Genomic DNA, 121,896 nt, shown 5'->3' with positions numbered 1-121,896 from the left:
ATTTGTCATCTTCTTGGAAACCTTCAAGTTGCACTATATAGACTTCTTCACTCAATTCTCTATTCATGGATGTAGTTTTAATATCCATTTGGTATAGCTCTAAATCATAATGAGTGACTAATGGTACGATAACTCAAAATGTATTCTTTGAGGAAATAGGAGAAAAAGTTTTGTTGTAATCAATCCCTTATTTTTGGATATTTGTTTTGGCTACCAATCTAGTTTTAAACCTCTCAATATCTCTTTTGGAGTATTTTTTGGTCTTGTAGACCCATTTACATCTTATGGACCTATAACTTTAGGTAACTCATTTATAAAAAAAAAAAAACCTTAGGCAACTCAATAAGTTCTTATACTCTATTGTATTTCATCTCTAATTACATCCATCCACAAATCAGATTGGGGACTAAAAATAATTTCTACAAAAGATACTAGATCCACTACATGATCAATGTTATAATCACTCTCCCAGATAAACAACATAATCTAAATGAATAGTAGATCTCTTTTCCATGTTGGATTTTTCGAGTGGAACCTGTGCAACTATATCCTATGATTGAGGAGTCTCAATTGGTATTGGTTATGTAAAATCTCAATTGGAATTGGTATTTACTTATATAATAGTATAAATAATAAGTTGAACATTTTAAAATCACTTTTTATTATTTTTTCCTTTGTCTCACAAAGAATAAATTACTAATTTATTAAATGAAAATATATTAAAAATTAAATAAACCGATATAATAGGTTAGTTTATAACTCTTTACATGTTCATCTTATTTACATATTCAATCTTTTTTGTAAATTGGACTGGTTTTATTGTTGGTTCATTGTTCAACCCAACCAAGAAATCGATTTAATCCAATTTTAATAAAAAGAATACTATTTTAATATTTAGTTATGATATTTTTAATAACACATTTGTATATTGATATGTTGTATTTTGTGTTTGTTGTTGCCTGATTACAATAATGAATTTGTGGTATGGGAAACCTTTTCAAGCTAGCACATGAGTGACCTCTTGGGTAACGAATGACCCTCTCGGATGACGAGTGACCCTCACATGATGAGTGACCTATAAAGAAAGAAGTTGGTTACGGTGCATAAGAGTGTCCTCCACGCAGACCCTCCGATGCTTAAGTCAGTCTTTAGAAAATACTAAGTGCTTAAGTGCAATGAAAGAGTTTGAATATGAGAGTGAGCGTACCTCGAGTGAGGAGGTGACCTTCATATTTATAAAGAAGGCGAGCATCTCAAAGGAAGTTTTGGCTTGGTCTCATTGTAACATCCCACATCGAGCGATAAGAATGACCGAAATAATTTATCCTAATGGGTCTACGCGAACTTCCTAAGAGATCACCCATTCTTGAGCTACCCTAGCTCAAGCATGCTTAACCCGGGAGTTCCTTGCCTACATTCAGCTCAAAAGGTATCCAGCTGGTGTTGTTTCCTTCCTTACTTATCCTTGATATATATTACCCTTCTTTGGGCTCTCGGGGTATTACATTCTCCCCCCCCTTGAGCACATAACGTCCTTGTCATGTGACCTTACAACCGGTTCCAGATCTCCCCCCGTGCATGGCCAATGTGGGATTCACCTAAGGTGCCTACACGCACCCCCTTTAGGGACTCAGCATCCTCAATGAGGTTTGCCCCACGACCACGTTTAGAGGCTCGGGGGTCAGCTCTGATACCACTTGTAACATCCCGCATCGAGCAATAGGAAGGACCGAAACAACTTATCTTGATGAGCCTATGCGAAATTTCCAGGGGTTCACCCATCCTTGAGCTGGCCTAGCTCAAGCACGCCTAACCCGGGAGTTCCTTGCCTACATTCGGCCCAAAAGGTATCCAACTATTGTTGTTTCATTCCTTACTTATCCTTGATATATATTACCTTTTTTTGGGCTCTTGGGGTATTACACTCGTGAGGCTTGCAACCTCTCAAAAGGGCTTTCGCATGGCTTGGATGTTAGGTAGAGCGTCTCCTAGGTGTTCTCAGATGAGGCGAGTGACTAGTGGATCTACTGGGAGGTTTTCTAGGCGATGCCTCGAGAGAGGCTTCCTGGGGGTCACTCGGGTGTCTTTCACGTGGCCTATCGCTTTGGTGTGGTGCACGGCTTACATGGGTATGGTGGTCTTAGTGCTTGTTGGCTCAAACAAGAGGCCTATGGATGGCATGGGCTTAACCATATGGCTTGTTCGTACTTAGGCACAAAGCTTGCGTGATGGGGCTTATGACTGAGTGACCTTTACTCAACTATAGACTCGAGAGAGGGTCTTTCCGAATGCTTGGCCTTGCGAGTGCAGCTTGGGGCATGCAAGGATGGTTGTCTATGGCCACAAACGTGTTGTTGCCACGATATGGCTTACAACATGCGATGATGGTTGCGCTTGTTGGCACGGGGGGAATGACCGAGTGACCCTCATGTGGCCTTCCTGTGGCTCAGGCTATTTGGCCTTTTTTTCATCCCCTTGACCTATTTGGCCCACTTCAGCTAATTTTTTGGTCCGGCTATGCTATGGGTTTATTTTATTAGGTGTAATAGTGTTATATTAATATAAACATATAATATATTTGTTGGTTTCTTACACAACCTGAGTCTCGGCCAAACCACAAGAACAAGCATAAAATCGCTAAAGATAAACCAGAAACATAAAGAGAACAAGAACATGAGATTTACGTGTTCGGATCCATAAAGAGGATCCTACTCACGACAAAGGCTTCTCTAGTCAATCCACTAAAAACTTTATTGATTATAACAAATTACATCGGCTTATAACAATAACTCAAGAAATACAGTATTGTAAAGGAAATCGAAGAACTGAAAGCAAGTATAAATTATTCAAACACCAAGAACTACCTATACAAACATTCTCTTCACCACAATCCATCACGCCTCAAGCATATTTACAATAGAGATTACGCAATACAAGTAGAACTTACCAACAACAAGCCGATCGATTGAAGGAAGTGATTCACGAGTGTGTCTCTCTTCATGTGCCGAAAGTAAGGTTTTTAGAAAGAGAAATGGGCTAATCTATCAATTAGGGCATCAAAGAACTCTTATATAGCAGCAAGAAACCAAGCTGGGCCAAAAAGTAACACATATGGGCCACACTTGGGCTTGGCTCAGTAACAAATCTTGACCCACATTAAGAATGGATCTTGGCCCACAATATTAATCAACACAATTATCAATAGCAAATTATATATACACAACAAATTGCATTCAAATGTAAGTAAAATGAAAACCCAATTGCATATAAGAAAAATGCAAATAGAATACACATAAAAAACATAAATGATAAAAGTTATTTTAATGCATTTTGAATCACCTTATTTAACAAATTCCACCTTAATACAAGAATGGATTAAATAATGGATTTTTTACTAGAGACCCTTGCAATTCTCCCGGTTATGTTGGCAGCACATTTGAGGAAAAAAAAACAATTGCATTACTCAAACTTTGACCTGAATAGACTCAGCTAATACAGGCCTCTAAAGGCAACAAGATCAAGAAGATAATACAAACCGAGAATACAATGCTAAGTCAAACCAGCAATTACAACACTCTCACAACCAATTTTCTAAACATCTCTCACATTCAAACCCCATGAGTTAACAGTGAAAGATACAAACCAAAATTTCAGATTGTTTCTACTTGTATGAGTTCTCTTTTTACCCAACCAGGGCTTCTGTTCATGCCTTCTATGATCAAGGCATATCAAGGCTGACACTAGGGCTATCACCAAAACATGGTATTTCCTAAGGTTCCACATTAGGTCGTACATATTTCCACCTTAAACTAAATATCTACAGTTTGTTTAGATTTAACTAATCCTACAAGATTGGATACATTCATTTTTAGGCCAACTATCAGTTCTTCAAACTTAATCATCTTTCTTGTTTGATATTCAACTAAGATTTTTCACTCCTTAAACTTCTCAAAAGATTCACTTTTTTGCCTAAGGAAGAATACCCCAAATCTTTTCTAGAATATCCACCAACAAAGAAAAGAAACACATTAGGCCCTAGAAAGAAAATAAGAAACATGGGGAAAACCCACCCCATAAACCAGAGGTAGCAAACTACAACATATGGGATTCACCCATAACACAGGCATCCATGAGATTTACTCATAACACAAGATTGATAAAACTCTAGATTACCAATCTGTTTTAAATCCATAAGCCTAACTCGCTTAACTCTTACAGCCCTCTCAAGCTTATGCGCCCTAACCTATCATGCCAAGACTCCTAAAATGCTCAGCCTTTCTCCATTCTCATAACCATTTGAGAGATTTGCATTTTCTTGACTATACTCTTTCTACCTCGAAGGACAATTTTTCCTAAGATGACCTTCTTTTTTGCAAAACCAACAGGTCACTGGTTTTGAATTTTCTTTACCCTTAGACTGAGATTTAAACTCACTCTTACCTCTAGACTGAGATTTCTTATTAGACTTATCCTTAATATATAGACCTTCAACAAAACTAGATTTTTGTTCTTTTTTAATTTCAAAATCTCTTGATCTTAGGGCTGACAAAACATCCTCTAATGACAGGGAGATTCTACCATATTACATTGTTGTCCTTAGATCTCTATAGGATTCAGGCAAAGAATTTAAAAGAATAACAGCCTGGTTTTCTTCTGAAATACTTTCATCAATATTAGCTAGGTCAATTGTGATGACATTAAAGTCATCTAAGTTCTCTTCTAAAGATTTAGAGGTATTCATTTTAAACCCAAATAGTTTTCCTTTTAAATAAATTTTATTCATTAAAGATTTAGTCATGTAAAGGGATTCTAATTTAGTCAAAACCTTTGAAATGGTATCCTCCTTATTTACTTGTCTCAAGACGTTGTCAGCCAAGTTAAGGATGAAAGGGCTTAAGCCATCTCCTCCATTTCTTACCTTTCTTGATAAGTCATTGCCCCCAGTGTCTCCTTTTCTTTCTTACCTTCCTTTTGTTTTGTTATGGCCTTCATACACTGGTGTTGAACCGACACGGCCTTCATCTTCTTCTACCACATATGGAAGTCCCCGTGGCCATTAAATTTTTCGAGTTCCATTTTCATAGGTGCCATCTTTTGGATCTATTCTTGCAAGGAAAACAAAAAGCAACAGCAACACAAAATCCAAATCAAAAGCTAGCAATACATAATATAAAATGAAAAATTGAACAAGAATAATACAAGATGAACAGTGTACAAAGTGCACGGATAGAACAAGATAACAAGGTAATTGAATAGAAATATGAAGAGCCAATCAACGAAGACAAAATCACCAGTGGAAATAACACAGGAACACAACCACAAGAACAGTACAAAGATCAAATTGCAACGCTCCAAGTGCACTAAGCAATAACATGCAATCAACCTTACCAATCTCTCAGACACAAACAAGTGATTTACACTTACAACATGAAGTAAACAGAAAAACAACAGCAACAGTAAACAAATGAGAGAGTTTATCCAAAACCAGACACTAAGGAACAATGGCTATCTCTCCAAACCTATCTTGATTTTGATTTTAAACAACTCAAGAACACGATGAGGATTAGGGAAAAACAAACATACTCGTTGTAACCCTAACTCGAGTTTAAGAATAACAAGAAATCAGCAACAAGCACAAATACCACATATAATCCAATATATCGTTGAATAGAAACAATTAAGGCAAAAGGGAAGACAAGAGGATACGATCGCTCTTACCGAGTCAGAAGCCGATTGTGGCTTCCAATCTTCCATCTTTCTATTCAAATGACGATTGACCTTCATCCTTCTGTTATTCTGATCACCTCCGTCCTCTAGTTCTCAGATCTTGAACGCCGACAGATCTGGTTTTCCCTCGAGTGGCACTGATACCACTTGTTGGTTTCTTACATAACTTGAGTCTCGGCCAAACCACAAGAACAAGCATAAAATCGCGAAAGATAAACCAGAAATATAAATAGCACAAGCACATGAGATTTACGTGTTTGGATCTGTAAAGAGAATCCTACTCATGGTAGAGGCTCCACTTCTAGTCAATCCACTAAAGATTTTATCAATTATAATAAATTACATCGGTTTATAACAAGAATTCAAGAAATACAGTATTGCAAAGAAAATCAAAGAACTGAAAGCAAGTACAGATTATTCAAATATCAAGAACTACGTGTACAAATAGTCTCTTCACTACAATCCCTCACGCCTCAGACATATTTACAATAGAGATTACGTAATGCAAGTAGATCTTACTAACAACAAGCCGATCGATCGAAAGAAGGGATTCACGAGAGCGTGTCTCTCTTCATGGGTAGAAAACAGGGTTTTCAAAAAGATGAATGAGCCAATCTATTGATTAGTTCATCAAAGAGCCATTCTATTGCAGCGAGAAACCAAGCTGGGCTAAAGAGAAACATGCATGGGCCACACTTGGGCTTGGCTCAATAACAGATCTCAACCCACATTAAGAATGGATCTTGACCCACAATATTAATTAGCACAATTATCAACAACAAATTATATATACACAATAAATTGCATTTAAATGTAAGTAAAATGAAAACCCAATTGCATATAAGAAAAATGCAAACAGAATACACATGAAAAATATGAATGATAAAAATCATTTTAATGCATTTTGAATCACCTAATTTAACAATATTAATACATGAATGTTACTGAAATATCATTAATGAGTGTTTAAATAGCATTTCTATTTTAATAAGCATGTTTATTTTTTTTTTCTTTCTAGGTTTTCTCACAAGTCTACATGAGAACTTCAATTCGCAACCCCATGGAATTGAAACAAATGTAGTGGTGAAATATAGGGTATTCAAATTTTAGTTTAGATAGAAAAATTAAATTGAATTAGACAAAAAATCTTAGCTTGATCCAAGACTAAATAAGATTGGTTCGATCTTTAATTTTAAAAATTAAAAATTTGTCTTTTGATCTCGATTTTGGATTTGTTATTGTTTGAATACAACAATAGAATTTTATGTGTTAGGGAATTGTCTTTAAGCTGTTAAGGAGCTATAAAAAAGAACGCAATTAGAAAGCATAGGGCATTTTTCGCACATAAGTTAAATACGTTGGTAGTAAAAGACCAAAGAAAATTGTAGAGTATTTGCTATAATATTTGTGTCGTACCTAGAGATGAGGGGTCATACTCCTTTTATAAAGGTGATGGCTAACAAATAGTAGTCTTCACCTTTCTCAAGATTTGGTTGTTCCAACTTTCAAGGAGAAGACTTTGGATATGACGATTTGCATTAATATCAGGAAAATGCAAATGAGGTCTCTAGGAACTCTTGCTAGGTTACTTGGACCTTCCTTTCATCAAGAGTTTGCTAGTGAAGTCTTCTAAAGATCCTCATCCCAAGAAGGTCTCTTGGGCCCTTTGTGGGTGGGTTTTTCCTCCATTTTGTCTTTTATACTTTATTTTTAACTTTTCTAGACTTTGTGAATGGGTCAATGCCCATTCATTGGGTGAATTCTTTTGTCTCAAGTTTTTTTTTTTTTTTTCCTTTAGGTCTTGGTCTCTTATTTGACTCAGTCTTAGTTGTACACATCAAAATTGAAAATCAAATAAATTACTATATATATATATAAATTTACTTAGCAATACAAGATGTATTATTGTATTTATAAGACAATACAACAATATATAACAATATTGTTGTATAAATTCATCAACAATATAGTAATAATACAGGTTGTTGCTACCATATAAGTACTTACTACAATATACAACAATCTATATTTTTGTATTTACAACAATTGTATAATGTTTTAAATACTTACAACAGTGTATAACTATAATACAATAATATATACAACGAGGGACAAATCAGGAGATGGGGCAGGCATGGGCTATAGCCTCTGCAAGCCTCAGCCTTCTCCTAGATCCTCCCCTGGATCTGGCTTATTTGGGGGGAGAGGGGCTAGCACGACTTGCGGATCTGGCAGCTAGCTTTCCCCAGATCTAGCCTTGGGTCCGCCCGACAACATTTTTTTGTATTTACAATAGTAATATAGCATGCTATATACATAGAGACTTAATGAGATCAAACTGAACTACTTGAGTCTAGTTTGATTAGGGGTGAACAAAATTTTAGTTTAACTGAACCAAATCGAAGAAAATTGTCGGTTCAATTCGGTTCAAATTAAAGGCCACTTCGGTTTGATTTTCAAGTTTGACAATTTCAGTTAAATCAGTTACGTTCAGTTTTTGTATTGAAAAAAATTGAAATAATCGAATCTATCGATTACTCAAGTAAAATTTTGATTACTCGACTAATGTTGCATGTTATCAAGTACAACGTAGTAATTATTCATGTACTTTCATGTATTGATCGACTAATATTGCTCACTACTTGAGTAATAATAATCTAAAAATCAACTTACTCTTTGTTTTGAAAATTAATCAATTAACAATGCTCATTAGTCGAGTAATAATGGAATTACTCGCATACAATCTCAATAATAGTCAAGTAATAAATGAAGGGTTTTTTAACTCTTTTCTGTCTTGAAAAATAATCAATTAATCATTTTTGTTAGTCAAATAATATTTAGGATTATTCGGGTAACTTTACTATTTATTCAAATAATTATAAAACATTTTTGTATGAAGTAATTGAGAAATCTTACTTGAGTAATTAAAAATTTTATTCTCGTAACTTTTTAGTTTTTTTTGTTTTTTGTTGTTGTTTAGGTCGGTTCGATTTTTTTATATTTATTCAATTTTTTTGAATTTCTGTTTGTTCGATTTTTATATTTGTTAATGCAATTCTATTTTTTTATATAATTTTAATCTATTTAATTTTACCGTTTTATCAAACGAAGTGAATGCCAAGTCTAATTTCTATACGGTCCAATCAGATGATAGTATGAACCAATTAAATACCCCTCAGTGAAATCCTGTTATTTTGAAGGGTAATTCTGTCAATGCGCCCACAACGAAACCGAGGGCGGTTAATGTCACGGTCAGCGTCCGAATCGGATTGTTAACTCCCAAAGAAGAATAGAAAAATACATGTATATATATACATATATATAGAGAGAGAGAGGGGGGGGGGGGGGGGGAAGAGAGAGAGTGGACGGGCAGAAGGTCCCGTTCGAGCTTCTTGCGGGGGTTTTGGGTTCGATTTGGTTTCTTTGAAGCTTCGAGAATGTTGGATTGCAGGCCATTGGGGTTCTTGATTGGCCTGCCTTTTGCTCTCCTCTCGTTGGTTCTTTCTCTAGTCGCTGCTGTCGTCTGGCTTTTCGGGTAAGCCTCCGATCAACCTTCAATCTCTCGATTTCCATACGCGTTGTTGATATCTTCATCTGATACCGCCGATCTCCCCTTCCTTTTCCGAATGCCGTCTTGAATTTGTTCCTTCTGCCTTTTCCCTGTCTTTGTTTGCATGATTGAGTGCATAGACACGCGAGACCATCAATTTGAGGCATGATTCAACTGCTTCTAGTAATTTCATCTGCAATGTGATCCTTTCTTGTTTCATGTGGATGTTCAGAAGAAACCTAGATCGCGAAATTGCTTAGAGAGGGGGAATTATTTAACTATTTAATTTTATTTTGGTTCATATTAATCTCGATCTTCTCTCTGCCTCATCCAATCCAATCTGGTTCCATGGTGATGTTAATCTGTTTTCCTAAAACCTTCAGGTTTTAATTTCTCTTCCGAGATGATTTATTCTCTCGAATGCATATTGCATTGTAATCCAATTTGTTGCTCATTCGAAGATCGTAGAACTGCTGGGAAAACAGAATTTATTTGTTCTTGTCTTGATCCATAATCCAGACAGTCTCTCCTTCAATCAAACGATTCCATTTTGTTCGAATCATTTTTCTTATTTATTTTGTTATCTTGGGCCTTTCTCTTCTTTCCCTCATCCAGTCTTCTTCTTGTTGGATGATTTTGCTGCTTTTGAGAAAAACTTTTAGTCCCATTTCCTATGCATGGAAACGCCGGAAATATGTCGTCCCGATATTTTTGAAACGTTGCTATCCCGAAATGAAATATTAAAAAAATATTTTTAATCAATTTTTGTAATTTTAAAAATATTTTAGGATGTTTGTAAAATAAAAAATATTAAAAACATGTTTTCAATTTTAAAACGTATTTATGTTCCATGACCACATTAGAAACGAAAGTAATTTCGTTTTTGTTGTCCCAATGATTATGATAAAAACAACTTGCATTTATATTTACTTAAATGGACGATAGAATTTGTATTTATATTTAATTAAATAATTATTTTTTATAATTTTCTACACTAAAAATTATATTTATAAAAAAATTCATAAATTTTTTCCTTTACATATTTTTCTCATTTTCTTACTTTTAAAAAAAATACTATTTTCTTACTTTCGTTTCGTATCCTATCAGTTTTTTGTTTCTATTTTTGTGCAATCTAAGATTCCGTCATTCCATTAGTATTTTATTTGGATTCGCTCGTCTCCCTTCCATGGTCGCCGCTGCCGCTCTCGCCTCGCCGTCTCGCCCCCGTTGCCTCGCTGCCCTCGCGTCGTCTCCGTCGCCTCGCCACCATCGTCGCCTCGCTTCGTTGCGCCGATCGTCGCTGCATCTTCAAGATGCAATGACGGTCGGCAAGGCGAGGCGGCGATGGCGACGAGGCAACAGAATTGAAGCGAGGGCAGCGAGGCGATGGGCGTGAGGCGCAATGGCGCAGCGAGGCGACGACCATGGCAGGAAGATGAGAGAGCAGGGAGAGAGTAGCAGTGGGTGGGGGCAAAATTGTCTTTTTGCCCCCTTTTTGTAAGCGGCTCGGTAAGTCCGTCGGGTTCTATAGAACGACCCATCTTAAGTTGATGTTTCCTTTGAAGATAGAATTAGAATTGAAGGAGAAAACTGACAGAAATGTGGGAAAACAGACATGAAGGAAATCTTATAGAAAGTAGGGAGAAAATCAATAGAAATGGAGGAGGGAACAGACAGAATTAAGGGAGATGAGGAGAGTTCAATAATCTTCTTAATAATTCATATCTAATCTCTCTACTGTGTACTTACAGCTTTATATATAATGCTAATCAATATTTATTTGTGGCAGTTATCACTTTCACTTCTACTATTCCATTGCACCGAACTATCCTAACATGACAATCGAAAAAAGAAACTTCCTAATTCAAGGTCGTGGCATGTTTTCATCTCGAGTCGTGCTTGATTAGACCTTATGCTAATTACAGGTCGTTGTTGAGTTGCTTGTGCCCCTGCTGCTGCTGCTGCGCAGGCATTGCGAACTTGGCCATGGAAGTGATACGGCTGCCCTTCAAGGTCATCATTTGGTTCACAGATCAGATCCCTTGTTGACAAAATCAATGCTGCTTCTCCAGTACCAGTATGTATGTTATTTACAATTTTTGTACTAATTGGTTTTGACGTTACTGTAAATTGTATGCATAATGCATTGTTGTTGTTGTTCTTCTTCATCTTCACCTTGATGTGTTATATCCCATTAATCTTGTTTAGCATCGTGTTGTTTGTTATGGTAGATTTCTCTATATTCCAAGGGATGGATTCCTCCTTCTAGGCAGTGGTTTGATTTTGTGTTATTGGAGATTGATTTATTCTTTCCATATATCTCTTGAATTTATTGAGATTGTGACGAATCTAGCAATATTTAGTTAGGGTCTGGTTACCTCTTCACTCTTTAAATTTAATTGATAATTACTAATTAGAGTGTGACTCGTGGATATATTGCTTGTTTGTGTGTTTGTTTTTGATTAGGTAACCATTAATTAATTTCAATAAGAAGTTTTTAGACAAAAAAACTCATACTAGATGCAATTAGGAAAAGAAAATTTTGATTTATTTTATTTCTAATATTAAAATCTTAGAGTTAGTTTAAATTTTGTTGTTAGAATCTAATAGATTTTATTTTATTTATTTATTTATTTATTTTTTCATGTATTAATTTTTAATTTTTCTTATTTATACTACTTTTAATATCAAAATGTTAGAATTTATTTGTAATGTGTCATAGGTAAAAAATCCATTAAAAATCAAAGAGCCCAACAAAAAGTAAAGTCCAAAACAAAAAGGAAAATGGTCAAAAAACCAGTCTCTGGGAGACTGAAGTGTCTCAAGGAGACCAAAACTGATTTTCTGGGAGATTGAAGTCTCCCGGAGACCGGCATGCAACCCATTCACGGGGAACCTCCTTGTGGGAAAAGTTCTGAACAAAACATGAACTTGATAATTTGGACAAATGAAATATTATTTGGAAATTTAGTAAAAAATAGATATTATTTATAAAAATTATAATTCTAACTGATCTCAAAATATTAGTTGTGTTTATCACGAATCTCACATTCTTTTATAAATAGGTAAATTCTCATTTTAAAAAAAAGGTATTTATCTGATATTAATTTTAATATTACATGCAAATTTATAGTAAATTCGAGTTTAGGATATTATCAAAAAAGGAGAAAAATAAAAACCAGCCCGATGTTAACTTTCTGGTCCATGACAGAGTAGAAGGCAATATCAAAAAATAAAGATAAAACTTAACCATTTGATCTCATGTGTTACAAATATAAAATGATTAAATATATATTTTAATTTATATATTTTTTTATTTAAATACTCGAACATTTTGTCACTTCGATTACATTATTAAATTATGTAATTTGAAGTTAATTACACACTTCGCCACAATTGATTTAGCAAATGCGATGCAGATGCACTAAAATACCCAAATTACCCTTCACATGCATAATTTTTTACTATCGACAAGATAAGGTAGAGGCTAGCATGCGAAGGCATCAACAATAGACAAAGACAAAGATGAATGGTGGATGACAATTGTTGTCGGTTTGAAAAAGTGGAAGATGGAAGGTGAAGAGGCAACTTCGTTGACATTCGCTCGCTTGCATTCGTCTTTTGTCGCCATTGCCCTTTTGCCTTTGGTCTTCATCTTCGCCTTTGCTTGCAGGACTAGCTCAAGGACTTAGGGGGCCATAAGCCATCACTAATTTAGGGGTCCCAATCTCTTAATGAAAAATTAAAAATTTATTAATTTTATTTTAATAATAAAATTAAAATGATTATTTATTAAGCTAAAGGGGTTAGGGTCTTAGACAATTGTCTCACCAACTTACCCCTTCAGCCGGCCCTGTTTGCTTGTCGTCAACATCTATCATTGATGCCTTCACCTATCGTCTTTGGCAACTTGTACCTGCCTTGTTGTTGGCCATAAGTTATGCGTATGAGAAGAAATTTTGATATTTTAACGCACATGCATTGCAGGCATTAAATTAATTGTGAGGAGATGTGTAATTAACTTGAAATTATTTAGTTGAGTGATGTAATTGGACCAATAAAAAGTTTGAGTGTCTAAATGAAAAAAAAATGTGTATTTAAACTAAAATATATATTTTATTAATATAAAATATTAAAATTTATCACTTTTTAAATTTTTTAAAAAATATAAAAATCAAACAATAATTATTTATTATCACTTAATAAATTTTATTTATTTTTATTTAAATGTGCATTAGAAGGCCGCATTTCTAGTCAATGTCGACTAATTTCTGCTGGAGAGAGTCGAACCAAATAGAAGGCTGTTTCTGGAACTTTCCACATGGTGCCTGATACTTCCACACCCGTCCAGTTCATCCTCTTCCCTTCCCGTCTCTGCATCATTCTCTCTCCAAATAAATGCAGAACCAGCAGCGGCCTGACCATGTCACGGTCGCGACGAAGAAGCTCAGGCTCGCAACGGCATCAAAGCCACAGAAGAAGTACATCAAAGAGAAAGAAACAACAGAAGTGACGATCTGAAGAAGGAACCGCATCAGGAGAGATGGGAGTGGACTACTACAAGATCTTGCAGGTTGATAGAAACGCCAAAGACGACGATCTGAAGAAATCTTACAGGAAGCTCGCCATGAAGTGGCATCCAGATAAGAATCCCAATAACAAGACGGAAGCCGAAGCCAAGTTTAAGCAGATCTCTGAAGCCTATGATGTATGTGCTTCTCTCTCTCTCTCTCTCTCTCTCTCTCCCCAGTTAGTCCTTGTTCTCATTTGGCTCTTTTGGATTTTCTTCGAAGAATTTGCGCGTATAATTCAGAGTTTGTATTGATATATACATATGTTTCTAGATGATCATCATCAGGACTCTAAATCTAGAGTGTTTCGATCGGATCTCTATCTGAATCTCCGTGATCTGACAGTGCTGTGGTACAATATCCGTTGAAGTTTGATTGGTTTTGTTGCCTATTTTCATTTATGCAGTGAATTTTGATCTCTGCCATCAGAATTCCGTTTTAGTTTGTACATAGGGAGTTTGGCCGTGATGAAATTCGTGTTGAATTGATTAAGAAGTTGTTACTATGTGGTTGAATTCCTGTTGTTCAAGTACTGATTGCGTTATTTTCAGGTTCTAAGTGATCCTCAGAAAAGAGCAGTGTATGATCAGTATGGCGAAGAGGGACTGAAGGGCCAGGTGCCGCCGCCGGACGCCGGGGGACCCGGCGGCCCCACCTTTTTCTCCACCGGCAACGGGCCAACGACATTCAGATTCTCGCCCAGAAACGCCGACGACATATTCGCCGAGTTTTTCGGGTCTTCGAGCCCGTTTGGAGGATTTGGGGGAATGGGTGGAGGCATGAGAGGGGGGTCTAGGTTTGGAAGCTTCTTTGGCGGCGACGATATATTTGGGTCTTTTGGGGAAGGAGCCGGCGGCGGCATGAACTACCCTGCTGTTAGGAAGGCGCCTCCAATTGAGCAGACCTTGCCTTGCTCCCTCGAAGAGCTCTACAAAGGCACTACCAAGAAGATGAAGATTTCCAGAGAAATTGCTGATGCCAGTGGGTGAGTACTGCTAATCCCTCTATTTCTCTCAAACTTGAAGTTCATAAGATCTAGCAATCATTTGGTTCATGAAATGTCTCAAGATATCTTTTTTACCTAATTTTTTTGTTAGAAATAGCAACAGGATTGATTGGAAGTGGATTCAAATTTTGTTTGTTTCAGATCATTTCTAAAATATATGTATGGTTGAGTGTGTTGATGCTCAAAATAAATGGATGAAAAACTATGGGGTGGTGATTCAATCTTAGGGTGTGAGGGGATCTCTGATGTTTGGGCCTCACTGATGGAAAATGTGTTTGAAGAATTAGAAAATGAAGGAAAATAGAAATAAATGTAGGGTTAATGCTTAAGATTAGCAGCAAATTGGAAGCCATACAAGTACATCAAAACAGACACAAAATTATTTTTCCCTTATTTATTTGAAGTAGTCAATTTTATTTGTGATGATATGGTACAGGATTCTTGTTAATCCTTTGGTAAATTTCAGTCCTTATTGGGGATTTAGGCAATCATCTCTACTTAATGAATGCAGTTGTCTATGATGATGCATAGCAGTTAGTGATTCATGGCAACACTGGTTCTTTCTTCTTTTGCATATTTAGCAGTCTTAGACTCTTTAGGCTTCACCTTTCTGAGGATTCATACTGGGATATTCAGAGTGGTTGGCACCATTTAGACATCACTTAGATGCAAAGAAGCTGTGTTTTTGGAGATTTCATATGGAATCGTGCTGTTTGGTGTTTGATTAGTCGCGTGAATTGGATTTTGAAATTGGGGAATTGGGAACATATTATCTGGTTCTTACATGGTAGCAATCTATATGCACGGAAACAATTCTTGGGTGTTGTTTTGGCATTTCTTGTATCGAAACAAGCAAGCTTACTTATCAATAGAATCCAATTTCAATTAATCACTACCAAGCTTACTTAACAATACAAAATTAGTAATTCACACGATTATTATCAGAGAAATCTCCAGCATCGATGGGTGCCAAGTAGAATTCTATTGATGTCGCTAGTTTCATGTATTGTTGGAATCTTTCCCATCTCTCATCTGTTCTCTTTGCTTAATTTGCAGCAAGACAATGCCTGTGGAGGAGATCTTAACCATAAACATCAAGCCTGGTTGGAAGAAAGGCACCAAAATCACCTTCCCAGAGAAAGGGAATGAGCAGCCAAATGTCATACCATCCGACCTCGTCTTCATAATCGACGAGAAACCTCACAGTGTCTTCACTCGCGATGGAAACGACTTGGTTGTCACGCAGAAGATCTCTCTGGCCGAAGCCCTGACAGGATACACAGTCCATCTGACGACCCTGGACGGGAGGAGTCTAACCATCCCAATCAACGCTGTGATACATCCAAACTACGAGGAGGTGGTGCCGAGGGAAGGGATGCCAGTTCCCAAAGACCCGGCGAAGAAGGGAAACCTCAGGATCAAATTCAACATCAAGTTCCCGACGAGGCTGACCGCGGAGCAGAAGGCTGGAACCAAGAAACTCTTGGCTTCTTCTTAAAGATCAAACTCAATTCACAAAACTGTTGGTGCCTTCCAATTCATCCTGGGTACAGTTGTTGCTGCTGCTGCTGCATGGAGACGAAGCAGGTTCTGAGAATCCACAAAAAATGGCTGTTCCTGAGTCGCTGTTTTATAGAAACCAGTTGTTAATGATGTAGTAGCCATTGTGAAGCAAGTGTGTAGAGAATGAATAAGGGTGCTTGCATTTGCTTAAAAGAAGAGTGTAGCATCCAGTTTCTTATACATATATATGTATATGTATATACACAGATGCTGCAGCGTAGTGTTTGTAACTAGAAAATTAGGTTTTTTTTTTTTTTTTTTCCCTGTTTTCAGTTTTTTTTTTAATTTTTAAAATAATGAAAATGTATTTATTTTTATATTTTTATAAATGAAAAAATTTATAAAGAGAATTTAAAATAATAAAAAGTCTTTAATTATTTTAATTATAAATATGTTTAAAATTTTTAAAACACAAAAGATTTTATAAATAAAAAAATGTATTTTTAATAATTTTAAAATATAAATTTTAAACTAAAAATTGAGAACAGTCTCTTAGGATAGGTGTTCTGCCCTTTGTTCCCAAGTTGATTTCATTTTGACAGATACCAACAGGGAATCAAAGGGATTTAAACATGTGGTGGCAAAAGTGATAAGTTTTTGTGTGGGTATGCATTGCTTGATTAGGTTTAGTTTAGGTAAAAGATAATCTTAAAATTATTTTATTTTATGTAATTTATATTACTTTTATATTAGCGTCGAGTTTTTTACAATAAAAAAAATATTTTTCAATAAAAATTTTGCACAAAAAATTTACGAGAATAATTTATTTTTATTTAACTTCTTATAGAAGTTTGAATTTTGTTGTATATTTTTTTATTAATTAATATAATATACATCTTATTTGATTTAAATTGTGATTTATAATTTACTCTAAAATATATTAAATACAAAATTTATGATTTAATTTCTATATTTTAGAAAATTGTATAAACTCTCGTATAGTCAATGGTTTGATATTTATGATTTAATTTCTATGTTTTTATAATGTTAAATTTTATTATTTTTTAATAATTAAATACTTACATTGAGAGAGAGATAGACGGTGAGTGTGTGTGTTAAGTATGATTATAAGAGTAGAGAAAGCATAATTCACCTAACCACCATCCCTAAAAAGTTGCTAAATTTTAATATCTAGTGATTAAATTTACACTAGTATTAATAATTTGTCTTAATAAACAATTTATTTCAAAACAATAGAATCTAAAATGATGTAACCATCGCAATAATACATTATGGGACATTTGGTTTGATCCTTAGATTTGATGGTTTGATCTCTAGATGGATGGTTCGGTATATGTGTTTCGAAATTTAAGATATCACGAGTTTGTGAATTTAATTTTATTTTTATGTAAAACTGTATAATCGTCTATATTTACTTTAAGAATTTGTCTTTAGGGTTTAACTTGTGCAAATTTATTAATATACCTAAATCTAAATTAAGTCAAGACGAAACATAAATTTAAAAGATAGTGAAATGATTGAAAGTAAAAATTGTGTGGTGGAGACTCCTTAAATATTTCAAGAAAAAAAAATTAATAGCCTAATAGGACTATATTGAAAGACTACCAATCACTCAATTGTAAGAAATACATTTTGATGAATCATATTAGATATACAATCATTTTGTATATTTTGGGCTACATGAAAAGGTATTATGACCAAAATACCTTACGCCTCATATGCACTTCACGCGTCTTTATGCGCCTCATAATAAATTTTTTTGTCATTGGTATACCTTTATGTAATTCAAGAAGTACATAAAAGTGTACCAATAGCATTTTCCCATTTTGATTGTCAATAAGACCAATTGTCAATCTTTAATTCATTGATTGTAATAATTGTGTGATGTAATTGATGAAGACTTAAGATCCATTTGATATCCAAATTAATTAGGGGTTGGGGAAAATTAAGGATCAAATAAAATAATAATATGATTAATGAATATGAATAAAATTATTTTTAATTTGGATTTTTTTATTTTTTATAATTTAAATTATAAAATATTTTAAATTTCACTTAATAGTGTATAAGAATAAAGAATTGTTGAAAGTATTTAAAATATATTATAACTCAAATTGCAAAAAGTAAGTATAGCTTAAAGTAAAAATAATCAACGCCAATTATATTTATACCGGGGACATTGTCTTCAAATCAATTAAATTATATAAGAAAGATAACGATTAGAGAAAGTAAGACAGTTTCTGTGTAAATATTTTAATATTTAAATTACACATTTAAATTTACTAAAAACTTGAATATATTATTAAAGTTGTACTCTTTTTTAAAATGAGAACTCATCTATTTATAAAGGAATATAGGAGTTTGTGATAAATATTTGCAAGGTCGCCCCCAAGTGTAGGCGATTAAGGCGGTTGCCTAGGGCCCCCAACTATAGAAGGTTCTCAAAAAATTAAGTTTGAGTTTTAAATATATATTTTAAATATATAATAAATATGTGTTAAACATACATAATTTATACTATTTTTTTTAATTTAATTGGTAGAGTGGTGAGTTATAAATTAAAAGTTTCTTGTGTCGCTCCTTCAACTCATTCCATTAATACATTTGAATTTTTTTACATTTTAATATTTTTTAAATAATAAATACTATTCTCACAAATTTTGTAAGAAAAATTAATATTTTAGTAATTTTTTTTACATTTTAATATTTACTATATAATAAATGCTAATTTTAAAAATTTTGTAATAAAAATTAATGTCTTAGTAAATTTTTATACATTTTAATATTTTTTAAATAATAAATATCAATTTTTTATCAAAATTCTGTAAAAAGATTAATATTTAAATTATTAGACTTTTGAAAATTTTTAATTAAATTTTTTAAATTTAAAAGCCAATCATATAAACTGTTAATATTAAATTCCATATAAAATCTTAAATCCCAATCAAATTTTAGTTTACGAGCTCCATTAGGACTTCCAATATGTTTATCCTTTACAAAATTCTAATTTTCAAATATCAGGCTTATCACGTGCTCGAGTTCAGTCTGGACCTCCCCAAGAAGGATTTATTGGGCAGCTTCCGAGAGAATCCAGTCTCACAGAGCCGATTATGCTTGGAGAGACTGTAATATCTTCATGAGAAGAAAGAGAAAAGCTTCAGTTAGTGTGATCAGAGCTGGCAGAACCCCTCGCGGTGTTCTGACGAATCGATAAAGGGAGAAGAGGAAATCGAAAGAAACAAATCACAAAATCGATGAAGAGGGACTCCAGAAATGGCGATCCAGACGGTAGCGATGGCAGAGATGAGTTAGAGTTATGGACGATGTCGTTGGCGATGGCGAGATCTATAGCGAGGATGGAAGCAGAAGAAGTTGAGGAGAAGATGGATGAGGAGGAGTTGGTATCGGTGTTAGTAGAGGAGATGATGGCGGTGGCGAGATCTACGGAGAGGATGGAAGAACAAGATGATGATGATGATGAGGAGTCAACAGTGCGGGCAGAGATGATGGCTGTGAATGGTTACGATGGAGGCGGCAAGATCTGTAACAAGTGATGTAGTCGGTGACTAACGATGTTGACGGTAGCGGTGATGCTTGGCGGTTTCCGATACACGAGAAAGAGATAGATGAAGAAGTTCAGCGACAGAACAAAGGGAAGAATATACAAGCTGCCTTAGAGCTTTGACACAAAGGTTAATTTCTCTTTTGAACTCTTTTTCTTTTTGGGTTTTCTTGTTGAATTAATTATTTTTAATTAATTTTAATTGAATATCATACCCCACGTTTAGCATTTGTGCTTTTCCGAATAGTTTTGGGGGTGTTTCGGTTCAGTTAGGTCTCGATTTTATGTCATTTTTGAATTATGTTGACGAGTTAGTGGGGCTAAATTGCATAAATGGTTATTAAATTTTGTATTAAGGTGTAAAAATGTCACTAAAATTTAATTTAATATATAATTTTATAACTATCGTTAATTTTGACTAAAAGAAACTAATGAAATATAGACATTTTTGTACTTTATTACCGTAGTTATTAACATTTTTATACTTTTATGTAAAGTTTAATAATCATTTGTGTTATTTATCCGTTTACATTGTTAGTCATGTCAACATATTGTTAGTCTTTTTTAACGATAATTGACAATAGTTATAGAGCTATATATTAAATTAAAATTTAATAACTTTTTCAAACTTTAATGTAAAATTTAGTAATCATTTATACTATTTAACCGATAAATAGAGGTGTTCATTTGATCTAGATTATTCTTGGACGGCTAAAATAAATAAGATAAGATTACATCAAGATAAGTTTGAATGTTTTTCGAATCAAAATATATAATTATCAAGATAAGATTGTAAAATATTTCAAAATTTTTATCAAATTATTTGTTAAATTTTTTGAATATATTGGTTTGGTGGACACATGCGTCAATTTTTTTTATTTGTAAAGTCTAAGATATACTTATCCACTCTCTCTCCACATAAGAATATCTTAAACTTTAGACAAACATATATAGAAAATATTAGATAAGAAGTGATGCAACTTCTTGAAAAAGAATCATTAGATAAATTTAATAAATTTATTATAAATAATAAAAGTCTTAAATATTTTGTATATCTTAATTTATTCGATTTATATATTAATTAAAAAACACTACATAAATTGATATTATCTGTATATTATTGTAATTATAGAAATATTTTTTATTTATTTATTTTTATATTTATTTTTTTATTGTGAGGTTTGAGATATACTTTTTTTTTTTTTTTAAAAACGGTAGACATTTTATGTTTTTGTTTTTATTTATGGAAAAATTAAACTTTATCCTTTATATATCTAAAAGACTTCCTTTTGTCTGTCTACATTCCGGACGCATGTTGGGGATAGAAGGGGAATTAAGCACGTTGTGTAATGGCAAAATAAGAAATTTACAAATGTGGATAGAAGTTTACAACTATTATTGGCCTCCTGTTCGCTGTACGGTAGACGAAGCATCATCTTCCAGTGAGAGAGCCCAACCAGAAGCTGAGGTACGGTGCGGAGCTTCTTCTCTTCTTCTTTCTTAGATGCAAAAGGTGAAAAAAAAAGTGGATTCCTCACCTTGAAGGGTCTACCATACATTGTCTCATATATATATATATATATATATAGAAATATATATATAAAAAGAGTTAATCACGGTATATAACAGCATATCAAGTAAGAGACATAGTGTATAGTGCTTATAAGAAGCCACTCCCATAGGAAGGTGAAACTCCTACAATGTGGCTATCATGACTCAAATTTACATCTTTAAATACAATCTGTTACCTAAGAACCAACCAACCACGTTACGTCTATAAACTTCTTTAATTGTTAATTTCAATTGACTCATTAGATCGAGTTTTCTTCTTATTTTTTGTTATATTTTTGTATTATTATCTGAATTTAAATTCAAACCCGAGTTTAAACTAAGATGGAAGAAACATAGTTTGAGACTATTATTTATAGGGTAAGTTTTACATTGAACTCTTGCGATGTAGGGATATTGTATAATAAAAAGGATAATGCTATACGGACGAACGGTTGGACGCACGGCTTGACAAACCTGAGTAATCGCGATATTTTGAGACAAAAAATATCGCGATAAATTGGGTTTCAATTTTGAGTTAATCTTCATCCTCTATCCTCACTCAATGAAAAAAATTAGGGTTTTGGTCGCTCTGTCTTACTCTCTCTCTCTCTCGTTCGCTCCTTCTCCATCCTCACCCCGATTGCCGACGACTCTCTCTCTGTCTCTGTCTCTCTCGTTCTCTCCCTCTCCGTCCTCACCCCCATTTTAGACGACTCTGTCTGTCTGTCTGTCTCTCTCTCGTTCGCTCCCCCTCCGTCCTCACCCCCCATTGCCGACGACTCTGTCTCTCTCTTTCGCTCGCTCGCTCTCCGTCCTCACCATCACGGGTTGTTCCCCCATTGCCGACGGATCTCTCTATCTCTCTGATTTAGGGTTTAGGTCGCGATCTTTTACTCTCTGTTTTGATCTCTCGCTCGCTCGCTCTCTCTTACGTATCCAAAATACTATCTAATAATATAGATCGGACGCCCCCATTCCACTGGCTTCATCTCCCCTTACCGCCGCCGCCGAGCTTTCAAATTTCTGGTGGAAGCAAGAACCCGAGTGGGAAGTGAATCGGACGCCCCTCGATGAGCTTTGAAAACAAGATTGGTATGTTTGTTTTTTTATGTTTTATGTATTTTTGTATGTTTAGAAGAGCAATTTTATGCAGAAGTTGTTTGCCTATCTAGGATATTGACTACATATCCAGTCGTCCCTAAATGTCTGTTCAATGGTAATATTTATACCAAGGGAGGGCTCCCAAGGGAAGAAAGACGAATTGGGTGATGCATGAATTTAGGCTTGAAGGACCTCTTGCTTCCCCTAGGGTTTATTGAAGCAAGGTTGGTCCGGTTTCGTTATCATTTGTTTATTTATTGAATATTTGCTTCCCCTAGGGTTTTTCGATATCAAATGATGGTTTATTGGGTAGCTGAATTAATGGAAAACAGGATATCAAACAGGAAAACAGAACTACCTCCACTGGTTTATTGGGTAGCTGAATTAATGGAGCAACAGAACTACTCTATTTGTTTGTTTATTTACGGCGATTAGGATGCATATATAAAACCATAAGAGGTTATCATAATGTGAACAAAACATAGGATATCAAATGATGTTTCCAAAATCTAACCACCAAATAATTCCCATATGACTTCCCATTAAAAACCAAACCTACTTCCTTGTCCTTTTAAACGTCTCCAAATCTTTTCAGCCGTTCCTAGATAGTTTGGTAGAATCAAATAGGTGGTAAAATTGCGTTTAAAGAAACAGAGTAAATATGGTAGGTTTATCTTAATTGAACTAGGATTGATACTTCAATTATAGACTCCATAATCTAAGGCAAATCACAAATGACAATTAATAGTAGAGTTTCACTCATAATATTAGCCACTCACAGTAATTTTTTGACATCCTTCATAGTGTAACAATTTGTACTGTTTATTCATGTTTTTTACATACTTTTTAGTGTATAAATGGAAGAATATTAACAGTGATGAAACTAATCATGCACCTAATAATTTGTTAAGACACTTGTAGTAAACATTCAGTACATAATGCAGTTTGAAACTTTTTCCACAAATTCACATCAAAGTCAAACAAAAGTCCTTGCCAACAAGCAAGGGAATTCATATCACACAGGTACAAAAAGTTTTAAGAATACAATGATATAACATTGCATTGAGATGACCAAAATAAAAGTATACAGCTATTAGAAAAGTAACAAGATCATTTTCTGCAGTAAGAGTATTTTAGATTCACACTCCTAGCATATTCTTAGAAATGTCTATGCTTCTTAAAACCCTTTATTTCGGACTGATGATCCAAAAAATTTCCTGGTCTCAAAGTTGTAAGTGCTACAGAGAGAAGACTGATACCCTGGTGGCTCTGAGTCGTCTTTCATTTTCTTTCTTATGAGCCACTCAGTAATTTTTTGACATCCTTAATAGTGTAACAATTTGTATTGTTTATTCATGTTATTTACATACTTTTTAGTGTATAAATGGAAGAATATTAACAGTGATGAAACTTTCAATTTCAAGTACAACCATTTCAGAAAATAATCTATTTAATTATTTTAGTTAAGATGGCGTCCGATTTAGAAATGGGTGAAATTTCAATCAACTCTTCAACCTCGCATCAAGGAATCATGTGTGAGCATGGTGTGCCAATTCGGAGCTATACTTCATGGACTAAATCTAATCCTGGAAGGAGATTCTTGCGATGTCGATTCTGGAAGGTAATGTTTATCTTATAAATTAAATAACTATTAATGATTTTCTTAAGATTGATTGTTGGATAGTCTGGTGAACAGGATGATGATTGCAAATGGTTTCAATGGATCGACGATGAACGAACCAGTCGTGAGAAAGCATTATGCGGAGTTTTGCTGGATATTTTAGATCGGAACAAGATAGAAAAAGAAGCAAATGAGAGATTACTTCAAGAACAAGTGAGGGCTTTTGAAGAAAAAGCTTTAAGGAGAAAACAAAAGATATTGAAGCTTAAGAAAGACTATAGATATATAATGGAAGAGAACCTTCAATTGAAATTAAAGTTTCAATTGAAAATGAAATTTGTTAGGGTTTTAATAGTGTTAGGATTGAGTTATTTTTTGTGGATTGTATTGGTAACGGAAAATAACAGTAGTAGATTTAGGTATTTGGCTTTATTGTAAAATATTGTCTATGTTAGCAAAACTTTGTTTGTTATGGGATTGTTTAGCTTCTAAGTGTTTGCTTTAGTTATTTTTTTCTCTAGTGTTTGCTTTAGTTATTTTATAATTAACCCATAGCACACTTTGTTGGTTTTGCTTGGCTTGATGTTGGTGGCTGCTGTTTCAAATGCTGTCTGGGCGGGATACGAGCAGTTTTCTAGTTTTATTTAGCTGTAGCCTGGTTGGCATAGTTTTGGAAAGCGTTACTTGCTTGCTGATGGCGATATTAGCTATAATAAGCTTGTTGGCATGGTTCAAATGCTGTCTTGTTTGAAATTGCATCTTATAAGAAGCTTTGGTTTTCTTGTGGGGTAAGGATGTGACCAGCTTTGGTTGAGTTGTGGCTTGGTTGGCATATCTTTGGCCTGCATTCAGGCATTGCTAGTATGGTCTTCATCTATCTAGCTTTCTTTGTCATTCCCTGGATTCTCAACTACTGGGAAATGAGTTTATAAATTAAACATTTTTATAATTATAAATTAACCAAAACCAAAAAACCCGCGTGCATTCTGTTTCATAGCCGCATGTCCTACACACCCGCATGCATTCTGTTAGATAATATCATTCTGTTACATACTATCATCATCTCCATCTGTTATAGAAATGGAGTTATAGACATTGTATTTTATTCGTACAATTGATCACTAATCTGTGCCATCTATACATACAATTTATGAAGATACATGTGTGAATTTAAATGGAACTCTAAAAGCCTATGAGCTCTTCATCAATTTTGTCATGCCATCTCTGTCCTTCAACAAAACATACATACATACATACATAGTGAAATGAACTGGAACAAACAAAGCAATTCAAAAAAGACGGAGTTTCCTATAAATATGATCAATTGTAGATGATCATACCACTGTACCCTCAAATCATCAAACCCTATGATCAATTGTAGATGGAGTGGGTAAAAAAAAGTTCATTACATCCACGAATTCAAAAGCAGCCACAAATTAAATTCATTACACAAAACCACGAATTCACTTAAACTAGTTTACGTCCGGAGTACAATAATTCATTTCCTCGTACAGCGTCTTGAATCAGAACTCTTGAATCATACAAAAGTCTCCTGCTTCAACAAAAATACAAGAAAATGTGTTAGAGAATTATAATGAACCATGCAGAGAAGCAAAAAGGAATCAACTCCAAATTGGCATCATAATAGCTGGAGCAAGAGAAACATTATGAGGCATTATTTCTGTCATGCGACAATATATTATTTCAATTACAAGGCATTATTATCTCCAACAAAATTGTCACTAATATCTTAGTATGAGGCATTTGGGACACTAGTCATAATATCTGCTCAAAGAAACAAGAAAGGGATACCTGTCAGCAGCTTCAATGTAAGCCTAACAATAAAAGAAATTAAAAGTGAACCTAATGTTAGTTCAAGCTAACTAATGGGTGAGAATATACAAGCATTAATTCTACATCAAGCTAATGTTTGGAGATGGTTATTGCTGTAAAAACAAAAATGAGAGAAAAACAAAAAACAATCATCTCAACATAGTTTTAGGGACATACAATGATCTCAAATTTTTGGTGGATTGTCATTGGGCTGTAGATGGGGCGGGTACATTGGATAGGCTGTGCGAGAGGTAGGCACCATAGGCACTCCGTGAGCAGCATTCCAAGAAACTAGCTGTAAAAAGATGTATGTATATCAACCCAAAAGACAATGTGATAATTTTTTTACCCAAATTTTATACACTACTTACCATCAATTGTTGTGAGTGGTTAAAAGGTGGAAGCGCCTGATATTGTGCATCTTGTGAAAAAGCTTGATTGAATACTTGAGCATCTTCGACAATGTTTTGAATTGGGGTATTGCCTTTGTTTGATTTTGAGGATCCCACCTAGACATCAAACAAAAATAATTTTCATTACAATTGGGAATTCAAGCACAACATCTTGCTCTAAAGCAATTAAAAATACATAAAACACATACCTTAGCTTTCTTTGTACGTGTTTCCAATGGGCCCTTCTTGCGAAGCTTTCTAGGGGCTCCCTTTCTCTGGGAGCATATCGGATCCATTATTTGCATGCTTGAACCTATTGCTATCTCTCCACAACTCTGAACTTGTTCTTGCACACTGTGTTCAGCATATATATTACTACCATAGCTTGGATTTGTATTGGATGGGCTTGATGCATTCAATTGAGATTGGATCCACTCCATAGTTGCTCGGGTTCGCTCTTCGTCGTCTGCTACCTTGTCTGCTACCTTAGCAAACGCACTGCACAGTTGATCGTATCTTAATTGGCTAGGCGTACTAATCCAACCATTGTAATTGATCTTTACCCTCATGTAGGATCTACTGACATCTCTCCTCCATCGCCGTAAGATATATCTCTCAGGTATTGATCTGACACCATTTTGGATCAATATTGTGCCAGCATGTCTACAAATTATTCCCTTAAACTCGAACATGTGACAGCTGCAAACAATATCACAGCTATCTTTCTCAAAAAAAATTGAAAATTTTTTTTCCTTTACTCTGTCATCAATTATTATATCTTATCGCATCTCATACCTCGTACGAAGTGGTCCTTCTTCGGTAGACACAATCGAGCAATAAATCTTCCCAGTTAACTCTTCTTGAAACTCCTTGAATTTTGCAATTGTGTACACTTCTTGAAATTGTTTCTCAATGCCCAACCTCGATACACATGGGACCATCTGAGAAAAAGACCTTACGTCGGCCTGAAACTCCTTTTCAACTTTACACCTCATTGCCCGCTCATATTGTTCAACAAATTGCTTCAATGAGGTTTTCGAGTGTACATATCCATCAAAGAATGCGTTCATACCCTCACTACGCTGCGTTGTTGACATCCCTGCCCAAAAACTGGTTTTCACGAAACATGGGACCCATCGACCTCTTTCTTTGTAAAGTCCAGACAACCAATCATTGTCATGTAGTGCATATTTCTCAATCATTGAATTCCAGGCCTCCTCGAATTCTTCAGGACTCTGTGATTCATACACCACCTCATGTACGCCTGAAAGAATATATGCCTTACAACTATGGTTACCAAATTTTTCAGGTAACTTCTTTAATATATGCCACAAACACCATCTATGCTTTGTGTTAGGGAAGACTATCTCAATGGCATTTTGCATGGCCCTATCTTGATCAGTAATTATTCCTGCAGGCGCTTGATCCTCCATACACTCAAGCCATGTCCTAAACAACCACACAAAAGTCCTAGTGTCCTCGTTGGAAATAATACCACATCCAAGAAGTATCGACTGTCCATGGTGATTTACACCAACGAATGGAGCAAACGGCATGTCGTACCTATTGGTCAAGTATGTGGTGTCAAATGTAACAACATCGCCGAATTCCTTAAATGATTGTCTACACCTATTATCGGCCCAAAAGACGTTCTTCAATCTGCCATCTTCATCCAAATCTACACTAAAGTAAAAACTCGGAGAAAAGGCTTGCATCTTGGAAAAATAAGCTTGAATAGCAGCAGCATCTCCTTCCCCAAGTCTTAACCTCCTAACCTGATCAATGTAATTTCTACAATCCTTTTCCACAAACGTCAGGTTCTCATATCCACCAGCTTCAACAACAGCTGAGTTATAACTTTTATGTAATGGAATTCCAGCTATATCATTAACTTCAAGCTGTCGCTTCACATGTTCACTTAATTGTCTGTTGCATCGATATAACCTAGATTTGGTTGGACTTGTTTTATGGTTATGCTCAAGATGGACAATGGTAATTCACCATGTTCCTAAAACGTCTGAACATGCTGCTATCCTAGCTTTACACCCTAACTGAATAGTTGGTTGAGGATTCAGAGAGGTGCTAGTTTTAATATTTCTTTTGCCTTCTCGACTACATGCATATCCCACATACCTTAGAACACCGTCCTCACCCTTCCTCGAACTCCTTCTCTTAACGGGAAAACCCACATGATAAGCATATCTTTTGTAAAATTCAAAAATGTCTTTCTCCTCATTGAATTTCATTCCAACCTTAGGGACAACATTACTCTCTTCTTCTGATGCAGGACACTCATTATCTTTGGTAATTTCCTCATTATTAACGAAAGTTTCCTCATTATCTTCAAATGATTCTGCAAGCACAATATGATTTCCTTCTTAAAAAAAAAAAAAATTATATCAGAATATAATGTTACATATATTATTGTTGGTTTCCTTCATATTAAAATCTAATGAAAAAAATCAAACATACCTATGTCACTCATTGTTGGTTTCCTTCGTCTTCTAAAATAAAATTGATTGTCTTCTAAAATATGCAAATGCACTGCATAGTTTTAAAGACTGCATAAATATACAAATTCTAAATAAGCAGACCAAGCCCAAGCAATCCTCAACACTCCTAAGTTCAAACCTACCATTACAACTTGTATTAACAACAAACCAAGACAACCAAGCCCAAGCAATCTATCTCAACCATACCTCAACAACAATTTAGCATGTTATGTCTAATAATAATACTAACTGAGCAAAAAAATTAATAGAAATGATAGCCTTTTCAAAACAAAAAATGACTTTTATAGGTAGCTATGAACAGAGGTTTTGGCAGCTTCCAATTATGTCTGCAGTAACCCAAACGAAATCATTTTCCAAATGCTTGGAATCAAATCATTAAATCATGCCCGATTGTTTATGCATATCCTAATTTTTATAAACATCACTTGCATCATAAACAGATTGCCATATACATATTTCCATACACAGATTGCTCATATACAGATTGCCACATATGCATTGTTCTTGTTCGAGCTTTAGGTGCCATGCATCAGACAAAAAACATAAAAAACGAAGAAACATAACATCACTTGCATCATAAAAATACATAAAAACATTAACATAAAAATATACCTCTGTATTCGGGTTCTTGCTTCGAGTTGCTTAAAAAATATTTATTTCTTACCGGTGGCAGGAGGAGATGCGATTGGTTAAAATATACAGAGAGAGAGAGAGAGAGCTCGTCGCGGGCAGCAATGAGAGAGCTCCTCGTCGGCAGCAATGGGGTTTCAGACGGTAAAAGATCGAGCGAGTGAGCGATCCAGCGATAGCAATGGGGCAATGGAGAGATCGAGCAATAAGAGAGAGGGAGCGAGAGATCTCTCGAGCAATAAGAGAGAGGGAGCGAGAGATCTCTCGAGCAATAGCATTGCCTTTTCAGTCGGTAAGAGAGAGCGAGCAAGAGCGAACCGTGCGATAGCAATGGGGTTCCAACCGTTCGTCCGTAAACCCTAAATCAGAAAGTGTGAGAGAGATCGAGCGAGCCAGAGTAAGGGCGTCCAATTTGAGGGTAAAATTGTAAATTTGAATGGAGGGTTAACTTGTAATTTTACTCAGGTTTGTCAAGCCGTGCGTCCAACCGTTCGTCCGTATAGCATTATCCTTGCAGAAATACCTCTGAAATTATCAACCCCTTGAAATTGTAAACTCGGCAGGATGTTGCCGTCAGTCAGCAGGTTGCAGTGAGAGCCGGACCTTTCATGAGGCGCGGTTGCCTCAAGGGCCCATGAATATTTGATTATTTGGTAATCTTCCCACTTTGTAATAAATAAGGGCCTACTGTCCAGCCGCCCACCCCATCCCCCTCTGCAAATTCTTGGCTCGCCCGTCCTTCTCCCTCTCTCGCTTTCACTGGCTGCCCAGCTTCTCTCTCTCTCCGTCACTCCTGCCCTCGCCGTCGGCGGCTCGGACTCTCTCTCGCCTCTCGTTGCTCGCCTGCTCCGTCGCTCGCTGCTCGCCTGCTCCGTCGCTCGCTGCTCGCCTGCTCCGTCGCTCCATCGCTTGGTCCGTCGATCGCTCGCCTCGCTCTAGTGGCCGGTGGACGGTGGCTCGCTCTTCGTTGTTTGCTACCTCTGTCTCGCTCTGTCGCAGTTTCGTACCCTCGTCGGCTCGCCCTCGTGGCTGGTGGCTCGCTTTTCTTGCTTCTTGCCTCTTGCTCCGTCGCTCGCTGTCGCTGGTCGCTCGCTGCCTCTCGATTGTGGATCGATTTATCACTCATTAGATTCAGTCTTTAAAATCTGCTTCAGATCTGCTTTTCGGTGGCTCTGACTCCAGTCTCCTGATCTGCTTTAACTTTCTCTCTATCTGATTTCTTAATTAGCGGTTAGTTGCTCCTTCATTTTGTTTCGTTTGTGATGCATTCGGAGATTTGGCTTGCTTGCCTACGTTTATAAGTCTATTTTAGCGATGTTTGTTGAATCTGGCAAAAGCAAATTTAATTTTATTGATGTTGCTCTTGCTCCATTTTGTTTATGATACATGACAAGATGATAACTGTTTTATTGTTAGAAGTTAGAACTAGAGTATGCTTTGTTCATTTTATTTTTCTTATTATTATTAGTTAAGTGTGCCTGTGTTGTCTTAATATTTTTTTCCTTTTGGCTTTTGTTAGGTTTAAGCAATAGTCATAAATCATGTCTCCTAAACTTGATTGATATTTTTGCCTCTAAAATTGTTAGGAAAGTAGTTTTTAATTGATAATTTAAAAAAAATTAATTTTATTTTTTGATATAGTATAAATATTTATTTATTTATTTATACTTTATTATAAAAAAATAAAATTTGAATTCACTCTATGATTTAGGGGCCCATTTTAGATTTCGACTCAGGACCTCAAAATCTTAGGTACGGCTCTAGTTGCAGTTGCATAGATACGCTGACTACTAATCTTTAGTCATTGGGTCTTTATTTGTGTATTTTGTATCCTTTTCAGATCGTTGTATATCGAAATTGTTATGTTATTTGTGTTGGATAACATAATGTTTGTCCAATATGAGCAAAATGGGAGGCGTGACCCTCCTTACCCAACACGGGAAGGACAACATTTCTCTGTTATACTTTGCCAAATTGTTCCGATTTTTTTGATAGCATTTTGATGACTGAATCGACCAAGTGCTCAGCTTTAAATCTTCACATTTTGTATCTTTCTCTCAGGTGGTTGCATATATACTTTGCCATCAAAATGGAGCTTTCCTCAGGGTCACAACGAGAACCCCATGCAAGGACACTTCACATAGCAATGTACCCTTGGCTTGCCATTGGCCACATCATCCCTTTCCTCGAAACATCAAACAAACTAGCAACCAAAGGCCACAAAGTCTCGTTCTTGATTCCCCCAAGGACACAATCCAAACTAGCACATTTCAATCGCCACCCCCATCTCATCACCTTTGTCCCCATCACACTCCCTCCTGTGGAAGGGCTCCCTCTTGGTGCGGAGACCACCGCGGACGTGCCCTCCTCCTTGGGCACTCTCCTCATGGACTCCATGGATCGCACCCAGCCTCAGATTGAAGCTATCCTGCGTCGTCTGAAACTGGACGTTGTCTTCTTCGATTTCACCCACTGGTTGCCAGCTCTGGCGCGCCGGTTGGGGATCAAGTCTGTATTCTATTGTGTAGTTAACCCCTCGACGATCGCCTATACATTGTCCCCAGCAAGGCGCCTTCCTGGCAAAGAGTTAGCCGAGGTCGACATGGCTCAACCCCCAGAAGGGTACCCGCTTTCGGCGATGAAGCTCCATGCCCACGAGGCCAGAGCCTTTCAAGCTCGAAGGAAGAAGAAGTTTGGCGGAGACATGCTGTTCTACGACCGCCTTTATGCTAGCTTGTACCAATGTGATGCACTAGGCTTCTCGACGTGTGGGGAGATTGAAGGGCCATTCTCTGACTATCTCGGGAGCCAATACGAGAAGCCTGTGTTGCTTTCGGGGCTATTCGTAAACGAGCCACCGAGCTCGTCGTCTTTGGATGAAAGATGGGCCATCTGGCTCGGCAAGTTCAAGGCTGGGTCGGTTGTTTATTGCGCCCTTGGAACTGAGTGCAGCTTAACAGAAGATAATTTTCAAGAACTAGTTATGGGTTTAGAGCTAACAGGTCTGCCATTTCTGGCCGTGCTTAGGCCGCCAGTTGGGTCTGAGTCCGTCGAAGAGGCATTGCCCGAGAGTTTTAATGAAAGAATTCAAGACAGAGGGGTCGTCTATGGAGGATGGGTCCATCAGCAGCTGATCTTGGGGCACCCTTCAATTGGGTGCTTCCTCACGCACTGCGGCCCAACCTCACTGCGAGAAGGATTTGTGAGCCACTGCCAGCTAGTGCTGCTACCACATATGGGGGATCAGATGATCAACGCAAGGCTGGCAAGTCTAACCTTGAGGGTGGGCGTTGAAGTGGAAAGAGGAGAAGAAGATGGGTCCTTCACAAGGGACAGTGTGTGTGGGGCTGTGAGGTCTGTGATGGATGAAGACAGTGAAGTGGGGCAAGAGGTTAGAGGAAAGCATGCTAAATTGAGAGAGCTTCTGGTAAGCAAAGATTTCGATGCCTTTTACACTCAGACTTTCAGTGAGAAACTAGCAGACATATGCTTGCATGAATAATAGTAGGCTTAAGTGGCTTGCTTGAAGTGTCTCATGAATGATTTTGAGAAGGTTTGTGTCACTATTTTATGTGGGGTATTTGTCATGATGGGGTGTCCCGTGCTTTTGTTTAATGCCATTGTTTCAGTGTGTGCGTTCACTAAACATGTGTAGTAAAGTGATAGTTGAAGTATGTCTTGATTTTTATATTTAAATTTGTTATTAATTACAATTTGACTTAGCCCAAATAATTTTGGAGAAAAACTAAATTGGAGTTTTTCTAGGAAATTTTTTAGGCAAATTTATATTTTTATCCCATATTTCACGTTTTCTTTTTCATTTGATCACTTGAATTTTTAATTTGATACAATGTGAAGTGAAAATAGTCAAAGTCAATTGTATTTATATTGAGGACATTGTCTTCAAGTTGTTTAAATTTTAAAAGACAGAACAATTAGAGAATATAAGGTACTTCATGTGTAAACACTCTAATATTTATATTAGATATTCAAATTTGCTAAAAACTTGGATACCATATTAAAGGCGTATTATTTTTGAAATAAGAACTCATCTATTTATAAAGGAGTATAAGATTTCGTGTTAAATATTCGTAGGGCCGCCCCTAAAGGTAGGCGACCAAGACGGTTGCCTAGGGCTCTCCAATCATAGAAAGCCTATTAAAAATTAAGTTCGAGTTTTGAATATATACTTTAAATATATAATAAATATGTTTTAACATACATAATTAACACTAATTTTATTTGAGTTTAGGTGATAGACTGGTGGATTGTAAATCAAAAGTTTCTTAGATCACTGGTTCAAGTCACTTCACTAGCACGTTTGATTTTTTTATATTTTAATATTTTTTAAACAATAAATACCAATCTCACAAATTTTGTAAGAAAAATTAATACTTTAGTATTTTTTTTTACATTTTAATGTTTTCTATAAAATAAATACTAATTCCACAAATTTTGTAACAAAAATGAATGCTTTAGTAAATTTTTTTACATTCTAATATTTTTTAAATAATAAATACTAATCTTTTATTGATATTTTTTAAAAATTAATATTTTAATTATTAAACCTTTAAAAGTTTTTAATGAAATTTTTTAAACTTAAAAATTAATCGTATAAGTTATTAATATCAGATTCAATATAGAGTCTTGAAAGTCTAAGATCTCAATCAAATTTTAGGTTACGTTCTCTTTGTTCTTTTCAAATCATTTTTAATTTTTGATTTTTTAAAATAATGAAAACGCCTTTTCTTTATTATTTTTAAAAATACATATTTGAAAACTAAAAAATATTTGTAAAGAAAACTCAAAACAATAAAAAGTTGTTTTGATTGTTTTCATTCAAAACAAACTCTAAACTCAAAAAATATTTATTTATTTATTTATTCATATTTTATTATTGTAATGGGCAAAAATATTACAAAATTTATTAAATTTAAAATTTATATATATTTTTAATAATATATTAACATTAAATATTTTAAATTTACTGAATAATAAAATCTATGGAATAAAATATCATTAAAAAATTATTTTCAAAATTTTAAAGAGAACGTGTTTTTTAATTTTATGTTTTGAGAAATAGTTTTTCAAAATGACAAAGAGAACTTGTTTTCAATTTTCTAAAACTAGACTACCAAAACAAAAAATTGAAAATAAATTCAAAACTCAAAATTAAAAATTAAAAAGTAAAGAGAACGCAGCCTTAATTTTTAGAGCTTCCAAAATCACATTCCATTCCTATAAATCATGTTTACCCTTTGTAGTGCCCTGTCTCTCTGAGATATCTCTCTAAGAGTGTCTCCGAGAAGCTAGTTGCATGGTTGCCCACGTGTCTCCATCGATCATCGAGAGTTTGGCTTTTATAAAAGGCGAGACACAACACATTTGGCGGGATCTGAACATTTGGTAACCTATTTCTATTCTCTCAAATTTCTCTTTCCGAAATCCTTACATTTCATTCTGTGGCTTCTTCTCTCCTTGCCTACTAACTTGATCGTTGGAGGGTTATCACAGGAGATTCTTTCCGCAAGGCTTCTGACCCTCATCTTGTGCAATAGTTCTTCTAGAAGTCGAGGCCAAATCAGCCGTGTTCCTTCCGAGAGAGCCTTTGTTCTCTCCAAGGCCCTTGACGCACATTCCTGAAAAAGGTCCATACTTTTTTCGGAAGCTGATCTACTTATCTCCGAGAGGTGTATCAGACCTTCTCCGAGAGCCTTGAGCTAGACCGGACGCTTAGCCAGGCTAAACCTTCCGAGGGACCTAGTTGGCCATCTCTTTCCGCGAGCCATTTCAATCTGTGAGACCCCTCTCCGAGGGACCTCTCTCCACGATGTTCCATCTCTCTGGGAGAGCTCGCTCGGCGGCAATACCTTTGGTCATTGATACCTCATACGGCTTTAGACGACAATTTTTTTTTACTCATTTAGCCGTATAAAATTCTTAAACATATACCACTTCTAATAATTTTTACCCATGTAGGCACATCGCAAATAGAACCCCCAACAAGTCTCATATTTAATTTAAATTAAATCACGCTAATCCTTATTTTGTATAATTAATACGCGAAATTGAAATGAATTGAGGGAAGACGAGGGGTTTACAAAATGGAAAGAGATCACAAGGGTAGAGGGGAGCTTGCCTCGTTTAAACTGATTACAACGTTTTTACGCTTAAATGCCACCAAATTAATACACGTTGTAAAATTGAATAAACTCCCAAAATTAATAAAATCGAACCCAAAACTAAATTCCAATCGCACAAAATGTTTGATACATATTTCTCTACTCACCTGGCTAATTAAATTGCTATTAAGCCACGTTTAATCCTAAATTTTTCCCCCAAATTCCCTCCATTCTCAGCCTTGGCGCCTATTCCTTCTTCTTCAATTTTTCCTTCCTCAATTGCTCTCTGTTTCTGCTTAAAAAATGGCCAAAATTGGCCTTAAATCGCATGCGTGAAGGCTGCCCGGCAGCCACAAAAAGAATGGCCCAGTGTGCGCCAAGTGGCAGCCGTTGGGCCGCGCAGAAGAAGCCACCGCCTTGGGCCGAAATGATGTTGTTTTGGCCCTTCTCTGGCCAAATAAAATGGGCAAAAGCCCCTAACCTTGTGCGCATGCCCGCAGAATCGATCCCGCGTCCCTCACCTAGCATTCCTCACACACGATCGCCCGCGCCACACACACCTTCAACATATATATGCACCCATTTAATTTTATAGTGATTCTTAGCCACTTTCGAATTTTGCACCAGCACACCAAAGCTTCCAAAAATGCCACTCACACCCCTATACTTTTATTCCTTATTTCACTTTCACCCCATAATTTTCAAAAATCCCCTAATTCAATTTATTTTATTATTTTTCTAAATACTCTCCAATAAATAATTATTTTCTCAAAATAACATAAATAAACATTTTCTTAAATCTCCAAATACCCAAATAAATTAATATTTCCTTTTAAACCACAAATATTTAATAATCACCACATATACGATAATTAATAATAATTAACTATTCCCAAATAATGTAATCAATTAACTTTAATTCTCTATTTTCCTCAAAACCACATAAATAAATACTTTCGCTTAAATTTCTAAATATTCAATAATACCCTTAAACACCGGTTTGAATAATTATTATTTATTTTCAAATTTCGAGATATTACAGGCAGTGGCGAGATCTATGAAGAGGATGGAAGAACAAGATGATGATAATAAGGAAGAGGATGAGGAGTTAGTGGTGGGGGTAGAGATGATGGTTGTGAATGGTTGCGATAGAGGCGGCAAGATCTGTAGCAAGTGATGGAATCGGTGATTGACCATGTTGACAGTGGCGGTGATGCTTACCGATTTCTGATACACGAGAAAAAGACGGATGAAGAATTTCAACGAAGAACAATGGAAAGAATATAAGCTGCCTTAGAGCTTTGACACAAAGGTTAAGGCTGCGTTTTCTTTACTATTTTTAGCTCATTTCGAATTTTCAGTTTTTCAAAATACTGAAAACGTGTTTATTTTACTATCTTCAAAAATGCATTTTCAAAAACAAAGAAATTTTTTATAAAGAAAACCAAAAACAACATTTTTTATTTTGGGTTTTTTCAGTGAAAACTAACTGAAGGAAAAACAAACGCAAAACGCAAAAAACAAACCCCCTCCCCGCGACCCCCAAACCCATTCTCGTAGAACTAATAGTCTATCTTTCTCTCTCATCTCTTATCTCCTTTCTCCTATTTTCTTGCTATCGGTGACCTCGCCCTTCACCACTATCCCTGACTCCTCATCTTTTCTCCTTCATCTTCCATATCCGGCGGCCACTTGAAGCCGACGATGATAGGTTGATGATGCTGAGCAAACAACAGCCATGATAGAATAAGTAGGCGATAATAGCTTGATGATTGCTGATCGGCTAAGCAACATCCAAAGGATGGCCAACGACCATGAAACCATCGACCACGGTGGCTGGTGGCGACTGACTGCGTTTTTGAGGTTTGACCAAAAATTAAAAATTAGATCTATCAAAATCTAGTTGTTAAATCTGGCCCATTTTTGTATATGTTAACCCTCTTGGCTTAGCCTTTCTAATGGTAGGCTCTGATCTTCTAAATCTCTGGCCAGCGATAGTTGTCAGCGATGGAAAAGAAGCAGGAGTTGGGAAAATAGAAAAAGAAAAAGAAAAAAAGAAAAGAAGAAAAAAAAGAAAAATTTATCCTTAAATTTAGAAAAAAAAATTATATATTTATTTAAAATTTTAAGAATATAATATATAAATATATTATAATTAAAATATATATTGAGTACAGTATATTAGTAAGTGCATCACACATATTATGTATAATAATATTTATTATAAAATATATATTAAAAAGAGTTAATATTATTTAATAATTAAAATTTTTAAATAAAATATCATAAAATAATATTTTACAAAATTTCAAAAGAAACACGTTTTCTAGTTTTCTGTTTTAAGAAATAGTTTTTCAAAATAACAAAAAGAACGTTTTTTTAAAAAATTTCAAAACAATAACTCAAAACACAAAACTAAAAATAAATTCAAAACTCAAAATTAAAAATTAAAAATTAAAATACGAAGAGAACACCACCTAATTTTCTTTGACTCTTTTTCTTTTTGGGTTTTCTCAATGAATTAATTATTCTTAATTAATTTTAATTGGATATCGTACCTTTGACTCTAAAGAACGTCTAGCATTTGCGCTTTTTCGAAGAGTTTTTGGGGCTAGTTCGATTTAGTTAGGCTATCTTCAGCAGTCTCCATATCTCAATTTCTATTATATTATAAATAATTCATTTCTTATTTTAATTTTATCTCGAAAAGTGTATCTACTCCATCAACATTAGCTATTCTCTTATCTATTTGATTCTTTATTTTATTTATTTATTAATAAACTTTAATTTTATTTATTTTAACATACATATAATTAATAATTAAATATATAAAATAATTAAATATACATATACAAAATTAATAATTAAATATACAAAATAATGAAATACACATAATATCACTCACCTAATACAAAAATAAATAAAAAAAAAACCAAAATCATTGGCTGATTTGCTCCCAAAATGAAAAAAAAAAAAAAATCCCAAAATCACTCATCCAACGGTTGATTTGCTCATCACCATTGTCGAAGAAGATGCGCCGTCGTTGGTTGCCGCTGCTTGATCTGGAGCTTCCTGGAGTAGCGCGTTAGTCGCCTAGAGTTGTCGTTGCTCAATTTAGACTCGGGTTTGGCCGATTTCGTCTGCTTCTTTGGTCGATCCTTTTCTTCTCTTTTTCGTTGATGGCTGTTGGGGGGGAGGGGGGGAAGGGTCCGTTGATGACAACTAGGGGGTGGGAGAGAGATGGCAAGAAGAATCTGATCACCAATAGTGGTAAGGCATTTTAAGGTTGTCAAAAAATTGAAGAGGCGAACTGACGATAGCGAGCATTGATGAGATTTCTCACCAAAGATGGCTTTGGGGAGCTAGAGAAGAGATTGTTGGAGATAGCCTTAGGTATTGATTTTATGTCATTTTTGAATTGTGTTGACAAGTCACGCGAGTAAGTGTTAAATTGCATAATGCTTATTGAATTTTGTATTAAGGTGCAAAAATATTACTAAATTTCAATTTATAGTTAAAAGATCATTAAACTTTAATTTAATATATAATTTCATAATTATCGTCAATTATTGTTAAAAAAGATTAACGGAATACTAATATTTTTGTACTTTAGTACAAATTTCAGTAATATTTTTGTACTTTTATGGAAAGTTTAGTGACCATTTGTGTTATTTAACCGTCCATGTTGTTAGCTACGTCAACATTTCGTTAGGTTTTTGTAATGGCAGTTGATAGTAGTTATAGAGTTGTATATTAAATTGAAGTTTAGTGACATTTCGATTACAAATTAAAGTTCAGTGATTTCTTTGTACCTTAATGTAAAGTTTAGTAACCATTTATATTATTTAATCTGTAAGTAGGGGTGTTCATTTGATCTGGACAGCTAAACCAAATCAGATTGGAATCAAGATTCCTAAAATTTTTGGATTGGTTAGGGTTTAGATTGGATAGGATTGGATTAGTTCAGTTCTATTCGGTCTAGTCCTAATTTTTCTTAACTATTTATTTATTTTTTAATATTAAAAATTAAAAATAAATGCATATATTATATGTATAATAATAATAAATAATAATATTATATTAGTTACAATAGATTTTTATTTATAAACCAATTCTAAATAAAAAAATTAATTAAAATTTATAAATAATATGAAGATGGAACTGAAATTTGAACACCCCGTGTAAGTTATTTTCGAACCCTAAATTAACCTTATGACTCCAACTAAGGTAGCATTTGTTAAAATAAGTAAGATAAAGTTGTATTAAAATACGATTGAAATATTTTGTTAACTAAGATATGAAATGATTAAGATAAAATTGGAAAGTATTATAAAATTTTTATCAAACTATTTGTTAAATTTTTTAGAATGTATTAAAAAATGTGTTATTTTTTTTATCTGTAAGATTTAAGATATATTTATTTGGAGGGAGAAGAGATAAATATATTTAGAAAATGTCAAATAAGTTTAACAAACACATTAAAAAGGATAAAAATTAAAAATATTTTTTATATTTTACTTTTTTTAATTTATATTTTTATTAACAAATGTTACTTAAATTTATAGCAAATGTATATTATTGTAATCGAAGGAATATTCTTTTATTTAATTCTCTTGCTAAGAGACTCAGAATATACTTTACCTTTAAATTGTGGATACTTTGTGTTTTTGTTTCTATTTATAGGAAAAAAAGTTAACCTTTATATATATATATATGTGTGTGTGTGTGTGTGTGTGTGACTTCCTTTTGTTTGTCCTCATTTCGGACCCATGTTGGGGATACAAGGGGAATTAAGCATGTTGTGCAATGGCAAAATAAGAAATTTACAAGTGTGGATAGAAGTTTACAACAAGGGAAATTCTATTCGCAGCCAACGTTTTACTCATTGCAACCATTTTTTAATATGCTTAAAATACCCTTAAATAAAAATTCAATTTTACCCTTATCTTCAATACTCAACCACCACCACCTGACATACGTCTTTCGCCGGAAAAATTTTCTTTCTTCACAGTGGCTCATATCCCAATCAAATCTTTTCTCCTAAAATCTGTATCTCTTTCTCTTAGAGACTTAGAGACTCACTTTCAGCTCACATTCATACAAATCTATTTTCTCTCATCAGCGATTCATACATTTTATGATCGATTATGGATTACTACACTAAACTATTGACGGAGAACTGGGACGAGTTTGAGGAAGAACAGGATAGCTATTTAGAAAAAGAATATGACGCACAGACACATGTAAGTAATCTGTAAATATTTGTTTTAAAATATGTGTTTGTGTTTATAAAAATGTAATATGAGTTGTATTGAAATGCAAGAGTATTTATAAATAAATATAGAGATAATGTAAGGAAGAATGCCTTTAGGGGAAGGTTACTTGCCTCTCCGAAAGCTGGAATTCGGGAGGGCTGGCCTTCTCCGAATTTCAGCCTTCGGGGAAGGCAGCCTTCCCCGAATGCTGGCATTCGGGGAATTATGGCCTCCTCGAATGCCAGCATTCGGGGAAGGCCGGCTTTCCCAAATTCTAGCCTTCGGGGAAGATCGGCCTCCCCGAAGGCTAGCCTTCGGGGAGGTCGATCTTCCCCAAATGCTGGAATTCGGGAAAGATGGCTTTCCCTGAAGGCTCACATTCGGGGAGGCCGACCTTCCCCGAATGCTAGACTTCGGGGAAAAAGCTAGTGTCCCGAATGCTAGGATTCGCACATTGAGCAACTCTCCCGAATTTTAGGTTTAGGAGAATATTTTATTTTCAAGTTCTAATCTATATTTTATTTTATTAATTTTTTTATAGGAGTCGAATTGTAGAATCCAGTAATTTGATCTTATTCAACAATTTACTACGAATGAGGTATGATAGATTTTTAATAATTTTATTTGAATTATTGAAAAAAGTATATCTAAATATTTTTTTTTTTTTGGTTGTATTAGCTATTTGATACTAGAGAAGCACTCATTGGATGGGCTAAGAAAATTGGAAAACAAAATGGAATTGTGATTGTGATCAAGAGTTCAGAATCTGGGGGTCCTGGAAAAAGACCTAGAGTTCGTCTTTCTTGTGAACGTAGTGGAAAGTATAGACCATCCAAGAAGAAGGAAGAAATAATAGGAGAATTAAAAAGGAAATCCACAGGTTCAAAAAAGTGTGATTATCCGTTTGAATTACTTGGTATGAAATTTGAGCAGTGGGAGTTGAAAGTTATATGTGGAGTGCACAATCATCCACTAGCAGTTCAATTGGAGGGTCATTCATATGCAAGGAGACTTACAGAAAAAGAGAAAGGAATTTTGAAAACTATGTCTAAGAATCTGGTGAAACCTAGAAATATTTTGATGAGTCTTAAGGCAGATGATGAGAATAATGTTACTACTATCAAAACTATATATAATGCGCGTCAAAGATATAAACTTATTGAGAAATGTGGTAGATCACAGATGCAACAGTTGATGAAGAAATTAAGAGAATGTAATTATGTGGAGTGGCACAGAACTGATGGATCAAATTGTATTGCAGACTTATTTTGGGCGCATCCGATGTCTATAGATTTATTAAAAATATTTCCACATGTCTTGATAATGGATTGTACATACAAAACTAACAGATATAGATATCCACTTCTTGAGATTGTTGGTGTGACATCTACTGAGTTAACTTTTCCTGTTGCATTTGTATTTATGAACCATAAATACGAGGATAACTATACATGGGCTATGGAGAGATTAAAGAATGTGATGGGATCTAATGCATGTCTTGGAGTAATTGTGACTGATAGAGAATTAGCATTGATGAATGCAATATATAAAGTCTTTCCAAGTACCACAACCTTATTATGTAGATGGCATATATCTAAAAATGTACTTGCTAAGTGTAAGAAATTCTTTGATAGAAAGGAGACATGGGAGAAGTTCATGTTACAATGGAATCTTCTTGTTTTTGCCTCTACTGAGATTGAGTATCAAAGTCTACTTTCTGACTTAATGGTTGAGTATCATGCATATGAAGGAGCACTTGATTATGTGAGAAATACATGGCTGAATGATTACAAAGAAAAATTTATTGTAGCGTGGACAAATAAAGTATTACATTTTGGCAATGTTACTACTAACAGGTATTCTTTAGTAAACTCAAATGTTGTTGTTATTATTTTTATTATAATAACTCTAATTAATCTCTTATTAATCTAATACTATTTATGTTTTTATTGAAAGGGCTGAGAGCGCACATGCGAAGCTGAAGAGATATCTGGGATCATCACAAGGTGACTTTGAATCATCATGGAAAATTATCAATTCTCTTATTGAGTTACAACATACTGAGATAAAGGGGTCTTTTGAGAAGAGTTTAATATTGGTACAACACAATTTCAGATCAGAAATTTTTAGAGAATTGAGAGGTATTATATCAAGAAATGCAATGAATATGGTATTAAAGCAAACAAAGATGGCATAAAAAATTGGAGTGGATAAAGTTGCATGTAGATGTGTGATAAAAAGCACACATGGTTTACCTTGTGCACATGAAATTGCAGAATTAATGATGGAGGGAAGACCAATTCCTTTATCATTTGTGCACCCTTATTGGACAAAATTAGATTTAGTGAATACTGTTGATGTGTCCTCAGTGTTAACAATTGATCCAGAGTTGGAAAGTCTTTATAATATATTTCAATCAGAACCAGAAGGAGGTAAAATCGTATTAAAACAGAAGTTGCGAGAATTAATAGATCCAGCTACGACTTCATTGATCCCACCAAGTGTGAAAGTTCGGACAAAAGGTAAGCCATCATCAAAAAATAAAATTCAAGTTGATACATTCACTCGACGTGATCCATCATATTTTGAAATAGTACAGTCTATTCATGATAGCATATCTCCAACAATACAAAGCTCAGTTAAGACACTGAATGAAGGTAAACTTTATCGTACCAGTGTCAAACAGAGATTGCTAGGCTATGATGCTTCATTCCCATCAAAAATACGTCATTTTATACATAATATTGTTAATGTGGAGTCGGATGGACATTGTGGATTTCGTGCTATTGCTGCGTTACTTGGAATGAGTGAGCACAACTGGAGGGATATTCGTATGAATCTGATTGGAGAGTTGCATACCTTTCGTGATGAATATATAGAGTTATATGGATCTGCTATGCGTGTAGATAAGTTAATGCACGCACTTTCTTGCTTTGAGTGTGTTGCACCTCCTCAACATTGGATGACTTTACCTGACATGGGTCATTTGATTGCTTCAAAATATAATGTTGTATTAGTTCATTTATCTCAAATGCAGTGTCTTACTTACCTTCTATTGAGATCAGCTGCACCTTCAGTTATACAACATAGAATTATTACTATTGGATTTGTGGATGATTGTCATTTTGTACAGGTATTATTATTTAATAATTTATTTATATGTTTCTACAATTATGTTAATATAAATTTATTACTAATAATATGGTATTATATTTTTTCAGGTATTTCTTAAATCAGGTTCATCAATTCCTCCTGTTGCACGCAATTGGCATAAATATCGATATGATATTGCACGTGAATGGGAAACACCATATATAACTCGAATTCAAGTATTTATGTCTCTTATTAACAAAAATGTTATTACAAAAGATGTTTTTGATTTAACTGATGAATGATGAATTAGCAATAATCAATATGTATGCTTTACATTATATATTTTTGATTTACCTATGAATGACGAATATGTATGTTTTATATTATATGTTTGTAATATTTCTTTATGTTGTTAAAAGTGTGAAAATTGTACAAAGTTATATTTTTTTCTTTTATTAATTTATTCTGTTAATTTTTGTGTAAATGGTATTAAAATTACATAAATCATAATAAAATTTACTAATAAATATTAAAATAAAATATTATCACAAGTTATACATAATTCAAAATTATAGTTTACGAAATACAACTATAGATAACAACTACAAGCAACTCGATGTTATAAATAAACTATAAACAAGCTATAGTACGAAGTGAACTATCTTTGCGGAGATGTACGAGACGTGGACGCTTCAATATTATCAGAAGGATGCCGAGAGCCTAGAATGCGATTCACCTCAAGACATGTCTCTCTCCCTACATTAGCAGATACAGGCTCACTACTTGAAATCGTCTGCTAGATAGCATATAATGCTAGTCGATTACGCTGAAATAAAAATAAAAATAATTATATTAATTTTTTTAATTTAAATAAATTAAATTCAATAATAACTTAAATATAATTTAAAAACTTAGGTGGTGTTCTCTTTGTGTTTTATTTTTGAGTTTTGAGTTTTGAATTCATTTTGAGTTTTGTGTTTTGAGTTTTTGTTTTGAGATTTTTAAAAACGCATTCTCTTTGTCAATCTGAGAAACTGTTTTTGAAAACTGAAAACTGAAAACGCGTTTACTTTAAAATTTTGAGAAAAAATATTTTATTCATAAAATAATTTTTAGTTAAATTAAAATAATTTAATGCTAGTATACTATTAAATACATTTTGAAATTAGTGAAATATTGTAATATTTTTTCCCATTACAAAAAAAAAAAAATACAATCAAGAAATAAAACAACTTTGGTAAAAATAGTAAATGGAGAAATAAAAATAAAAAATTAAGACACATTATCATATTGTATAGCAAAAAAGGGTAAGATAGATATGATAAAAAATGATGGTGAAAATATTCTTTACTAAAAATATATACCGTATAAAAGTGTTGCCAAACTTCCTCTGGAGCATTAACTGTGTTGGTATTTGGATCCCATGTAATACCTGTATGTCCTAAAAGTTCAGAGAACAAGCGATGTACCTTACGTAAACGGTTCCATTTCCCCTTTAATCTATCTATGCCGTAATCCGTTTTTGTGAGGGTAATCATGGCTTGATTGATCTTGCCCCAATCGTCTTTCGTGAATGTAGAACATTGCAACATCCCTGATTTCACATTCTCGTAAAGAATACCAATAAATGCGTGTTCATTCTCATCGGACCACGACATTGGTTTCTTAGTCTTACCTCTGTGACCACCCATGTTCTATATTGAAGATAATAAAAAATATAAAGATAACACGAAAAATATACTCCAACTTACTAAAATATACTCCACAGGACATTAAAAATAATTCAACATCATAATTTGATAGACCCACATTTGGACCAAGGAAAAGAAAAACAAACACAAGAAAAAAAATGCAACACTAATAGCAAAAAGAAATAGGTAGTAATAATACCAAAATTAGAATCAATGTTATTTCTAACAATGTTAGAATAAAAAAGTCTATATGTTTTATTCTTCTTAATGAAATTTAATTAGTGGGGCAAAACAGTATATCAATTGTAAGCCTCTAAGGTTGTCACCTAGAAGGATTTAGGCAAATTCTGAAAAAGGCTAACAAACACTATTTAATTGATTAAACTCCATTGAGTAGCTAGCCAGTCAAAAGATAGAATCATGTGAACAACACAGACAATTCTAGAATAAGCAATTCAAAACCATAATACAGGAGGTGCAAAAATGAAATTATCAATTCACACATTGCTATTCAAATGCCTGTACCGCCTCCAATGCTTCAGATAATTGAGGCTGTTCTGAAAAATTCTGAATAGGAAGTATGTTTTCACATTTTCTAATAAAAAATGCTATACATGTTAAGCTTTATAATACACTAGGCAACTCAATTAGTATACTAAATGCAAAGGACATCCATAGCAATAAAAGTAATATTACAATGGTGACAGAAGGAATATGAGAAGAACTTAAATCACCTAATTTCTTTCTGATTTGATATGCATTTTCGTTTATTGTAAGTGGCTTTCTTAGCTGTTAAAGCTATTTTTTTTTTCTCTTCTAGTAAATTACCTTCATATAAGTGAACCTGTATTAAGTTGAAGAATGGGTATTCCATTCTTTATTTCAGAAAAAATAGCAATCCATAATCTATGTTATCATGCTCTTCCTTCAATTTTAAGAGCTGGAGTATAGAAACTGTTACGCAATGGTTCATTTTGTTATATTCTACAAGCTTATTGGCATAGTGCAACAACAGTGTAGTGACAAAATGCTGAAAGATCTAAGTGCTATAAGGCCTTTGAGAGAGAAAACCCAAGAAGGTTTTCCCTGGTAAGATATTTCACCTCCTTTTAGAGACAGCTTGAAACAATGTATGAGATAGAAGAAAATTGTCCAGTTTATCTGATTAGAAATTAAAGAGAAACATGCGTTCTTCCATAAAGCATCAAAATATGTTTTAAAGTGAAACACAAAGATGTTAAAAGACCCAAGAAGCACAAAGGCAACAAGGTCTTCTACAACCTAAGCACAAGGTACTACATAAAGTATAAGAAGTAATACATCACCGAAACATGCTGTTGGAAAAGATTTTAAGGAGAAATATATCAACAAGAACTTCTAAGAAAGATTTTTCACATATAATATTTTCACTAATTCAATTAACAGTCCATGAAGCCCAATTTTGCAGCCACTAGCTTCAAGCCTATTCAAACGTATCTTATAACTATAACTACAAGTTATCCCAAATTGCTTACAAGTCAAATATGCATTAATTCCAAACAAATATACAAAGTGGCATAGATTCCAAGTGACCTGCCAACAACAAACCAAAGCCCTGCCTGCAACTCCATATATATATATATATTACATTCTGAACATATTAAATACATAATTACACTTAAAAAAATTGTCAATAAAAATCTCATCAATCATACCAATAATCATCAAACAAACTCAATCAACCCAACAACCATTCCAAAAATCTCATACAAACAATCACCAAACAAACTCAAACAACCCAACAGCTATTCCAAAAATCTCTAAAAGAATCAAGGAACACATCACATTTTTAAATCTAAAACCCTACTTCCTCATGACAACAAATCCATAGATTCGGATTTAAGCAAACTATCACAAAATTACTGAAATCGCTTAAATCAGAATACAAATCAAATTATGAACAAAATAATTGAAATAAGAATACAAAGCTTTTAACCTGAAGACCAAATTCGTAGGATGAAATGACGAACGGTGTAGGCGAACGGCTAAGGGGAAAGAAGAAACAATCGGTGTAGGTGAAAGCAAGGCGTCGCTGATCTGGGTTGCTGGTGGCGACGACGTGCAGCGGCTGCGATGGCGGTGGAAGGCGCTGCGACGACCAAAAAAGAAAAAAAGGGGTTGACGATGGCTGGAAGAGAGAAAGAGAGTCGCGATCGGCGACCAACAAGGAAAAGATGCGCAATCGATGGCCAAGATGGAGTCAAATCTGCTCAGATCTAGAAGAGGGAAAGAAATGGTGGTCAACGATAGCTGGGGGCGGTGATGCCTTGGCAGGTGCAGTCAACTATGGATGGGGGCGCTGATGCTGTGGCTGGCGCGATCGACGGATAGGAAAATCTGGGTTGCTGGAGCTTGGATGAGAAAAGAAAGATGGAGTGCTTGAGGGAAATGAGGAGGCAGAGAAGAAATGGAGTCTGGGAGATGGAGTTTGGGAAATGAGGAGGCAGTCACGTTTGCACTGTGTGAGAAGAAACACGGCTGTTTTCCGTGTTTTGAAATTTTAGCCGTGTTTTGGCTGAAAATAGCCAAAACGAGTTTTTTCTGTTTTGAATTTCCTTCACAAAATTTTTACTTGTTTTTTAAAATGCGTTTTTAAAAATAACAAAGAGAACACGTTTTGAGTGTTTTGAAAAACTGAAAATAGAAAACGGCACGAAAACGACAAAGAGAACAGGGCCTTACTGATTCAGCAAGCAAGAGCATATCTTCTGCACCTCTATCAAAACTGGATCGATGTACAGGATTTTGTATAATCGGATGTGTAATAGTTCCATACCATGTTAAATATTCAGGTGTAAAATGCCATGAAAATTTAGAATATTTACCACGTCTACGTGGTGGTAATAAATGCATATCCCATCGATTCCACATATAATCAACAAATGTATAAATTACCCGATATAAAGCCGTAGCCTGACCCCGCTTAGCTTCCACAGGTGATAATGGGGGTGGAGGAATAGTTTGTACATACCCAAATTGTCGCAAAACTCTCTCGGGATGATATGGTTCTATAATATTTCCACATTTTAGACAACATGAGAAAAATATAATTTTTGGAAATGGATGGTGTGCCTGAACCCTCCGATACGACGTCCAAATCAACTGTAAATATTATTTAGTTTAAAATTTAATTTTATAATATATTAATTAACTTACAAATCATATATATGATAAATACATCGTCCGGTGATAAATCATCAAGCTGCTCCCTAATAGATTGTAAAGAATCAGTATCGCGAACAGGTATCCAACGGAGAGCTCGTGGCTTATCTTCACTATATAACAAGTTACATCTAATTCTAGTAAAAGGGAAATGCTCGTACACCCATGCCTGTAAATTTAATATGAATAATTATGTTAAATATATATAAATATATGATATAAAATTATGAAATTAAAATAATTACCTCAAGTAAGGTAAGATATCCAGCAATACTCTTCACCTCTCGTCTAGTAGCAATGCCGAGTTGTCGATATAAATATGCAAGACACCCAGCTCCCCATGCATAATTACTGATCATACTTAAATCTTCTAATAATGTCAAATATGTTACTGAAACTAATGTCCCACTCTTGTCCACAAATAAAGTACAACCTAATAAAAATAACAGATATGCTCTACTAATATGTTCAATCTCTTCATTAGAAACCTCATTTGGTAGATGCATAAATGTTTTTTTTAACTAATCTAATTTTACAAATGCTCCTCGATTCTCTCTAATTTGTTGTGATGCTACATCTAATGAAACCCCAAGTAACCTACATAATAGATCACTAGCTTTACTAGGTGTCAGATGATGAGGCACAGATACAGATCTTCCTGTTACTGGAATCTTCAAAATAGCAGCAACATCATATAATGTTATACTTAACTCTTCAAATGGCAAATGAAATGTATTAGTCTCAGTTTGCCTTCTCTCTGTAAATGCTGAAACTAGAGCATGATTTATATTTCGATAAGTACATTCTAGCAAGGGTGATAAGCTAGAATTCATAACAATATCACAAACACGAGGCTGATTATTCAATGGCCATTCAGGAATTTTGAGGCCATGATTTCTACATTTTAATATGCCTCTTTCCTGTTAAAAAATTCAAATACTTAATTATTTAAATTATAAAAAATTACAATAGCTAATTATTTAAATTATAAAGATAAATACTAAAAAAACTAATATTACTTACCTCTCCTGCCCATATTGCAAATGCAACATGATTTTTAAAACTTTTTAGAATAGATGTATCAGTAGGTCCGCCAGGTAGTGGTTCAGAAATATCATCTTCGTGGTGAGACTCGTGATGAGAGTAAGATGGTTGGGCAGTTGCTTCCCCTTCATTAGGGTTGGGATGCTCCTCAACTGGTATCACATAATCTGTCACTGGCTCTTCTATTGGCTCTTCTACTCGTTCTAAAATGGGCGGTTCATTAGAACTCTCAATCCTCTTTCTTCTTCTAGTTGATGCAGTAGGACGCTCTCGAGAAGAAGAAGGCTGGCGAGAAGAAGGCTGTCGAGATGATGAAGCATCACCTCTTCTACCACGTACCATATCTACAAAATAACACAAAAATAAACAATAGCAATTAACTACAAAATAAAAGACAAATATATCACGTATCATATCATAAAAATAATACAAAAATACAAAATATTAAACAAAAAATTACGATAAAAAAATTATTAAACATCCGAAAAATTTAAGTTTCCCAAACTCCGTGAATGTTGGTGTTGAGTTCGGGAAAGATGGTGTTTCCCGAGCTCCAGAGTTTAGGAAATACCATGTTTCCTGAACTCTGGAGTTCGGGAAATACGAACGTTCCCGAACCCCAGAGTTCGGGAAAGTTGGTGTTTCCCGAACTCCAGAGTTCGGGAAACACCAACGTTCCCGAACTCTGGAGTTCGGGAAAATCAATTTGTCCCGAAACGTAGAGTTTGGGACATGTATAATATAAGTTAATATGATAATTATTAAAATATAAAATATGTTAGTTGGGAAAATCCATTATTGGATTTAAAAAATTAATTAAAAAAATATATATTTACTTGTATTAAAAATTAAATTATTCAACTCCAGTACCTAAATAAAAAATTAAGTATAAAAAATATTAATGAGCACTATTTAATTAAAAAATTAAGTTTTAATAAAAAATTAAGTATACAAAAATATTAATTAGCACTATTTAATTAAAAATATTAATTAGCATATATTAGCACTATTTAATTAAAAAATTATCCCTATTTAATTAAAAAATTATCACTATTTAATTATCACTATTTAATTAAAAAATTTAGTTTTTTCAAATATTTGTATAAAAAATAAAATAAAAATTAAGTATAAAAAAATATTAATTAGGACAATTTAATTAAAAAATTAAGTTTTTTTAAATATTTTTATAAAAAATAATATATAAAATAAAAAAAAGAAAAAATTAAAAAAATGAAAGTTGGGCCGCTCCCGAAACCCAGGTTTCGGGAGCGGCCCAACCCTCCGAAACCTAGGTTTCGGAGGCGGGTAGCCGCCTCCGAAAGCTAGGGTTCGGAGGCGGCTGCCCCCCTCCGAAAGCTGGCTTTCGGAGGTGGCTTCACGCCTCCGAACAGCCCATCCCTCGCCTCCGAATAGCCCATCGAACCCAAAAAAATTGCAGTTGTTCACATTAGATCCAACTCAAAATCACGGATACAACCCAAACAATCAAAAATGTAAGTAAAACTTACCTCAAGAGCGCACAGCAAAGAGACGCAGCTCTGTAGAGAAGGCGATGACTGGAGTGCGGTGTAGGTAACTGTCAAAGGCAAGTGGAGGTTGAGAACGGCGGTGAGTCGCGGCGGAGAGGTGTATGGGTATAGGAGGGTAAATTTGGAATATAGTTGGTTGCAAGGAGTAATAAGTATGGCTGCGAATAGTAATTATTAAATTTATTTTAATTATGGCTGCGAAGAGTAAAACGTTGGCTGCAAATAGAATTTCCCTTACAACAATTATTGGCCTCCCGTTCGCTGCACAGTAGACGAAGCATCATCTTTCAGTGAGAGAGCCCAATCGGAAACTGAGGTACGGTGCAGAGCTACCCTCCCTTCTTTCTTTCTCTATTTATTTTTGCCACCCCCATCTCATCACCTTTGTCCCCATCACACTCTCTCATGTACGGTGCGGAGCTAACTTCCCGTCTAAATTGTTAGTCATGTCAATATCTCGTTAGTCTTTTTTAATGATAATTGACAATAGTTATGGAGCTATATATTAAATTAAAATTTAATGACTTTTTTAAACTTTAATGTAAAATTTAGTAATCATTTATACTATTTAACCGGTAAGTAGAGGTGTTCATTTGATCTAGATTATTCTTGAATGGCTAAAATAAATAAAATAAGATTACATCAAGATAAACTTGAATGCTTTTCGAATCAAAATATAGAATTATCAAGATAAGATTGTAAAATATTTCAAAATTTTTATCAAATTATTTGTTAAATTTTTTGAATGCATTGGTGGACACATGCGTCGATTTTTTTTATTTGTAAAGTCTAAGATATACTTATCTATCCCCCTCTCCAGATAAGCATATTTTGAACTTTAGACAAACATATATAGAAAATATTACATAAGAAGTCATGCGACTTTTTGAAAAAAAATTATTAGATTAATTTAATAAATTCATAATAAATAATAAAAGTTTGAAATATTTTTTATATCTTAATTTATTTGATTTATATTTTAATTAATAAACACTACATAAATTGATATTATCCGTATATTATTGTAATTAGAGAAATATATTTTATTTATTTATTTTTATATTTATTTTTTTGTTGTGAAGTTTGAGATATACCTCTTTTTTTTTTTTAAAAAAAAAAAGTTTTTTGCGACATTTTATGTTTTTGTTTATATTTTTGGAAAAATTAAACTTGATCCTTTATATATCTAAAAGACTTCCTTTTGTCTGTCCACATTCCGGACGCATGTTGGGGATACAAGGGAATTAAGCATGTTGTGTAATGGCAAAATAAGAAATTTACAAATGTGGATAGAAGTTTACAACAATTATTGGCCTCCGGTTCGCTGTACGGTAGACGAAGCATCATCTTCCAGCGGGAGAGAGCCCAACCAGAAGCTGAGGTACGGTGCGGAGCTTCTTCTCTTCCTTATTTCTTTCTCTATTTATTTTTGTAGACTTCTTTAATTATTAATTTCAATTGACTCATTAGATCTAGTTTTCTTCTTCTTTTTTGCTATATTTTTGTATTATTATCTGAATTTAAATTCAAACCCGAGTTTAAACTAAGATGGAAGAAATCAAAGTTTGAGACTATTATTTATAGGGTAAATTTTACTTTGAACTCTTGGGCTCTCATTTTTTCATTATTCAGTTAAATTAATTTGGTTTGGTTTTGTTAAAAACAAAAAAATGAGGACAAAAAATTAAAAAAAAAAACCAAAATTGTAATGCCCTTTGCAGAAATACCTCTGAAATTATCAACCCCTTGAAATTGTAAACTCGGCAGGATGTTGCTATGAGCAGGTTGCAGTCAGGGCCGGACCTTTCATGAGGCGCGGTTGTCTCAGGGCCCATGAATATTTGATTATTTGGGAACCCTTTCCAGCCGCCCACCCCCTCCCCCTCTGCAAATTCCTGGCTCGCCCCTGCCCTTGTCCCTCTCTCGCTTTCACTGGCTGCCCAGCCTCTCTCTCTCTCTCCGTCACTCCTGCCCTCGCTGTCGGCGGCTCGGACTCTCTCTCGCCTCTCGTTGCTCGCCTGCTCCGTCACTCGCTGCCTCTCTCTCTCGCTCCATCGCTTGGTCCGTCGGTCGCTCGCCCATACAAAAATCCCATACAAGGACATTTCAAATCATGTTTTGTTGGAGAAATTAAATATTTAGTTTGGTTTTAATTTTCGTAGATAAGATACCGATTTTTTTGATAGCATTTTGATGACTGAATCGACCAAGTGCTCAGCTTTAAATCTTCACATTTTGTATCTTTCTCTCAGGTGGTTGCATATATACTTTGCCATCAAAATGGAGCTTTCCTCAGGGTCACAACGAGAACCCCATGCAAGGACACTTCACATAGCAATGTACCCTTGGCTTGCCGTTGGCCACATCATCCCTTTCCTCGAAACATCAAACAAACTAGCAACCAAAGGCCACAAAGTCTCGTTCTTGATTCCCCCTAGGACTCGATCCAAACTAGCACATTTCAATCGCCACCCCCATCTCATCACCTTTGTCCCCATCACACTCCCTCCTGTGGAAGGGCTCCCTCTTGGTGCGGAGACCACCGCGGACTTGCCCTCCTCCTTGGGCACTCTCCTCATGGACTCCATGGATCGCACCCAACCTCAGATTGAAGCTATCCTGAATCGTCTGAAACTGGACGTTGTCTTCTTCGATTTCACCCACTGGTTGCCAGCTCTGGCCCGCCAGTTGGGGATCAAGTCTGTATTCTATAGTGTAGTTAACCCCTCGACGATCGCCTATGCATTGTCCCCAGCAAGGCGCCTTCCTGGCAAAGAGTTAGCCGGGGTTGACATGGCTCAACCCCCAGAAGGGTACCCGCTTTCGGCGATGAAGCTCCATGCCCACGAGGCCAGAGCCTTTGAAGCTCGAAGGAAGAGGAAGTTTGGCGGAGACATGCTGTTCTACGACAGCCTTTATGCTAGCTTGTGCCAATGTGATGCACTAGGCTTCTCGACGTGTGGGGAGATTGAAGGGCCATTCTGTGACTATCTCGGGAGCCAATACGAGAAGCCTGTGTTGCTTTCGGGGCTATTCGTAAACGAGCCACCGAGCTCGTCGTCTTTGGATGAAAGATGGGGCATCTGGCTCCGCAAGTTCAAGGCTGGGTCGGTTGTTTATTGCGCCCTTGGAACTGAGTGCAGCTTAACAGAGGATAATTTTCAAGAACTAGTTATGGGTTTAGAGCTAACAGGTCTGCCATTTCTGGCCGTGCTTAGGCCGCCAGTTGGGTCTGAGTCCGTCGAAGAGGCATTGCCCGAGAGTTTTAATGAAAGAATTCAAGACAGAGGGGTCGTCTATGGAGGATGGGTCCATCAGCAGCTGATCTTGGTGCACCCTTCAATTGGGTGCTTCCTCACGCACTGCGGCTCAAGCTCACTGCGAGAAGGATTTGTGAGCCACTGCCAGCTAGTGCTGCTACCACATAAGGGGGATCAGATGATCAACGCAAGGCTGGCAAGTCTAACCTTGAGGGTGGGCGTTGAAGTGGAAAGAGGAGAAGAAGATGGGTCCTTCACAAGGGACAGTGTGTGTGGGGCTGTGAGGTCTGTGATGGATGAAGACAGTGAAGTGGGGCAAGAGGTTAGAGGAAAGCATGCTAAATTGAGAGAGCTTCTGCTAAGCAAAGATTTCGATGCCTTTTACACTCAGACTTTCAGTGAGAAACTAGCAGACATATGCTTGCATGAATAATTGTAGGCTTAAGTGGCTTGCTTGAAGTGTCTCATGAATGATTATGAGAAGGATTGTGTCACTATTTTATGTGGGGTATTTGTCATGATGGGGTGTCCCGTGCTTTTTGTTTAATGCCATTGTTTCAGTGTGGGTTCACTAAACATGTGTAGCAAAGTGATAGTTGAAGTATGTCTTGATTTTTATATTTAAATTTGTTATTACTTACAATTTGACTTTGTAACACCCGAGAATAATCTTGAGGATAAAAATGATATTTGATGAAGGGCATAATTGGAATTTTGGGAAAAATAAGACTATAGGGCACACTAACACAGCTTTGGACGACCGAATTAATCAGAGGGAGTACCTCGGACCCTAGATAGCCAAGGAAAATGGTATAGTATCGACGAGCAATTAAAATTATGATTTTTAGTGATGAAAAAAATGAGATCGGGAACAGTTTTCGGTACAGCAAAAATACAGCTGCCAATTAGGTCGTATTATCGAATTGCTGTAAACGACATCCAAAAAGTCAACGGAGAGTGTCAAGGACTAGTATTCGATGTATAGAACAACCCTTAAGTGGTTTCAGGTTGAATCGAGTGGATTTGAGGTCAAATAAATCAATCGGGCCTAAGTGTAATTTTCTAAAAATGCCCGAGGGAGGTCAAAACGGTAAATTTTCAGAAATTTCAAGGGAGAAATGAGAAGTACTAATCTTGAGGGTCTTAGTGAGGATGTTAGAAAGATCAGGGGCTTGAGGATAAGGGCCAAAATGCAAAAGAGAAATTTCCAAAGACCAAAATGCAATTTTCAGAAAGTAGTACAAGCATGGCCGATTTGGCCATGGATTTGGCCGGAAAATCCAGCCGTTTGACAGCCTAGGATCGGCAGAGAGTGGCCTAGGCTAGTCTAGGAAGTGTGTGGGGAAAGATTTGGCCGGAAATTGGCCACGTGGGGGTCGAATTTTGGCTATAAATAGCCAAGGGTTTCGGCCGAATGTAAATCATCAAATCGCTCAAGTTTGAGAGCGAATCGAGGGAAACCAATAAGGGCTTTTGATCTTTGAGGGAAGAGGATCATTTCTGGAGATTTTGGGAATTTTTGGAGTGGTGTAGGGGTGTTTTTGCATTTGGCCGAATGTATATATATATATATATCGAGTGAAGATGAAATCGGGTTGTAGAGTGATCTATCGAGCGATATAATAAGGGGCTTTTGTTCGCAAGGTGATGGGTAAGTGATCTGGAAAGTTTCGTGCCAATCGGAGTTCGAATTGAGGGTCAATTTGGTTCGCCGGAGTTCGGTGGCGGGATAGCTTCGGCCGACCGTTTTTGGCTAAATCGGAAGGCTTCCGGTGGTCTTTTCCGAGCAATATTGGTACCATTGGGATCGACTAAGTGAGAGGAACAGCCTGGTGTCGTAGCTTCAATTTTCCGGTGTGCCGTCGCCGGAGAAGATGACCGGAGGTATTTTTCTGTATTTTTTAATTCTGAAAATATAGAAAATTCGATAAAAAATAGAATTAAAGGAATTAAAATTCTGAAAAAATATCTAGAAATTTAAGAATGATGAATAGTTTAATTTGGTGAATTTTTATCTTGGAAATTTCTTGGGGAAATAATTATTTTTGATTTTTGAAATGAAATGTAAATAGAAAATAAATAGGAAGAATTTTTAGAAAATTATGAAAAAATTCCAGAAGTATAAGGAATTTATTTGATGAGTTTTGGTGATTTTTATTGAAGTATATTCGAAGTAAATCGATGAGAAATAAATTTTCTCAAGGAAAAGTAATTATGGAAATTTGAGAAAATAGGAGAAAAATGTGGAAAATTTCCATAAAATCCCAGAGGCTTATAAATATTTTTTATGAATTATTATGTAAAAATATTTGAGAGAATAGTTGTGTAGATATTTATTTTGGATTATTAGAAAAGAAAATGGGAGAAAAATAGGAAAATTGTGAGAAAATTAAGGAAAATTATAATTGTTGGATAAATGTGATGATTAGGGTGCCTTGAGGGTTGAGACGAAGTGACTCGTGCGAAGTTCGAAGAAGGCACGCAAATCGAGACAAGCACGCAAATCGAGACAAACCGCGCTTTTCAAGAAGAATTCGAATTGCGCCCAAAGGTGAGTAGTTCTATCGAAAAACTCGATTGTGGTTTATGAATGGTTATTGTGAGTGTTCACCCCCAACTCTGTTTGGAATTGTGAGTGGTTCTACCCAAAAAGACTTTAAGTGACATGTGAATGGTTTACTGTGAATGTTCATCCCTATGGCTTGGTTTATTATGGTTGTCCAAACAATTATTTACACATGCATTGAATTTCGCACAGTAAATTGCATACATGGAGATGTTGATTTTATGCATGTTATGATTTTTCGGCATTGGCTTGTTTTGTGTCGTCCATGTGGGACGTGGGTTGGTAATTTGTGACGTAGCCCAGAGTGACGGCACTCGGGATGCGTACCTAGGATTAATGCTAGGTGACTCACTTGGGACGGGGCTGAGACGGACTTCACCCTACGGGACCCAAGTGGCGGGGCTGAGAGTGGACACCACCCCGGTTGTTGGCTCAAGTGGCGGGGCTGCGAGTGGACACCACCCCAGGTTCCTTTGAGCAATAGCATTAATGCCGAGGTGACGTCGATTCCGAGGATAGTGCTAATGTGGCACTCTTGGGGCTAGGGTTGCGTTGGGTTTTGGAATGCTTTTGAGTTGGAGCGTAAAGCCTAACAATGACAATGGGGTGATTCCCGGGTTCATATGTCGAGGTTGTCCCTCTTAAGCATGATTGTTTTGCCAATGAACCGAAGTGGTTGTGTCGCCTTTAGAGAGATTGCATTTTCCCCGATTAGGGTTAAGTGCTATGTGGGATTCTCTTAGGCTGGTGCATGTTGGGATTTATCGATTTTGTATATGATTTTTCATGTCTGCATGAAAACGTTTTTGAACTCTCACTTAGATGATTCAGCATCTAATTTGGACTATGTCCCTGGAATATTCAAACGTTCCAGGTGAAAGCAGTGGCGCCAAGGGAAAGAATATCATCGAGATGTAGCGGCTATGTTTAGTTTTCGTAAGTTTTGTCCATGATTACGATGTTCAGAGGTTATGTAATATTTTGATATTTTCATGTGAAACATCGATCTGGTTATTGTAAAGGAATTGTCGGTTATATATCATTGAGGTTTCGATCTTGCTTCCGCTGATGTGATTGTTGATACCTGTCTTAGTTTATTATTAAATTTTGATATGCTAAGAAGGTACGATCGGGATTGACGGGAAATGATTGTGATGAAGGTATATGTATTGAGAGACTTATGTTATGTGTTCGATGTTGAAAAAAAAAAAAAAAAATATTCCCGAAATCTCGAGTTAACGCTCGTTGTGGGAAAACGGGGCGTTACATTTGGTATCAGAGCAAACTAGCAAAAACCCCGATTGGAGACTCAGGGGTACTAGTGGAAATGAGAATGATTGAGATAGGTTTTCAAATAGGAGATGTGAAGCATTGAGGTTCTAGTATTAGAATGATTTGATATTTGCCATGGATCCTAGGGAAATGAGAAACCTAGGATGGTTCGGTTAGTGTTATTGAGAATACAGTCTAAGGATTCTAATGATTGAGGTTACCTCTAAGAAAGTGTCGGTGTTTTCCTTTTTCAGATGGTGAAAACTCGAAGAATCACGGATCTCAATGAGTGAGACGAAGAAAGCGGTAGTAGCAGTCATCGTGGTCGCTCAATGAGTCGCGCCACAAGCAGTCGCCATAGTCGCTCTGCGAATTCAGCTACGAGTAATCACCGTAGTCGCTCCACAAATCGTGCCGCGAGCAGTAGACGACAAGAAGAGCAATCAGGTCCTAGTGAGAGTAGACTTGATCGAATAGAACGGATCTTAGAGGGCGTGCTGACACATGTAACAAGGAACGAGCCACCAAGGCACACCCCCCATATGCTGGATCAGTATCGCCGGCAAAGACCCCCGGTGTTTAGAGGAAAAGCGGGAGATGACCCCAGTGCAGCCGAGTACTGGATAGAGCAAACTGAGAAGCTGCTCCAACATCTGCAGTGCAGTGACGAAGAGAAGGTTAATTGCGCCACCTTCATGCTAGAGGAAGAGGCTGCACGATGGTGGCAATCAGCCCAACGAGCCCTACAAAGGACACCCAGGCAGGCAGCACAGGATCTAAGGCCGAGGCAAGCTCAGGCGATAACCTGGGAAGCATTTAAGGAAGTTTTCAATGCTAAGTACTTTCCCCAAAGCTGGAAGGAAGAGAGAACTTGGGAATTCATGAACTTAAAGCAAACTGACGAAATGTCAGTAACCCAATACGATGTCAAGTTTACCCAACTAATCAGATACGTGCCTATGTACGAAACTGACGAAAGACAGAAGGCACAAAAATTTGTGAGTGGATTAAAAGTAGATCTACAACAAGCCCTCAGCTCATGTACCATCAACACTTACAACGAGGCGCTGGACAGGGCTCTGACCACCGAGATGAACCTACTGCGTATAGGACTGATAAGATCTGATGAAAAGAAGAAAGATTCGAAAGGCACGGAGCATAAGACAGGAGGGAAAAATTTCAAAGATAGCAAGCCGTGTCCCCGATGCAATAAAGAACACCCAGGAAGAAATTGCTCTCAAGGGCATATCACGTGTTTTTCGTGCGGCGAGAAAGGACACAAGGAAAAGGACTGCTCTAAGAAGAAAGATGTTCCTCCAACTGGGAATCGAACGGGGATCACATGCTACTCGTGCAATCAACCCGGTCACTACGCTAGTGAATGTCCGAAGAGACAGAAGATGGATCAACCCGGGAAGATAACCATGACGCCAGGACCTCGTACTGGACGAGTCTTTTGCCTAACAAGAGAAAATGAAGAGGTCTACCCTGGCTTGGCAAGAGATGACGAAGAAACCCATCCGACAATGACCAAAGATATGCCGAGTTAATTCAATGTTATCAATTTCTGTGCCATCTTGGCAGATAAGTTAAAGTTCAATGTTATCAATTTCTGTGTCATCATGGCATTAGCATTAGAGTCGGTTGGGAGTCAATGAAATGTATTTCGAGGACACAGTTGGAAATAATAATAAGTGTTATGAATTATTTTGGGATTTGTGTAACCGCCTGTTTAGAGCTACAACGGGATATTCTGGAAAATAAAAACATGTCTGGTAAGCTCGGATCATAAGGAGATATAAGCAATGAATAATTGCTAAGGATAATGAGTGGTACTTAGGACATTTCAATTAAGAGTCATTAGCAAGTATCACAGACCAAATTTCGAGGACGAAATTTCTTTAAGGGGGGGAGGATGTAACACCCGAGAATAATCTTGAGGATAAAAATGATATTTGATGAAGGGCATAATTGGAATTTTGGGAAAAATAAGACTATAGGGCACACTAACACAGCTTTGGACGACCGAATTAATCAGAGGGAGTACCTCGGACCCTAGATAGCCAAGGAAAATGGTATAGTATCGACGAACAATTAAAATTATGAGTTTTAGTGATGAAAAAAATGAGATCGGGAACAGTTTTCGGTACAGCAAAAATACAGCTGCCAATTAGGTCGTATTATCGAATTGCTGTAAACGACATCCAAAAAGTCAACGGAGAGTGTCAAGGACTAGTATTCGATGTATAGAACAACCCTTAAGTGGTTTCAGGTTGAATCGAGTGGATTTGAGGTCAAATAAATCAATCGGGCCTAAGTGTAATTTTCTAAAAATGCCCGAGGGAGGTCAAAACGGTAAATTTTCGGAAATTTCAAGGGAGAAATGAGAAGTACTAATCTTGAGGGTCCTATTGAGGATGTTAGAAAGATCAGGGGCTTGAGGATAAGGGCCAAAATGCAAAAGAGAAATTTCCAAGGACCAAAATGCAATTTTCAGAAAGTAGTACAAGCATGGCCGATTTGGCCATGGATTTGGCAGGAAAATCCGGCCGTTTGACAGCCTAGGATCGGCAGAGAGTGGCCTAGGCTAGTCTAGGAAGCGTGTGGGGAAAGATTTGGCCGGAAATTGGCCACGTGGGGGTCGAATTTTGGCTATAAATAGCCAAGGGTTTCGGCCGAATGTAAATCATCAAATCGCTCAAGTTTGAGAGCGAATCGAGGGAAACCAATAAGGGGCTTTTGATCCTTGAGGGAAGAGGATCATTTCTGGAGATTTTGGGAATTTTTGGAGTGGTGTAGGGGTGTTTTTGCATTTGGCCGAATGTATATATATATATATATCGAGTGAAGATGAAATCGGGTTGTAGAGTGATCGATCGAGCGATCTAATAAGGGGCTTTTGTTCGCAAGGTGATGGGTAAGTGATCTGGAAAGTTTCGTGCCAATCGGAGTTCGAATCGAGGGTCAATTTGGTTCGCCGGAGTTCGGTGGCGGGATAGCTTCGGCCGACCGTTTTTGGCCAAATCGGAAGGCTTCCGGTGGTCTTTTCCGAGCAAGATTGGTACCATTGGGATCGACTAAGTGAGAGGAACAGCCTGGTGTCGTCGCTTCAATTTTCCGGTGTGCCGTCGCCGGAGAAGATGACTGGAGGTATTTTTCTATATTTTTTAATTCTGAAAATATAGAAAATTCGATAAAAAATAGAATTAAAGGAATTAAAATTCTGAAAAAATATCCAGAAATTCAAGAATGATGAATAGTTTAATTTGGTGAATTTTTATCTTGGAAATTTCTTGGGGAAATAATTATTTTTGATTTTTGAAATGAAATGTAAATAGAAAATAAATAGGAGGAATTTTTAGAAAATTATGAAAAAATTCCAGAAGTATAAGGAATTTATTTGATGAGTTTTGGTGATTTTTATTGAAGTATATTCGAAGTAAATCGATGAGAAATAAATTTTCTCAAGGAAAAGTAATTATGGAAATTTGAGAAAATAGGAGAAAAATGTGGAAAATTTCCATAAAATCACAGAGGCTTATAAATATTTTTTATGAATTATTATGTAAAAATATTTGAGAGAATAGTTGTGTAGATATTTATTTTGGATTATTAGAAAAGAAAATGGGAGAAAAATAGGAAAATTGTGAGAAAATTAAGGAATATTATAATTGTTGGATAAATGTGATGATTAGGGTGCCTTGAGGGTTGAGACGAAGTGACTCGTGCGAAGTTCGAAGAAGGCACGCAAATCGAGACAAGCACGCAAATCGAGACAAACCGCGCTTTTCAAGAAGAATTCGAATTGCGCCCAAAGGTGAGTAGTTCTATCGAAAAACTCGATTGTGGTTTATGAATGGTTATTGTGAGTGTTCACCCCCAACTCTGTTTGGAATTTTGAGTGGTTCTACCCAAAAAGACTTTAAGTGACATGTGAATGGTTTACTGTGAATGTTCATCCCTATGGCTTGGTTTATTATGGTTGTCCAAACAATTATTTACACATGCATTGAATTTCGCACAGTAAATTGCATACATGGAGATGTTGATTTTATGCATGTTATGATTTTTCGGCATTGGCTTGTTTTGTGTCGTCCATGTGGGACGTGGGTTGGTAATTTGTGATGTAGCCCAGAGTGACGGCACTCGGGATGCGTACCTAGGATTAATGCTAGGTGACCCACTTGGGACGGGGCTGAGACGGACTTCACCCTACGGGACCCAAGTGGCGGGGCTGAGAGTGGACACCACCCCGGTTGTTGGCTCAAGTGGCGGGGCTGCGAGTGGACACCACCCCTGGTTCCTTTGAGCAATAGCATTAATGCCGAGGTGACGTCGATTCCGAGGATAGTGCTGATGTGGCACTCTTGGGGCTAGGGTTGCGTTGGGTTTTGGAATGCTTTTGAGTTGGAGCGTAAAGCCTAACAATGACAATGGGGTGATTCCCGGGTTCATATGTCGAGGTTGTCCCTCTTAAGCATGATTGTTTTGCCAATGAACCGAAGTGGTTGTGTCGCCTTTAGAGAGATTGCATTTTCCCCGATTAGGGTTAAGTGCTATGTGGGATTCTCTTAGGCTGGTGCATGTTGGGATTTATCGATTTTGTATATGATTTTTCATGTCTGCATGAAAACGTTTTTGAACTCTCACTTAGATGATTCAGCATCTAATTTGGACTATGTCCCTGGAATATTCAAACGTTCCAGGTGAAAGCAGTGGCGCCAAGGGAAAGAATATCATCGAGATGTAGCGGCTATGTTTAGTTTTCGTAGGTTTTGTCCATGATTACGATGTTCAGAGGTTATGTAATATTTTGATATTTTCATGTGAAACATCGATCTGGTTATTGTAAAGGAATTGTCGGTTATATATCATTGAGGTTTCGATCTTGCTTCCGCTGATGTGATTGTTGATACCTGTCTTAGTTTATTATTAAATTTTGATATGCTAAGAAGGTACGATCGGGATTGACGGGAAATGATTGTGATGAAGGTATATGTATTGAGAGACTTATGTTGTGTGTTCGATGTTGAAAAAAAAAAAAAAAAATATTCCCGAAATCTCGAGTTAACGCTCGTTGTGGGAAAACGGGGCGTTACAGACTTGGCCCAAATAATTTTGGAGAAAAACTAAATTGGAGTTTTTCGAGGAAACTTTTTAGGCAAATTTATATTTTTATCCCATATTTTACGTTTTCTTTTTCATTTGATCACTTGAATTTTTAATTTGATACAATGGGAAGTGAAAATAGTCAAAGTCAATTGTATTTATATTGAGGACATTGTCTTCAAGTCATTTAAATTTTGAAAGAAAGAGAACAATTAGATAATGTAAGGCAGTTCATGTATAAACACTCTAATATTTATATTAGATACTCAAATTTGCTAAAAACTTGGATATCACATTAAAGGCGTACCATTTTTTAAATGAGGACTCATCTATTTATAAAGAAGTGTAAGACTTCGTGATAAATATTCATAGGGCTGCCCCTAAAGGTAGGCGACCAAGACGGTTGCCTACGGCTCCCCAATCATAGAAGGCTTGTTAAAAATTAAGTTCCAGTTTTGAATATATACTTTAAATATATAATAAATATGTTTTAACATACATAATTAACACTAATTTTATTTGAGTTTAGTTGGTAGACTGGTGGCTTGTAAATCAAAAGTTTCTTAGGTCATTGGTTCAAGTCATTTCACCAGCATGTTTGATTTTTTTTATATCTCACAAATTCTGTAAAAAAAATTAATACTTTAGTAATTTTTTTTTTTACATTTTAATGTTTTCTATATAATAAATACTAATTCCACAAATTTTGTAACAAAAATTAATGCTTTAGTAAATTTTTTTACATTCTAATATTTTTTAAATAATAAATACTAATCTTTTATTGATTTTTTTAAAAATTAATATTTTAATTATTAAACCTTTAAAAGTTTTTAATTAAATTGTTTAAACTTAAAAATTAATCGTATAAATTATTAATATCAGATTCAATATAGAGTATTGAAAGTCTAAGATCTCAATCAAATTTTAGATTGCGTTCTCTTTGTTATTTTCAAATTATTTTTAATTTTTGATTTTCTAAAATAATGAAAACGCGTTTTTTTACTATTTTTAAAAATACATCTTTGAAAACTAAAAATAATTTATAAAGAAAACTCAAAACAACAAAAAATTATTTTGAGTATTTTCATTCAAAACAAACTCTAAACTCAAAAATATTTATTTATTTATTTATTCATATTTTATTATTGTAATGGAAAAAATATTACAAAATTCATTAACTTTAAAATTTATATATATTTTTAATAATATATTACCATTAAATATTTTAAATTTACTGAATAATAAAATTTATTGAATAAAATATCATTAAAAAATTATTTTCAAAATTTTAAAGAGAACATGTTTTTTAATTTTTTGTTTTGAGAAATATTTTTTCAAAATGACAAAGAGAACGTATTTTTAATTTTCTAAAAATAGACTACCAAAGTAAAAAATTGAAAATAAATTCAAAACTCAAAATTAAAAATTAAAAAGCAAAGAGAACACAACTTTAGTTTTTAGAGCTTCCAAAATCACATCCCATTCCTATAAATCATGTTTACCCTTTGTAGTGCCCTGTCTCTGTGAGATATTATCTCTCTAAGAGTGTCTATGAGAAGCTAGCTGCATGGTTGCCCACGTGTCTCCATCAACCATTGAGAGTTGGGCTTCTATAAAAGGTAAGACACAACATATTTGGCGGGATCTGAACATTTGGTAACCTATTTCTATTCTCTCAAATTTCTCTTTCCGAAATCCTTACATTTCTTTTTGCAGCTTCTTCCCTCCTTGCCTACTAACTTGATCGTCGGAGGGTTATCGCAGGAGATTTTTCCCGCAAGGCTTTTAACCCTCATCTTGTGCAGTAGTTCTTCTAGAAGTCGAGGCCAAGTCAGTCGTGTTTCCTCCAAGAGAGCCCCTGTTCTTTCCGAGGCCCTTGACGCACATTCTCGAAAGAGGTCCATACTTTTTTTGGAAGTTGATCTACTCATCTCTAAGAGGTGTATCAGACCTTCTTCGAGAGCCTTGAGCCAGACTGAACACCTAGCCAGGCTAAACCTTTAGAGGGCCCTAGTTGGCCATCTTTCTCTGCGAGCCATTTCAATCTGCGAGACCCCTCTCTGAGAGACCTCTCTCCATGAGGTTCCATCTCTTTAGGAGAGCTTGCTCGGCAGTAATACCTTTGGTTGTTAATATCTCATACGGCTTTAGACGATAATTTTCCTTACTCCAAACAAGTTTTAATTGTTGTATTTTGGCAACAACACCCTTCACAAATTTTTAATTTTCAAATATAAGAGTTAAGACGTGCTTAGGTTCAGTTTGAACCTTCCTAAGAGGGACTTGGGCAGTTTCTGAGAGAATCTAGTCTCTGAGAGCTAATTATAGTCTCCGAGAGACTGTAATATCTTCCCGAGAAGAAAGAGAAAAACTTTAGTTAGTGTGGTCAGAGCTGTCGGAACCCCTCGCAATGTTCTGACAAATTGAGAAAGGGATGAGAGGAAATCGAAAGAAACAAAGGACAAGATTGACGAAGAGGGACTCCAGAAATGGCGATCCAGATGGTAGCGACGACAGAGATGAGTTGAGTTATGGACAATGTCATTAGTGATGGAGAGATCTATAGCGAGAATGAAAGTAGAAGAAGATAAGGAAAAGATGAGGAGAAGATGGATGAGAAGGAGTTGGTGTCGGTGTTAGTGGAAGAGATAATAGCAGTGACCGATGCCAGTGGCGGTGGCGAGATCTGCGAAGAGGATGGAAGAACAAGATGATGATAATGAGGAAGAGGAGGAGGATGAGTCAGTGGTGGGGTTAGAGATGATGGTTGTGAATGGTTGCGATGGAGGCGACAAGATCTGCAGCGAGTGATGGAATCGGTGATTGACGATGTTGACGGTGGCGGTGATGCTTACCGATTTCTGATACACAAGAAAAAGACGGATGAAGAATTTCAACGACAGAACAATGGAAAGAATATGAGCTGCCTTAGAGCTTTAACACAAAGGTTAAGACTGCGTCTTCTTTACTATTTTCAGCTTGTTTTGAATTTTCAATTTTTTAAAATACTGAAAACGCATTTATTTTACATGTTCAAAAACGCATTTTCAAAAACAAAGAAAAGTTTTATAAAGAAAACCCAAAACAAATTTGTTATTTTGGGTGTTTTCAGTGAAAACTAACTGAAAAGGCAAAACAAACGTAAAACGCGGAAAACAACCCTTTCCCTCGCGACCCCGAAACCCATTCTCACAGAACTAATAGTCTCTCTTTCTTTCTCATCTCTTATCTCTTTTCTCCTATTTTCTCCCTATCGGTGACCTTGCCCTCCACCACTACCTTTGACTCCACCTCTTTTCTCCTTTATCTTCCATATTTGGCGGCCACTTGAAGCTGATGATGATAGGTTGATGATGTCGAGCAAACAATAGCCATGACAGAGCAAGTAGGTGATGATGGCTTGATGACTGCATATTGGCTAAGCAACATCTAAAGGATGGCTGACGGCCATGAAACCACAGACCACAATGGCTGGTGGCGATTGACTGCGTTTTTAAGGTTTGACCAAAAATTAAAAATCAAATCAATCAAAATCTAGTCGTTAAATCTAGCCCATTTTTGTATATGTTAACTCTCTTGGCTTGGCCTTTCTAATGGTAGGTTCTGATCTTCTGAATCTCCGGCCGACGATAGTTGCTAGCGACGGAAAAGAAGCAGGTATTGGAAAAAATAGAAAAAGAAAAAGAAAAAAAAAGAAAAGAAGAAAAAAAAGAAACATTTATCCTTAAATTGAGAAAATAAAATTATATATTTATTTAAAATTTTAAAAATATAGTATATATATATTATAATTAAAAATATATATTGAGTATAGTATATTAGTAAGTGCATTACACATATTATATATAATAATATTTATTATAAAATATATATTAAAAAGAGTTAATATTATTTAATAATTAATTTTTTTAAATAAAATATCATAAAATAATATTTTACAAAATTTCAAAGCAAACATATTTTCTAGTTTTTTTTAAGAAATAATTTTTCAAAATGACAAAAAGAACGGTTTTTTTTAAAAATTTCAAAACAATAACTCAAAACACAAAACTAAAAATAAATTCAAAATTCAAAATTCAAAATTAAAATACGAAGAGAACACCACCTAATTTTCTAGGACTCTTTTTCTTTTTCGGTTTTCTCAATGAATTAATTATTCTTAATTAATTTTAATTGGATATCTTACCCCTGATTCCAAAGAACGTCTAGCATTTGAGCTTTTTCGAAGAGTTTTTGGGGACAATTTGATTTAGTTAGGCTATCTTTAGTAGCCTCTATATCCCAATCTCTATTATATTATAATAATTCATTTTTTATTTTAATTTTATCTCGAAAACTACATCTACTCCATCAACATTAGCTATTCTCTTATCTATTTGATTCTTTATTTTATTTATTTATTAATAAACTTTAATTTTATTTATTTTAACATACATATAATTAATAATTAAATATATAAAATAATTAAATATACATATACAAAATTAATAATTAAATTTATAAAATAACAAGATACACACATATATACAAAATTAATAATTAAATATACAAAATAATGAAATACACACAATATCACTCACCTAATACAAAAATAAATAAATAAAAAAACCAAAATCATTGGCTGATTTGCTCCCAAAATGAAAAAAAAAAAAAATCCCAAAATCACTCATCCAACAGTTGATTTGCTCATCACCATTGTCGAAGAAGACACGCCGTCATTGGTTGTCGTTGCTTGATCTGGAGCTGCTTGGAGTAGCGCGTTAGTCGCCTAGAGTTTTTGTTGCTCAATCTAGACTCTCGTTCGACCGATTTCGTCCGCTTCTCGATCTGGTCGATCCTTTTCATCTTTTTTTCGTTGATGGCCGTTGGAGGGGAAGGGTGCGTTGATGACAACTAAGGGGTGGGAGAGAGATGGCGAGAAGAATCTGATCGCTAACAGTGGTAAGGCATTTCAAGGTTGTCAAAAAATTGAAGAGGCGAACTGACGATAGCGAGCACTGTTGAGATTTCTCACCAAAGATAGCTTTGGCAAGCTGGAGAAAAGGTTGTTGAAGATAGCCTTAGGTCTTGATTTTATGTCATTTTTGAATTGTGTTGACGAGGCACGTGAATAAGGGTTAAATTGCATAAATGCTTATTGAATTTTGTATTAAGGTGCAAAAATATCACTAAATTTCAGTTTATAGTTAAAAGATCATTAAACTTTAATTTAGTATATAATTTCATAACTATCGTCTATTATCGTTAAAAGAGATTAACGAAATACTGATATTTTTGTACTTTAATACAAATTTAAGTAATATTTTTATACTTTTATGCAAAGTTTAGTGACCATTTGTGTTATTTAGCCGTCCATATTGTTAGTCACATCAACATTTCATTAGCCTTTTTTAATGGCAGTTGACAGTAGTTATAGAGTTGTATATTAAATTGAAGTTTAGTGACATTTCGGTTACAAATTAAAGTTCAGTGACTTCTTTGTACCTTAATGTAAAGTTCAGTAATCATTTATACTATTTAATTTGTAAGTAGGGGTGTTCATTTGATCTAGACTACCTCTGGACAGCTAAACCAAATCAGATTGGAATTAAGATTCCTAAAATTTTTGGATTGGTTAGGGTTTAGATTGGATATGATTTGATTAGTTTAGTTCTATTCGGTCTAGTCCTGACTTTTCTTAACTATTTATTTATTTGTTAATATTAAAAATTAAAAATAAATGCATATATTATATGTATAATAATAATAAATAATAATATTATATTATTTACAATAGATTTTTATTTATAAACCAATTCTAAATAAAAAAATTAATTAAAACTTATAAATAATATGAAGATGGAACTGAAATTTGAACACCACATGTAAGTTATTTTCGAATCCTAAATTAACCTTATGACTCCCACTAAGATAGCATTTGTTAAAATAAGAAAGATAAAGTTACATTAAAATAAGATTGAAATATTTTCTGAACCAAGATATAGAATGATCAAGATAAAATTGGAAAGTATTATAAGATTTTTATCAAACTATTTATTAAATTTTTTGGAATATATGAAAAAATATGTGTTATTTTTTTTTATCTGTAAGGTCTAAGATATGCTTATCTAGAGGGAAAAGAGATAAATATATTTAAAAAATATCAAATAAATTTAACAAACACATTAGAAAGGATAAAAATTTGAAATATTTTTTATATATATATATTTTTTAATCTATATCTTTATTAACAAATATTACTTAAATTGATAGCGATCGTATATTATTGTAATTGAAGGAATATTCTTTATTTAGTTCTCTTGCTAGGAGACTCAGAATATACTTTTACCTTTAAATTGTGGACACTTTGCGTTTTTGTTTCTATTTATGGGAAAAAAAACGTTAACCTTTATATATATATATATATGTGTGTGTGTGTGTGAGTCATCACCTTTGTCCCCATCACACTCTCTCATGTGGAAGGGATCCCTCTTGGTGCGCAGACCACCGCGGACGTGCCCTCCTCCTTGGGCACTTTCCTTATGGACTCCATGGATTGCACCCAGCCTCAGATTGAAGCTATCCTCCGTCATCTGAAACTGGACGTTGTCTTCTTCGATTTCACCCACCGGTTGCCAGCTCTGGCCCTCTGGTTGGGGATCGAGTCTGTATTCTACAGTGTCGTCAACCCCTCGATGATCGCCTATGCATTGTCCCCGGTAAGGCGCTTTCCTGGCGAAGAGTTAGCCGAGGTCAACATTGCTCAACCCCTAGAAAGGTATCCGCTTTCGGCGATGAAGCTCCATGGTCGCGAGGCCAGAGCCTTTGAAGCTCGAAGGAAGAAGAAGTTTGGCGAAGACATGCTGTTCTATGCCCGCCTTTATGCTAGCTTGTACAAATGTGATGCACTAGGCTTCTCGACCTGTGGGGAGATTGAAAGGCCATTCTGTGACTACCTCAGGAGCCAATAGGAGAAGCTTGTGTTGCTTTCAGGGCTATTCGTAAACGAGCTATCGAGCTTTTCGTCTTCGGAGGAAAGATGGGCCATCTGGCTCGGCAAGTTTAAGGCTGGGTCAGTTGTTTATTGCGCCCTTGGAACTGAGTGCAGCTTAACAGAGGATATATAACAGCTTTTCGTGGGATGTTGCTACATGTAACGACGTGATATCAAAGTTCGATGATTAAATCAGACTTCATAGATTGAATTTTATCATCAATTTTCGGGCTTATTTTATGAAGTCTGATCAGGCTTCATCCAAAGACAATAATGACAAATTAGGTGAGGACCTTTTAAAATTTTGGCGCTTTCGATTGTTCGCTCGAGGCAAACTCATATTCTTATATTTTTATATTTTTTTATATGATCATCCAAACTTTTTATTGTTTCAATTAAATTGAGTGCAAAATACAGGAACAAGTGTATAGTTGAAATAACAAAGCGTTTCGATAATCACATAAAAAAACGTAAAAAATACAAGAATAAAAATATAAATTTGGCCAAATCTTATATGTCAATTTCTTCCATATATATTATTGCTTTTCCACGTAAAAAAACGTGAAAATAATAATTGATTCCATTATTATATTTTGTCTTCCCGACTTCCATGGACAAAGTTGAATAATCACAAACAAATCATAATCAAACTAAATCAATTAAAAATTAGTCATTGTTCACACGTTTAATTGCTGGGGTGTTTAAAATATTATTCAAATTTTATTATCACGTTTAAATTTTATAATATGAGAGAGAGAGAGAGAGAGGGAGAGAGAGAGAGAGAGCCATGAACGATTGATGAAAGCAATGGTAAATGAAAGCAATCTCACTGCGTGCAGAATATAGCGAGAGAGAGAGAGAGAGAGAGAGAGAGAGAGAGAGAGAGCCGTGAACGGATTGATGAAAGCAATGGTAAATGAAAGCAATCTCACTGCGTGCAGAATATATATATATATATAGAGAGAGAGAGAGAGAGCCGTGAGCGATTGATGAAAGCAATGGTAAATGAAAGCAATCTCACTGCGTGCAGAATATAGCGAGAGAGAGAGAGAGAGAGAGCCGTGAACGGATTGATGAAAGCAATGGTAAATGAAAGCAATGGTAAATGAAAGCAATCTCACTGCGTGCAGGGTATAGCAATATTCTGCAAGCTATATATACACATACATATACACGTCCTGAATGTTCATAGCCATTCATTCAGCACAAACTAAACCACACATCAATCTTAAGAAATGGCCACGAATGGCAAAGAGAGAATTAGTCAATTTTGGGGTATTTCAGATTGGCTACACTGAATCAACAGATTAAGGCCTTAGTCAGCGGAGAGTGACCTGAAACTTGAAAATTACAACGATGTTCGGGAGAGCTAATTGCCCCCCAAACACCGGGGTTCGGGGCATCCCCTAGCCCCCGAATCCCGAGGTTCGGGGGCATCCCCCAACCCCGAACCCCTAAGTTCGGGTGGGTTTCAAGGCGTATTTTTTATTTTTTAATTAATCTTATTTTTTTAATTCATCCCTTTTCTATGTATATATAAATTATGTTATTGAACTAGTGATAGATGTTGTAAATTGTGTTATTTCTCGACAAAACAGGAATAGTAATACTTTTTATCTTCTTCGTCAAACTCTACGTAAATAATAATGGATAATAATCTTCTATCGCTAGTAGTAACTGCTGATAGTACTGGTAATTGGTTATGGCGAGGAGAATTAGCCTGAGCAATATTTAGTATTGAATAATAGTGGTTACGTAATGCTAAGTATTGAATAATAGTGATTGTGCGATGTTCAGTGGGTGAGTAAAGTGGCTATGGTGATCGTGATTGAGAAAGTGAGTGAACGCGTGTGAAAAGTAATGATGGGTTGTTGAGTGTTAAAGATTTAAATGAAAGGTAAATATGAGTTTTTATTTCAAGGTATTTTAGGAATATTAAAAATGGGTTGTGAAAAGCAAAAGGTATGATTGTAAATAGAATTTCCCCCAACAATTATTGGCCTCCTGTTCGCTGCACGGTAGACGAAGTGTAATACCCCGAGAGCCCAGAGAAGTTAGAATATATCGAGGATAGTGTAAGAAAGGAAACAACACCAGCTGGATACCTTTTGGGCTGAATGTTGGCAAAGAACTCCCAAGTTAAGCGTGCTTGACCTGGGGCAATCCAAGGATGGGTGACCCCTCTAGGAAGTTCACGTAGGTCCATCAGGATAAGTTGTTCTGGTCCTTCCTACGGGATGTTACAGGTGGTATCAGAGCGTAGTTGGAGTCAGTTTTGTGGGACGAGTTCCTGTACACCAAGATTGTCGAGTAGAGTTAGAGAGGCGTCTAGCTTGTCTTTAGTAGCCGGATATGAGCACCTACTAGGATACTCCGAAAAGCAAGTGCTTTTCGTGAGAAAGTATATGAATGAGAGATGGAGGCAACTCACTCAGATTGTTATGGAGAATGTGACACTTCGGGTCCATTATGATCAGTTTGCCTGTACTGTAGAGTGACAAGTAGAGATTTGGGACCCAACTAATTTCGGAACACAACGTGTATCGTTTGCTGGTCGTTCAGCAGAGGCTGCAGTGTAGAGTTCTGCTCACCTGAGAGATGAATTCATTGGACCCAACTCTAGTGTTGGAAGCAGCGAGGGATTGCTGAGCCTAGCAGATGAGGCTACATCCCGAGCAAAAAGGGACACGATGAGCACCACCTAGTGGGAGCAAGCCTAGGTTAGCAAGAAAAAGTGATAGGAAGTTGTCTGTAAATAGAGTTCATGTATGTAGTTTCCTTTGGATGTTGTGGTGGATGTAATCTTTATTATATAAAGTTTTGATTGGACATGGTACATGCTCGTGAGGCGTGTCTGGGAACGAGTTAGGACATGGGTTATCTGCCTGAGGAAACTATGTGTGTGGAGTTATATCCCATGATGTTCATCTGGTATGGGTCTGGGCGCAGCAAGCTTTAGTTTGTATGACAATAACAGTAAGGTGTGATCGGATATAAACATTTTATGAAAATGGTTAAGGTGTAGGATCACGTGTGAAGGGACGTGATGTATGATGTTATCATGACTTGCCAAGTCACTTTTATTGGTAGGTGCGTATGCATGTGTACTGATGGACAACTATAAGGTAAGGGTAAAGCAAAGGCCGAGGGCGAGAATCGTTCCACTTAGCAGTCGGCCGCGTTGGTAAGGTGTACAGTTAGCTGCCCCCGTCAACTCTGATGTTTTGATAGAGTCGTTGTCTTTTATTTTTTACTGTGCCAGGTTGTCATTTGTACCTCCTATTGTGGGCACAGGGTCTGTATGTATTTTTATATACTCCATGACCGCTGTATCAGCGGGGTACCTGCGGATATGCATGTATATCATTTTGCTTCCGCTGTGGCATTTCTTTTATGAATGCATGTCAGGGCATTTTGTCTTGTATTTGTTTATCTTCCCTTACGTAAGCGCTTTCATTTGGATAGACCGAGTGGTTGGGATATCCGGATGGGGGTGCTTACAATGTTGGTATCAGAGCCGACTCCCGAGCCTCTGAGCGCGGTGGTGGGGCAAACCTCAGCGAGGAGGCTGAGTTCCGAGGGGGGTGTGAGGCCCCTATGGGGGGTGCGTGTAGGCACCTTAGGCGAATCCCACATCGGCCATGCACGGGGGGAGATCTGGGACCGGTTGTAAGGTCGCGTGACGAGGACGTCATGTGCTTAAGGGGGGGAGAATGTAATACCCCGAGAGCCCAGAGAAGTTAGAATATATCGAGGATAGTGTAAGAAAGGAAACAACACCAGCTGGATACCTTTTAGGCTGAATGTTGGCAAAGAACTCCCAAATTAAGCGTGCTTGATCTGGGGCAATCCAAGGATGGGTGACCTCCCTGGGAAGTTCGTGTAGGCCCATCAGGGTAAGTTGTTCCGGTCCTTCCTATCGCTCGAACGGGATGTTACACGAAGCATCGTCTTTCAGTGAGAGAGCCCAACCAGAAGCTGAGGTACGGTGCGGAGCTACCCTTCATTCTTTCTTTCTTTCTTTATTCTTGTAGACTTCTTTAATTATTAATTTCAATTGACTCATTAGATCGAATTTTCATCTTTTTTTTTACTATATTTTTGTATTATTATCTGAACTTAAATTCAAACTCGAGTTTAAATTAAGATGGAAGAAATCATAGTTTGAGACTATTATTTATAGGATAAATTTTACTTTGAACTCTTGCAATATGGATATTGCATAATAAAAATAAGTGATTTGAGCGTTGAATCACTACAGGAGGTATGATCTTTCCCGGCGGTTAAAAAACTGCCGGAAAAAGTAAAAAAATCGCCGGTAAAATTTTTACCGACGGTAATTTTGTCTGTCGAAAATACGTCCGTCGGAAAATATTACCGGCAGTTTATAACCGCCGGGAAAAAAATTTACCGACGATTTTAATGAACCGCCGGTAAAAATAATAATTACCGGCGGTTATTGAAATCCGCCGGCAAAGTTTTGACTTTGCCGGCGGTTTAAAAACCGCCGGTAATAGTATTTTACCGGCTGTTAAAAACCGCCGGCAAAGTTTTTCCTTTGCCAGCGGTTCAAAACCGCCGGTAATTATATTTTACCGGCGGTTTTAAACTGCCGGTAAAAGTGGAAACCGCCGGTAAAAGTGGAAATTGACAACTTTACCGGCGGTTTAAAAACCGCCGGCAAAGGTGAACCGCCCCGAAAAACCCAAAACCGCCGGCAATACTAAATTTTTTTTCCTACCACCTGTGCGTACGTATAATATTAATCAAATGCAATCAAAACCTGTATAATAACAAAAAACCACCAACAATTTTAAAAGATTCATCCACTACACAATAAATATAACAATTGTATATAATAGATCTATTTAAATACCATTACAATTTTAAAAGATCGATCTTGTCTCGTCTCATTACACAATACCATTTTTGCACATACAAATCAACCCTAAACTAAAACATGTCCAAGTGACCTCAGATAACCTTTGATTACACCACCATGCTGCTCCAACCAAAATTGCATATCATATTTTTTCGATCTGCATTGAAAAACAATAGATCTATAAGTATGTACATTAACTATGAAATTGCATAAAACATGTTCAAAATTGCATAACTATATACAAAAACACTTACATCTGAGACCCTCCATGGTATTGTAGTTTTACTGTTATTAGCATCCCTCAAGACACGCATCCCAGAAAATTGTCGAGGCAATGGATATAAAGGCTTCAGCACTTTCTGAATACTAATTTCAACAAATTCTTTACCTAGCTCTACTCCCCCTACAGACTTGGTCGGATCAATGGACACAATGATTGCCTCAGCAACAATGTGGCGAGGTATTCGTCCATTCATCAAGTGAACAAATTCACTAATCTGTCTTATCATACAAAATAATAAGAATTACTTAGTATATAATATCATGAGTATCCATGAGAACAAAGCAAGGTTCAGTTTTGTCATGCCCCGCCCCCAAACTTTGTGATTTGTCATAGCTGGCGCCCCAACTTTATTGACACAGTCACTGCCACAAACGCCCTGCTGGCATTTTCATTTGCCTTGTACTAGTGCTAACCCATAGCAAACAGTACTTATTTTACATCTTAACAATCCATATAGTCAAGACTATCTCCAAGGACCATTCAGAATCACTGCCTATTTGGTAACTCATCTATCACAACCTGATTGCCACTTATTAGTTCATTGAATAAGAAACCAAACGCTTTCTATCCTGTAATTTTAAACACAATAATAATTTATAATACAGTTTTACTCGTGCCCTGGTGGGGCAGAAATCTTGAATCCCAACACCATCTCCAATGGGCAGAACCCACCCTTATCCCCTATCAATAATGAACAATATAATTTATAATACAGTTTTGTGTAACACAGAAATAAAGAACAATAATAATGGGATAAACATTGCATATTATACAAAATTTGTAAAACAGTAACACGGGGGCATGTTGGTGCCCTTGCAGCCAACGGCCCATTCTTCATCATTTTAATTTTTCAAAGCCAGTTATGTAATTTTATAACCAATCAATTGAGTAAGATTTCTTGAATTTTGACTCTTTAATCCAAACAGCTCTTAAATTTTAAAATATTACAACGATTATAATTAATCTTTGTTCCCTCTAAAATTAATTACAATAAATACCCCTTAAAAAGTCAACTGTCAAAATTTAGGAGATATCACGAATAATTTCAAAAAACTAGTTAAAATATTCCAACAGGATCCGAATGAAAAGATAAAAATTGAAGGAGGGTGCAATTAATTAATTTAACTAAAAAGAAAAAGTAATTAGATGGGGGCGTGAAGCTGAGGGAGGCTTTTAACTGTGTTGCATGCAGACAAGAGAGGGGGTCCATTCAACCACCCCTACCCTACCAAAGTGGCCAACAGCCAAACTTTGGTAAATATTTTCAGAATTAAAATATTTCACAATTATGGAGGGTGTCCAAATTTATGTTGATGACTCATGCACTCTATATCCAACCCCTAATTAACCTACCAGACTGAGTTACTGCAACCAATAATATTGGTAAATTAAATCAAAATTCCCAAATTTCCACAAGCACAAATTATCAAAGCATGATTAAAGTTAATGGGTTTTAACAATGGTAGGCTTGATTTTTGCAAGGAATTGGGCTAAATCAATAGTGCATTTGATTTTGAAGTATATTAACTATTTGGTAGCGAATTACCTCTAAATGATGATCACATTCTGGTATCAATAATCCAACGCATTCAGCTTCGGGTGATGGTGTGCTTGCATGTGTGGCAGAAGCACTAGCATATGAGGATGGCTATATTTCAAAATAGTTTAGTTAATATATATAGTAAACATGTAATTTTAAATCAAATGCACTAATGAACGACATACCTGTCTCGGTTGTGGCGTATTGTCTGGAGCTGGTGGTATATGTCCCATTGCCTCAAGTATTGCACGAACTTGCATTTGAACTTGACTTTGGATTTGAACTTGAAATTTTTCTTCTAGCTCGGCAGTAATTTGCGCACGCATTTGATCATACTGCTCTTGAGGCACTTGATACTGTTGTCTTTGTCTAACCTTAGTTGGGCATGTTCCAAGTCCTCCCATCCTTACCCTATCATGCCCATCTTTGCCTAGTATTTGAGTAAAGACATCCTCAAGCGAATTTGGGGTTTGTTCATCTGTGGGTATTTGTGACAACCTTTCATCCATTTGTTCCTCAAGAAACATTTCACAAGTTAGTTACATAAGTCGACAAGTAAAAGAAACAAAATATATCTACAACTTTCAAATTTTAGAAATACATACGATTATATATGAAGATGTAGAGTCTACTATCTCTCCACTCTTTTTGGTGTGTGTCTTTTTAAAAAGCTTGATTCTATCTGGCTCATCTCCACTTTCAATAGTCATCTAAAAACATATATAAGATATGAAATATATTAAATGTTTAAAGTTTAGGCATTACTAATTTAATTATCAATAAATATATATAACTAATATCCATTATATTCTTACCTGGTGTCTAACCTGAGGATGTGATCGCCTACCGCTGGTGTGACCCATCTTTTGCTTATCTCGATTGACACGATTTGTCACACTACGTTCCTACTTGTAATATGATATTAGAACTAGGCATAAAGAATACATCTGATATATCTACCCATACATAAATCATACATACCTGTGCTTGCTCGCATCCCCAATACTCCACAAGAACCTTCCATTGTTCTGGGTCCACCCCAGGTGGTATTTTTGACAGACGAGCTACATCTGTCTCATGGCAATCATAATGCCTCTTCAAGGTGGCTTTGTATTCTCTCCACTTCTTGGAAGCATGTTGTAAGCAAATTGATCTCCATGTTGTAGGTACATCAGTGTTATCCTGCAATAATATCCTTATTAGAGTAAAAGTTTAGAGTCAGATAACTAAGAATCAGAGACGTTATTTACTCACCAAGACCTCTTGCCAGATGCGCTCCTTATATGGTTTCATCCCCGGTGATCTCCAATCAGTAAATGTAAAAGGAGCAATACTCCTTACCATCACACCTAGTTGGGTTTCCAACTTAGTTGCCATCTCCCCAACTGGTTGTCCTTCAGCATCAAATTCAATATGAATCTTTTCCTTTCCCCATTTTGAAATTTGTTTTGATATTCCTCTTCCTTTCTTGGCAGTAGATGACATGGAGCTTGTACCTGCTAAAACATAATAATACAATAAATTCAGATTGAATTAGGAAAGAATAATAATTTATTATTGTTCATATAAATTTTTGGTATTTACCTTGCTGACTATTTGAGTTTTGGGGGTTGGATTGTGAGTGGATCAAGTCCTCTTCAGGATGATGGGGATGTGGCGGGATTGGGTTTGGGGTTGGATGATGGGATGAAACTGATTGTGAATCATTGTGGTGTGAATTTGTACTACGTGACATAGATCCAATTGGCCAACGAGTCTGCCTCTTAGGTGCCATCAGTGTAATTGCCTATTATTGATTTGAATGTAAAAAATAATCTGTTAGCATATCAATTTAGGTTAAACAAAAATAACAAATCAAAACATAAAAAGCTAAAACATAAACATATATACATACCACATCATTAAATATTATGCAAGGAAGACATATACATGCCACTTCAATATTAGAAATCATTATCATCACTATGTGTAGTATAAGGAATGGAATTGTCGTCGTCATCTGATATATCAACTACCATGCTTCCTGTTGATTTCTCTAAGTTTTTCATAGGCCAAATGGTATGGTGTTTCACATGAAAGAGCATATTAAGTGTTTATTTTTATTTTTATTTTTTCCAAAATTGCATGACCGGCCTGTTTAGATTGCAAATTCAACATGCATTTCTCAAGCATGGCCATTTCGATATTTTATCAAGCTAAGGCACTTGCAATCTAACATATTATGTAAAAAATGTTGAATAACTCTAATATTTGTTCTATTCTATAGGGAGCAATTTAGTTTGGATTTTTTTTTATTTACATTAGTTTCTGAATAATATTGAACCAATAGCATTGAATACAAAGCAACAGCAAGTCAATGGTAATGGAACCAAATTAGGCAAAATAACTGGAACCTGATTCTGAAATGAGAACTGAAATTAGGCATGACAGTCAAGCAGTTGCCCTGACATGGAATGACTGAGCAAGTCTTAAGCAAATAACACACTACAATAGCTTTGAAATTTGGCAGTGATTTATGGTCAGAGAAGATATAAGTGTGAGAGTGCAAGTAAAGATAATGACATTATGTATTGGAAATGGAGGTAGACCCAAGACTTACAGAATAACACCTATATACCTTCTGTCACACTGGGAAAAGACCTGGATGTTTATAATTGATAAAACTTTAGCTGGAAAAATCATATGTATTTCCAGCATAATAGGACTCAATATATACGGTTCTGAGGGTTAACAACCCACCTCCTTAAAAATAGGACACACAGCCTAACCAACTATCTTGAAACAAACAAACAGATAACTTTTATAGAGGTAACACCTAACTCCTGGCCCCTCTGGCGTCGGACAAATGATACAATCAAGAAGACATCATGAAGATTAACTTCTTGTCAAAAATAGTTGGCTCTCATTAATAAAAAATGCTTCAATGTTATCACTCTGCAGTGTTTATCCTCTTGTAAAGTAAATCTGACAAGTACCAGCAAAAGCCACCAAGTAAAACAGTTGAAAATTAAAAGACATCAAAGAAAACTAAACAGAAAAAAATATGAAATGGATGATCTATGGCGCAACAACGTAGAGACCAAACAGTTTTCTAAGGATAGTTAGTGAATATAAAGTAATTGAGGTACCTTGATGAGTTCAAAGATTGCTTAAATGGCGAGGGAGGCAGCAGCAATAGCGAGCGATGGCGAGGGAGGTAGCGGCGAGAGATGGTGAGGGAGGCAGCGGCGAGACCGAGCGAGAGCAACTGAGAGCGAGGTGAGGGAGGCAGCGGCGAGACCGAGCGAGAGCAACTGAGAACGATGGTGAGGGAGGCAGCGGCGAGACCGAGTGAGAGCAACTGAGAGCGAGGTGAGGGAGGCAGCGACGAGACCGAGCGAGAGCAACTGAGAGCGATGGTGAGGGAGGTAGTAGCGAGACCGAGCGAGAGCAACTTAGAGCGACGTGAGAGCGAGCGAGAGAGCGTTAGGGTTTGCAGGAGGGATTTGGGGAAGATTAATTTGGGCGAGGGCGCGTATATAAATCATATCCCGGCGGTTTTTAAACCGCCGGGGATGGGTCATAATTCCATGCGGTTTTTAAAGGGACGGGTCATAAAAATCCCCGGCGGTTTTTAAAAACCGCCGGTAATATGTAAACATTACCGGCGGTTTTAAAAAACCGCCGGTAATATGTCAACATCCCCGGCGGTTTTTAAAAACCGCCGGTAATATGTAAACATTACCGGCGGTTTTAAAAAACCGCCGGTAATATGTCAACATCCCCGGCGATTTACGAAACCGCCGGGGATATGTCAAGATTACCGGCGGTTTCATAAACCGCCGGGGATTGTGGCGTTTTCCCGACAATTATACAAACTGCCGGGAAAAGTTCGTCGGCAAAATCTCATTTTCTTGTAGTGAATGTACAGGTGATTTGAGTACAGGGAGTACTTATTTATCATTTTATAACTTCGGTCTTCGGTTTGGTTTTGTTAAAAAGAAAAAAAAATGAGGTCAAAAAACAAAAATTGTAATGCCCTTTGCAGAAATACCTCTGAAATTATCAACCCCTTGAAATTGTAAACTCGGCAGGATGTTGCTGTTGCATGGATATGCTGAGTACCAATCTTGAGTCATTGGGTCCATATTTGTGTACTTTGTATCCCTCTCAGGTTGTTGGAGTTCTGTACTTTGTTCGACTTAGGTAAAATTAGAAAGGGTGTGTGCGCCCCCCCCCCCCCCCCCCCCCCCCCCCAAAAAAAAAAAAAAAAAAACCTGCATGGATATGCTGACTACCAATCTTGAGTCATTGGGTCCTTATTATTTGTGTACTTTGTATCCCTCTCAGGTTGTTGCAGTTGTGTACTTTGTTCGACTTAGGCAAAATTAGAAAGGCTATGCCCCCCCCCCCCCCCCCCCCCCCCCCCGCATGCCCGCGTCAGTGCCAAATGTAGACAGAAAATATTTCTCTGTTGTATATATTTTTACTTAAAATATGGAGCTCTTAGGGTCACAACAAAAATTTCATGCAAGGACATTCCAAATCATTTTTTGTTGGAGAAATTAAATATTTAGTTTGGTTTTAATTTTTGTAGTTAAGATTTGGATTTTTTTTACAGCATTTGGATGACTAAACCGACCAATTGCTCACCTTTGAATCTTTACATTTTGTACGTCTCTCGGGTAATTGCACACACACATATATATATATATTTTGCCTTCAAAATGGAGCTTTCCTCGGGATCACAACAAGAACCCCATACAGGGACACTTCACATAGCAATGTACCCTTGGCTTGCCGTTGGCCAGATCATCTGAAACTGAACTCCATGGATCGCACCCTACCTTAGATTGAAGCTTTCCTGCGTCGTCAGAAACTGAACGTTGTCTTCTTCGATTTCACCCACTGGTTGCCAGCTCTAGCCCGCCGGTTGGGGATCGAGTCAGTACTTTACAGTGTCGTTAACCGCTCGACGATCGTCTATGCATTGTCCCCAGCAAGGCGCTTTCCTGGCGATGAAGCTCCATGCCCACGAGTTCAGAGCCTTTGAAGCTCGAAGGAAGAATAAGTTTGGCGAAGACATCCTGTTCTACGACCGCCTTTATGCTAGCTTGTACCAATGTGATCATGGGCGGGTCCAAATATCTATGTAAGGGGAGGATAATTTTTTTTTTTAAATTTTGGAGCTTTCGATTATTCTCTTGTTAATCCAATTATTTGTATAAATAACATTTTTCATTTGTCACGATGGTTGTTCCATGCTTTTGTATAATGCCATTGTTTTGAGTGTGTGTTCACTAAATATGAGTTTTTCGAAACTCATATTTCTATATTTTCACTTTTTTTTTATGTGATCATTCAGACTTTTGATTATTTTAATTATACTTTTGAACCTGTATTTTTTAATCCATTTCACCTTTGTAGTTCGACATTTTTTCGTGTGACAACTCGAATTTTTTGTTATTTCGATTATTTTTATATGTGCATTTTCGAATCAATTTAACCTCTATACTTTGATATGTAAAAAAAAAAAAAAGGATAAAATGAGATGAGTCAATTTAATCATTTTTTTATACGTCAAAGTACATGCGTTAAATTGAGTGCAAAATATAGGTACAAGGGTATAGTCGAAACGACGAAACGGTTCGATGATCGCATAAAAAAACATAAAAAATACAAGAATAAAAATATAAATTTGGCCACATCTTATGTGTCAATTTCTTCCTTCGAGCTTCGAAGGAATGGTAAATGAAAGCAATCTCACTGCGTGCAGAATATAGCGAGAGAGAGAGAGAGAGAGAGAGCCGTGAACGATTGATGAAAGCAATGGTAAATGAAAGCAATCTCACTGCGTGCAGAATATAGCGAGAGAGAGAGAGAGAGAGAGAGCCGTGAACGATTGATGAAAGCAATGGTAAATGAAAGCAATCTCACTGCGTGCAGGATATAGCAATATTCTGCAAGCTATATATACACATACATATACACGTCCTGAATGTTCATAGCCATTCATTCAGCACAAACTAAACCACACATCAATCTTAAGAAATGGCCACGATTAATGGCGAAGAGAGAATTAGCACTACTGATGAGCTTCTCCGTGCGCATGCTCACGTCTGGAACCGTACCTTCGCTTTTGTAAGCTCAGCCTGTCTGAAATGTGCAGTTCAGCTGGGCATACCAGACATCATTCACCGCCATGGCCAACCCATGAAGCTTTCCCAGCTGGTTGCTTCTCTTCCTGCTCTTAATCCCTCCAAATCCCACTGCATCCCTCGCCTCATGCGCGTGCTAGCTCACGATGGGTTTTTCGTTGAGCTGAAAGCCGCCGCCGGAGAGGAGGAAGAACCCGAGTACACGCTCATGCCGGCCTCCCATCTCCTCCTAAGGACTACACCTGCGAGCGTGTCGCCTTCCCTGCTCTTGATTCTCGATCCTCTCATGGTAAATCCATTGAATTGTCTGACTCCATGGCTGGGGAACGACGATCCCACCCCGTTCCTGACTGCGAATGGACGGACCATTTGGGATTACGCCGGCCAGAACCCCGCCTTTAACTGTCTTTTCAACGAGGGCATGGAGAGTGATTCGCGTATGGTGGCGTCTGTGGTGATCGAAGAGTGCAGAGGAGCCTTCGAGGGGCTGAGCTCGTTGGTCGATGTGGGGGGCGGCACCGGGACGATGGCTAAGGCCATTGCGGATGCAGTCCCAGAGATGAAGTGCACTGTGCTTGATCTTCCTCAAGTAGTTGACAAGCTGCCAGGGAGAAAGAACTTGTTCTTCACTCCTGGAAACATGTTTGAGGCCATCCCCCCTGCAAATGCAATTTTACTCAAGGTATACTATTCCTCGTTCTGTGAGCATGTGCAATAGTCTGTTATAAGAATATAAAAATAGTTTATGTGTGAACTGTCTTTCTAAACCTGGTGAGATAAAAAAGGCCACTTTGTCCCTTTCCAAATTAGGCAAATCCAAAAGGTTCATCATCTAATTCTCTTCTGTTTTTGTTTTTTGCTTTGTCTATTTTGGGTCACAGTTGGTTTTGTTCTTATTGTTTCTAATTTGACAATATATTTGAGGTAATCCCACCTACAGATGCAATTTTACTTTAGGTATACTATTCCTCGTTTTGTTGAACATGGGCAATAGTCTTTGTAACAACGTCATGCACAAGATAAGAAAAACAAAGATAGTCCGTGGACTCGTCTTTTGACCCCCAATAAGTAAAAAAAAAAAAAAAAAAGCCACTATAAGCCTTTTTTGTAAGAGGAACCCTAAGGGCTCATCCTTTACTTCTATTCTCTTGTTTTTCACTTGTTTATTTTGGGGAAAATTTGGTTTTATTCTAGTTTCTAATTTTCGTTTTCAGTATTTTGTTAAGAAAAACAAGATAGGAAAACTTGTTCCTCACTTGAAAGATTAAAAAATATTTTATATCTAAACAAGCGAACCCTAATTTTTTTTCCCCTTTTATATGTCTTATCCATCTTTGTTTGCAGTGGATATTGCACGATTGGGGCGACGAAGATTGCATGAAGATACTGAAGCATTGTAAAGAGGCCATTCCAAGCAGACAGAAAGGAGGAAAGGTTATCATTATCGACATGGTGGTGGGACACCAAAAGCTAGAAGAAACAAATGCAATTGATGACAAGTCCACCCAAACACAGCTCTTCATTGACATGTTTGTGATGGGGTTGTACTCTTCGAAGGAAAGAACTGAGCAAGAGTGGGCAAACTTATTCTCCGCAGCTGGTTTTAGTGACTATAAGATAAACCCGATTCTGGGTTTACGATCTCTCATTGAGGTTTATCCATAATAAGTGATTCATAGTGTTGTGAAACTAAGTTATATATTAGTTTAAAACCTTTATATATAGGGGAAATAAAGCATCAATCTCAATAAGTTGTTTGTTTCAAACCTTTGATGTATTAGTAATTAGTGATATATAGATATAATATATAATGTTTTCTAGATTTAGTAAACATGTATTTCTGTCTCTTGCAGGACAAGCTTGTCTACTGATTTATGTATTCTAAGTGTTGCTTCTATTTGTTTAGTTTGATTTCTTAAGTGTTTGAAGCTAGGATTTGGTTGTTGGAAGCGGATGGCACAAACAAATATTAAATAATTGTTGTGGAGCATCTTAAAATTTTTACCTAAGTCATAAGCAGTTTCCTGTTGAAACTAAGGTCCTCCACTACAAAAAAAATAATTTTTAGCGATGAAATTTAGTGACGGATATTTCGTAGCTAATATGTTAAAATATTTTTTTAATTTAGTGATGAAAAGACTCTTCACAAAATTTAGCGATAGAAACCCCATCACTAAATAATTTTTAATATTTTTAATAAATTTAAAACTTTAGCAACGGAAGAAATCTATCGCTAAAAAAGAAAAAGAATAAATTAAAAATTAAAACTTTAGCGATGGAACAAAATTTGTCGCTAAAAAATAAAAAATTTAAAATTTAGCAACAGAACAAAATCCGTAGCTAAAAATTTAAAAAATTAAATTAAAAATTAAAAACTTTAGCAACGAAAAATATCCGTCTCTAAAAAAAAATTAAATTAAAAACTTAATATTTAGAGACGGAACAAAATCTATAGCTAAAAAATAAAAATAAATTAAATTCAAAATTTAAAATTTAGCGACGAAAAAAATTCGTCACTAAAAAATGAAAAATAATAAAATAAAAAATTTAAAACTTAGCGACGAAAAAAATTTGTGGCTAAAAAATAAAAACAATTAAATTAAAAATTCAAAACTTTAGAGACGAAAAATATCCGTCGTTAAAAAAGAATAAAATTAAATTAAAAATTTAATATTTAGAGACAAAACAAAATTAGTCGCTAAAAAATAAATAAAATTTAATTAAGAATTTAATATTTAGTGACGTAACAGATCTATCACTAAGAATAAAAAATTAAATTAAAAATAATAATTTCAAACTTAAAAAATTAAAAAAAAATAAATAGAGTTTATATTTAATGTGAAATTCATACTTTAATTTTATATTTTAAGAACTAAGTTTATATTTTTGACTTAATTTAACCAACCTAACCAAGAAGGTCCTACTTAATAATTAATAATTACAAATTTTTAATTTATAAAATTACAAATTATAATCAAAATAAGAATATAATTTTTCACTGCTAATATAATAATTTATAAACTTCTATTTAAATTAGTAACGAAATAAAATTAAAATTAATATTCATTTCCATCCACTAATATTCATTTTAAAATTAATATTCATTAAATATGGAATTTTGTCACTAATTAGGGATGGAATTCAAATACCGTCACTAAATTTAGTAGCTCCAATTTTAGCGACGGAACCTGTATGTCACTAAATCCGTCGCAAAATCATTTAGCGACGAAAATTTAACATTTAGTTTTGGAATTTTCCATCACTTAATGCTAAATTTTTTGTAGTGCTCAGAGAGTTTTTGGGACAAGAGTCACTTGAGTTGGTCTAACCTTCTCATTTTGCATAGTTCGAAGGCTCTTTCAAAGTCTCCTGGACAAAAGATAGCTAGTGGCCCTGAACTCTTTGGGACCACCTGGAGACATTCATTGGGGTGTCTTGACCTTGAAGATATCTCTAGGCCTTCTGGCCTCACTTGGTGCTTATCCCGGAAGAGTCTAATGACTTATTTGTGGACCCTATCTAGCGTCTATAAATATCTACCTTTTCCAAAGCAAAGGGACATTGTTTGATCTTTTAGCCTTCTTTCTCTAAGACTTACCCGGAAGACCTCAAACCTATACTACTCTCTGGGATAATGTAAGACACTTTAAGACACACATCATACATGCATTTGCTTACCATTACACGAACTTCTTAGACTACACTGTCCGACTTAGGCTTCGGTGGGCCTGTGTGGGGAAGATCCTCGCGTGCCTTTTTGACATCCTTTGTGGTTGTAAATTTATCCAAGTCTTTGATCCCCGAAGACCCATTAGAAACCCTCCCCATAGACCTTTCGGGATGCCCCTATCCTCGAATCCCCGAAGACTTTCTTGAGTTGACGATCCTGAAGTCTGTATCCAGTGTTATGAAGCTTTGACCTTCTGGGACTGCTGATCTAGATCAAACCCAATTGACCCTGCTTGGGACATCTTGGATCTTATGTCTAGTTTTGGAGCTTTGCTTTTGTTGTTTTGAAGACAAATAAATTTAATTGTTGTAATTTGACGACAACAATTTGGCATCATTTGAAGGAAAAAAGCAAAAAGTCATCCTCCACTACGGAAGCTACAAGGGTCATTTGTGTGAAAATGTCACCTCAACACTCTCACTCCAGCCTGCAATGCCTCCCGATAAATCATGCTCCAAATCCTTCATGGGGGCACTGGGGAACTTTTTGCGAGGTTCTTTTCCTGCTATTATGAACCTTCTAAGGATTTTCTTCTGGTGTTACGCCAGCCCATGGGAGTAAAACGCATCTTCCCACCTTGTGTCTTGGCTGTTCTTCAAAGCAAGAGACCAGGTTAGGAAAGTGGGAAAATTGGGGAACAAGATACCAGTTGGACGTGGATGGAGACGTCCGTTAATTCCCGAACTTGAATTCAATGATGATAGTCGTTTCCCCAAGCATTACCGACCCATGAGGGAAGAGAGTTGCCCAGAAGTTTGGAATTAAAAAGGCCTTTTCCCATAGGAAAAAATCCTTCCAGGCGTCACATCAATCTTAAGAAATGGCCATTCAGCACCAACTAAACCACATCAATCTTAAGAAACGACCATGAATGGTGAAGAGAGAATTAACATTACAGATGAGCTTCTCCGTGTGCATACTCACATCTGGAACCATACCTTCACTTTCGTAAGCTCAGCCTGTCTGAAATATGCAGTTCAGCTGGGCATAGCCGACATCATTCACCGCTATGGCTAACCCATGAAGCTCTCCCAGCTGGTTGCTTCTCTTCCTGCTCTCAATCCCTCCAAATCCTACTGCATCACTCGCCTCATGCGCGTGCTAGCTCACGATGGGTTCTTTGTTGAGCTGAAAGCCGCTGCTGGAGAGGAGGAAGAATCCGAGTACACGCTCACGTCGGCCTCATATCTTCTCCTAAGGACTACACCTGCGAGCATGTCGCCTTCCCTGCTCTTGATTCTCGATCCTCTCATGGTAAATCCATTGAATTGGCTGACTCCATGGATGGGGAACGACGATCCCACCCCATTCCTGAAGGAGAATGGATAGACGATTTGGGATTACGCCAGCCAGAACCCCGCATTTAATAGTCTTTTACGAGGGCATGGAGAGTGATTCGCGTCTGGTGGTGTCTTTGGTGATCAAAGAGTGCAGAAGAGCCTTCGAGGGGCTGAGCTCATTGTTCGATGTGGGAGGCGGCACCGAGACGATGGCTAAGGCCATTACGGATGCATTCCCAGAGATGAAGTGCACTATGCTTGATCTTCCTCATGTTGTTGACAAGCTGCCAGGGAGAAAGAACTTGTTCTTCACTCCTAGATACATGGTTGATGAGGCCATTCTCCCTGCAAATGCAATTTTACTAAAGGTATATTATCACTGCTTTTGTGAGCATGTGCAATAGATTGTTAATGACTTCACGCAAAAAATAAATAAGAATATAAAAATAGTTTATCTGTCGATTCGTCTTTCTAAACCTGGGGGGAGAAAAAATGCCACTATGTATGTCCCTTTTCTTGTCAGCGAATCCAAAAGGTTCATCATCTTCTCCTCTCTTTTTTGTGTTTTGCTTTGTCTATTTTGGGTCACATTTGGTTTTGCTCTAATTTCTAATTTGAAAACATATTTGAGGCAATTCATCTACAAATGCAATCTTACTTCAAGTGTACTATTCCTGGTTGTGTTGAGCATGTGCAATAGTCTGATAAAGTCATGCACAAGATAAGGAAAACAAAAATAGTTCGTGGTTAAAAAAAAAGGCCACTGTAAGCCTTTTTGGTCAGATGAACCCCAAGGGCTCATCCTTTACTTCTATTCTCCTTTTGTTTTTCACTTGTTTATTTTTGGGACCATTTGGTTTTGTTCTAGTTTCTAATTTTCGTTTTCACTATTTTGTTAAGAAAAACAAGATAGGAAACTTGTTCTTCACTCAAAAGATTAAAGATTAATGGTTATGTCACTCTGAATTTTCCCTGCAAAAAAAGTATCTATTTGGAAAAGGTACAAATAGGTGAATACGATTAAGAGTATATAAACATTCCATAATCACTAACCAAAAAATATAAAAATGGGTAGGAATCCCATATCCAAACCATACCAAACGATGCCAAGGAATGCGATCTCATTGCCCCAACAATCCTTGCAAAGCAAATCTAATAGAAAATACACCAACTGAAGCCGCGACCATCTCAGCTCATCTCGACACCCAACCCTACGAGGACTAGACATCCAAAGCTGGTGTAATAATAGAAATGCCCAATCACCGAGGAAGTTGGAGAGAAAATTGATCAACTAAAACCTCAAGCTAGTGCCGTAAATCATACCACAGGAAAACTCGTCTATCATCCCCTACTCTCCAACCAAATCTATCTCCCACCATATAACAGATAGATAATAGTTTCCTCCAGTATCAGGGGCAAGAATGAAGCATTGAATGAATCCAAAAACACTTATCCTTGATCTAGAAAATATGGACCCATTTGACCCACAATCACCTGACAACAGTCTGAAGGAAGGTAAACATTGTTAGCTTAATATTGTAGTTGGTTATCTCATAGAAAAATACCTTCCTTTTCCAACAGTCCAATATATTGTTGTGAAGATTTGGAAACAACATGGCCTTAAAGATGTTCTGTCTAATCGTTCGGGCTTTTTTAATTTCTTAACGTTTGGGAATAGGGTATACCCCTTTCTCAAGATTCCCACTCATCAATCCCTTTTTGGGTGAAAATTTATGACATTCCTTTAGGTAACGTTTGTTAAAATGAGCAAGATAAAATTGTATCAAGATATATAAGATTGGAATACATTTTAGACCAAGATATGGAATGATCAAGATAAGAATGAAAAACATTCCAAGCAGTACAAGAAAACAGTAGTTTAGAGATGGATTTTTTTAGACGAATTTTTTCATCTCAAATTAGAGACAGATTTAAGACGGATTTTTTTTAGAGGGATTTAGAGACGAAAAAAATTCATCTCAAATTTGAAACAAATTTAGTGACGAAAAATAATCCGTCTCTAATTTGAGATGGATTTAGAGACGAAAACTAATCTGTCTCAATTTGAGATGGATGTAGAGTCGAAACGGATTAATTTCCGTCTCCACATCCATCTCAATTTGAGACGAATTTTTGAGATGAAAAATTTTCCATCACAAATTAGAGACGGATTTTTGAGATAGAAATTAATCCATTTGAAATTGAGATGAATATTTTTCCGTCTCAAAATCACTCTCAAATTGAGACGGATTTTGAGACGAAAATTATTTTCCCTCTCAAATTTATAAAATATAAAATTTTAAAATATTAATTTATAAAATGTAAAATTTTTATCTATAGATATCGAAATTAAATTCTAAATATATAAATTAATATATTTCATGTGCATAAAATATAAAATAAAGTATATATACATGGCAAAATTTTAGAAAATTTATAAAAAAATTAAAAATATATATATATTAACTCTTCTTTTTATTTTTTAATCAATTAATTTATTCTAATTTATTCCATTATTTTTTATTTTATTATTAAAATTTTAATTTAATTTCTTAAACAATTACCTAAACAATTGGTAATAAAAAAACACTACAAATGTTATATAATAATTAACTATAAGATCGAGGGTATGATGAAAATATGAAAGATTAGTTTAGCTAGAATAGCAAAGAAACAATGATTACAGCTCATCTGTCAGAGAATTACGTGCTAACCTGTCAGAAAATATTCAAGGGGTACAACTTCATTACAGAATCTACAAAACAATAAACTAATTCACTTACATTGATAGTTTTGAATTTCGTCGATGCTTAGTGCTGATGATGGTTGCCGGACACGATGGATCCAAGTTCATCGATATCATATGGGAATGGCCACTGACTATTGCTAGTTTCAACTGGGTAAAGATGTGAACTAGCCTCTTGGAAATAAAAAAATGACACATTTTTTTCTTGTATGTTTGGGTTTTCAAAATTCTAAATAGGGTTTGGATCATCCACGAGGAAAGATCCAAGTTCATCGATATCATTTGGGAATGGTCATTGGCTGCTGCTAGTTTTGACTGAGTAAGGTTGCGAACTAGCCTCTTGGAAATAAGAAAATGACACATTTTTTTCTTGGATAACTAGGTTTTCAAAATTCCAAATAGAGTTTGGATCATCCATGAGGAAAGATCCATTGTCATACTATGGGTTTGAATTGGTCTGGGTGAAACTAATTTTGAACATTGAGGGTGTATAAGAGTTTGCAAATAGTAATTCCTCAAATAAAGTTAGATGAAATTGAAGATCGACGACCTACTGTTGGAGGACAAAAATGTAGGATATACAGTCGTAAATAGGATCTTAAAGCCTAGTTTGAGCTTCATACAATAGTGTAGCAACAGCCCCATAACAGTCACTTACTGGAAGTTGAGCTAGGAGTTTAGAGGCATTACTGACACAAAAAACCATGTGGATGGCTGCAAAATCAATAGGTCCTTCATGGCAGAAGTAAGGGGCAAATACGCACAATTGGATACATTTTTTTTTTCAAGACTTTGTAGGCACTGAACGGAGAACCGGGTCTTGACATGATCTTCTATTTTATTTTTTTTTAAGACTAGGTAGATTTGGTCGGATCTAGGTAGATTTAGCTAGATCTGGGTACTGGATAGATTTGATGGGATCTGGATAGATCGGGATGGATGTTGGGTTTGGATAGATCTTGGTAGATCTAATTGAATCTAGGTAGATCGGGCCTGACAAATAGACGAACGAATAGAGGGACAGACTTGGAGGTCGGATCTGGATAGATATAGCTGGAACAACGAATAACTGAAGAATCGGGAATATCTAGAAACTCACAGTGTGAGGTAACCGAGAGCGACCGGTGGATCTGGAAGGCGATGCCAGTGGATTTGGAAGGCGATGGATCTGGAAGGTGCGCGGTGACCGTGAGTGATCGATGGATTTGGAAGGAGAGAAGAAAAGGAAAAAATCTGAAAAAATATAGACGAATTTAGAGACAGAAAAAAATCTGTCTCAAATTTGAGACGGAAATTAATCCGTCTCAAATTTTTAATCTAAATAGTATTTTTTATTAAATAATAAAAAATATAAATATCAATATTTATTGTTCATATTTTCATTACCTAATTAAAAAATAAGACTAAAAATCCCATATTTTGATTTGGTACTTGAATTATTTTTTATTTTTAAAAATACCAATTATATTTAGAAAATTTCAATTTGTGAACTTCTTTTGTCTAAAAATTCAAGTGTAAAAGTGGGTTTCCAAATTGCATTAGGCGGGAAAGGATGTTTGAGGTAGAAAGAATGGGGGACAAATTGTATTGGGGGGCAAAATCATGCTTTTAATGATGATGGTGCATTAAGTGGACTGCCAACTTCACATTTTTTCTTTATAAAATTAAGAATTTGAGGAGTTATGTAACATTCTCGATCTTTCAGTCATGGTAAACTCGACTCGAGAAGATGTCAAGAGGTTGCTAAGGAGAAGATCTGTAAGGGAACCACTAGAAGATCCAAGAAGTCTGGCCATTTCCGACTAGTTCTCTCTTTCATTTCTTCACACACACATACATACATACATATATATTTCCAACCAATTTTCTCAAATTTCTGTCCCAAATTTGAGAGAGATTTTGAGACGAATTTTCCATCTTAAATTTGAGACTGATTTCAAGACAAAAAAATTCATCTCAAATTAATAAACAATTAATAACAAATATACAAAGTAATGATATGAAAATAAATAAGTAAATCAGTAACCTTAATTTTGATGGAGAAATTTGTAGTAGGCTTGAAATCCTTTCCTTCTCTTGCCTTGTGATTTTGGGTGGATGAGCAATGAATTTTTGAGAGCCTTAGTTTGCTTGAATTTTTGTTTGAAAGTGTTTGAGAGCTTGTGAGTGCTTTGTATGTGCAAAATATATAATTGATGATCATCAAAACGATTTTAAGGCATTTATAGGCGTTTGTTGAAAAATACTATAGCATACTATAGTAACGGTAAAAACACTATAGCAAATGGTCGGAATACTGTAGCAATAGTGAAAATACTATAGTAAACGATCAAATACTATAGTAACGGTCAAAATACTTTTAAAAAAAAATTATTTTACTTGAAAAATAATTTTAGTAAAAAATATCACTTTTGATAATACATATACTATGTCAAAATAGTTTATGAATTAATAAAAAATAATCAGGGACTATATTTATTATATTGTTTAAAATATCATTTTTTTAATCATCAAAATTTAATTAGAAATTAAACGGAGCAAGTTGATTCCACATAAAATATTTTTGTTTGAAATGCTTTCCATATCTTACTTTTTTTAGACTATATGTTAATTAACAAACACTACCTTAGAAGGGTGGACCTATAGTGGCTTATCTATCATTGCAAGTGCTCTTGGCTGCCCCATTCATACAGATGCGATCACCGAAGATTGAACGAGATTGAGCTATGTCAAGATTTGTATCAATTTTTATGTCTTCTTCTCATTTTCGGATCAAATTGAATCACTATAAAAAAAATTAATTTTTTGCGACGATTTTAAAAACTACAACAAAATAAATGTTTTGCAGAGATTTTTTTAACATTTTACGACGATTTTTAAAAAAATTAATTTTGCATCCATTTTAGAGAAATTGTCGCTAAATTTAGAAAATAATTTAAAAATAAAAAATTAAAATTAAATTTTACGACAATTTTTTAGAAACTGCCACTAAATTTAAAAAATAATTAAAAAATTAAATTAAATTAACATTTGCGACAATTTTAAAAAATTGCCACAAAATTCATTAAAAAATTTACTTTTGCAACGGTTTTCAAAAAACTGTCAAAAAATTTAGAAAATAATTAAATAATTAAAAATTAAATTAAATTAACATTTGCGACGGTTTTTCAAAACCGCCACAAAATTCATTAAAAAATTTACTTTTGTGGCGATTTTTAAAAAATCACCGCTAAATTCAAAAAATAATTAAATAATTAAAAATTAAATTAAATTAACATTTGCAACAATTTTGAAAAATCACCGCAAAATTCATTAAAAACTTTAATTTAAAAAAAATAAAAAGAAATTTAACAAAATTTTAATATATAAATTTTTAATAATTTTAAAATAGAAATTTTTAAAAAATATATAAAACCTTCTTTTATTTTTAATCAATTAATTAATTTATTTTTAATTTATTCCATTATTGTTTTAAAAAATAATCAATTAATATATGTTTTTTAATTTATATTAAAAAATATAAAATATAATTCTGAGAAATAATGATTAGATTAGTATATAATTTATATGTGCAGATATATATATCAAGGAGGCTTCGCAGATCAGATGGTTTCATATGCGCATGTGCGCAGCCCAGACCTATAGCGTAATTCAAGAACCCATTGTCTCAGGGCCCACAATTATGTTAATGTAAGGGGGCCATAAAATTGAGAGAAAATGACTATTTTGTCCATGTGTCTAAATGATGATTTTGCCCCTATATAAATCACTCCCCCCAACCCAAAATCTACAGAATGAACTCTCTCTCTCCTCTGTGTCTATATGAATATTTGTAAATCACTATTTTGCCCTTGTGTCTAAATGAATATTTGTTTATTCTTTTCTATTTTATTATAAAAAATAAAATTTAAATATGATTCGGGGATCCATTTTTACATTTCGACTCAGGGTCCCAAAATCTCAAGTACGGCATTGCACACGCGTAGGGGAGGTTCGGTGTTCGAAACCATGGAAAGGGAAAGATCGCCACATGGTGCGCTGACATGAGGCCATGTGGCACGCAGGGCCAGGTGCGGTTACTCCAACGATTGCTGAAAATCGTCGCTAAATGCTCCAAGACTCCTAATTTAACAACGGTAAAAATAGCCGCTAAATCACTTTGACCACCACAAAATGCAAAAAAAAAAATATCGTTAAATGCCGATTTTTTTGTAGTGAAATAATCGGCATTGATGCTTATATTAAAGAATTGAAGATTGCCAAACTCCCTGTCGAATACCAATGGAAACTGTAACGCCCCACTTTTTTCCAAGCAAGCGTTAACTCGAGATTTCGGGAATATTTTTTTTTTCAATATTATATACAACATAAGTCTCTTGATATACATACCTTCATCATAATCATTTCCCGACAATCTCAATTATACCTTCTCAGCATTTAAAAATTAATAAACTAAGACAAGTATTATCAATCACATCAACGAAAGCAAGATCGAAACATCAATGATATATAACCAACAATTCCTTTTACAATAACCAATTCGATGTTTCACATGAAAATATCAAAATATTACACAACCTCTGAACATCGTAATCATAGACAAAAACCTACGAAAACTAAACATAGCAGTTACATCTAGATGACATTCTTTCCCTTGGCGCCACTGCTTTCACCTGGAACGTTTGAATATTCTAGGGACATAGTCCAAGTTAGATGCTGAATCATCTAAGTGAGAATTCAAAAACATTTTCATGCAAATATGCAAAATCATATATAAAACCGACAACTCCTATCATGCCCCAGCCTAAGAGAATCCCACACAGCACTTAGCCATAACTGGGGAAAATGCAATCTCTCTAAAGGCAACATGACTACGCCGACCCATTGGCAAATCAATCCTGCTTAAAAGGGACAACCTTGACATATGAACCCGGGAATCACCCCATTGTTATTGTTAGGCTTTACGCTCCTACTCAAAAGCATTCCAAACTCAACGCAACCTTAGCCCCAAGAGTATCACATCAGCACTATCCTTGGAATCAACGACACCTCGGTATTAATGCTACTTCTCAAAGGAACCTGGGGTGGTGTCCACTCTTAACCCCGCCACTTGAGCCAACAACCGGGGTAGTGTCCACTCTCAGCCCCGTCACTTGAGTACCGTAGGGTGAAGTCCGTTTCAGCCCCGTCTCAAGTGGGTCACATAGCATTAACCCTTAGCACGCATTCCGAGTATTGACACTCGATCGAGAGCTACGTCACAGGTTAACAACCCACGTCCCATATGGACAACACAAGATGCCAATGCCGTAAAATCTTAACATGCATAAAATCAACATTTCAATGCATGTAATTTACCGTACAAAATTCAATGCATGTGTAAATAACCGTTTGGACAAACCATCACAATAAACCAAGCCATAGGGATGAACACTCGCAGTAAACCATGCTACAAACAAGTTTTCGATGGAACCACTCACATTTGGGCTGAGTTCAAGATTCCTCAAAATGCGTGCCTAACCTCGATTCTCGTGCCAGGCTCTCTATAGTTCAAATTCGAGTCTCAACGATACCCTAGACATCATATGTATTCAAAGGAAAATCAATATCTATTTTCCCAATTTTCTCATAAATTTTCTCTAATTTCTTCCTAATTTTCTCTCGATAATTCCAAATAAATACCTCTTAAGTATTTTTTCCAAATTTTTCTCCACAAGAATTAATAAAACAATATTTATAAGCTTCTGGAATTTTATGGAAAATTTCCAGATTTTCTCTTATTTTCTCAAATTTCCATAATTGCTTTTTCTTGAGAAATTTATTTCTTCTTGATTTCCTTCGAATATCCTCCAATAAAACTCACCAAAACTCATAAAATAAATCTCTTATCCTTCTAGAATTTTCTCAGAATTTTATAAAATTCCTCCTATTTATTTTCCATTTACCTTTCCTTTCAAAAATCCAAAATAATTATCTCCTCAAGAAATTTCCAAGATAAAAATTTATCAAAATAAACTATTCATTTTTCTTGAATTTTTGGATATTTTTCCAGAATTTTATTTCCTTTAATTCTATTTTTTCTCGAATTTTCTTTATTTTCAGCATTTAAAAAATACAGAAAATACCTCCGGTCATCTTCTCCGACGACGGCGACCGGTGACCTGCTCCAATGGCTGATCTGACAACACCACCTTGAAGTTCTCCTCAAGTCGATCGCAATGGCACCCTCATATGGCCGAAAAACTCACCGGAAATAGCCCGATTGGACGATTTACAATCCAGCTCCGGCGAATCTTTGCGTTTTCCGTTGACTTTTTGGACGTCTCCTACGCCGATTCGGTTTTCTCAGTCTGGTCGACAGCTGTACTGAAAACTGTTCCCAATTCAATTTCTTTCATCACCAAAAATCATAATTTATTTTTCTTGATGATGCTATACAATTTTTCTTAATCATCTAGGGTCCAAGGTACTCCCTTCGGTCGATTCGGTGATTTATTTTACTTTTAAACCCACTTTTCGATATTTTAAATTCATCTAAATTACGCGGTGACCTCATACAGATATGGGGTATTACAGAAATTGTCTGTTTGCATGCAATGCGGAATCTTTGGTCACTCGTTGGTGACTTGCTCGAAGAAAAATAAACAGGTCTATATTCCCAAGCCTGTGGTGTCCCATGATGCTCGTATTTGTAAGGGGTCGAGGAATGGTGGTGTCTCTCAAGTCCCATTCCCTTTTGAGTCTAAGGTAAGGCATATGTCTCCCCAATCGAGTAGTTGTTTCTGAAGGTCTTCTCACGAAAAGGCACAGTGTCCCCCACAACCCCAACAATCAAAATCTGGTGATTTTTAAGATAAGATGAATGATCCCTTAATGGCTAACTGGTTCTCCTCTTTAATGCAAGAAGATCAAAGAATCCCTTCAGTGAGTGGCTCGAATTCCCAACCTTGTCTTTTAGGAAATCTTGATATTGATGATTCGATGAATGCGATGTGTGATTGATGAAGTTTCCATCTTGCATTCTCTGGATGTCCCTCCAAAATCCAAACCCCAATACAAAAGAGATCGTCAAAAGAAGAAGAAATAGGCAAAGTATGCATGGTACGTAGGTACTTTGTCAGTTATCTACATTGTGGTTTTTGTTTGTTTGCTTGGATGCATAAAGGTGAAATTCCTCACTTTAAGAGTCTCCCACACACTGCTCTACGTACGTGGAAGGAGTTAATCACTGTACATGATAACGCATCAAGTAGGAGACACAGTGCATGGTGCCCACAAGGAGCCACCCCTACAGTAGGGTAAAACTCTCACTCTGCGACTACCATGACTCGAACCTACATCCTTGGGTGCATTCTGTTAACTGAGAACCAACCGTGCTATGCCCGTGGGGGCTGTTTGTTTGTTTGCTGCCACCTTCTGTTGAGGTCGTTTTGTAGTCTTTTGTGTTTGTTCGGAGTATGCCCCATTTTGTTCTTTGTCAATTCTTCATATTTTTGTTGAATGGAATTTTTTATTAAAAAAAAAAAAGATTTTGAAGATACATTCTATACAAATATATACAAATACATAATTCCAAATATATGCAAAATTTATAATAAAATTTTGATCGACAAAGGAAAAAAATAATTTTGATTTTGGTAGGAATGTTTGGAGGAATAAAAGAAAAAACAACTTTGAAGAAAACCTGACTATATATATTTGAAGACACGTAAAACCTAAATAAACCAATTTGGAAATTATTCATTGTTTATTATTGTTTACCGGTTTAATTGCTGGGGTGCGTGCGATGATCTTCAAAATCTCCACAGAAGATACTGCCAATTGCTTGTGGTATACTTTAATAATTGTATTTAGATAAATTATATTTTAATGATTATACTAAGATAAATGATTCATTTGTATTAAACTTTACTTATACCAATAACAAAATTTATAAAAAGAGCCAAGAATTATATTTAATTCATGCGTGACAATCAGGTCAAAATTTAAATAAAAATATGTAAGATGGTTGTTAACTACTAATAAAAAAATAAATAAATTTCACATCACACTGAATATATCTAGGACAATTGGGGAGTAGTTAAAAGTGTAGGGTAGGGTTAAATATGCAAATGTGGAGTTAGATATACGGCATTGAGGATGGCATTGAGGGGCCGAATAACATGTTAGTTTAAAAATAGTCGAATAGTTTAAAAATTATTGGTCTATTCATTAAGGTTGTTAAGATTTAAATATGGCATAGATTTTAGATATGAAAAAGTCATTAAGACTTCAAATATGGCATAGATTTTAGATATGAAAAAGTCACGTGGCAATAACACCTTTTTACATGTAACTTAAATATGTTCTTTGGATATTTAATTATTATATTTTTAATAATATTTATAAATTAATATGATATAAATTTTATTTTAAAAAAATAAAAAAATATTATAATTGAGCATCTAAATCTTATGTTCGAAGATCTCAAACAATCACAAACTCTTCAAATTGAGCTAAATTAAAATGTCTAAAATTTATCGAATTATGCTACTTTTAAGTAATAAAACTTAAAATTTTTAGTTTCTAACTTTAATATTTGTTATTTGTATGATTTTTTTTAATTTATTATTGGCTTCATTGCATTGACGTAACCTCGACTCCAAAAGTGATTGCAAGAATGTTATTAGACTCTATCGAGTTCATTTATTCTTTTCCTATGCCATTTAAATATCACTTTCATGGTAAAGTTACGATTTTTTTTTTCTTCCCCCGATGATATGCTAGGTTCAAAATTGAACTCTTTGCCATTTTTCAATTACAATAATGATTGTTAACGGCCATTGATCAAATGAGAGAGAAGAAAGAAATGAAATAAGAGAGATGATGAATGATAAAATGATTAAGAGTAACCTGATTAACGTATGTTCGTATCTATGTGAGAGGGTCTTTAGTATCATTTGATGCATGGAAACATTGAAATGGTGTTGTTTCATATGTTTTCTAGCCCGAAATATTAAGAAATATAAAAAATATATATTTTGGGCCATTCTCATAATTTTAAACACATTTAGGGGTCATTTAGCAATATTAGAAAACTATTAGAAACCTATTTTATTTTGTAACTACGTTAGAGATGAAAATAATTTCATCTCTATTGTTTCAGTGACTACATTAGAGATAAAAGTAACTTATATTTATATTTATTTTAATAGATGATGGAATTTATATTTATATTTATATTTGATTGAATAATTATTTTTTATAATTTTTGAATTAAAATAATATATATAAAAAAATCTTATATTTTTTTATTTATACATTTTAATTTCTTGTTTTTTATAAAAAAATGTAATTTTTCTCTCTTTGTTTCATTTCTATGGCATATGTTTTTCGTTTTTATTTATATCACATTTAAATTTTATAATATGAGAGAGAGAGAGAGAGAGAGAGAGAGAGAGAGAGAGAGAGAGAGCCGTGAACGATTGATGAAAGCAATGGTAAATGAAAGCAATCTCACTGCGTGCAGAGTATAGCAATATTCTGCAAGCTATATATACACATACATATACACGGCCTGAATGTTCATAGCCATTCATTCAGCACAAACTAAACCACACATCAATCTTAAGAAATGGCCACGATTAATGGCGAAGAGAGAATTAGCACTACTGATGAGCTTCTCCGTGCGCATGCTCACGTCTGGAACCGTACCTTCGCTTTTGTAAGCTCAGCCTGTCTGAAATGTGCAGTTCAGCTGGGCATACCAGACATCATTCACCGCCATGGCCAACCCATGAAGCTTTCCCAGCTGGTTGCTTCTCTTCCTGCTCTTAATCCCTCCAAATCCCACTGCATCCCTCGCCTCATGCGCGTGCTAGCTCACGATGGGTTTTTCGTTGAGCTGAAAGCCGCCGCCGGAGAGGAGGAAGAACCCGAGTACACGCTCACGCCGGCCTCCCATCTCCTCCTAAGCACTACACCTGCGAGCGTGTCGCCTTTCCTGCTCTTGATACTCGATCCTCTCATGGTAAAGCCATTGAATTGGCTGACTCCATGGCTGGGGAACGACGATCCCACCCCGTTCCTGACGGCGAATGGACGGACGCTTTGGGATTACGCCGGCCAGAACCCCGCCTTTAACAGTCTTTTCAACGAGGGCATGGAGAGTGATTCGCGTATGGTGGCATCTGTGGTGATCGAAGAGTGCAGAGGAGCCTTCGAGGGGCTGAGCTCGTTGGTCGACGTGGGAGGCGGCACCGGGACGATGGCTAAGGCCATTGCGGAGGCATTCCCAGAGATGAAGTGCACTGTGCTCGATCTTCCTCAAGTTGTTGACAAGCTGCCAGGGAGAAAGAACTTGTTCTTCACTCCTGGAAACATGTTTGAGGCCATCCCCCCTGCAAATGCAATTTTACTCAAGGTATACCATTACTCCTTTTGTGAGCAAATGTGCAATAGTCTGTTAATGACCTCACGCTAAAAATAAGAATATAAAAATAGTTTATGTCTTTCTAAACCTGGTGGGAGAAAAAATTCCACTATGTCCCTTTCCAAATTAGGCAAATCCAAAAGGTTCATCATCTAATTCTCTTTTGTTTTTGTTTTGTCTATTTTGGGTCACATTTGATTTTGTTCTAGTTTCTAATTGTGAAACATATTTGAGGCAACCTCATCTACAAATGCAATTTTACAATTAGTCGAGCATATATAATAGTCTAGATAACTACGTCATGCACAAGATAAGAACATAGAAATAGTCCGTGGGCTCGTCTTCTTACCCACAATAAGTTTCAAAAAAAAGAGTCACTATAACCCTTTACAGTCAAACAAACCCTAAGGACTAATCCATAATTTACTTCTATTCTCCTTTTGTTTTTCACTTGTTTAATTTGAGTAACAATTAGTTTAGTTTTTCTAATTTCCAATTTTCATTTTCACTATTTTTTCAAGAAAAACAAGATAGGAAACTTGTTCTTCACTCAAAAATATTTTATTCTTTTCCTTTTATATGCCTTATCCATCTTTGTTTGCAGTGGATATTGCATGATTGGGACGACGAAGATTGCGTGAAGATACTGAGGCATTGTAGAGAGGCCATTCCAAGCAGACAAGGAGGAGGAAAGGTTATCATCATCGACATGGTGGTGGGACACCAAAAGGTAGAAGAAGCAAATGAAAATGGTGACAAGTCCACTCAAACACAGCTCTTCTTTGATATGTTAATGATGGTGTTGCTCTCTGCGAAGGAAAGAACTGAAAAAGAGTGGGCAAACTTATTCTCCATAGCTGGTTTTAGTGACTACAAGATAAACCATACTATTGGTTTACGATCTCTCATCGAGGTTTATCCATAATAAGTGATTCCTAGTGTCATGAAGCTAAGTTATATAGTCATTTAAAACCTTTATATATAGGGGAAATAAAGCATCAATCTCAATAAGTTGTTTCAAACATTTGATGTATTAATAATTAGTGATATATAGATATAATATCCAATGTTTACTAGATTTAGTAAACATGTATTCCTGTATTCTCGATTTAGTAAACATGGCAAGCTTGCCTACTGATTTATGTATTCTAAGTGTTGGCTTCTATTTGTTTGGTTTGATTTCTTAAGTATTTGGAGCTAGGATTTGGTTGTTGGAAGTCGATGGCAAAGGCTAATTTATTTAATGTCTTTTACCTTGAAAAAGATAGATATTTAGTAATAATATAGTATTTTTATCATATAATTTATGTGAGTATTTTGAGTTTACAATCCTCCACTCTTTAATAGAAATTGGGTCCCAACAATAGTGATTTTTTAAAACACTTTTTAAATATTTTATTCTATTGTGTCATAAGCAAAAACCAATTAAAACCCACACAAACCAATTAAACTCACTCGGTTATTGACTTAGGAGGGGTTGCAAAATCCCATCATGGGTGGGACCAAAATGCATTTCCATTAGGTCTACAATACTTCGGGAGGAATGCCAACCACCATCATGTGGGAAAAGGAGATTGATCTTCGTGGAAAGATAGTGGAGAAGTGAATTTAGGGGTATTTTAATTGCCAAGGTAAGTATGATCATCAGTCAAGGAGGAACGTGGCTGGCAGGTCTAATTGACAACATTTTTAGAGTCAAAACTGCAATAATAATAATATATATATATTTGAGAACATTTTTAGAGTCAAAACTACAATAACATATATGTTTATATATATTCTCATAACATAAATCAAATATATTGATGTTAATTCAATGTTACAAGTTTAATTTTTTTTTATATAATAATTAAAAAATTAAATTATAATTTATCTAACTTAGTATAATTGAAAACTAATAATAAGAGAAGTTGCATAAGGGGTGATGATACCAACATATATATGTGTATATATAGAGAGAGAGAGAGAGGGGGGAGGAGAACGTTCGTTCATTAAAGCCTGCGATGAGATTGCGCTGCGAGGAAGAAAATATAAAACCACGTGCAGGCAAACGCCTTTCAACATATAAAAATTTATGCCTTTCAATCCAAAACAATATTTTGGATTGAAAGGCATAAATTTTTCATAAATTGGAAGTCCCACACAAACGCCTAACTCTGACATCCAAAATAAGGAATTCTAATTCTAAAATGATTTTGGAGTATTCAAATAAATATTATCTTTAAAAAATTTATCCTAAAAAAAAAGCAAAATAAATATTATCTATAAAAGATAGATGTCATCTATATAATAATTATAATCTCACTCTATATTTTATACTTTAGATCACTCTATATTTCTTTATAAATAAGCAGACACTCATTCACGAAAAATGACAACGTCTGTGATACTAGTTTCAGTATATATATATATACTAGGGAATGCCCGTGCCTAAAGGCACGGCATAAATAATATTAAGACTAAATTTTGAATAAAAATAAAAATAAAAATTATTGTATAACGTTGTATAATAAAAAATAAAAAAGTTGAATTAAAAAAAATGCTCTATAATCTAAACAAATTAAATTAAAAGTTAGGGTTATTATTGTCAATCAAATTATAATTTCTACTGTTACAAATAAAAACTAAAATTAAAATGCACACCAATTAATACTATTGCTACCAATTAAATTATAATTACATAAGAAAAATAAACATTATATTGAAATGTATAATTGGTGTGAGCGACTGCAGGGACGATGGCACACATGTACAAAAAATTAATAATTTTAAAATATCAAATATCAAATGTACAAAAAATACACTAAATTAAATACACATAATTAACACATACACTAAATGAAATACACTAAATCAAATGTACATAATGAATAATCAAATAATCAAATACACATAATTAACACATACACTAAATGAAATACACTAAATTAATAAACAAAACTAAATTAAATTAACACTAAATTAATTTACACTAAACTAAATTAAATTAACACTAAATGAATTTACACTAAACTAAATTAACACACTAAATTAACACACACACACACACACACACACACACACGTGTATATCTATATAATACACTAAATTAATACACTAACATTTTAAAATATCAAATGTACACAAAACATGAAACACTATAAAAAATACACAAAATAATAGGATAGAAATAATGAAATGTACATAAATTAACACACATATTTGTTTACATAAACTAAACTAAATTAAATTAATACTAAATTAATTTACACTAAACTAACACTAAATTAAATTAAATTAACACTAAATGAATTTACACTAAACTAAATTAACACACATAATCAAATATACATTAACACACACACACACACGTGTAATACACTAAATTAAAACATAAAACAGTAAACTAAACTAAATAAACTAAATAAAACAGTAAATCTATATAATACACTAAATTAATAATTTTAAAATATTAAATGTACACAAAACATAAAACAGTAAATTAACACACACACGTGTATATCTATATAATACACTAAATTAAACATAAAACACTATAAAAAATACACAAAATAATAGGATAGAAATAATGAAATGTACATAAATTAACACACATATTTGTTTACATAAACTAAACTAAATTAAATTAACACTAAATTAATTTACACTAAACTAACACTAAATTAAATTAAATTAACACTAAATGAATTTACACTAAACTAAATTAACACACATAATCAAATATACATTAACACACACACACACACACACGTGTAATACACTAAATTAATAAACAAAACTAAATTAAATTAACACTAAATTAATTTACACTAAACTAACACTAAATTAAATTAAATTAACACTAAATGAATTTACACTAAACTAAATTAACACACATAATCAAATATACATTAACACACACACACACACGTGTAATACACTAAATTAAAACATAAAACAGTAAACTAAACTAAATAAACTAAATAAAACAGTAAATCTATATACAGAAAATAATCAAATACACACATAATCAAATACACACATAAATTAAACTAAATTAAATTAACACTAAACTAAATGAAGACCTGGAAGTGAACACCAAATACAGAAAGAGAGGACCAGATATATATATATATATATCTATATATATATATAGAGAGAGAGGACCTTGGAAGTGGGCGGCGGCTTGGCAGGGGGCGACGGCAGTGCGTAGCAGGGGCGGCGAGGGTCGGCAGTGCGCAGCAGGGGACGTGGCGGCGACGATGGCATGGGAGAGAGAAAGAGAGAAGGGGGCGGGCGAGGGTCGGCCGCGGGTGAGAGAGAGAAAGAGAGAGGTAGAGAGAGAGGCGGTGTGGGCGAGGGGCGGCGACAGCCGCGGGTGAGAGAGAGAAAGAGAGAGGGAGAGAGAGAGAGGCAGTGTGGCCGTGGGCGACAATGGCGGGCGAGTGGAAAACAGAGAAGGAGAGAGAGAGGCAGAGAGGGAAATAGAGAGAGAGAGGCGTGATGGGATGAAGCAAAGTGTGTGTGTGTGAGCTGTGAGGATGAGATGGTTTTAGGGGGGAAAAATATATTGATCTCAACCATTGATGGAAAGTCAAAACTCATCTCAACCATTCAAAAATGTCCCCCTCACATTTGTCTCTCAATTTCAAAAACCTTCTTGCTTTATTATATAGATATATATATTTTACCATATTCAGTGTTTAATTTAAGTATCAGAGTATTTGCGCAGAGACTTTGCCACACTCTCTGATTGTTTTCTTATTTTTGCAAAATAAGGCGGCTTGTCGATGGCATTTTTAGTTAATTAAAATCATTATTATATCTAGTCAACATCAATTGGCGTCGTAGGTAGAAAACGTTCAAAAAACTTATTAATACTATAATTACTTTTACATAATTTCAAGTCACAAAAAATCAAATCAAATCAATGAAAAAAGAAGACGCTACATATATGTAATAGTCACAAGAATGGTATGTTGTTTTGGTTAATATTTCTGCCTCTGCCATAATTTTGTTTTTTAATTATCGTTTTATGTAAAAATAAATAAATAAAATCATAGATCTATTATGTATGTGTTGTTTATTATAAGGTACGGAGTTATGCTATTTGTACATAAATACTTTTACCGATTGATTTACGAGTATGATATATCGGGACAAATTAGTGATATTTGACATGTAAATTGAAGTAATTTATCACGATAAATTGGATTTGAAAAGCGGGAGATAGAGAGACGGGATAGAACTCAGCTCGTCGTCCTCTTTGTCATTCTCCAATAAATCCGAGAAGCAAGACTGTGGACCACCGGTGGAACCAGCATGGGCTCGGCGTCGACAACCGGAGTGGGAGCTGCCGGTCGCTCCACCCAAGTCCTATGAGCTTGCTCCATTGGAGCAGAAAGGGCAAGCCTTGGGCCCGCCTCAACATGAAGAACTCGTGCCCCTTGGATTATCTCTGGCAACAGTACGATCAACAGCATCACAGATTTAAGCAGTCGTTATCGACTTCTTCGCATTCAAATTTGATTTGATTCTTCTTTCCATTTTCTTTCAGATATTCATTTCATGGTTGTGTACAGATTCAATCTATTCTTTTTCATTTGATTCTTGTTTTTTTATTTACAAAATTTGTGGGTTTTGGGTCCATTTGGGAGGTGTTCCTGATTTGGAACAAATTTTGGGTGAAGAAGAGAATAACTTGTTGGTGTTCTGTAAATCTACCAATTCCAATCTATTTTTACTGATAAATGAATTGAATGGTGTCCTATTGTGCTTTAATGTGCAACTGTGGCCCTCTCATGGCTGATTCTCAACTCTTTAAGATTTAATCTTTTGGCACTTTGAGTAACTCAATTTTTTATTTGATGACTCCATTGACAACGAGAGAGAAGCAGAGGGAGAGAGAGTGTTTTGGGTCTTCAGGTTTGGGTCATTTGGTCATTTATCAGGGATAAATTGGTCATTTCATTATCCCTGTAAAGTGTAAATCTTTTTCTGGAAAAAGGGGAAGACCGACGGCGGAAGGATATGCCGGAGAAAGAAGCAACGCCGGAGAACGGCGGTCGTGGGCACTGCGAAAGCAAGGGGCGACGTCGATAACGGCGGCAAAAGGAGAAGCCGTCGGCGACCATGGCCGCGGTGAAGGCAATTGGCGAAAGGCAAGGGCCGCGTGCGACGAGTGGCGGCGGCGTTGCAGAGGCCGCAGGCTGACGGAGGACAGCAGTGATTCGCGAGGCGATGGCCGCGGAAGATCAAGCGGCAGAGGCGATGTGCTCGACCCCAAGCGGAAGCCATGTGCAGCGGCAACATGCAGGCAGTGCTTCTTCCTCCCATTAACGTGTATGTGTATATATATATATATATATTATTGGCTTTGATGTCTTAGCCCCAGGAAACCATCTGCAAAAACCCCCGTGAGACAACGACGGAGACTCGAGGAAAAACGCAGAGGACCAAGGGTCCCCAGCGGCGACAAAGCAAAATCGCAAAGGAAGCGGCAGAATCAAGTACCAATTGGAGGAGATTCACATAATAAAGAGAAAAAATTGGAACAATTGAGGAGAAGCACAGTAAGCTTGCACGCAGCAAGCCAGCCCCAAGCAGCAAGCTAAACAGCTGGTGGCTCATGCAAGCCTCATCCACGCAAGGCTCACGCAACCCATGCACAGAAGGGGGCAGACGTAGCCCATGCAGCAGGCAAGCCAAGTAGCAGCCACCTAACAGCCACATAGCAAGGCAGATCACGCCCACAACTGCCAGGCAGAAGGCAACGCCGGCAAGCGGGGGAGAAGCTGCAGGCAGATTCGGCACTCCAGATCTGGGCAGGGAGTTTTTTCTCCTTCCGGGTTTAATTAATTTCCTTATACTCACACCATTGATTTGGATTTTAATTTCGTTAAAATGTTCGAGGCTCGATAAGGTGAGCAGACGAAAGCTCTTTGTACAGAAAGCTCTTTACAGAAATGTTTACAGGTAGGAAATTAACCATTTTGCCCTTGTATGAAATTAACTATTTTGCCCCTGTCCCCCACCCCCACCCCCAAATCTGCAGAACACCTAACCTCTAACTTCCGCAATATCCCTCTCTCCCTCTTTCACTCTCTTAAAGAACAAACAACAGTCTGATTTAAATTCAGTCAACCGCACAGTTGGGTTTTTTGTTTGTCGAGTTTGAGCACAAACAGCAGCTCCCCAACGGGTTTTGAAGGAAACAAATGCTGCTGAAATAATTGATTTATGATTTTTAGCAGTCTTCTCTCTCTCAGATGATATTTCTTTTGATAGTCTCTCAACTGCATTTAAAAATCAAGTGCATTTTTACTTACAGAAAAAAAACCCATTGAGCAGTAATAAAATTGAATTGCTTTTTTAAATGTTGGTTAATAAGAAATGAAGTCAGTGGCAAATGGAGATTGGAGGCAGATTACAGCTTTTGCAAAACAACATATTATTTGACTTTCAGCTGTCACGGTGGTCGCTATAGGACCGGCGGAGACGGAAGTAGTCGTGGGAGGTAGATCAGCGGCCGGAACAACCAGATTGAGCGGTCGGATTGCTGGATTTTCACAAGAAACGCCGGCGTTTTTATCCGGGAACGGTGGTAGACTCTGTCAAGGTGAGGGGCGAGTCCGCTTCTGGTTTAAATTCGGAGCATGGTGGTCGGTGCCTTCACCAATGGAGAACGATGGAAAACAGTGGGTAAAGCAAAGGAGGAGGCAAAATCAATTGCCCGCTTGTCTGTCCAGCTCTTTGTCTTCAGGTCCAAATTGGCTCCAATTTATCGCGAGAATTTGATACAATCAATTTATCATGATATTTCCTCCCCAATTTATCCCCTGTAAACGTTTCTGTAAATAGTCTTCCGTACAAATAGCATATCTCTTATGTAGAATTATAAAAATAAAATATAATTATTCTCTTTTATTACAGATGTAGGGGTTACACCGAATCGTGAAAATAAAATATAATTATTCTATTTGATTGCGGACGTAAAAGTTATGTTGAATTGTAAAAATAAAATATAAATATTCTTTAAAATACTCATGTAGATGTTACGTCGAATTATAAAAATAAAATATTATTTTTGATAGCAGATATAAGCGTTATGTCGAACCATAAAAATAAAATATTCTCTTCGATCATGGATATAGACGTTATGTTGAACCGCAAAACAAGATACTCTCTCTGATTGTGGACGTAAGTGCTATGCCGAATTAAAAAAATAAAATATTGATATTCTTTCAAATTGTAGATGCAGGCGTTATGCGAACTGCAAAAATAAAATATTAATATTTTTTTGAACTGTAGATGTAGGCGTTATGTCGAATCACGAAAGTAAAATATGGATATTATCTAATTACGAGCGTAAGGGTCACGCCGAATCACGAAAACAAAATATTGATATTCTTTCTAATTCTAGATCTCACCCACAATTCCATGAAGTATATACACACGAAATTGGGGAGCCACGGCAAAAGTTATTTCAAGAAGACCATTAAGATGTTTGGGGGTCGCTTGTGTCGATTGACAAAGGACTCACCCCAAACACACATGGATGTTTGATGATTGATTTACTGAAGTGGTAGCCGCACGCTCCCTTCTTGCCTCTCCGAAGGTACCTGCAATGGAGACGGGGACTTGCTCCCCCGGTCGATCTCCGATGATCAAGTTAGTTCTCGATCTAGGATTAATTGTCCCTTTTAAACTATATCTTCCAGAAGAGGATAAGAAGAATCTCTCACCTTTTTCTCTTACCTTTTCTCGGGATAGGGATCATGGAGGGATCTTCGGGATCTCCCTTCCGCCTTCTTCGAAACTTTCCCGATAAGGATTTCGCGATAATGTCCGTCTCCGAGGAGTTCGGGATAGCTGTTGCCTCCATGACTTTCGGTGGGTTAGCCTGTTCCTGAGGCCTCGGAGATTTCTTTACTGAGTGCCTATCCGATTGACGTGGCGATGCTTGTCTGCCATGTATCTTCTGACCGCCACTAGGTATCCGTCTGGGCGTAATTATGGGACCGAGGGCGTTCTCCTCATCACTTGCCCCCCCACTCCTTGAGCTCTTCGGCTTGAAGGGCTCGAGGAGTAGTAAAGCTCCTGGGGCTCTTCCCTCTAACTTCTTCTTTTCCTTTCTTCTCTCTTTTTTGCGTGTCTGGCAGGCGCGAAAATCGATTGGTTTTGATGGCGGTATCTCTTCCCTATGCGTTGTCCGAGGCCTTTTCGTCTTTCGAGCTCTGTCAATGCGGGGTGATCAATGCTCATTATTGCTCGCCCTTTGGTCTCTTATTCCCACGGTTTAAACTTTTAAAATGGGAACTCCTCACCCCTTCTACTTTTCTTTCCGCACGACTTTCCTTCAGTTTTAGCTTTTCTTGTGCCGGCAAGCATTTTCCACTTCTTCCGCCTCTCTTTCTTCTAGTTCTTTCCCATGGCGATAATTGGTTCTAGGAGGTTTAATCCCGCTGGCGCAGAGCTTATTGAGTGGGAAAAACACCCTACTGCCTCCATTCCATGCCAATGGATGAGCCAGACGGAATGCCAACAGTTCAGAGAAAAGTACAACGTCCCCGAAGAGTGGGAGGTAGAGTTCAATAGCCATTTACGAGCGTGTCATCCCGTCGCCGACCGCCTCTGCATTTACAAGTGTGCTTTTGATAGGGGCTTTCGACTTCTTCCCCGAAGAAGAGTGATGTCCTTACTTCAACATCTTACCATCGCTCCCGCCCAGCTGTCCCCCTTCGGATGGCGATACCTGATGGGGTTCCTCCTTATTTGTCATTCTGGAAAAATTGAGCCAACCGGGGACCTCTTCGACTACTTCTTCACGACCAATCGCGACCCCGGAGGGTGGATCTCCATCTCTCCTCGGATCATGAAAGATGGCCGTCTCCTCGCCTGCAAGGGATACTCCGGACTTGAGATTTCTGCCTCGACTCTCATGCAATCTGGTAGGTCGAAAGATTCTGATGATTGGAAAGAGCGCTTCGTCTTCGTCCGTCCCAGGCCATCCGGATCTTCTCAAGAAATCTAGTCTGTCTGCAACGAGTGGACTCTAGATACTAAGCACAAGCGTCCGAGCATCGAGGCCATCGAAGATTTCGCCTGCTGACTTATGAAGAACAGTCGGAACTGGGAAGAAGGGTGGCTTTCCAATCCCAGCCTTACCCAAGCGGGTTTGGACGGCGAGAACTGTGAGCTCTTTTTCTTTCATCTTTTTCTTTACTCTCTCTTCTTCCTTTGTCTGTATTTGATTTATTATCTATTTCTTAGTTGAAGAGGTCTGGGAGATATCGTATTCTACTATCACCAGAGGAATGATTTTGGACTTCCCTGGGAGTAAGGGCCCCTCGGCTTCTCCCAGCAACCAGAGAGTGTCGGAGAGGACTGCACCTCCCGAGCGAGTTCCAAAGAGCAAGAAGAATAAAAAAAAACTCAATACCTTTCAGGTCGAGAAGAGCAATGGAGGAAGATCCTCGGACCTTCCAAGAGGCTTCCAAGAGGGGCGTTGCTGGGGGTTCGGGGGACCCATCTTCCCAGCTCCTCACTTCTCAGACCAGAGACTCTCCAAATGCGCGGCGGGAAGCCTCCACCATGCCTGCGCCCTCGCCGATCTCTCACGAAGACGATTCAACGACCATCGCACAGGTGCTTGCTGTGGCTCGCGCAGAAGCCCAGAAAAGACAAACCTTGGTAGGTACGGAGTCCAGTGCTACGTCTCCCAGCATCCCTATCAGTTCGGTTTTTAAACGGATTTTAACGCCATTAGCACCAGCGGGGCGTTCAGAGCTGACGGGGGAGGCTTCGCTGGAGGAGGCTTCGGCGTTGTCGACGAAGGAGATATTAGCACGCCGGACGAAGCGTCGCAGGATGGAGGCCACCTCCCCGGTTGCTACTCCCTCCGAGCCTCCGGCTCCTGAAGCCACCAATGTTCCTTCAACAGCTTTGATCCTACCGGGGACCCTACGAACTCCGAACAAAACCGACTACTGCGCCGAGATTCTGAGGGTGCGACTGTGCTCCTTTCTCTTTTGACTTTGTCCTTTTTCTATGCGAGTAGGTCTTAATCTATATTCTGTTTTCACTTCCTCAGAACCTTACAGAGTTCTAAGGTTCGGTCTCTCGGCGAGAATCCAAACTTCGAGCCCGGATTATTTCCCTGGAGTCTGAGGTCGAAAGGCTTCGGGGACTTGAGTCTTTTTCCTCCCAACTGTCGAGTCTCGAGCACCATGTTCATATTTTAACTAAGTCTGTTGAGCTGGCGCAAGAAGATGCCCGACTCGCCAACGAAGCCGAAGCTCAAGTGCGCGAGGATTTGGAGTTGGTCCAAAAAAACATGCTTGAGGCTAATCAGGCCAATTCCCGACTTGGGGAGGAACTGGACGCCACTAAGGGTGTTAATCACCAGCTTCAGGAGGATATAAAAAGACTTACTCTAGAGCTGAAGGAAGCCAAGAAGGGACATGTCGAAGCGTTGGAGTCTTATTCTCGGTGCAAAGAAGACCTTCGCACTACTCATGTCCAACTCCAATCCGCCCTCAAGGATGCCCAAGTGGCTTTCCAAAATGGTCGCGAGGATTTCCGAAGTTCCGAAGCTTATGCCGCGGAATTAGAAGGAGTTCTTCGGGGCGGGTTCGAGCATATGAGGAAACTCATTAAGAGCGCTTCCCGAACCTGGATGTAGACTCCATCCCCTTCGACGTTGCTGCCGCCTTGTCCTCTTTAGAGTAGACATTTTTGTATTCAAACCTGCTGTCGTGATAATAAAAGTGTTAGATTTTTTCGCACAATTTTCTTTTGCTACCGCCTTTTTGTTGCCTTGTTTCCTTTGCTTTTTGTCAAAAACAAGAAAAGGCCGTTTGGGATCAGGCTTGATCCTTCCTTTTTGCCACCCCTGGTTATCGCAGGACTTGGTCTTTGTCGCTTGTTCAAAAGGGCTCGGCTCCGGCCCCCCAAGGATCACGCCTGATCCCCGTAACGTCCTTGAGGGGTTGAGTCGTATCTAATCCTTTTATCTTAAGCCTTTCGAGGATCATATCTGATCCCTTGTCTTTGCCGGGGGTTCGGACCCTCCGAGGATCACATCTGATCCTTTGTTTTTGTCGGGGGTTCGGACCCCCCGAGGATCACATCTAATCCTTTGTTTTTGTCGGGGGTTCGGACCCCCCGAGGATCACATCTGATCCTTTGTTTTTGTCGGGGGTTCGGACCCCCCGCGGATCACATCTGATCCTTTGTTATTATTGAGGGGTCTAGCCCCGTTGAGGGTATGTCGAATCTTTCCTTTTGCTTTGATGTGCCTTCCTAGGTCTTTGGAAATGATGAGTTTTTACGCATAAGAGAAAAAATGAATTTATTCCTGGATAGCATACGCAAAGCAACAAAGAAAAAAATGCCACGACATGTAATGGAAAATTATTACTAACAGATCATATGAAGATAATAAAGAGTTATCACTGATAGAACTTTCTCAAGTTCTGCACGTTCCATGCGTTTTTCACCAGTGCACCCTCGAGGGTCTGTAGTTTGTATGCCCCTGGGCTGAGAACCTCTGTTACTTTGTAAGGACCTTCCCAATTTGGTGTTAACTTATCTGTTTCTCGGGCTCCCTGAACATCTGCTCGCCTTAATACCAAATCTCCTGGTAGAAAATTTCGTGCTCTTACTCGTCGATTGTAGTATCTCTCTATTCGCTGATTATAAGCAGCTTGTCGGATCCTCGCTTGATCACGAAATTCATCAAGGAGGTCTAGGTTGTCCCTCAAACTTTGCTCATTGGATTCAGGGTCGAACAGCTCTACTCGTAGCGTAGGTACTCCAATTTCAACTGGGATTAACGCTTCTGAGCCGTAGCATAGACTGAAAGGGGTTTCTCCCGTGGAGATCTTCACCGTGGTTCGGTAGGACCACAGGATGCTCGATAGTTCTTCCACCCAGCTACCCTTCGCCTTATCTACTCTTGTTTTTAAACCGCGCAACAGAGTCCTGTTGGCGAGTTCAATTTGGCCATTAGCTTGTGGATGAGCCACAGAGGTGAATTGTTGCCTGATTCCCAACTCCTGGCACCATTCTCGAATAGACCGATCAGAAAATTGGGTGCCGTTGTCTGAGATCAGCACCCGAGGAACTCCGAAACGACAGACTACATTCTTCCATAGGAATTGTTTCACCCGTCGGGAAGTAATAGAGGCCACTGCTTCAGCTTCGACCCACTTTGTGAAATAATCGATAGCAGCCATGATATATTTGACTTGTCCAGCTGCTGGGGGAAAAGGCCCCAGGATGTCTATACCCTATTGAGCGAAAGGGCATGGTGTGGCGAGATGAGCTAGTGCGACTGCCGGCACATGGACCAAATTAGACATTTTCTGGCATCGATCGCAAGTCCTGACTAGCTGCTCGGAATCTCGTACCATTGTTGGCCAATAATACCCCTACCGCAGAGCCTTTTGACTAAGAGCTCGAGCCCCGATGTGATTTCCACATATTCCTTCATGAATCTCCCGTAGGATATAATCTGCTTCGCGAGGTCGGATACATTTGAGTAGCGGTTGTGAAAAAGACCTTCTGTATAGTTCCCTACTAACTAACACGAAATTTCGGGCTTTTCGTTTGACCTCTCGTGCCTCCGAGTCATCTTCGAGGAGTCTCTCTTCTCTCAAATATAACAACAGGGGGTCCATCCAGCTAGGCTCGTCATTAACACATAACTGGTCCGCGACTTCTTCGATACTCTTTTGTGGAAGAGATTCGATCCGAATCTCCTGAGAGCTCGTATGGAAAGAGGAAGAAGCGATTCGGGACAGTAAGTCCGCCTCTGTATTCATAGCCCGAGGGACGTACCCCACCTTTACGTGTTGGAAACGTGCCATCAGCTCTTTGACTATGGTCAAGTATCGCGCCATGTGACTTTCTCGGGCTTCGTATTCTCCATTCACCTGCTGCACTACTAAGTTAGAATCTGAACTCACCTCAACGTTTTGAGCTCCCAATTGCTCAGCCAATCTCAGCCCAGCCAATAAGGCCTCATATTCTGCTTCGTTGTTAGACGCTCGGAATTCAAAATGTAAAGCATAAGGCCATATTTGCCCTTCGGGACTTTTTATCATTAATCCTGCTCCACCACCGCCCGAGGTTGAGCTTCCGTCTACCGCCACCAACCATGGTCTCTTATTTTCTTCGGGGCCTTCGAGAGCTCCTATCCCTTCGGCAATGAAGTCTGCTAACGACTGCGTCTTAATAGCCGGTCGCGGCCTATACTCAATGTCGAAGGCGGTGAGCTCCACTGCCCACTTCAACATCCGTCCAGAAAGCTCTGGCTTGCTAAGAACCTGCTTCAAAGGTTGATTAGTAAGCACTATAATCGTATGAGCTTGAAAGTAGGGTTAGAGTTTCCTCGCCGATGTTATTAAGGCGAAAGCCAGTTTTTCCATAGGAAGATACCGAACCTCAGCTCCCGATAATCATTTACTCGCATAATAAATAGGCCTCTGGATCTTATTTTCTTCTCGTATCAATACCGAGCTTACGGCCTCATTGGCCACCGCCAGATATATGTATAATGGTTCTCTAGGCTTCGGCTTGGTAAGAACCGGGGGCGTGGCTAGGTGCTCCTTCAGCTTTTTGAAAGCTCGCTGGCATTCAGAATTCCATTCGAAGTTGTTTGCCTTCGATAAGACCTTGTAGAAAGGAAGGCCTTTTTCTGCCAAACGAGAAAGGAATCTGCCAAGGGCTGTCATCCTGCCTGTAAGGCTCTGTACCTCTTTCACATTCCTCGGGGCCGGCATATCCATGATAGCTTTGACCTTCGTAGGGTTTACCTCAATCCCTCGGTGGTGTACTATGTAGCCCGGGAACTTTCCTGCAGAAACGCCGAAAGCACATTTGACAGGATTAAGTTTCATATGGAACTTACGAAGAGTTTTGAAGCACTCCTCCAGATCCTCCGGATGACATTCGGCTACCAGGCTTTTTACCAGCATGTCGTCGACGTATGCCTCCATATTTCTCCCGAGCTGTTGGTGAAAAAGCTTATTTACCAAGCGTTGGTAAGTGGCTCCTGCGTTCTTTAAACCGAAGGGCATTACGGTGTAGCAGTAGGTTGCCTTGTTGGTGATAAATGTCGTCTTCTCCTGGTCCTCTAGGTGCAATGGAATCTGGTGATATCCCTGAAAAGCATCTAAGAAACTCATGAGCGAACATCCAGCAGTTCCATCAATTAGGGCATCAATCCTTGGGAGTGGGTAACTATCCTTTGGGCAGGCTTTGTTAAGATCGGTGAAATCGATACAAAGTCTCCACTTGCTCTGCCCTTTGGGAACCAGCACGACATTTGCTAACCAATCTGGATAATCCACCTCCCGAATGTGGCGCGCTTCTGCTAACTTTACAATCTCCTCCTCGATTGCCCGAGCTCTATCTGGGGCGAAGCTTCGCTTCTTCTGCCTAACAGGCTGAAAACCTGATCGGACCCCCAGCCTATGTGTCATTACCTCTGGATTTACTCCTGGCATGTCCCGGGTTGTCCATGCGAAGATATCCGCATACTGTCTAAGGAGTGATATTATTCGACTCCTTAGCGGGTCCTTTAACTCCATACTCACTCTTATGCATCGGCTTGGGCAATCTTTTTCCAGAGGTACTTCTTCCAATTCATCCACCGGCTCTGCTGTTTTGGGATCTTCAAGTCTTTCTAGTAGAAAACTGACCTCCTTTGGGAGGTCAGCGTCCTTTTGCGACCCTGCTTCTTTATCCTTCGCAATGCCTATAGAGGCCATGTAACATTCACGGGCTAAGCACAAATCTCCCCGCACTTTGCCCGTCCCCCTATCTGTGGGAAACTTCATCATCATATGATATGTGCTTGGGATGGCTCGAAGGGCATTGAGACCAGATCTTCCTAGAATCATGTTGTAAGCCGAAGGCACGTCTGCTACCAGGATGTCTAGCATAACTCGAGAAGTTCGGGAACCTCTCCCTACCGTCATTGGGAGCTGAATGATCCCTTCTGAGTATACGACTTCACCATCAAATCCCACCAAGGGGACCCTCACTGCCCTCAACTGTGTCATTTCGTACCCCATGCCTAAGAAGGCTTGCCGATACAAGATTTCTGAAGAGCTTCCTGGATCTACGAGGATTCGCCGAAGTTCCCACTTCCCGAGTTCAGCTGTTATCACCAGTGGGTCATTTCGAGTCGGGTATCCCGGGAGGTCGCTATCTGAAAAAGAGATTGGATCCACATTCCTCGATCTTTTCAGCCGGACCGCACTACTTTTTTCATCCTTCATGATTGAGACCTCCCCTGCTGCGAGTGTATGGAATATCGGAGGCTGAGGATGATCGTCTTCTCCTCGATGTGATCTCTCTCGCTGGGCCCAATTTCGATCCTCCGTGCGGTCCCTCTTGGGGGGGCTTCTCGATCGCGACTGTCGATCTTTTCTCCCCCGAGAATCACCTGTTTTAGCCACGTAGCTCCTCAGGAAACCCCGATTGATAAGTTCCTGAATCTCCTCCTTTAATTGGTGACATTCCTCAGTGTCATGACCATGATCTCGATGAAATCGGCAATATTTACTTCTGTTCCTTTTGTCGGATGGTGCCTTCATTGGCCAAGGCTTTTTCAAGTAGTTTTTACCCTCAATAGTAGCGAGGATCTCTGCCCTCGGGGCATTCAGAGGAGTGAAGCCCCCCGAATCCCACCGAGGACGATGTTTTTCCCTTCGGTCGTCACTCTTCCTTTCCTCCGGATGCTTCTTTTTATCCTTCTTTTCCACATGCTCCGCCCTCTTAGCCTGCATGACCTCCTCGGCATTTATGTACTTCATGGCCCGGCCCAATATGTCCGTGAACGTACTCGGAGGTGTTTTGGCTAATGATTGGGCGAAAGGGCCGGGCCTCAGGGCATTCTGGAATGCCACCATAGCTACGCTGTGGTCAAAGTTCTCTATGCTCAAGGCTTCCATATTAAATCGTGAAACGAAATCCTTCAAGGGCTCTCCTTGGTTCTGCTTCATACTTACCAAGGCCATGGTGGACCTTCGGTGTCTTCGGAGAGGTGCAAAATGCGCTAGAAAGCTGCCTCGGAGTTGCGCAAAACTTACGATGGAATGATGAGCCAGATTTGAATACCAAGCCCGGGCATGCCCCTCCAAGGTGGCCAAGAAAACCCTACACCACATCGCGTCTGAGGCGTCTTGTACCATCATATGCGAGGTAAAGAGATCAAGGTGATCCATCGGGTCAGAGGTCCCTGCGTAAGGCTTAATGGCCGGGATACGGAGACGCTCCGGTGGTATGGCCGCCATGATCTCTGGGCTAAGGGGCTGATTTATCCTTGGTCCCTGAGCCTCTCCGGTCTTCGGTTTTAGGGTGGCTATCTCCTCCTCTAACTGCTGCAATCTTCTTTCCTGCCGCTGCTGCACAGACGACAAGTCAAGAGACTCGGCCGCCTCGCCATGACCATCATCTTGTCCCGGCCTCTGCGGGTTCTCATCCCGTCGATAGGACTCCTCTTCTCTTGGGGGCTCGTGCCTTTCTTCCACCCGAGAATGCTGGGCTTGCTGATGCTGGCGATCTAGAAAACCCATGAGTAACTCCGTCAATCGTTGCACTTGACCCTCCAGGAGTGCTATCCGATCGGGCGGGGGCGGAGGCGGAGGGCCCTCCAGACTCCGGGCTCTCCCTGGCGGGCTTCGGGGGGGGTTCTGCTGACTCGGCTCTGGAACGGGGTTGCCCCCCACGGCCCTAGACGGAGCCGTCTTCTGGTTGCCATTCAAGGTAAAGGAAAAAAAAAGCAAGATTGTCTACTGTACTGGAGAGACAAAAGAGAAGAATGTCGGCCCCACGGTGGGCGCCAATTGATGATTGATTTTCTGAAGTAGTAGTTGCACGCTCCCTTCTTGCCTCTCCGAAGGTACCTGCAATGGAGATGGGGACTTGCTCCCCCGGTCGATCTCCGATGATCAAGTTAGTTCTCGATCTAGGATTAATTGTCCCTTTTAAACTATATCTTCCAGAAGAGGATAAGAAGAATCTCCCACCTTTTTCTCTTACCTTTTCTCGGGATAGGGATCATAGAGGGATCTTTGGGATCTCCCTTCCGTCATCTTTAGAACTTTCCCGATAAGGATTTCGCGATAATGTCCGTCTCCGAGGAGTTCGGGATAGCTGTTGCCTCCATGACCTTCGGTGGGTTAGCCTGTTCCTGAGGCCTTGGAGATTTCTTTACTGAGTGCCTATCTGATTGACGTGGCGATGCTTGTCTGCCATGTATCTTCTGACCGCCACTAGGTATCCGTCTGGGCATAATTATGGGACCGAGGGCGTTCTCCTCATCAATGTTGAAGTTTGTTAAGATGTATGGAGATCAATAGATGTACAAGACTCACCTCATATGCACACGACAACCGTCAAGATGTTTGAGGGTTGCACTACAAAAAAATTGATTGTTTGCGGCTGTTTTTTTACAACGGTTTTGAAAATCGTTGCAAAACATGGTATTTTGCAGCAATTTTTTTAATATTTTGTGACGGTTTTGAAAAATCGTCGCAAAATTCATTAAAACATTTAATTTTGTAGCGATTTTTAAAGAACCATCGCTAAATTAAGAAAATAATTAAATAATTAAAAAATTAAACTAAATTTCACGATGATTTTTGAGAAACCACTGCTAAATTTAAAAATAATTAAATAATTTAAGATTAAAATTAAATTAACATTTGCGGTGATTTTGAAAAATTGCTGCAAAATTCAGTAAAAAATTAAATTTTACAGTGATTCTTGAAAAGTCGTCGCTAAATTCAAAAAATATTTAAATAATTTAAAATTAAAATTAAATTAATTTTTACAGCGATTTTTGAAAAATCACTACTAAATTAAAAAAATAATTAAATAATTTAAAATTAAAATTAAATTAACATTTGTGACGGTTTTTTAAAACTGACACAAAATTCATTAAAAATTTCAATTTAACGGCGATTTTTGAAAAATTGTTGCTAAATTCAAAAAATAATTAAATAATTCAAAATTAAAATTAAATTATTTTTTGCAGCGGTTTTGAAATCGTCGCTAAATTTAAAAAATAATTAAATAATTTAAAATTAAAATTAAATTAACATTTTCCACAAATTCATTAAAAAAATTAAAAATTCCTTAAGAGAATAATTAAAAATTAAATTAATAAAAAAATATGGAATCTTAAAAAAAAATTTGAAATTTAATTTAAATTAATCACAAAATTCATTAAAAATTTTAATTTAAAAAAATAAAAAGAAATTTAACAAAATTTTAATAATTTTTAAAATATATGTAAAATCTTTTTTTAATCAATTAATTTGTTTAATTTAACTCAATTAATTTATTTTTAATTTATTCCTTAATTCTTAAAAAAATAATCAATTAATTAATATTTTTTAATTTATATTAAAAATATAAAATATAATTCTGTAAAATAATGGTTGGAATAATATATAATTTTTATGTGCGCATATATTACAAGGGGGCTTCGTAGACCAGACGGTTCACACGCACATGCACATAGGAGAGGTTTCGGGTCCGAAACTTAGGGAAGGGAAGCTGGGAATTAATCACCTATTTTGCGGTGGTAAATATGACTTAGTGCCTGTTATTCCAACGATTGCTGAAAACTACCGCTAAATGCTCTGCGACGGCTGATTTAGTGACGGTTTTCAAAACCGCCGCTAAAATACTTAGCCTCTAAATGCAAAAAAAATCGCAGCTAAAAACTATTTTTTTTTTGTAGTGTTGCTTGCGTCGACGAACGAAAGACTCGTCCCAAACACACGCAAATGTTGAAGTCTGTTAAGATGTTCGAGGGTTAGTAGACATACAAGACTCACCTCGGACACTCATCAATTGTTAAGATATTTGTGGGTTAGTAGATGAACAAGATTCGCTTCAGATACATATGGTGAAAAAAGACTGTTAAGATGTTTGGGGGTTAATAGATGAACAATACTCACCTTAGACACATGCAGTGATAGAAAACTGTTAAGATGTTTGGGGGTCACTTGCGTCGACGGATGAAGAACTCGCCCCAAACACACGTAGATGTTGAAGACCATTATAAGATGTTTGGGGGACACTTGCATTGATCAACAAAGGACTCACCCTAAACATACGCAGATGTTTAAAAAACCAAAGCGCGGACGTGTGAGAACAGTTTGAAAACTGAAGCACGAGAGCGCAAGAA

General features: G+C 36.7%; 11 protein-coding genes across 15 annotated transcripts; 10 read left to right on the top strand and 1 right to left on the bottom strand.

The window, feature by feature from the left end:
* Positions 1 to 9,075: 9,075 nt before the first annotated feature.
* Positions 9,076 to 13,452, top strand: LOC127812166 (signaling peptide TAXIMIN 2-like). Its single transcript, XM_052352512.1, has 2 exons — positions 9,076 to 9,262; positions 11,203 to 13,452. Exons 1-2 carry the CDS (start codon positions 9,165 to 9,167, stop codon positions 11,324 to 11,326), a joined length of 222 nt encoding a protein of 73 aa, XP_052208472.1. The 5' UTR covers positions 9,076 to 9,164; the 3' UTR covers positions 11,327 to 13,452.
* A 201-nt stretch (positions 13,453 to 13,653) lies between these two features.
* Positions 13,654 to 16,573, top strand: LOC127812164 (uncharacterized). The gene is made up of 3 exons (XM_052352511.1): positions 13,654 to 13,985; positions 14,400 to 14,833; positions 15,911 to 16,573. The coding sequence occupies exons 1-3, from the start codon at positions 13,821 to 13,823 to the stop codon at positions 16,350 to 16,352; spliced, it is 1,041 nt and encodes a 346-aa protein (XP_052208471.1). The 5' UTR covers positions 13,654 to 13,820; the 3' UTR covers positions 16,353 to 16,573.
* A 4,817-nt stretch (positions 16,574 to 21,390) lies between these two features.
* LOC127812291 (cyanidin 3-O-galactoside 2''-O-xylosyltransferase FGGT1-like) lies at positions 21,391 to 55,402 on the top strand. 5 transcript variants are annotated; one of them, XM_052352701.1, is made up of 2 exons: positions 21,391 to 21,408; positions 53,769 to 55,402. In XM_052352701.1, the coding sequence occupies exon 2, from the start codon at positions 53,797 to 53,799 to the stop codon at positions 55,207 to 55,209; it is 1,413 nt and encodes a 470-aa protein (XP_052208661.1). In that variant the 5' UTR covers positions 21,391 to 21,408; positions 53,769 to 53,796; the 3' UTR covers positions 55,210 to 55,402. The 5 variants fall into 5 exon arrangements, with proteins under 5 accessions (XP_052208661.1, XP_052208663.1, XP_052208659.1 ...); XM_052352703.1 differs by having other exon boundaries at positions 21,392 to 21,413; XM_052352699.1 differs by lacking the exon at positions 21,391 to 21,408 and adding an exon at positions 52,787 to 52,897.
* LOC127812293 (uncharacterized) lies at positions 24,056 to 24,706 on the top strand. The gene is made up of 2 exons (XM_052352706.1): positions 24,056 to 24,213; positions 24,289 to 24,706. Exons 1-2 carry the CDS (start codon positions 24,061 to 24,063, stop codon positions 24,649 to 24,651), a joined length of 516 nt encoding a protein of 171 aa, XP_052208666.1. The 5' UTR covers positions 24,056 to 24,060; the 3' UTR covers positions 24,652 to 24,706.
* On the bottom strand, positions 26,231 to 28,923 carry LOC127811814 (protein FAR1-RELATED SEQUENCE 5-like). Its single transcript, XM_052351990.1, has 6 exons — positions 28,911 to 28,923; positions 28,572 to 28,815; positions 27,234 to 28,382; positions 26,648 to 27,137; positions 26,418 to 26,555; positions 26,231 to 26,341 (listed from the first exon to the last, which is right to left on the bottom strand). The coding sequence occupies exons 1-6, from the start codon at positions 28,921 to 28,923 to the stop codon at positions 26,231 to 26,233; spliced, it is 2,145 nt and encodes a 714-aa protein (XP_052207950.1).
* LOC127812292 (cyanidin 3-O-galactoside 2''-O-xylosyltransferase FGGT1-like) lies at positions 30,566 to 33,269 on the top strand. The gene is made up of 2 exons (XM_052352705.1): positions 30,566 to 30,811; positions 31,643 to 33,269. Exon 2 carries the CDS (start codon positions 31,671 to 31,673, stop codon positions 33,081 to 33,083), a length of 1,413 nt encoding a protein of 470 aa, XP_052208665.1. The 5' UTR covers positions 30,566 to 30,811; positions 31,643 to 31,670; the 3' UTR covers positions 33,084 to 33,269.
* Positions 40,851 to 44,353, top strand: LOC127811812 (protein FAR1-RELATED SEQUENCE 5-like). The gene is made up of 5 exons (XM_052351988.1): positions 40,851 to 40,946; positions 41,637 to 42,814; positions 42,915 to 43,099; positions 43,235 to 44,091; positions 44,180 to 44,353. Exons 1-5 carry the CDS (start codon positions 40,851 to 40,853, stop codon positions 44,351 to 44,353), a joined length of 2,490 nt encoding a protein of 829 aa, XP_052207948.1.
* Positions 55,403 to 58,946: 3,544 nt separating the features above from the next.
* Positions 58,947 to 60,164, top strand: LOC127811811 (uncharacterized). The gene has a single exon (XM_052351987.1). It carries the CDS (start codon positions 58,947 to 58,949, stop codon positions 60,162 to 60,164), a length of 1,218 nt encoding a protein of 405 aa, XP_052207947.1.
* A 6,223-nt stretch (positions 60,165 to 66,387) lies between these two features.
* Positions 66,388 to 70,673, top strand: LOC127811810 (cyanidin 3-O-galactoside 2''-O-xylosyltransferase FGGT1-like). Its single transcript, XM_052351986.1, has 3 exons — positions 66,388 to 66,499; positions 67,324 to 67,380; positions 70,186 to 70,673. Exons 1-3 carry the CDS (start codon positions 66,388 to 66,390, stop codon positions 70,671 to 70,673), a joined length of 657 nt encoding a protein of 218 aa, XP_052207946.1.
* A 12,722-nt stretch (positions 70,674 to 83,395) lies between these two features.
* LOC127811894 (trans-resveratrol di-O-methyltransferase-like) lies at positions 83,396 to 85,369 on the top strand. Its single transcript, XM_052352089.1, has 2 exons — positions 83,396 to 84,220; positions 84,883 to 85,369. The coding sequence occupies exons 1-2, from the start codon at positions 83,432 to 83,434 to the stop codon at positions 85,201 to 85,203; spliced, it is 1,110 nt and encodes a 369-aa protein (XP_052208049.1). The 5' UTR covers positions 83,396 to 83,431; the 3' UTR covers positions 85,204 to 85,369.
* A 15,443-nt stretch (positions 85,370 to 100,812) lies between these two features.
* LOC127811895 (trans-resveratrol di-O-methyltransferase-like) lies at positions 100,813 to 102,851 on the top strand. Its single transcript, XM_052352090.1, has 2 exons — positions 100,813 to 101,696; positions 102,310 to 102,851. The coding sequence occupies exons 1-2, from the start codon at positions 100,908 to 100,910 to the stop codon at positions 102,628 to 102,630; spliced, it is 1,110 nt and encodes a 369-aa protein (XP_052208050.1). The 5' UTR covers positions 100,813 to 100,907; the 3' UTR covers positions 102,631 to 102,851.
* The last annotated feature ends 19,045 nt before the right edge of the window (positions 102,852 to 121,896 follow it).

The sequence above is a fragment of the Diospyros lotus genome, chromosome 10 (genome assembly GCF_014633365.1).
Source record: "Diospyros lotus cultivar Yz01 chromosome 10, ASM1463336v1, whole genome shotgun sequence".
In the NCBI taxonomy this organism is placed as follows: Eukaryota; Viridiplantae; Streptophyta; class Magnoliopsida; order Ericales; family Ebenaceae; genus Diospyros; species Diospyros lotus.
Note: the sequence above shows the minus strand (reverse complement) of the source record. Positions and strands in the feature narration are given on the sequence as shown.

Bases quoted from the DNA above. Each gene is read 5' to 3' on its own strand.
- LOC127812166 (XM_052352512.1), top strand. From the start codon at position 9,165: ATGTTGGATTGCAGGCCATTGGGGTTCTTGATTGGCCTGCCTTTTGCT. The intron at 9,263-11,202 runs GTAAGCCTCCGA...TGCTAATTACAG, and splicing joins GCTGTCGTCTGGCTTTTCGG to GTCGTTGTTGAGTTGCTTGT.
- LOC127812164 (XM_052352511.1), top strand. From the start codon at position 13,821: ATGGGAGTGGACTACTACAAGATCTTGCAGGTTGATAGAAACGCCAAA. The intron at 13,986-14,399 runs GTATGTGCTTCT...CGTTATTTTCAG, and splicing joins AGATCTCTGAAGCCTATGAT to GTTCTAAGTGATCCTCAGAA. The intron at 14,834-15,910 runs GTGAGTACTGCT...CTTAATTTGCAG, and splicing joins GAAATTGCTGATGCCAGTGG to CAAGACAATGCCTGTGGAGG.
- LOC127812293 (XM_052352706.1), top strand. From the start codon at position 24,061: ATGGCGTCCGATTTAGAAATGGGTGAAATTTCAATCAACTCTTCAACC. The intron at 24,214-24,288 runs GTAATGTTTATC...TCTGGTGAACAG, and splicing joins TGCGATGTCGATTCTGGAAG to GATGATGATTGCAAATGGTT.
- LOC127811814 (XM_052351990.1), bottom strand. The intron at 26,556-26,647 runs GTATGTGTTTTA...TTTGATGTCTAG, and splicing joins CACGTACAAAGAAAGCTAAG to GTGGGATCCTCAAAATCAAA. The intron at 26,342-26,417 runs GTAAGTAGTGTA...ATCTTTTTACAG, and splicing joins ACCACTCACAACAATTGATG to CTAGTTTCTTGGAATGCTGC.
- LOC127812292 (XM_052352705.1), top strand. From the start codon at position 31,671: ATGGAGCTTTCCTCAGGGTCACAACGAGAACCCCATGCAAGGACACTT.
- LOC127811812 (XM_052351988.1), top strand. From the start codon at position 40,851: ATGGATTACTACACTAAACTATTGACGGAGAACTGGGACGAGTTTGAG. The intron at 40,947-41,636 runs GTAAGTAATCTG...TGGTTGTATTAG, and splicing joins AATATGACGCACAGACACAT to CTATTTGATACTAGAGAAGC. The intron at 42,815-42,914 runs GTATTCTTTAGT...TTTTATTGAAAG, and splicing joins GGCAATGTTACTACTAACAG to GGCTGAGAGCGCACATGCGA.
- LOC127812291 (XM_052352699.1), top strand. From the start codon at position 52,800: ATGTGGATAGAAGTTTACAACAATTATTGGCCTCCGGTTCGCTGTACG. The intron at 52,898-53,768 runs GTACGGTGCGGA...TCTTTCTCTCAG, and splicing joins GAGCCCAACCAGAAGCTGAG to GTGGTTGCATATATACTTTG.
- LOC127811811 (XM_052351987.1), top strand. From the start codon at position 58,947: ATGAGTCGCGCCACAAGCAGTCGCCATAGTCGCTCTGCGAATTCAGCT.
- LOC127811810 (XM_052351986.1), top strand. From the start codon at position 66,388: ATGCCAGTGGCGGTGGCGAGATCTGCGAAGAGGATGGAAGAACAAGAT. The intron at 66,500-67,323 runs GTTGCGATGGAG...TTCTAATGGTAG, and splicing joins AGAGATGATGGTTGTGAATG to GTTCTGATCTTCTGAATCTC. The intron at 67,381-70,185 runs GTATTGGAAAAA...CTCATGTGGAAG, and splicing joins TAGCGACGGAAAAGAAGCAG to GGATCCCTCTTGGTGCGCAG.
- LOC127811894 (XM_052352089.1), top strand. From the start codon at position 83,432: ATGGCCACGATTAATGGCGAAGAGAGAATTAGCACTACTGATGAGCTT. The intron at 84,221-84,882 runs GTATACTATTCC...CTTTGTTTGCAG, and splicing joins CAAATGCAATTTTACTCAAG to TGGATATTGCACGATTGGGG.
- LOC127811895 (XM_052352090.1), top strand. From the start codon at position 100,908: ATGGCCACGATTAATGGCGAAGAGAGAATTAGCACTACTGATGAGCTT. The intron at 101,697-102,309 runs GTATACCATTAC...CTTTGTTTGCAG, and splicing joins CAAATGCAATTTTACTCAAG to TGGATATTGCATGATTGGGA.